The sequence below is a fragment of the Miscanthus floridulus genome, chromosome 2 (genome assembly GCF_019320115.1).
Source record: "Miscanthus floridulus cultivar M001 chromosome 2, ASM1932011v1, whole genome shotgun sequence".
Taxonomy (NCBI): domain Eukaryota; kingdom Viridiplantae; phylum Streptophyta; class Magnoliopsida; order Poales; family Poaceae; genus Miscanthus; species Miscanthus floridulus.
The window spans coordinates 147,218,986-147,362,805 of NC_089581.1; the positions used below are offsets into that span (position 1 = coordinate 147,218,986).

Sequence of the window (143,820 nt, forward strand, 5' to 3'; positions counted from 1 at the left end):
GGGAGAGAGGCAGCGAGTCGGTGTCGCGACGTGGAGCCCTCTTCCTGTTGAACGGCGACGATCTCCACCAGCGCCCAGAGGTTCCAGTGGACCGCCTACTCCTGTGGGTCGACAGGCTCAGAAAGGCCACGTAGAAGCATCGCCACCGTGATGATGTTCTGACCAGCCAGAGTGAACTGTGGGGGATTGTTCCCCCCGTCGATGATGTTGCGCTGAACCTGGCGGGCGCGACCCCGGGCGCCACTCGTTGGGTTACGCGCATGGGGCACATTGTGGTGTGCCTGAGCGCGCTAGCGCAGGTGGCGGCTGGTTCTGTCGCCTTTGTCATAGCTCCTCGCCGTGCTTCTAGGGCACATGCGAGGGCATCCACGCGAAGGGTTCGGAGGGGTGTGGGTCTGAAGAGACTCCACCACCACCAGTGGCTATCCCAGAGCGTCCACCATAGCGCACTCGCAGGGACAGAGGGTGGCTAGGTGCCACGACAGTCGCCGATACTGGAGCCGTCGCTCTCAACATCGTCATCCATGAGGTCATGAAAAGTGGCAGGAGCGTAGTCCACCATCCCCTCGAATTCAGATGTGAGAGGGTGCGGCACCAGCGTCTTTCGAAGCCCCCATGTGTATGCGTCCACAGGGGGACTCGAGGCCATAGGGGAACCGGTCGCACGACGGTCATGGCAGGGACAACAGGGGTCCCTCCAGAGAATCGGCGGAAAATAGTAAATAGCGAGTAAATAACAGTACGTACATTACTCACAGTGGGATTTGAGCCTAGCGTAGGCTCGGAGCGAAGCGTAGGCGCCTCGTTGTTGAGGTCATCGGGAGTTTCAGAGCCGACGAAGGGCGCCCCTCCGATGGCGAGCTGGTCAGCGATGAAGTCCAGGCTTCCAAAGAGGAAGTCCTGGGACGGCTCGAAGACGGGCGGAACCCACATCCCAACAGGTGGGAGCATGGGAAAACTCTAGTGAGCTGAAGCAAATCGTATCGCTTGAGCCCGCCATGCCGAAGATGGCGGAAAGGTGGGCCATCTGATGACTAAAAGCGTGAACGTACGGCGTCTTCCCCACGAATGGCGCCAACTGTCGGTTTAGAAAGTGACCAACACGTAAATATTTGTAGTTTTGCCATACGTTGTGATCGGATGTGGCCTAGCACTCAATGACACGGGGTTTATACTTGCTCTGTCCGTTTCTCGGGTCTCCACCGAGCGGGCGTCCCCGGTCGAGAAGAGCTGTAAGCGGAGGTTCGATGTACTCCCGGTCGGAGAAGCGAGTCGAAGTCAGAGGCGAGCGATGCCCCTTCTTGGCCAGGCCTTCCGATCGGAGAAGCGGGCCGGAGTCAGAAGCGACGGAAGCGAGCGGCGTTCCTCCTTGGCCAGGCCCTTCCGAACAGGGGAGGCGGGCTGGAGTAGGAAGCGAGCAGTCGGAGTCAGAGGCGAGCTGGCCAGGCCTTCCAGTCGGGCAGCGGGCCAGAGTCGGAGGCGAGCTGGCCAGGCCTTCTAGTCGGAGAGGCGGGCCGGAGTCGGAGGCGACGGAAGCGAGCGATGTTTCCTCCTTGGCCAGGCCTTCCGGTCGGAGAGGCGGGCCAGAGTCGAAAGTGAGCACCGCTCTTCTTTGACCAGACCTTCAGGTTGGAGATTGGATCGTCCTTGTGGCCTGTCGTTAGGTTTTTAGACCGGCCTGCTGGGCCGAGCTTTTGCCAGGAAGCAAGTACATGAGGAATCCTGAGTTTATAAACCCGACAGAAATGATGAACGTATTTTTTATAAATCAAAGTTATCCACGGGCAAATTCCGGCGACCTAAGACTGGAGGGAGTACTGGGCATCGATCTGGACCGAACCTAATTAAGCTGTCTGTTTCGACTTGCCTCATTGGTCCACATCGGCCGCGCCGGTTACCTAGTTGTTGGGTTATTTTTGCGCGTGATTGATATATATACACGAGAGAGAGCTGACTTGCTTGTTAATTAAACCATTTGATCTCTGCCGCCTGCTTTTGACCCGTAGAGATGTGATCCACACCAGCAGCTGATTAATTAAGGCGTCGTCTCTCGTCAGGCGTCACGTCATGGCCTCACAAACTCCGGCCCTCTAGTTGAAGCAACGGAACGGACAAAATACTAGCATCGTCTTTCAGATATGCATGCAGTGGATCCGAACCGAACCGAACCGAACCGTGACGAACTCAATAACCACCGCGCGGGCTTCCCTAGATCCGGCCGGCCGTAGTCTACGCGGATATCTCAACAGGAATCTCTATGCGTAGAAATGAGGATTCGATCATGGAAAGAGGCACCACATTCCACTATTCCACTATTCCATGCTTCTACTGCTGGCCTACTGCGACAGGGCTAGTTCCAGATACGCAGCGTCCGTGATCCATTTTCCATTCACACTTTATTTCATTTCTAGTTTTCAACAGCGACGGGAGACGTACGGTGTGCTAGCTCTATCTGGTCCTACGCACGAGAGTTCATACGCGTGCAAGTGGGCGCTGCATGCTGTCCTGAGCTCCAGAGTCCCAGACCTTTTTGCTGCGCGGGACAGGGACCGCGCCTTGACTAAGAGTGGAAATGCTGCCGGGCCACTAGGCCACCATGATCGATCGATCGCTACAGGCACACCAGTTCGTCGTAACGGCTCCGGCTGGCTGGCCCTGGCCGGCCGGTCAATTCGAGTTGCCCGCCTTTGTCCTTTCAATCCCTCGATCACCATCTGGCACTCGTGTTTCTCTCTCTCTCTCTCTCTCTCTCTCTCTCTCTCTCTCTCTCTCTCTCTCTCTCTCTCTCTCTCTCTCTCTCGCAGTCGAGCTCGAGATCCCGCCACTTGACCACCGTCCCGACTTCCCGTCCTGTTCCAACCGTGGCTTCCTGTCTGGTACTCCGTACATAGACATACGTTTGCTCTCGATCGATCGTCCGTGCGCCGGGATGATGATGGCAGACGATGGCGTCATTGTTGCATGGTTGCGCGCGACTTCTACCACACGTGCTGCCAACACAAATATTGATCGACGCTACCGTTGCGCGCCCGTCCAATGTGTCGCTGCCGCGCTGGCAGTGGCAAGATACGCAGCTTTTATTGCATTTGGTTCCACTTGGCACGCGTATTGGGGGTGGTAGAGTTTTGTTGGAGCTTCCGTCCTGTGCAAAATCATGCACGCGCGCACGTACATATCAGGTATGCATGAAGTATGAACTGCCATGCATGGATCGGAGTCGCCGTTCAAATTAAGCAGAAGACAGTCGTCTTGAGCGAACTCTAACTTCTGACCTCGCATATGCATGTGTGCGGGTGCCGGGGCGCCACACGCCAGCAGTAACTACCTCGCAGGTGCCTGTTTAACTAACAACTGATACAGATATGTGGCAAATGGAGACGCAATCTTGGACCAGAAGTATTACTAGGCCGCGTTTAGTTCGCTGCCGATTCGGCGCCGGCTGAATTCACCGGCACTGTAGCTGCACTGTAGCGTTTTGTTTTTATTTGGTAATAATTGTCCAATCGTTGACTAATTAGGTTCAAAATGTTCATCTCGCAAAGTACAACCAAACTGTACAATCAGTTTTTGATTTCATCAACATTTAGTACTCCATGCATGTACCGCAAGTTTGAGGTGACGGGAAATCTTCTTTTTGCATAGTGCCAAATTCTGAAATTTGGGGCAACTAAACATGGCCCTAGTTTAAGTACGTCTATTTTTTTCCGGGTACAGAGAGCTTTAATTAAACAAGCGAAAGATTACAATCATCGTACGGACACAGGCGCCTGTTCTCTCCGGTGCCCGTATGAATATTTCGCCTCCATTTGGATCAACTAGTTAGGCCAGTCTCAGTGATGTTTTATCAACTTGTTACGCACAACGTAAATTTATATAATAAAATAATAATATTTATGATATACCAACTAAGTATCATTAGATTCTTTATTAATTATATTTTTATAATATACCTGTCGGTGTTTCTTGAACCGGACTAGTAAATTTATACGATTGCTGCGCTGCTCTAGGAAGACGATAGTAGCATCCAATAGACACGAGGATTTATACTGGTTCAGACCGGGGCCCCTACGTTCAATCTCAGAGAAGATCGAGTGTGTGTTCCTCGCTTGAATGCTCTGAATTTCTTATAATGAAGAGTGCAAGAATGGTGAAAGATATGGTAGAACCTATGCTAGATGAGGGGTAGCCCGAAGAGAAGCTCCAAGAGCCCTACTGCTATGGATGGAGTGGTAGAGGATAGAGAATGTGAAGATGTTCTGAGATGGGAGCCCTAGCCCTGGCCGCCCTTATATAGAGTTCGGGGCCGGGGCTCGTTACAAAGAGAAGGTTCCCCCAACCGAAGGATCGAGAGCCTGAGGGAGGTCCTAGCTAACTTGACTTGCAAGCTACGCCGTCTTCTGGTGTCTGTCCGGGCGTGGCCGTCATCATGGTCTTGTGGCCTCGTTGCTGCAGAGCGAGACGTGGTGCTACCGTGCTGACCGTGGTAGGCACTGTAGGCACATCGGTGGTTCGTCAGCTATCCTGTGCAATGCGGCATCCATCATGGTATTTGTCGTCGTCTCTAGGTTTCTCAGGGCGTCGTACCCGTACTAGGTGGCCGCCCTAGGTCGTTGTTCATCTGGTCGCTCCGTGGGGCTGAGGGACACGACCCTGATCATTGAGGTCGGGCACTCCGCCAGCCAGGAAGGTCTCTAAGTCGAGACCCCTGTCATGGATCCCATCCCATAGTGGGTAGGACCGTATACCCGCCTGGTTGGGTCGTACCCAGTCGGTGGTCATCGTACCCGTTGTTACCGCCTCGAGGTGGTGTTGCCTTGTCCGTGCAGCGTGGCATAGGGTTGGCGTCTGATCGAGCTGAGGTGACTACTGTCACCTTGGTCCTTACGGGGTCAGTGCGACATGCTTGCCCCTGTCAGGGTAGGCTCGCTTTACAAGGTGCGACCTCTTTCTATCTCTTCCGGTGGTCGTGGCGGAGAGAGGTCATACGTCTTGAGAGCGTGGTGAGACCGAGGTAAGTGGAAGGGGTCGTGGATGACCCTGACCTTGGTGCCTGGCCTGACCTGTTTGGCTTTTGTTGGGCCTCGGTCATTTGGGCCTTTGTTTGTTGTTGCGTTGTGAGTTATGTGGCCCACCATCTAATCGATGCCTTGAGATACCCCGGGGTTATAACCCTGACAGTAGCCCCCGAGCGTTTTTGCGATCATGAAATGATCGTTAAAGTGCTGGTATGTGCGTACTCACGGTCATAGCTCATTCAGGCTCCATTGCTCGGCTCCTTGCTAGTCCGTGTATTCAATGCGGCGAGCGTCCGTCATGTTTTGCTTTGTCAGGGCGTCCCGATGATGCGGTGCTCGACTATCGTGTCTGTGGGTTGTGCATCGGGGCTTGTGTTCTAGGCGAGACCGAGTGGTTTCATCGATGCTGTACTAGCCCTACTTTCGTGCCTCCTATTGCTCGCCACGTGGTGAGGGAGATCTCATCGTAGGAAGATCTCAATTTTTCCCAATCTTTCGTGCTTCCTATTGCTCGCCACGTGGCAAGGGAGTCCCATGCTATTTAATCCACCCTTGGGCTTATAAGTGAGGGCCTTCCTCCGTTCGAGCTACCTCTAGCACCAAGATTCCTTTGGCCCCTTCGAGGGGCTAAGCTCCGATGGGGGAGTGAGAAAGGTCTTTGAAGGGAACCATGTGGTTCTCGGGCATGCGTCCTGCTGGAGACCATTTGTGGCGGCCAGAGGCTATCATTGCCAGTTCCAACAGCCGATGCTAGAAGGGATTTTGTGAGTCAGAGGGCGAGAGGTAGTATGGCCACTGTGTCGGGTTATGCACGACATCGGTGTGCCATGTCGTTGCCATTTCTCACTCCGAGCCTAGGTGGCTCAGTGTGTTCAAATAGGCAACGACTGGTGTCGCTCCTGGCTCCCCTTGGAATCCTATGCGTTGGTCGTTAGCCCGCCCGGACTAGTCGGTAGGATAAGGAGGAGGATGAAGCAGTGCTTCCCCTCACTCCACCCCCATTAGACAGGGTAGGATGGGGATGTGGCCTGTACTGTTGTTGCTGTCGGCCGCCCCTTCCTCTAAAGCCAGAGGAGTTGCGGTGGCACTCCTACGCGTTGCTCCTTAGAGGCACGATGTCATCCTTGGCGGTGCTTGGCCCTAGGTTGTCAATTGGCATCACCATCGTGGTGACACCTTTCATTGATGTTTTAGCGGCGCGGCTGCTTTTGTTCTGGATGGAGGAATTTCCCTCTGATGCCTTTCGTAGCCTACGTCATGAGCCCCCGAGCCATGGGTTTGGGGTCATCCCTTTGACCTCGGCTCATTTGGAGAGGCTATTTTGTCCCAGTGTTTTAGGGGATCATTCCCCCGACCTCTTTCTGCACAGTCGCGAGGTTTCTTACGGTCGTGCATCGGTTCATAGGTTGTAACACCCTCGGTGTTACGCCCTAAACCAACTACTAAATCATGTCATGAGTATCGTGTTTATGTAATAATGCATGCGATAGAAGGTGTAGATAAATTTGTTGTAGCTTAAAATAATCAATAAAAATGTTAAAACAATGTTGATGCAATAGCTCATGTATATCAAGTAGGGTTTAAAACCAATTTTTATTAAGCAAAAATACTATAGAACATGTGTGTGATACTTAAATAAAATTGGAAGTGCAAACTTTGTAGATGACAATGAAATACTTGCTATTGAAAAATAATATTGCTTAGTAATATTTTCAATAGCTTAGAAATGTAATTTAAAATAGAGTTCAGCTCAAAAGACTTAGAAAATTTCAAGCTTGTGTAGAGCTGGACATTGCTAAGTTTTGCAATTTATTTAGGGAGATTGGGTTAGAGGATGATGCGGTGTTTTAGCTCGACTGAGCAGCCTCATGTATCAGTTTGATCGTGGTGAAATAGGTTTCAGTTTAGAGGCAATGGTTTAGTGGTAGTCGCTGCTTTAAAATTCATGCACAACACGTTCTCGGGCTAGCCCTTTGGGCTAGGCGCGGTCAACAGGCCATGAGGGTGCACCATCGTGGCATTGGCGCGCTCTACGTGCGGATGCATGCTGCCGCGCTTGGCTGGCCTGGTCGCCTACGCCGTGGCGTTGGCCGACTCCGGCCAGGCTGGCCGCCGCCGCTGCCGCCACGCTGAAAGCTCTAGTTTGATTTTGGATAATTGATGAAACCCTAAGTGTTAACCTAGTTTATCAAAGTGATCATGAAATAGGTAGCACTACTCCAAGTGATGAAGCAATGACAAAGATCATGACAATGGTGATGGCATGGTTATGATCAAAGGCTTGAACTTGGAAAAGAAGAAAGAGAAAAACAAAAGGCTCAAGGCAAAGGTATAAAAGGTAGGAGTCATTTTTGTTTTAGTGATCAAGACACTTAGTGAGTGTGATCACATTTAGGATAGATAGTCGTACTATTAAGAGGAGTGAAACTCATATCAAAATGCGGTTATCAAAGTGCCACTAGATACTCTATTCATTGCACATGCATTTAGGATATAGTGAATGCTAACACCCTTGAAAATATTTGTGAAAATATGCTGGCACATATGCACAAGGTGATACACCTGGTGGTTGGCACATTTGAGCAAGGGTGAAGGAGATAGAGATGAAAGAGGGTCAGTCTCGCTGTTTTACAACTGAACAGACGCTGGTCTCAGGGGAACCGGTGCGTCCGGTTAGGCGTGGCAGTGATAACCTAGCGTCGGTCATGTGACCGAACGCTGAGCCTCTGACTGACCGAACACTGGAAGGCAGCGTCTGGTCAGAGCTGACGTAGCTGCATAGAAGTCAGGGTAACTGACTGGACGTTGGCTGTGTCTGGTCAAGTGCGACCGGACATGTCCGGTCGAAGAAATGTGTCTCTTGGAGCTTACTGGAAATGACCGGATGTTGGGAGTCCAGCGTCCGGTCACTTGTGCAAGAGCGTCCGGTCATGTCATGACCGTTAAGATCTGATGACTCCTATTGAACCTAGGATGACACGTGGCTGGCATCGAGCGACCGGACGATGGGTCCAGCGTTCGGTCAATATGACCAGAGCGTCCGGTCACCCCGATCAGTGCCCAGTGAAGGGGTACAACGGCTCTATTTCATGAGGGCTTCTATTTAAACCCCATGGTCGGCTCAAGCTCACTCTCTTGCACATTTTCATTGACATAGCAACCTTGTGAGCTTAGCAAAAGCCCTCCCACTCATCTCCATCATTGATCCATCATCTTTGTGAGATTAGGAGAGAATCCAAGTGCATTGCTTGAGTGATTGCATCTAGGGGCACCTGGTATTCATGTTTCGCTACTTCGCTTGTTGCTCTTGGTGGTTGCCACCACCTAGATGGCTTGGTGCAGTGGTGGAGGATTGGCATGAGTTGGTGATTGTTCGTGGCCATCTCCGGTGATTGTGAGGAGATTTGTACCTTCTCGAAGGAGCGCCGAAAGGTAACTCTAGTGGATTGCTCATGTCATTAAGTTACCTCACTTGTGGGTAGGTTCTTGCGGTGTCCAATCGTGTGGACGAGGTTTGTGCAACACCTCTTAGCCGCCGAACCACCAAGTATTGGTCGACACAATGGGGACGTAGCGTGTTGGCAAGCACGTGAACCTCGGAAGAAAATTGGTTGTCTCTTGCCATTTGGCATTCTCTCGGTGATTGATTTCAACTTCATCTTGCGATTGGTTCATCCCTCTATATGGCGGTATAATCACCCTACTCACTCTTTTATATTCTTGCAAACAAGTTGTGGCAAGCTCTTTAGTGTAATTAGAGTTGAGAGCTTGATTTGTTATTTAAGTTCATCTAGTGGAGCTTCTTAGTGTAGTAAGATTGAGAGCTCTTAGTGAGTAGTTCTATAGCAAGTTGTGTGTCTAGTAATCATTGCAACTAGAATTGTTGGATAGGTGGCTTGCAACCCTCGTAGAGCCTAGAGCAAGTATGCATTTCGATATTTGTCTTACTAATCAAATTGCTCTAGTTGATTTATAGAACTTTAAATAGGCTATTCACCCCCCCCTCTAGCCATATTAGGACCTTTCACACACTATAGCGCTCTATGCCGCTATCGCTATCGCCACTATGGTGATGCTGCACTGCTCTCTCTCTCTCTCCCTCCCTCCCTTCACCGTAGCCTGCACTGTTCGCTATGCACATCGCTTGTGCTGCCATGCCACGACCTTAGGGCTTGTGCCACTGGTGCTGCTGCTGCCTCCATGCCGCATGTCGATGCCGCCGCCGCTACCATGGCATCACCATGCTACACGCCTGCTGCTACATCACGCTACATCATTGGCCCGCTTTGATGCCGTGCGCACGAGGCCATGTTGCCATCGCCTTGCCATTTATGGCACTACGGCGCGGGGGCCACCGGCTATGTGCTAGGCTAGGCTTGGCTGCCACTGCTCTGCGTTGTGTGCACGTACTACCAAGCCACACATAGGAGTGCACTCCACCTTCTCTATCACCTTGCCTCACCCTATAGCATGCGTTCACAGCCGCTCAGCTCACCCACCTTGCTCCGGCTCGTACCACCCCCCTGACGCATCGTGACGCCGCTCTACCATGTACACATGACAGCGTAGGCACTCCTAAAGGCTCCACCCGAGCATTAACCATGCAACCCCTACCCTCACACATGAGGTTGTGTCCTCAAAGTGCCATGCCTTGCCGTGTCTTGGCCAGTCCATGTTAAGTCGAGGCCGCTGTCCAACGTAGCAGCGGCAGCACACCATTTCTTCCTTTCAAATTCACCAGCTCGGGCTTCGTAGTGCAATTCCCCACACTAGTGGGTGGCATGGGTAGTCAGCTATGCACCCTATTCTCCTCAAGCCTAGACGGTCACTACCGACCGACAATCTGGCATTTTGCTCACCGCCGGCCATGGGTGCCACCGAATCAGTAAGTTGGGAGGTAAGGCAGGTAGGAGTGGTAGCAGTTCGATTGCTTGTAACCTTGCACTCGCCTTGACTCCCTCTATCTGGTGCTCGCACTGTTTTGGCTAGGAAACTCATCAGCGATGTGGTGACACACTGATGTCCATCGTATAGTGCCGCTGCCCCACTCGGTCGCATGTGGCTAGACCACCATGGAGCTTCCTAGCTTCAACCGTTAGTAGTTCGTACACCATGGTGAGCTACGGATGCTTCTCCACCATCTCTACCTTGTCGTGAGGGCATAGGCTCACTGAAATAGTCGCACCGCCACCGCGGATAGCTGCTCACAGCTGCAGCCCATGGTAGTGCGCCTCCAAGTCCATAACCGTCACCCATCCTTGCGCGTTTAGCTATAGATGGTGGTCGGCCTCTTACTTCTGTCGCAGCAGGCCTAGTTTGCCCGGCATAACCGCCGTTGCCACCGGTGTGCCGTGCTGTCACATGCGGGTGCGCCGAGGACCACCCCATTGCAAAGGCAACACATTCCATGGTCTTTAATGCAAAGCATGTGTCTGTAATAGTGTTATGTTGCTCTGCGTGATTATTCAAAAACCTGAGCCCTCTTTTGCAAAACGTGAGCGCGCGCGGGAGCCCCTGGCCATGGGCCGTTGCTGGGTCACCACGACACATGCACAGTTGCGGCACGTTGGGCTACCGGGCCAAAATGGTCGCTACCAGCCCTTTTCCTTTTCTAAGCATTTTTTGATTTAGCTTCTATGGTAAATTTGTAAATTCAATATAAAATTGTGTAATTAACCAAAAATTATGAAATAAATTTTGTTAGGTTCCTAAAATTGTGAACTATCTACTAGTATATTTGGTTCACATAGTTTTATAATATTTCTAGGAGTTATCTAATTAATTTATGATGCTTAATATTATAAGATATAAACTTGTAGAAATTTTTTTGATGAATTGGTGATAGTGTTGGCTCTAAAACTTTTACAGTAAATCCCTAACATTATTAGGTGCTTACTGTAATTTTTGTAGCTCCATAATAATTAGTTTGCTAGGTAGCTAAATGAGCCCTTGTTTGAAAATATACGTTTAATCAATAAAATGCCGAAACACCTTAAGAGTTTAGGACTAAAACAGTTATTGGGAAACAAAGCCTTACTTGGTGACGTGGATACGTAGACTAGTACGTTAGTCATTAAAGCTAACTCGTTAGCTTGCGGAGCATACTCGTATTTGAGAGTTGTAGTTGTCGCTGATTATTTACATCTCTGCATTGCATCCACGTATATCATAATAGGAACAATGATGGATTAGGGAGTCGATCGAGGTAGCGGAGAAGATGGTGCCTTGATGATCGTGCCACCATAATGGAATGCTAACTTTTGGTTATATCTTACCCAGGCAAGCCATGGTGCATAACCTCTATTATTCTGCACTTTTATCTTATGCTTGTGCATTAAGTTTTAAGGAGTTGAATGAAAACCACTTGCATATATATATATACCCTTATCCTATGAGTACTACTAGTATGTCAAGATCGTGTAGATTGCTATGCTATAGGATTCGGTAGAAGTCGAGTGATTACCTGTCACTCGCGAGAGATAGGAAAGATATTATTGTTGTTATTATATTACTATCACATAGAATATATATAAATGATAATTGGAGACCGGGCGGAATGGTACTTTAGATCTAGACTTGGTTAGGCATTTTAGTGAGCCTTGGATTGCACTTGTTCTGCCTATGTCGATTGAGGATCGTCCATTGCTGTGGATGGTAGTTAGGTCATAGACTTATTATCCTGAGCACATACTATCTTATGGCAGCGGGAAGACTCGTTGCTCTCTTGTCGTGGGTTCTGACTCTTTTTGGACCGATTGATTGGAGGCGGGGATGGTGGAGATCTAAGCATCACACTGAGTCCGGGACTCAAGAGTAGGGGACTGGAGTCCAAGTTTGGACGGGGACATGGACCCCTCCAAAGGAGAGTGGTGGGTTGGTCTTGCTTGTGCCTGGGGTACAAACAGGGCGTGTGTTTTGGGGTACCCAGCTGGGATGCATTGGTTCATAAATCGCCGTGTGATACGGTATGACTTGGCTATGATCTAGCACCGTAGTAAGAACTATAACTTGAAAGGTGATAAAATGGTTCTGATTGCTTACCACCTGCTTGAAAGTAGCATCGGTGCTTACATAGAATGGTTAGTTAATGAACTAATAATGATTGCTAATAAACCTTAATATAAGGACGCATGTTTAGTAATGCTTCCGCAGATGCAAGAACCCACAAGCCAAATAAGCCTTGCATATCCTTAGAGTCTTTTATTTTTCTCCTATCGGATAAGTCTTATTGAGTACAATCGAGTACTCAGGGTTTTATTCCCCCTGTTGCAGGTGATCAAAGGATGCTTAGAGCTGACTCTTGTGTGGGAAAACCTCATAGTGGGCTCAGCAGGGATTCCTTTCATGCTACGACCGTAGTGTTTATTTATAACCCTTACTAAAGGTTTTTATAAGAAAATATGTAAAATCTGCTAACATCTCTTGTATGAAAATGACCACTATGTTAAAGCTCTACCGTGTCATTAAATTAATCTTGCTTCCCCTGTAACTCTGATAACATTGTTATTTTCTGCGGTTATAATAAATTGAGGTAATAATTTGGTATTCTAATAAAGTGATATAAGAAATGACTTAATAATGTTGTAAGCTTTATTCTCTCATTTGTGATCCTAATGGAAAAATGTGGTTTTTTAGTTCTCTCATGGGGTGTGTTGGACAGAACTGCATAATTTAGTGTCCTATCTTGAGTACTTAGTGTCTAATGGAAGACAAGTACTCCTAGGAGGCATTGGATTAGGTAGTTCTACCACATAGGTCATGGACCCTTTCACTTTTTCCATGTGACTAAGTCGTGATCATATTTTGGGTTCCGCATTGCATGTCACCTCGACCTTTTGCTCCATTGATCTCTCCTGGAGAGGTCGTGAACCCCCGACGGTTTATGGGCCTCTGGAGCAGGCATTAGGTCTAAGGCTTGGGACATAGGGAGGAGTTAGCCGTGGCTTGGCCTTGGCTTCCTTCGGGGTCATAGGGACCCCACTCTGTCTTTCCCTACTGTCCTTGCCGACCCCTAGAGGTCATATTGCCTTGTTGAAGGTAGGTTTGTTTTCACCCCACGCATGGAGAGGCATGTCCACCGTAACCACGTGGTCGAAGCGGTGCACCTTGTCGGGGTCTATGGGTAATTCGAGTGGGACTCGATATCCTCCCCAATCGATGTGGACTTCGGCTATGCCTCATGTGAGACATCCCATAAATCATTAGCCGTCAATCTCGTTGGTCCCAAACCGCCTCCGCAGCGGCCAAAGGGCAAGATGCCCCCCGAGAGGGGTCAATCCGTGAGACTTCGAAGCGAACAATTCAAACATAGGGAGAGATGAACATGTGGCTCTACACCATCGATTAGAGACACAGGGCCCATCTCCTCCCTGCCCTATCCCTTTTGTGGCCTCAACCCCTTCTAAGGGCCGACCCAAGAGTAAGTTTTCTAAGTACAATGTGGGGTCATGATTGCGGTGGGCCGCTCAGCACATGATCCCTGGGGGTGGTTGGCCTCACCGATCACATCGTGGCGTGATGGCGATCGCTCGTGAACGGTCATGCACCGTGAAATGCGAATGTGTAAATTGAAATGACAGAGGGAAAGTGGCGGTGTGTGTAGCTAACTTGATTCACGCCATCGCTTGGGTGACCATCATTTCATCTCCCTTCTGATCGCTTCACTTGCTCTATGGGGTTTTCAAAGCGGTTAGTAAATGTAATCGTGCGCGCGTGCGCTTTGAGTGCCCTTAGTGGTTACAAATATGCTTGGAGCGGAACTGCGAGGATACATTTGTCTTGAGTCATGTGCTCCTCCACTTCAATGTCCCTGCTCTTACTCATCTGGAGTTCCCTCCTTGCCGGTGAGGATGAGTCACGACAAGCAGCCACTGGGAGAGCCGTCTGGTGCCGACGAGGCGCCGCCACCTATCAGTCCTTGCCTGCATGATCAAGGGTAAGTGCATTTAGATGATTCTCGAGTTCAAGGGTCCAACCTATGTTGATCCTGTCTGGCCTACAAGGCTACCTCCTACATCACGCCCATGGGGGCCATCAATGCTGCTCACGCCGTGACCCCACCCACTGGGGGGTCGACCTCGTTGTCATCTTCCTCGGATGATCAGCGTGAGTTTTGTGAGCTTGTCCGCGAGGTAGATGAGGCTTGCCAGTGCTTCTACGACACCACCCATGAGGTGAGCCAGCTGGAGTGATGTCTTGAGGCCATCTAGGTGGCCCTTGAGGCCTTGGAGAGGGAGACCGCTGCTACGCAGGAGGTGGCCATCGACGCCCAAGCCCGCATTGTGGGTAAGGATGCTTCTATGTCTTCTTGTTCTATCCATTGTTCATCGTCCCTAAACTTCCCGCCTTCTTGTTGACAGTGTTGGAGGAGTAGCTAGTGGCTTCCCGCCACAAGATGGAGGAGGCCCGCCTTCGAGAGGTTCCACTGATGAAGGACTGTGAACGTGCGGTGGTGGCTGGAATCTGATAGGGGGTCAGCATCACTCTCACTGCCCTATAGGTTCGCACCAGCTGAGACTTCCGTCAGGTGGCACCAGGGTTTCTAGATCATGCTAGCCAGGCAGAGCGAGCGGAGCTGGTTGGCGGCTTTGCTACTGCTGCTGCCGCCATCATGGCTACTATAAGCATGGTGGATATCCTCTGTGGCGATGGTCAGGGGCCTTAGGTTGTACCTAGGGTCCTTTGATGAATGCAACCCTTCAGCTTGTGTCCCATGTTTCTTTTTCTTTTGCGCCTCGGCTATTGATCTTTTGCATTTGAATGCCGTGGTTGTGGCCTTGCCAGGGGATCGACCCACGTAGTCTAGCTAGGTGCAGCTCAATTTTCATGACCTTAGTGTCATAGGAGCGGTCCAGCGGTAGCATGCCTAGTGCCGCTCTCTTTTCTATAGGTCATGATGATTTTTTGGTGAGTATCGATGCGTAGTATGCAGAGGTTTAGCGCCCATGAGTGAGTCGTGTCGTCAGACATGTGCCGATCGACATAGGTCCCTTGGTAGTGCACACGTCGTTAGAGTGTTGCCTTGACACGCACTTGTTAGGGCGTGTCACGATCTCTAGGTACAGAAAGGACTTATTGATGATCATGTACAAAATTTTTAGTGGGCTAGGAGCAGCATTGATTCAAATACCAAGTGTCCACACCATAGGCCATGGCCTTCGTCGCTCGTGGTGTCCGATGTGGTAGGGCCTAGGGCTTAGAGGTCGATGAGTTGTGGAGCACACTATGTTGCAATCCCTCTCACGCTTCCCGGTCATGGCATCGTTGAGCCACATCGTCGCTTGCCTTGCCACGCGTCGTGGTCGAGGTCGTAGAGTGCGACCTTCATGTGCTCCCCTATCACATAGGGAAGTCGTATTCAAACAGAGCCCCTAGGGGCTAGCATGCGACGGTCACGATGTCATAATTCTCTCGCTCATAGAGGTGGGCCTACTAAAGATCACCCCCTATGGTGATGACCCCGTGAGGGCCAGACATATTGAGCTTTAGAGAGGTGTAGTTGGGGACAGTCATAAACTTGCGTAGCATGGCCGGCCTAGGATGGCATGGTAGGCGCCAGGAAAGTCTGTTATCTCAAAGGTGAGCATCTCTGTGTAGAAGTTGGCCCGACCATTGAATGTTATTGTTAAGTCGACCTGACCGAGGGGGACGGCTTGGAGCCTGGGTATGACTCTATGGAATGGAGTGCCAGACGGTCACATAGCTAACCATAAGAGCCCCATGGCATAGTAGGTCTCGGTGTAGAGATGGTTGAGGCCACTCCTGTCACCCTTGAGGACTCGAGACAGGTAGGTCTTGCCGATAATCAGGTCGACGACAAGAGGGAAGCAGTCCCGGATTGTGGAATGATGGTCGGGGTGATCCTTTCTATCAAAGGTGATCGTGGTTTCTGACCATTTCAGGAAAGCTAGGATGGCTTCGCCTAGGGTAGCCGCATGTTGACCTCCCTAGCTATTAGATTCTATCGACTGCTTGGACTTGTATGCCATTGGTCCACCAAAGATCATGAGGCACCCTCTCAGGTTAGGATATGCATCCCCCTTCTCTTCTTTGTCAGCAGGTCTAGACAACGCGCCTGTACCAGTCATCTTGTAGTCGCCACTGAAGTAGCGCTTGATGAGGTCACACTCTTTGAGTGTATGCTTGACTAGATTGTCAGTGATTGCGACATGGCATCATGACTATCTTGTCGAAGCTGACATGGTTCAGCTTGCTAGTCTTCTACTTATGGACCCTATCGACGGCTGTGATGAACTTGCTATCAGTGGCGCCTCCAACTATCCATCTTGCCTTTTATTCAGCCAACTTGCAAACCTTAGCCTCATCTCTGGGTTTGGCTTATGCCTTGCCCTTATGCTTGTAGAAGATTGCATGGACAGCCTCCTCGTTGGAGGCATGACTTGTCGCGAGGTCGAGCAACTCCGGCGTCGTTCATGGTTTGCAGTGCCCGAGCTCATGGACGAGTGCTTCGTTGGTCATGTTGGAGATGAACGCTTCGATCGCATCCGCATCCACAATGTCAGGAAGCTCATTGCACAACTTGGAAAAGTGGTGGATGTACTTGTGTAGAGTTTCTCCTGCCTTTTGCTTGCAGACCTTGAGATCCCAGGAATTCCTAGGGCGCAAGTACATGCCCTGAATGTTTCACACGAAGATGAGCTTGAAGTCTATCCACGAATGGATGTTGTTCGTGGGGAGATGCTCGAGCCATGCTCGGGCACTTTCTACGAGGTAGAGCGGTAGGTAATGTATGATGAAGAGGTCATTGTCCGCCCTGCCTGCTCGATAGATGAGACAAAAGTCGTCCAGCCACACGGCGGGGTTGGTGTCCCTAGAATACTTGACAATGTTTGGTGGCGCTGGGACTGGCATTTGCTAGATCCTTTTAACGAACACCTATGGCCCACAGGCATCTAGGCTTGGGCTACGTCGAGCATCTCGCACCCTGGTGTGCTAGCCATGATTATCCGGGTCGCTGTCACCATAGCGTAGTGCGGCAGAACCATCTAATCTAATGCTCTCTCAAGAGTACTTGCCTTCCACTAGACATTGAGTACTCAAGTGAGGATGCTAAACCATGCTGTTCTATCGAGCATACCCCAAGGGAGAACTCGAAACTCCACATTTTTTCATTAGGATCATAAATGAGAGTACAAAGCTTACAACATCTTTAGCCCTTTCTTACATTGCTTAATACAATAGCGGAAATCAAACATGTGATCAGAGTTTTAGCGGAAAATAAAGTTATTTAATGATATGGAAAGCATTAATATAGTAGCCATTTATATACAAGATACACTAGCAGATTTTACATCTTTTCTTATAAAACCTTTAGTGAGGGTTATAAACAACACTACGACCGTAGCACAAAAGGAATCTTCTCTGAGCCCACCAGAAGGGTTCCACACACAAGAGTCAGCTCTAGTATCCACTTGTCACCTGCAATGGGGGAAATAAAACCCTGAGTACTCGATTGTACTTACCAAGACTTACCCGACAAGAGGAAAATAAAAGACTCCAAGGATATGCAAGGCTTATTTGGCTTGCCATTTTTTTGTATTTGAAGGAAGCATTACTAATAGTGCATCCTTATATTCAAAGTTTTAGCAGCTATTTTTTAGTTAATTAGCTAACCATTCTAGGTAAGCACCTATGCTACTTTCAAGCATGTGGTAAGCAACCAGAACAATTTTATCACCTTCCATGTTCTAGTTCTTACTACGGTGCTAGACCATAGCCAAGTCATTATCGTCTCACAGAAATGGCGATTCACGAATCAATGTATCCCAGCTGGGTACCTCGAAACACACGCTCCGCTTGTACCCCAGGCACAAAGGAGACTAACCCATTCCACTCCTGTCGAGGGGTCTAGGTCCCCGTCCAAACTTGGACTCCAAGCCCTCACACTTGAGACCTGGTCTCAGTGTGGTGCTTAGACCTCCACCTTTCCCCGCCCCCAATCAGTCGTTCTAGAAAGAGCCAGAACCCATAACAAGAGCGCAACAAGTCTTCCTACTCCCATAAGCAAGTATGTGCTCAGGATAATAAGTCTGTGACCTAACTACCATCCATAGCAATGGATGATCCTCAATCGACATAGGCGGGACAAGTGCAACCATAGCCTCGCTTGGTTGCCAAGTCTAAATCCAAATCCAAAGCACAATCCCGCCTGGTCTCCAATTATCATTCATGTATATTCCCTGTGATAGTAATACGATAATAACAACAATAATATCTTTCCTATCTCTCGCGAGTGACCAGTAATCACTCAACTTCTACCGGGGTTCTATAGCATAGCAACTACACGATCCTACCATACTAGTAACACTCATAGGATAAGAAGATATATATGCAAGTGGGTTTCATTCAACTCCTTAAAACTTAATACACATGCATAGAATAAAGTGCAGAATAATAGGGGTTATGCATCAGGGACTTGCCTGGTAAGATTTAACTAAAGATTAGCATTCCATCATGGTGACACGATCATCAAGGCACCATCTTTTCTGCTACTCTGGTCGATTCTACGATCCATCGTTGTTCTTATTATGATAACATATATGTAACGCAAATATAGCTACCTTAACATCGTTGTTCAAGGACAACTGCAACTCTAAGAATACGATTATGCCTCTCAAGCTAATGAGATAGCTCTAATAACTAATGTACTAGGCTAGGCATCGTTTCCCGAAAAATGTTTTAGCTCTACAATCCCAAGATGTTTTGGCATTTTATTTATTAAATATATATATAGTTGAACTAGGGCTCATTTAGCTACCTTAACAACTAATTATTCTAGAGCTACAAAAATTACTTGTGAGCACCTAATAATATTAGAAGCTTACTATGAAAGTTTCAGAGCCAACACTATCACCACTTTATCACAACAATTCCTACAAGTTTATATTTTAACAATATTAAGCACCTAAAATTAATTAGATTACTCTTGAAAATACTTATGAAGCTATGTAAATCAATTATACTAGTAGATAGATCATGATTTTAGGAACCTAACAAATTTAGTTTCATAATTTTTGGTTAACTAGACAAATTTATATTGAATTTACAAATTTACCTTAAAAACTAAATTTGAAAACGCTTTAGAAAAAAGGGCCGGTGGCCATCGATTCGGCCCTAGTAGCCCCACATGGGCGCGGCTACATGCATTGTCATAGCGGCCTAGGACGGCCCAAGGCCAGGGGAGCCCCTGCACGCGTGGTCCTTTTGCAAAAGAGGGCTCGGGCTTTTAGATGTTTAATCGGAACAACGAAGCACTATTACTGTAGACTAGTGTTTTACACCAAGGACCTTGGAACATGTCACCTTCACCATGGGGCAGTCCTCAGTGGGCCCATGCGCGATGGCGCGTCACACCGATGGAAACCACGGTTACACCAGGTAAACGAAACCTGCTACGATAGGAATAAAGGGCCGACCACCATCTACGGTTAAACCCGCAAGGATGGGTGGTGGTTAGGGATTCAATGACATACTACCAAGAGCTACTAGTGTGAGTGGCTATCCACAGCGGTGGCGTGCTAGTTCTGATGAGCTAGAGCCGCCATAGGACTAAGCATGAGCGAGTGAGCATGAGGAAGCTTACTAGCGAACTTGCTGGTGGTGATGGTTCGGTTAGAGACGATCTGAACAGGGCTGGCCACATGCGATTGAGCGGGGCAGCGGCACTCTGCGATGGACATCGGCGTGTCACCCCACCATTCGATGAGCACCCTAGCCAAAATAGCGTGAGCACTAGATGGAGGGAGTCAAGGCAAACTTAGGGTTGCGAGCAATTGAACTGTTACCGCTCCAACATGCCTTACCCCTAAATTCATTGGTCACGGCGGCGCACATGCCCGGCAACGAGGAGAAGCCAAATTCAACCACCATAGGCCATGACTAATCTCGGTGAGTACAGGGCATCAAGCTAACTCCCTATGCTACCCATTGGGGCGAGGAAATTATACGTCAAAGCTCGTTGGTGCTAGGAGGGAAGAACGAGCAGAAGCTCTACACCGTGCAGTCGTGAAGAGGGCACATGTGCAAGCTCGAGCGGATTAAAGTGGGCGGCTCTACTCGACAACTGCAATATGAGCACGTGCACATAGGTAGCGAAACAAGGGAGGGCTAGGTGCGATGCGCTAGAATTGGAAAGGCCAGACCTGAGCAGGTCTCACCGGCATCGGCTAGTGAGACAGGATGAGCAGAGAGGCATCACCGTCACCCTATGACTGGGGTTGGTTGACCCAGATGAAGTGGGTGGTGGTACGAGCTCTATGGGGGGTATAACCCCAAGTACCCGCAGCAATGGACATGGGCCACACCACCAGGGGAGGTCCAGCCCATAAGATCAAGACCTATGGTGCACCGCAAGGCAATCAGAAGATATCTTGGCAATGAAGGAAGATCTGTTCGGATATGCTAGATATCATATTCCTTGTAAATACTTACCATATGGCCGAATAGATCTAGGCCTAAACCGACTTGCAACCCTACCTCCCAAACTACATAAGGTGGGTAGGGACCCCCTCGAATTCATCTCATATTCAATATAATACACCAAAGACATAGGACGTAGGGTATTACAGTCGATTAGACGACTTGAACATGTCTAAATTGTTGTCTCCATGCTTGTGTCACCATCCAGTTCCTACCTCTACCAATTCATCTACTACCATGGGCATACCCTTGGTAGACTGCCAACCATATTTCATCGATAGTGGTACGCCAGGTGTGTGTGCTGATTCCATGGCCAACTAGATGGTCACTTTCCTGAGCTGGGCCAGATCTTCACGGTTGGATCCATGACTTGGATCATTGGCCCCGACGTCAATGGGGAGATCATGGAAGCGGTGCAGGATCACCCTATGCCTGATCGTGCCAACACTTGCAATGGTATCTCTGATCCCACCGCCCCACCACTAGGTTAGCTGATTCATCAACAATGATGATCTAATCGCATCCATCGATTAGGTTATAGACCTCTTAGCAGAATGTCAGCTCCTCGTGGGTTTGGTCCTAGATCAATCTAGAGTGAGTGGCGAATTTCTCATACTCCAAGATCACCAAGCACCCAGACCTGCTTGACCACTTCAGTTCAAGGTGGTCGGATTCCGATCTAGTGATCATGGCAACTCTAGAAGGGCGTACCATTCAACGCCGACCACTCCCCTGCCCCTGACAGGAGAGCATGCTGAAGCCCTATTCTATCAGGGCTGGTGGGTGCGGGTCTGATCTGTTAGGACGCCATGTACCATCTTTCCACTGACCACACCGAGCGCAGCCACGTCAACGACCTCTATCAGATCGACTTCCTTGAGGCTGACTAGCCTGCGCCAATGGTAAACATGGTGCAAGTCTGAACAGATCTTTTAGATGACATGCTCCATACAATCCTAAAGGAAAGCCCCGAGCCATACTCCAAATGCTCTACCAGCATCTGCCCACCTTTCCCTCTAGGCTTTGGGAGAGAGCTCTTCAGTGTTTAGCCACAATAGCATTGTTATTGATGGAGAAACAAGTGTCCAGCACCATGAACGCAAAACTAGGAATGTTGATCGCCAGCGATGTTGCAACGAACAAGCAGAAAATGTCATCCAAGCTGCCGAAGGTGACCCATCGCCTCTCGCTCGTAATCTTCAACAAGAGTTCCTCATGGTGGACAACCAGCAAGTGGAGCAGACACCAAGCGCCAATCTAGCTATGGCCACCCACGAGTTGGCTAGACTCCCACCAACGCTGGTGGTACTCAAGATTCAAGCGCTGCTTAAAGCAGCTCAGGTTTAGGTCAACGACATCTAGAACCCAGCTTTGTCTTTTTCGATAGCGACAACACATAGTCGTAACCCCAATGGTTCTCATCCAAGGGGGTCTAGGGGCAATGTTGCCATCAATCTTGGATCACAAGGACCACGAAATTAGCAGTGGACGACCAGCTCATAATGCCAACTAGGAGGTTAATCCACCCAGTGTGCGGTGACGCCCACAACCGCATCAAAGCTAATCTTGATGCCCGCTAATCGCATCGAGAACAGTCGTGCCTAGCGACATCAGGCATAACTCCAACACCGATAGGAGTACGATGACCAACACGGTGAACCCTATCGGTCTCCGACCACTGCCCCGCTATCAAGCTGATGGGACCCTACCCCTTCACAGCAAGGCTGCGAGCTATATAGTGGCCCACAGGCTTCAAGATCTTTGGGGTCGATCCCTACAACGGCAAGGCAAATCCCAAGTAGTGGATGTAAGCTCTATGAGATCGCCATATGTGTCATCAGGGGAACAACGATGTAATGGCAAATTATTTGCCTATCCTGCTCTCCCTAGACAGCCAACAATTGGCTTATGGGTCTAAGGAAGGATTCCATCGAATCTTGGGATGATATCAAGAAAGTCTTCATCGAGAATTACATGGCGACGTGCCAGCAGCCTAGCATGAAATATGATCTAGAGAAACTCCATTAGACCTCTAGAGAACCTCTACGAAACTACATCAGGTGCTTCTCCAAAAGAAGGAACACCATCCCTAACATCGAGGATAGTGAGGCCATCTCTGCTTTCACCAGAGGACTCCATCACCATTAGGAGCTGCGCTCCAAATTGTACCGCAAGAGGCCCTAGACAATTGGCGAACTCCTCAAGGTTGCAAACTCATACATAGATTTTGAAGAAGTTGATCGGCAGTTCAAGGATGACATTGCTCGTGCTTCCCACTCGCATCGCCACCCACGTCATGATGATGATCACCGTGAAGAACGACATTATGAAGATCGCAATAGGCGTTACGACGATCACGAATGTTGATATAATGATCAGCTAGAGGGATCGAGGACTGCATAGCCACATCATCGCCGACCGAAAAACTTCATCAACAACATAGAGCAGCCATGTGCTAAGCGCAATTTTAATGCTGCCTATGAAAAAGCTCCTTGATAGTCCATGCCCAATTCATAAGAACAACAAGCACACCATGCAGGCAATGCTATGGCATGGCCAAAGCTTTTTATGATGAGCAATAGAAACGCCAGACACTGCAAGGACAACGAGTTCAATGACGGCAAGGAGGAGGAGCATCCTAAGGATCCATGACTTGCTTTCCAAGATGCCAACACGACGGTCGCCACAATCTTTAGAGGATGCGCCACCTCCTGAGAGCAAATACTAGCAGAAGCTCACCACTAGGCAGGTCATGTCGATCACCAAGTACTGACACAGGTCGCCAATCCCAAATATCTAGAGTGGTCAGAGCATCCTATCACATTTAGTAGGGCCAACCTAGTGGGTAGATATCCCATACCCTAGGCATTTCCCACTCGTGCTGGATCCAACCATTCGCAATATGTGGTTCAAGGTCCTCATTGATGGCTGGAGTGCCCTCGATGTCCTCTTTGCCGAAGCCCTAACTGAGTTAGGACTCATGAAGGATGATCTCATTCCTATTGATTCTCCATTCTAGGGTATTGTACCTGGCAGAGTGTCCCAACCTTAGGGCAGATCACCTTGCTAGTCCAGTTTGGTAGCATCGACCACTTCTATACTGAGTATGTGAATTTCTTTGTGGCAGACTTTGACATCGCCTACCACGCCATTCTTGGTCGACCAACTCTCGCCATGTTCATGGCCATGCCTGATTATGTCTATCTGGTGTTGAAGATTTCAACAGAGCAGGGCCGTCCTCACCTTGTGTGCCAATGTCTCCACCGCCTATGAATGCGAAAGAGAAGGACTCATCATCGTCGAAGCGATGGACCTCTCGGACAGAATGGAGGCTTGCATGGCCGACTCTAAGAAGGTCCATACATATAAAAGCTATGACCCGACCAATGTCATATAGGCTCTACAATCAAGACGACGCCGACACCCCTAATTTATGGCGCATTGAACACCTTAGGCGTTTCTATCCTTGAGACGTTCTACTAAAGATATGTACCATTTTATGTATATATGCATTTCAATAATAATTATATCTGTGATGTTTTCTCCATTTGTTTTCTATAATTTTGCTCGAGTTACTTATTTCTCCATACTAAACATCTTTAAGATGACGTATACTACTGCTATTCAATTCGCCAACCAGCCACTGCTCTCATTCACATTATCCACAAGCAGTCCTGTTCTCTATTTAGCACCTAAATGTGCATGGGCAGTAGTGCTCTACGTCATGGGTGGTCGGCAATGGCTCCTCGGTGATGCCTATATTCCTAAGCATGCATAGGAGCTAAGCTCTTAATGCTATGGGGCGTGGGATAGTCAGGGTGGACAACAAGATAAAGGACTAAGAATGCATCGTTAATATTAAATATTAACATCTTATACATGTTAACATAATGTTTCATATACAGCTGTTCGGAATAACATAGGCAAATCTATTACATGTCATCATGGTTGATGATCAGCATCGCCAAATAGGTCCAAGTCGTCCGGCATCTTGATCGCCGAATCAGCCACCTTCTCCTCCAGCGCGGTGATTTGCTCATCGCTTAGATTTCGAGCAAAGTCACCATCGATTCGTTCAAGCTTCACCGAGGAGTAGACCGATCGAACAACCGCCAGTGCATGGCCTATGGCAAAACAAGCAACGTCATGAGCATAATGCTTGAAATTCTCTAGCGCTGACTTGCACCTCTCCACTATGACATCCAACTACGGTGGCCTATCGGGCTCTGGCAACTGTGGGTCGATAAGGTCTAGCATGGGTTTTATCCCATCGGTCATGGCCTTCACCTTACTTCTACTAGCCTCTAGCTGGAGCTTGAAGTTGCGAAACTACGCTTGACTATTGGTTCGGATCACTGCAGACAAGAGGGGCAATCGTCTTAAATAAGTTTCTCATAACAAGATGGGTATTGACATAAGGGGTAACTTACATTTTAGTTCTTTGGCGAGTCATTTTTCTACCATCCGAGCTTCATCTCTTTGTTTCTCTACTAGCGCTTTAGCTTCGTGCGCTAGTAGGGCTTGGGTCTCCACCTTCCGCCTTGGCATCATGCGCCAAACGCGCTTCGGTCTCCGCTCGCCTTTTTGCTTCATCAAGCTCTACTCAAATGAAAGATTACTATCAGCATGGGTGAATTGAGGATTTGAAGGCAATACACCATGAGGCCTAAGGCCTTACTTTTTTCTCGGACCATGCAGTCGCCTAGCTGATTCTTTAGCTCCTAGTTCTCCGCTTCAAGTTGCATCTTTTCTGCTCGCAACTTCTCCTGGTCGGCGTGTGCTTCAGCCAACATTTTCTCCAGAGTCTTCATAGACTCACGCAACCTCTGGTTTTCGGCAACTGATGGCGCTACCCGCTCTAGCTGGCGTCTACGGTTCTTAGAGATCTTCATTAAATCCTGCGGTGACCAACATTTAACAGGCATAATCTACAATTTCAATTGGTCGTGCAGACTAACTTACTTCAATCTGGCTAGACACTGATGCTAGTGCCACCCTGAGTTTCTTCACCTGCTCGCTCGCCTCCTCATCCTCCACCACCTCCATCGTATCCTCGTGGCATACGAAGGTCCACAAAAGCTGAGGAGGAGGATCCTGGGTATTTGGCGCTTCGCGCTCAATTTCTTCAATCACCTCAGGGGACTCCCTCACCTTCCTTAGCACTCGGCCGGCTCATGGTCGGATAGAGGGGACAAGTTCCATCACTAGCATCTGAGCATGAGGACTAACCCTTGGCTCTGGGTGACTGGTCAGCTCGATAGCAACCTCTTCATTGATTTGCTCTGGGTGCTTGGGGACTTCATCTTGGGGACCAGCCTGGTTTTCAAGTATTTCTCGCATTTCTTTTGGTTGTCCCACCCTAGCACCTTGAGCAGCAGCAGCAGCAGCCATGGCACTCGGCTCAGCATCCTACCGAGCATCGCTGATGTCAACCGAGCACAGTTCCTCGGTCGATGTTTCTCTGCAACATGATGTCGTATCATCAATACTTCCATTTTGATTTTGCTTGGACTAAGTCTAGAGCGGAGACACTTACTCATTGGATCCGCCTAGCGTGCAGCTCTGAATGGCCAGGGCTTGTTGGAGCTCCCTTGCCCTTTAGTTGCCTGGCATGAATCTTGAGAACACCGAAGGCGGTTAGTTTGCCTCTGATGCTTTTGTCCTCAGCCGTGGTGGCCCTCCTGGCCGAAAGCCTCTCAGTCTAGGCTCGAGGACTTCACCCTGAGCAGGTCTCTGGCCAGTTGTGCCTTGGGCTAGCCAGTCGGAGGCTTTGGTGGTTGGTGTCGGAGTGGCCATCCACGTAGCTCGCTATTGTAGCAGTCTCGCTTGTGTCTTCACCATCACCCGACCAGTCTGTGATGGCTTGTTGGCTTGCCGGAGGCTCTCTAATCAAGATTCCACCACTCTTGCATGGTGACGAAGTGTTTGGCTTCTTCTTTTTCATCGACTCTGGTCAGGCCGGTTCTTTCCCGCGCCATGGCTACCGATGCTTGGGAGCATTGGTCGGAGGGGCATCTATGCCCTTCAACCAGGTACCATCTGGCACATCAGAGACATACACATTACGATCCTATCCACAAGTTTTCACGAAGACGTTTCAACCTCAACAAGATTTGACATTACAAGGACTACACATGGTATATTCTTACCAGCGTTGGTGGATTCATGATGTTGTATGCTCTTTGCTATCCTATGTTGCTCAGTTTGGTGTTACTTGAAAAGAGCTCCAGGAGGCGACCATAGGCATCATCCTTATTTATCTTCTTGGGGGCTTCCTGAGCGGTATCTTCATCCCCTGTGTACTCATATGAGTGGCGGAACCTCTCCTTGCTCGGCTGGATTCGATGTATGACGAAGTTGATGGCTACACCAACTCCATCAAGATTGTTACGCATCTGACCCAGAATCTATAGAAGCGCATCGACTTGGATCATATCCGAGCTGTTTGGTCTTGCCGACCAGTTTGCGCTTGGCACTGCTAAGCGGTCTATCTCGTCTGACAGGCTCGGTTCAGCATTTCGGATATAGAACCACTTAGCATTCCATCCTTTCAATGATGTGTTGAGAGGCACTTGTATGTATTCCTTAACCATTCCATCCCTTAGCTGTAGATAAACTCCGCCGACCACTTTGGGGGACCCATATCTAGAAAAGAGTTTGAGGCAGAAGAAATAGCGAAAGAGATTGAAGTGTAGAGTGATTCCGATGAATGCTTCGCACAGATTGATGAAGAGGGAGATATGAAGAATACTGTTGGGATGGAGATGGCACAGGCTAATGTCGTAGTAGCCAAGAAGTTTCCATAGGAAAGGATGCATAGGAATCCCAAATTCCGTGAATGAAATAAGCCATGAATACAACAAGTTCGCTGGTAACGGGGGTCGGGAACAGTTCACCTACAGCAGGGCGCCATCCGGCGGTTACTTCATCTTGAAGGATGCCTTCGAGCACCATTCCTTCTAGGGTCTTCTGGTTGACCGTAGATCTAACCCACTCCTAGTCGCGATGGACCTCGTCGGTACTCTCCGCTGCCTCCTTCCCTGACTTCTTCAGGCTTGAGCTACTGTGTTTCTTCCCACCCTTCGCCATGGATTGGATTTGATTCGATTTGGCTATGCTCAGATTGGGTTGTGGAAAGGTCGCGGTTGCAACTATAGAAGGGCGTGAGAAGGCGAAGCGCCGAAGTGTTGTGCGGTTGCGAGTAAGATGATGCGCTAGTGTGTAATGAGGGGAGTGCGCCGCTGTAGGTAGATTAAAATGGTTCGACCCTGACATTTTATCTTCAGGATTTTTGGAAAACCGCACTGACCCTGCCGCATTGTTCACACCCCTCCGCAATGTTTGTGCCACTTCCTTCGTGCCCCTCCAACTTCTCCATCAAAGGATATTGGGCCGGTCTAATGGGCCTATGGGCATACTAAACGGCTGAGCCCGCTTCGTCGGTTTACCTCTCCAATGTTCGTCATGGCACAATGCTAAGCACTCTCCATGTTCTCCAATTTTCTCCATGTTCTCCAATGTTTGCCACGGTATAGTGCTAAGCACTCTCCATGCTCTCCAATGTTCACCAGGGTATAGTGCTAAACACTCTCCATGTTCTCCAATTTCTCCGTGTTCTCTAATTTCTTCATGTTCTCCAATTTTACCATGGTATAGTGCTAAGCACTCTCCATGTTCTCCAATGTTCTCCACGGTATAGAGAAAAAAAAGGTGAAGGGCAGGCCTGGTGTAAGCGGTAGAGTCTTATCGTGACCGTAATTTCCGGGTTCGAGTCGCGGTCTCCTCGCATTGCACAGGCGAGGATAAAGCTTGCCACTGACACCCTTTCCCACACCCCACACAGAGAGGAAGCTCTCTGCACTTGGTACATCCTTTACAGAGAAAAAAGGTGCATTGTAGCATATTCATTGTGCTAGAGTGACTTATAATTTAGATAGAGAGAGTACGTAGCACCGGAGTGTTGGAGACTTGAGCATGTCCCCCAGTGCATCTGCTCGACTGGTTGCTATTTTCGAGGCCAAATCAAACTATCTTAGTCTATATATGTCACCATTGTTTTGATTATTATATATATGAGCCCCATTCGTTAGACTGAATTTGGCTAAAAATACGTATAGCTGGTCCAACTAAAAATAGAAACCGAACAGACCGGCTCTTATGACCAGCCGAACGGCACCATGATGCGTTGAATCTGATCAGGTCGTCATACAAATAGGCATACGTATAGCTGGTGGCCTGGTGGAGTACGTGCCTCGTGAAGATATTATTGGTGTACCGCATTGTAATTAAGAATGCACATGGTGTTTGACTAGCTAACGTCTATCATGAGAGATAGCACTGAGGAACTCATATACTCGTAGTACTAGTGAAACAGATGGAGATGGCATAGATTCATGTACTTGTCATCATTGATTATTTTAGTATCATGCGGTCGAGGACCGACGAAGTGCATGGTAGTAAATTGCCACACGTACTGGGGGCAAATCCCCAAACTCCACCTTATTAAACAATATAATTAAGACTCAAGCTTATTAGTGAGGAACAAAAGATCAAGACAAAATGAACTACTACAGTGTGTTTGATTTGAGGAACAGAGTAGTCCATCATCTTCTCGGTTCTCACTTTTTTCTTTGGTTTATAAAATACAAGTTGATCATTATTCCTCACCACCTCCTCATTAATAATTAGTATACAAACATAAGGGATAACATAATTCCACTACATTTGTAGATAGCCTGTTCGTTTGGTTGTGGCTTGTCGTAAACGATCGTAAATTTTCAGCCGGAATAGTATTTTTCTCTCACACAAACCAGCCAGCAGTACTTCTTCACGAACTAGCAACGATACGAACCAGTCAACCGAACAGGCTGTCACAAGCGCACCACCTCATCTAAGATGAGTTAATATTTCAAAGGGCCCACCAAGTTCCAAAGGTAGGAGGAGGCTCTAGAAAATCTTAAATGTGACACCAGGGTTGATGTTGTGCCTAATTGGGACCCAGCGAAGGCTCCCCTTGAGACAAACAACTAAGCTCTTGATCCGGCCTTTAAAAAGATAGCTTATGAGGAAATAAACTAAAAGATGAAAATCACGCTTAGAGAAGTTTTTTTTACTTTTGATGTGCGAGAACTAAAAATTTATTATAAACAGCTAATAGCAAAAGGCAAACAGCCAGAAGCCAAAAGACAAAGTTAACTTTTGAGCTAAAAAGCTTTAAATGTGCGGCTCAAACCAACGGCCTAAGAGCAATCAATGTGTGTATCATTTGTCTCCAATGATAGATTAATGTAGGCATTCGGGTTACCCGAAAAATTCAGGTCAGAGTAATTGGAAATTTGGGTATTGGAAATTACTACCCGATTTTGGCCCTCAAAAAACACATTACCTAAAATTCTGGGTACCCAGTAATTCGGGTTTTACACGATATACCTGAATTTCACAAAACCAACCATTTAGGAAGAATTATAGTTGCATTTTAAAGTAATAGACAATGGTCCTTGAAATCACGTCATGTCTTCATATCAATGAACAACAAATCAACTATCAAGTTAGCTAAAATCTACATTAATTCATACCAAATAATAGATTTATATTGCAATGAACCACTTCATGTCTTGGTATTAGGCATAAAAGAGCACTTATTTGAGATATTTCGAGTAGTTCAGGTACCAGGTAACATTACTCAAGCCACCCAAACTAAATTCGGGTTTTTACGATTACTATCCGAAATTGTGATCGGGTATTTCGGGTTCGGGAACTGGTATCTGGTATTTTGCACAATCCTAAATGTACTACACCTCGCCAGCTGAATGTTGAGTATATAAGGCACTTATTAGACAATAATATACAGGTTAGAGAGCACATAATAAAAGTTCTCGTTTTTCTTTTTCAGTCGCTGATATTCTTTGATCCTGACACCAGGGGTATTCTTCACCTATTGTCAGGCTCGAGGACTACAATGTATATATTGCACCTTGCGGCGCATATATCAGTATTAATATCCTCTTTGCCTAAGTCATGGATGATGATCATTTGACTTCGCCAACGAAGCCTAAGTGTATACACTTCACCTAAGGTGGAGAATATTTAAATTTTAAACTTGACCTCCTTACATCCTTCTGGCAAACCTTTCTTGGCTAAGTCCGAGATCAGGTCACTAGATAAATTGGCTAGCTTCAACTTCCACCGTTGGATCACCAGTTAAACTGGTCGGTACTCCATTTTGTTGATTGGATTACTAGTTAAAATGATCGCATTACCAGTTAAACTGGTTGGCACTTTGTTTTATTGATTGGATTACCGGTTAAACTGGTTAGATTGACAGATTTGCTGGCTGATTCCAAGTTAAACTGCTCGGACTTGCTCAAGACGGCATTGCTCAGCGGATACAAGGCGCTCGGGGACTACCTGTAGGGGGTATAACCCTAGGTACCCACGGCAATGAACATGGGCCGCACTGCCAGGGGAGGTCTAGTCCATAAGATCAAGGCCTATGGTGCCCAATTCTGGTCGTCGTGCACCGTAAGGCAATCAGAAGACATCTTGGCGATGAAGGAAGATCTATTCGAATATGCTAGATATCGTATACCTTGTAAACACTTACCATAAAACCGAATAGATCTAGGCCTAAACTGACTTGTAACCCTACCTCCTAGACTATATAAGGCAGGTAGGGACCCCCTCAAATTCATCTCATATTCAATACAATACACCAAAGACACAGGACGTAGGGTATTACGTCAATCAGACGGCCTGAACCTATCTAAATCACTATCTCTGCGCTTGTGTCACCATCCGGTTCCCATTACGCGCACCTCAACGATTCATCTACTACCACGGGCATACCCTCAGTAGACTGTTGACCCTATTTCATTGATAGGCTCACGGTAGGTGAGACGTAGGGCAGGGCGACTGCCACATCGACACCGCGACAATGGCCACAACCTCGGCTCGACCCCGTGCATGGCTCAGCAGACAAGGTGGCGCACGCACGCGATGACAGAGGGGACACACAACAACCATATTGCAATGACGCCTTGCCATGTGACCGTGCAACGGTTGCACCGACATAGTGCTCGTGTGCACGTGAGGCCAAGGCACGGCTCGGCCGGACCGACCCGCAGCACGGGCGGTGATGAGACCACCACCGGCAAGGTCACGCACGGTGCGCGCGTGCAACGGCGCGAGCACCCACGCGCAACGCCACACACCCGAACATGGTGACCGCGCACTCTAGGCCAAACGGCCAGACAACGTGCTATGCACGAATTTTAAAACGTCAAAACCAACCACTTAAAGCCCGGTTGAGATTAAAACAAGAGTTCAAGATTCTAGTAGGTATTAAGGGCTTCTCATTCGAGCAACAAGCATGGCCGAAGAGTGAGCATCGAGGGAGATAGAGAGGTGCCAATTGGAGCCCGTCGCGCTGAACGCCAGTTCACGACCGAAGCCCAAAACAAAGCCGACAATCCGTTCTAACAAAGTTAGGGCAATTTCTACGACGCCACGCCAACTCCAACTCAACCGTGGACTACGCGAAAACACTCACTTAGAGGCAACCAACAATATGAAATCATGGACCTAGTGCTTAAGTGTTTTAGCTAGAATTCAATTGCTAAAATATCATTGTCTACAATCCTTTTTGGATTTAGAAAAGGGAAGGGTTCAGTTAGAACTAAACAACCACTCACACTTTTGCCATAATTTTTAAAATGTCTAAACCTTATTAATTTCAACCAACAAGCATTTCACCCAATAGTCCATACTTCATACTAACCCATAGGAGTAAAATATTTAAGCACCTTTTAACTATTCTGCTCAATATAATTCACCAAAAATGGCATTTGAACATAAGTTCAATTTCTTGTCGATTCAACGAAAGTTCTAGTTTAGATTCCGGATTCGATGTTTTGGGCTTTCAAAAATACTATTGAATAATATCTATTCACCAGAACAAAAGTTGCATTATCTACTAAACTTGTACTTCAAATCCTATTTAAATATTAAATACAAGTTATATTTTATTTTTGTTTATAAAAATTGCTTTACAGGCTTAATCAAATAAAACAAGCCATTCGCTAGAATTATTATCAAGCATTTTCAAGCACTTTCTTCATGATTTTTCCAAAACAAACCCTAAACAACCTTTGTTCATAGGATTATTCAAAAGTTTTTAAGTCCAAGACAAGTGGATCGGTAACAATTAATTGGTTCCTTTATTCACGAAGCGAGTCACACACTAAAAACATATTCACAGGGAGTTATTAGGCCCTAACCTCTGAGCTAACAAAGATGGTAACACCAGGGGTGTTACATGTAGCTGGTCTTTGCCCGACCGGTTGGGCCCAGGGCGCCGGGCGCCTTGAGTTGGGCGGGCATTGTGATTTTCGACGTGATGGTTGCTCGCTGGGGAGGGTTCCCGCCCGTGTGCTGCATTGCCATCGTCTTGCCCGAGCGTGCTCGACGCGTGGTGCCCCTCAGGGGCGCCATGTGCCGATGAGATGTGTACGAAGCTGGCTTTGAGATGTCATCTCTCCACGGAGCTTTGGGCTTGCTGCACCGCCGTGGTTTCTAGCAGGTCCTGCAGCTCCTGATGGACTCACTTTCCCTCATCGGTTGAGGGTTCAGGGGTCGTCCGCATGATCATGGTAGCTGCTGTGATGTTCTAGCTAGCACAAGGGAAGACTGGTGTCTCCCTTCTACCCAGTTGAATCTGGTCATAAACACGGTGGGCTCGTGCCCGTGCCCCTCATAGTGGAGGTGTTGAGGGCTTGGGCACCCGTGGTCACGGTGTGCTTTGTCCTAATCAGCTTCTCATGCCCTGGCTCACTCCAGGCGGTCCTGGTCGTACTCGGCCTGTTCCTCGGGGGTGTAAGGAATTGGGTAGGCGTCGTCCTCCACCGGTGCTGCCCCATCCTCCAAGATGTGCAACATGCTACATTCCCTTGTTAGAGGACAGCTCCCCTCGGAATCAGACTCGGAGTCCGTGTTCTCTAGGGTTGCTAGCAAGAGGTCATAGAGGGACTATAGGTCCTGCTCCATCATCCCCATGAATCTAGGGGAATCCAGCGTTGTTGTGCGGCCATTGCGTCTGGCTAGCTCTCGCTCAAAGAGAGTGATCGTGTCCCTCATCTCGAAGGGCAGTGGAGTGCTGGGGTTCTAGAATTCGGCCTCTGGTGGCAAGGGCCTGCCTCTAGAGAGTTTGGCAAAAGCTTTTGCCAATACGAAAAACACGCGTCGCCTCAGTTCTGGCTCGGGAGGCGCCCCAAGGTATGCGTCGATCCTACATGCTAACGCACCAAAATCGACGACCGTGCCTTCAGCTTGTGCCAGCCAGTGATCAGGCGTCGAGATGTGCGGTGGAGACGCATTCTCTTCGCTTAGTCGTAGCTGACCCAGGCGATCGGCTATGAAGTCTAGGTCCCCAAAGCGCAGAGCTTAACCAGGGATAAGACCATTGATGGGACCTGGCTTATCAATATCAGCGAACTCAAGGCTTCCAAATCGGATGCGGCCACCGAGGGCTATGCCAAGAGCGAGTCCGATGTGAGTGCAGGGAGCCATCGCTTCCTTTTCAATAATCAAGAGTGCGCAACTGTCCCCTATCTGGTGGGCCAACTATCGGTGTTTCGTAAACCAGACTAGTAAATTTATACGATTGTTGTGCTGCTCTAGGAAGACGATTGTAGCATTCAATAGACACGAGGATTTATACTGATTCAGGCAGGGGCCCTACATCTAGTCTCAGAGAAGATGATCGAGTGCGTGTTCCTCGCTTGAATGCTCTAAAGTTCTTACAATAGGGGGGTGCAAGAATGGTAAAAGAGGTGGTAGAACCTATGCTAAACGAGGGGCAGCCCGAAGAGAAGTTCCAGGAGCTCTACTGCTATAGTTGGAATGGTAGAGGATGAAGAATGTGAAGATATCCTGAGATGGGAGCCCTAGTCGCCCTTATATAGAGTTTGGGGTCGGGGTCGTTACAAAGAGAAGGTTCCCTCGACCAAAGGATCGGGAGCCTGAGGAAGGTCCTAGCTAACTTGGCTTACAAGCTATGCCGTCTTCTGGTGTTTGTCCGGGCGTGGCCGTCGTCATGGTCTTGTGGCCACGTTGTGGCAGAGCGAGACGTGGTGCTACTATGCTAACTGTGGCGGGCACTATAGGCACATCAGTGGTTCATCAGCTGTCCTATGCAACGCGGCATCCGTCATGGTCTTCGCCGTCGTCTGCAGGTTTGCCGGGGCGTCGTACCCGTAGTAGGTGGCCGCCCTGGGTCGTTGTTCATCTGGTCGCTCTGTGGGGCTGAGAGCCAGGACCCCAATCGTTGGGGTCAGGGTACTCTGCTAGCCAGGAAGATCTCTAAGTCTAAACCCATGTCATGGATCTCATCCTGTAGTGGGTAGGACCGTATACCCGCCTGGTTGGGTCGTACCCGGTCGATGGTCATCGTACCCGTCGTTACCGCCTCGAGGCGGTGTTGTCTTGTCCGTGCAGCGTGGCATAGGGTTGGCGTCTGACCGGACTGAGGTGACTATTGTCATCTTGGTCTTTATGGGGTCAGTGTGGTGTGCTTGCCCCTATCAGGGTAGGCTTGCTTGGCAAGGCGTGACCTCTTTCTATCTCTTCTGATCATCGTGGCGGAGAGAGGTCGTATGCCTTGCGAGCGTGGTGAGACCGAGGCAGGTGGAAGGGGTCGTGGATAACCCCGACCTCGGCGCCTGGCCTGACCTGTCTGGCTTTTGCTAGGCCTCGGTCATTTGGGCATTTGTCTGTTGTTGCGTTGTGAGTTATGTGGTCCGCCATCTAATCGATGCATTGAGATAACCGGGGTTTTAACCCCGACAATACCTATTTGATATCGTAAATCTTTGTAATTTTCTCTATAATTTTGGTTAAACTTAACATATTTTGACTCTCTAATAAAATTAAAATACTGTACTTCTTTGACGAGGGATAAAATGGAGCTCTGCCGTGCGCACAGGCGCTGTTTGTCACTGTAGCTGGCGTGCCATTTTTTCGTTTCTGTTTTTTTCTCCGCGTTGAGGCCTAAAATGGAGCTCTCCCATGCGCTCAGGCGTTGTTCATCATTGTACCTGGTGCGATTTTTTTTTGCTCCTTTTTTTCCCTCCGCAAATTTTTCCCCCTATGTTGCCTTTAGAATTTCTTCACGCATAGAGAAAAAAGGTGAATGGCCGGCCTGGTGCAAGCGATAGAGTCTTACCGTCTATGACCGGAATATCCCGGGTTCGAGTCGCGGTCCCCTCGTATTGCACAGACGAGGGTAAGGCTTGTCACTAACATCATTCCTCAAACCCCGCATAGAGCGGGAGCTCTCTGCAGTGGATACGTCCTTTATAGAGAAAAAAAAAGTTGTATCACAGCATATTTATTGTGCTGGAGTGATTTATAATTTGGATGGAGGGAGTATGTAGCACCGGAGTGTTGGAAACTTGAGCATGTCGTCAGCCAGTGCATCTGCTCGACCGGTTGCTATTTTTTAGGCCAAATCAAACTATATATCTCAGTCTATATATGTGACCATTGTTTTGATTATTATATATATGATGCGTTGAATCTGATCAGGTCGTCATACAAATAGGCATACGTATAGCTGGTGGCCTGGTGGAGTACGTGCCTCGTGAAGATTTTATTGGTGTACCGCATTGTAATTAAGCATGCACATGGTGTTTGACTAGCTAACGTCTATCATGAGAGATAGGACTGAGGAACTCGTATACTCGTAGTACTAGTGAAACAGATGGAGATGATCATTGATTATTTTAGTATCATGCGGTCGAGGACCGACGAAGTGCATGGTAGTAAAGTTGCCACACGTACTGGGGGCAAATCCCCAAACTCCACCTTATTAAACAATATAATGAAGACTCAAGCTTATTAGTGAGGAACAAAAGATCAAGACAAAATGAACTACTACAGTGTGTTTGATTTGAGGAACAGAGTAGTCCATCATCTTCTCGGTTCTCACTTTTTTCTTTGGTTTATGAAATACAAGTTGATCATTATTCCTCACCACCTCCTCATTAATAATTAGTATACAAACATAAGGGATAACATAATTCCACTACATTTGTAGACTGAACTCACGGCGCACCACCTCATCTAAGATGAGTTAATATTTCAAAGGGCCCACCAAGTTCCAAAGGTAGGAGGAGGCTCTAGAAAATCTTAAATGTGACACCAGGGTTGATGTTGTGCCTAATTGGGACCCAGCGAAGGCTCCCTTGAGACAAACAACTCAGCTCTTGATCTGGCCTTTAAATAGATAGCTTATAAGGAAATAAACTAAAAGATGAAAATCACGCTTAGAGAAGCATTTTTGACTTTTGATGTGCGAGAACTAAAAATTTATTATAAACAGCTAATAGCAAAAGGCAAACAGCCAGAAGCCAAATGACAAAGTTAACTTTTGAGCTAAAAGCTTAAAATGTGCGTCTCAAACCAACGGCCTAAGAGCAATTAATGTGCGTATCTCTTGTCTCCAATGATAGATTAATGTAGGCATTCGGGTTACCCGAAAAATCCAGGTCATAGTAATTGGAAATTCGGGTATTGGAAATTACTACCCGATTTTGGCCCCCAAAAAACACATTACCTAAAATTCCGGGTACCCAGTAATTTGGGTTTTGCACGATATACCTGAATTTCACAAAACCAACCATTTTGGAAGAATTATAGTTGCATTTTAAAGTAATAAACAATGGTCCTTGAAATCACGTCATGTTTTCATATCAATTAACAACAAATCAACTATCAAGTTAGCTAAAATCTACATTAATTCATACCAAATAATAGATTTATATTGCAATGAACCACTTCATGTCTTGGTATTAGGCATAAAAGAGCACGTATTTGAGATATTTCGAATAGTTCAGGTACCAGGTAACATTACTCGAGCCACCCAAACTAAATTCGGGTTTTTACGATTACTATCCGAAATTGTGATCGGGTATTTCATTCAGGTTCGGGAACTGGTATCAGGTATTTTGCACAATCCTAAAAGTACTACACCTCGCCAGCTGAATGTTGAGTATATAAGTGCACCTTATTAGACAATAATATACAGGTTAGAGAGCACATAATAAATGGATGCACCTGAAACGGTATGATCATATATAGCATACAGCTGTGTCAGTGTACTGTGTAGATCAAAGTCATCGAGGGCTCAATTATAGTGTGTGAACATAGAGTGATACGGGTCAGAGACTCAGAGAGCACATCATAAATAAATATGTAAATGCATGCATGGACCTCAAACAATATGATTTCAGCATGACAGCAAGGGCGCACGCAGCCAAGTCGTCCAATCAGCCCCGCGCTTCATTCATTTCATTTCGCGGTACGTGACGTGAGGTGGGAACTGAAATCGACAGACGTGTAGAGCAAGCAGGAACTCATCCCGTGTGTTGATGGACAGCACGGCTGCAGCATGCGCTCGAATTCCAGACTGCTTTGGGGCGGAAAAATCACACCGCACGCGCGTTCGATCCCAGCAAGCTTATCTACTACTGTAGTAGGCTAGAATTTATGTGAACATGCATGCGCTGATGATGCGCGCAGACAGCTCGCAGTGACGACACCCTGACATGTTGATCGCGCGCCTCGGATGTCGTCGCCCTAGCTCTTCCCTCCAAGGCTCCAACGATCGTCCTCGGTGGTGATGGGATAGATCCTCCTCCGCCTCAGCTCCCGCGAGGAGTCGTGCATGGACCGCAAGACCGACGACTCTTGTTGGGCTCGTACGCGCGCGACAGGGCTCATCCTCCTTCATGCTCCCTGATCGAGCTCCTCCTCAGTTATGCTCCTCCACAAGTAATAAATAACCAAACGAAAGCGATAATAACGTCCTGATGCATGTCAACATCTCCTGTGCCCCTTTTCTTCCAGGAACCTTCTCGCGCGCGCATCCAATCTCACCGACTCTCGCAATCCAAGCTGACGCCCTGTCTAGATTCTAAAATTTTTCAACCTAAAGTGTCACATCAAATCTTGCGGCACATACATGGAGTACTAAATATAGACAAAAAAAAACAAAACTAATTACACAGTTAGGTGAGAAATCACAAGACGAAACTTTTGAACCTAATTAGTCTATAATTAAATACTAATTACTAAATATAAATGAAAGTGCTACGGTAGCCAAACAGTAGGCAAACTCAACAAAATTTAGGAACTAAACGCTCCCTGAGCAAGAAACCGTCACACCGGTGACCGTCCCGAACAAAACCCGCATGTGCCCCAATTAATTGCCCCCCAGTCCCAGAAAACCCACTGCAGATTCGAGGAACCTGCACGGGTCAATCCACCGCCGCAGCAGCACTGATCTAGGAACAAAAGCTATCACCTCCCCTAAACAAAAGCAATCTTTGCGGCGCCAGCGCCACGCAGGTGGGGTGCGCGCAGCCTATATAAACGCGGGCAAACCCCCCCAACCCCTTCCCAACACTACACAAGTCCAAAGACCCAGCTAGCTGCTTTATTTGATTCCAACTAACCCTCAGCAGCAGCTTAATTTGATTCAGCCATCATCGGTTGCGGACGGCCGTACGTTCAACGGATATAGCAAGCTGAGAACATGGACAGCAGGCTGGGCGTGCAGCACGGGCACCACCACAGCCACAACAAAGGCATCTCCAAGCCGCCGGTGCACCACCACCACGCCGGGAGGAGGGGCGGCGGCGCCGCCGGGTCCGGGACCACGCAGGGCGGCGGCGGAGGCAATAAGGGGATCAAGGTGGTGTACATCTCCAGCCCCATGAAGCTCACCGCCAGCGCCGAGGAGTTCCGCGCCATCGTGCAGGAGCTCACCGGCCGCGACTCCAACGTCGCCGACCACGACCTCGACGGCGGCGCCTACTACGCGGGCGCGCCGTCCTCGTCCTCGTCTTCCTACTCCTCATTCGGACGCGTCTCCCCGACGGCGGCGGCGGCAGGCGACCGCGCTCTGTCGTCGCCGACGATGGTCGCGGCGACGAACGCCGGGCCGGTCCGCCGGCCGCCGGCCGAGTATGCCGCCACGATGGCCGAGCCGCCGCCGTTCCAGAGCATGTACGACCAAACTGCCGGGAGCTTGCTTTACGGCCAGGACTACTGCTAGGAACACGTATCGTATGCTGTACGGGGTTTGTACTCGCCTACGATATTATTTCCGATTTGATTATTTCACATGCCATGCCATGCCTAAGAAAACACATGCCGTGTATATTTGTAGCGTGTATTTACATAAGGTTTCTGTGCGTGCATGGTTCTTGTTCTTTGGGCTGCACCCATCCATTCATCCATCCATCATCATGTACTTGATCTCAACAGTATGTTAATATTGGCTAGATGTATCTATACATGTTTTTGCCTCTTTCTCTGCACTTCATTTCGACATCCAAAGATCAACCGATGTGTGTGCAGCTGCCAAGTTCCATAGCAACTTGCATCAGCTCATGGCATGCATCACAATCTTATTTACATTTTTTAAGAAAAAACGGTACAATCTTGAGTCTATATATCCTACACACATATATATACGCGAGTAAGTCAATGGAAGGGGATAGATAGCTATAGCCATAATCGCAACCCTATTGTGACATATCGCACGGTATGTAAAGCAATTTCTTCTATTTGGCATTGAACCTCTGGCATCGTGACCTAGGGTTAGGTGACACCCCTAGCGGCCGCCCCCGATCCACCCCCGCCGCAGCCGGTCGTCATCCCGGCGCCGGCGGCGCCCTCTCCCTCACCAGCCCCCACAAGCCCTGCCTCCGCCGCTACCTCAGGTCGCAGTTTCACGCCTGGCGGATGCGCCGCCCCCTACCTGCCGCCGGCCGGCGTCTCGGCGCCGGTGGCTCCCTCCTCCTTTTCCAATGACTCTGGCCGCCACCAGCCGCGCGAGCCCCAACTAAGCGTAGGTGTAACACCCTAGGTGTTAGTCACAAGTTAAGCAGTGGGTCTGAACTTAACACCAGATGTCAAGTGGTGATCAGGAGCTCTAGTTTGGAACCTAAAAACTAAAAAGTTATGAGAATGAACTGGTGTGAACCTTTTCAATAATGCAACCCAACTTAAACTTTTCAAAGACAAAGACAAAACTCTTTTGGTTTAAATGTAACCCTTTTCAAGAGCATGCATGATCGAGTAATATTAATCATGTCTCTTTCATGTGCATCACATGAGCATAAGCATGAACATGAGTATGACCTTAAGTGGATGCATTTGTTTGCTCACATATGATACTGGGTGTGATGCTTGTTTTCTATATGCTTTCCTGTGATGGATGGTTGGGAACTTAAACAAGTCATGCTCAATCACCTAAACAACCTGGAACAACTTAGGATAAAAAATGAAGTAGAAATGCTTCTATGTGTTGGTTCTATAAGAAATATCCTTTTTCATGATGTTGTTTTGACTAAAATGTGAAGGGGCAGCACGGGGTGTCGGTGTTTCGAGTTGCCACCGACTAGTAAATTTCTAATATTGTGCGTCTACTTCAAATGGTGTGCTAAGAGGACATGAGGTTTATACTGGTTCGGGCAGAATATCCCTACGTCTAGTTCGTTGCTGCTGCTCGTGTTACTGGCACTGAAAGTTTGTAGTAGGGGTTACAAACGGTCAAGAGAGGGACATGTCCTAAGTCTCTAGTGGAAGGAACGAATGGGTGCCGAGAACTCGATCGCTGCTTGGCTGCGTGTTCGGGGTGTGATGGATCTAGTGACGAAGCCAGAAAAAAATTTAGGAGGGGCTGAACAAAAGAATAGAGGTTTTTTTATCTTCTCTTAACCTTAGCCCCTCCTACCTAATACATGTATGCATAAAATTTTAAGGAATGACTTAGAAAAACTCCACATGCTCAGGCCCCCCTAGCCCCACCGCTGGCTACGTCCCTGGATGGATCGATCGGATTCGAGTCCGATGGTTCGATGTGATATGTCGCGATCGTTGGTCCGATGCCCCTTGTGGGCGCTGCCATGCTGGCTCACTGTGTGGTATGACACATCAGTAAAAAATAACAAAAAAAATAGATATTTACGATGACAAATATGTAGGTGTCCTTGTAAAAATAACAAACGAGGGACCCATCCAACGGTGAGACGCTCCACACCTCCGAACTAGCAGGCCACACGGCTGCAAAGTCCATTAGCCCATCGAAGCCCACCACCAAACCACAGGTCCACACGCATATCTCCATGGTCGACGACTCTGCCGGCGACCCGTCCAGTCGTCCTTTTCCTCCGCCGTCGCCTTCCTCGTCGATTGACCCTTAGGTGCCGGGTGCCGCTATCTGTAAGGTCGTGTTTACCTCGGCACTCAGGCGGCTGGCAGCGGCGTGCCAGGTGCTGCCGCTCCCCAGTCCCCAGGCAGGTGTCTTTGGGGGAGTTCCCCACATTGCTCACCACCAGCGCGGCCGCCGGCCGAGCGCCTGCCGCTCGCACCGTGCTCGGACCGCATCGCTTTGCGTACGCGTGCCTAAACCACAATCGAGGTGGAGCCCCTGATTTGCGAGCTTCAGCTGCAGTTTGCGGCTGCAGAGTCTAACCACTTTCAGCAGGCTGCTGGCAGAGCAATTTAGCACAAGTGCTTGAACTGGGAACATCAAGGTGCCATGCATGAGGTGATCGCACTTGGATTGGAAGACTTCGGTGTTTTGTATTTGTGCTTGCATTGTGTAGCAATTGTGCAGGACATTAGATAGGAAGCACAAGTTCTAGCAACTTGTGCAAACCGTAACTGTGTTGGAATGTTATGATAATAATTTGAAAATGCATTGCTGATTTTAGAAAGTTCAGAGATGCCGCATCGATCACCATCTTGGGTACCAAGTCCAAATACCTGAAATAAGTTCGAGAAATTAGGCTAGCGGGTCCCCGGTACCCGAATTTCCCCGGAGGACCCAAAACCTCGCACACTCAGCTGTTAGCCCAGCACGGTAGCACCACAGCCCAACAACGTCCCACTGCTCCGTTTCCCATCTAAAGCTAGCGAACAACCGCACAGAGCGTTATACAGCGAGGGACACCGGACACCAACCAGCAGCATATTCGATTGGTTGTTTCGTATCGTTGCTGGTTTGTGAAAAAATACTGCTGATCGATTTGTGTGAGAGAAAAATACTATTCCGGCTGAAAATTTACGATCGTTTACGATAAGCCACAGCCAAACGAACAGGCTGCAGATTACAGCCCGGATAGAGCAAAATGGGTAGTTCGGGATACCCGAACCCGATACCTAATGTTATGGGGTTACCTATTAGTTCGGGTACTTCTCGGGTACAATATTTTTAGAACCCGAAATACCTGACATTGCATAGCGGGAGAGGGCACATTAGAGGCTATGAGGGTCTGTTTGGTTTGAGGGACGGAGTGGGATAGGAATGGGACGAGCCCACTTTCGACATGTTTGGTTGGGAGTCGAAGAGGAACAGGAACATCTACTAGAGAATATACCTAGCATATTCGCACAAACTGGGGGCGAGCTTGCCCCAGAAAAAAGCACGGACGGCGGCGTCCCACTGCGATGGCGTGAGCATCGTCTTCATCCTGCAGCGATTTCTCTCTCCTCCGATGTCATTCTTCCTTCTCCGGCGCCGGTCAAGCGAAGGCGAGCAGTGAGATCCGGCGCTGGCCATCCGCCGCTACCGAGATCCAGCGCGGGCGAGCTCCGCCCCAGCGCGGCGTGGCCCTAGCTTGAGGACCTCCTGTGCGACGCGGCGCCCGGCGCGGCCCTAGAGCTTTGCGGATCCGGCCGTCTTCTTCCTTGTGAGATCTGGCTGCCTCGTCTTCCCCGTGCTTGAGCTCGCAGCTGCCTTGTCCGAGTGGCGCGTGGCGCGGCGGGTTGGGAAAGGGCCGCGCGGCGCCTGCGGTCGAGCTTCGGGCTGCTGCTGTGCCCAGATCCAGGTGGCGCGGCGCGGCCGAACTACGAGCAGCGAGCTCCTAGCACCGGCAGGTTGGGGAAGGGACTCGAGCAGCATGGGGAGGCCAGCGGCACCAGGCACGGTGGTGATTCCGTGACGTGGCTTGAGGATTTTATTTATTTATTATGTATAATATAAAAGGAGAAAAGTGATTAACATATATATAGTAAAAGGAAAAAAAGATTTACACATGGGTCCTGGTGGGTCCCACTACAACAGTAGCTAACGACGTAAAATTTCTCATCTGTCCCATTTCTATTTATCCTTTCGACCAAATATTCCACCCAGAAAACAGAGATGGAACCATCCCACCCCACCTTAACTCCCAACCAAACGCTTAAAAAAACGCTACTTGAGAGTCACAGAAGACGGGGAAAAGATACCGGGCCGTCCCGCCGAGTTCGCTACGCGGGCGCGCGGGACAAGGCTGTCCGCCGCTCGATTTCCCCCCACGGTCCAGACTTCGCCTCCCTTGTCATTTCCCAATTTCGAATCGCCTCCCTTCCCGTGCCTCTCTTCTCGCTGTATCCTTCATCGGCGACGACTGGGCGACCGGCAAGGCGGCAACAGCAGCTCTTCACCGGTGAAGAACATCCAGGTACGTCCGACCCTTCTTCCCTTCCCGCTGTGCGAAACCGGGCGCCCCAAAACCTGAACTAAGCTATTTGTACACCTGAGTCCGCCCCTGCGTTGGCCTCACCGCCTCAGTCGCCTCAGGTGATTTATTAGGGTTTAATTGGCGTGATGAAGAAGATCTCGGCGCTTAGGAGCCTCTGGTGGTTCCGATCACTGATTGGATCCACCTCGATGACGACGAAGGCTGTCAACCCCAGGCCTTCCCTGGATACTGGTTGTGCTTCGTACGAGAGCTTCGCCAAACTTAAGATCACAGCAGGTTCTGATTTCGTTTTGCATCCAGTTTGATTTGAGGAGGCTGTGTTAATTTATGAATTATTACTTATATGTCTTGGATTTTCGTTTGGTTGCAGAGAAATTGATCAGGGATCAAGGTTCAGTGAAAAATGATGTAGATATGGTGGTATGATTTCTCAGTGCATCAATTTTCCCTTTGGTGGAACTTTACTGAACCAATATAGCTCGTAGGATTCAATTGCATAAATCCATATTTGTTATGATAATTCTGTTGATAATAAGAATTGAAACAGATATGAGTAGCCTTTGAAAACTAATTGCATGCAAGATGTAATTTCTGATCCAAGCTGCTGTACATTTTATGTCTTGTAGGTGCTGAGAAAGCTGGTGGATGATGCATCAAAGTTTTTGAATGACAAGGTCACAAAGGCATTGACTGTTAGCCCACATGATCACCGGCTCAGGTGAGTAGATCACTCATCGGTCTTGCCGACCACGGCCGACCACGATAGAGGCTGTCCGACCACACACACTATGGCTCGAGGTAGAAGAAGAGGGAGAACAGAGCATACACATATAGTATAGGCATCAGCGTTGGCCGGAGCTCTATCCATTTAGTCCTGGTACAGCTGCCCTGCTGCAACAGTGATTAGATAACACAGCAAGACTGACTTCTGCGCCTGTCCCTGCATATGGCTACAGTCCGGCAGGTGAGCCGTTCGGCGCCTGCCTCTACAACGGCTACAGTACCATAGCAGGGAGCTAGTTCGCCGCCGCCTTCCCTTTGCTGTGTGTTTACACAAGGAAGCAGTAGATTATTTAACAATTCTTCCCCTAATCCTACTGCTATCTCTTTACCCCCTCTATGCCGATCATCTCCTTCAGCTCCGTGAGTCGAAGACGTCCGAGCGGCTTGGTGAGGACGTCCGCGAGTTGCCGACCAGTTTCGACGAACTCGATGACGATCTGTCCTCCATCGACACAGTCCCTGAGGAAGTGGAACTTCACGTTGATGTGTTTGCTCTGGTTGTGCAGAACCGGATTCTTCGCGAGGGCGATGGCGGGCTGGTGGGTGAGCTTCCACGCTGGTCAGCTGGCCCAGCAGCCGGCGCAGCCACACAACTTGGCACGCCGCTATGGCCATCGCTATGTACTCTGTCTTGCACGTAGATAGCGACACCACCTTCTGTTTCAGCGACAACCATGAAATTGGGGTCGACCCGAGGAAGACGAGCACGCTAGAGGTGCTCCGTCATCCGTCGATGTCCCCCGCTATGTTTGCATCGCTGAACACAGTGAGCTGCAGCCTACTCCCACCGGTATTGAGAAAAATGATCCCCTGATCCATCGTCCCTTTGACGTAGCACAGTAGCCGCTTCACCGTAGCCCAGTGATCCTCTCTGGGATCCTCCATAAAGCGACTGACGTAGCCCACGGCGAACGCAATGTTCGGCATCGTGTGAACTAGGTAGCATAGACCGCCGACGATGCTCCGGTAGAGTGTTGCATCCACCTTCGCCGCGGTCCTAACCTTTGTCAGCTTCAGCCGCTCCTCCATCGGAGTCATGCATGATTTGCACTCAGCCATGCCGCTCCGCTCCAACAGCTTCGAGGTATACGCGCTCTGACCGAGCGTGAGTTCCTCCTTCCCCTGTCTCACCTCAATGCCGAGGTAGTAGGAGAGTACGCCGAGATCGCTCATTTGAAAACGAGCCGTCATCTCGCGCTTGAAGCTGTTGATGCCGTTCGTGCGCGCGTTGGTGACGATCAAGTCGTCCACATACACACCGACGACGAGCTCCTTCTTCTCCCGTCGTCGTGTGTAGAGTGCATGCTCAGTTGCGCACCGCTGAAACCCAAGCTCGCCCAGCGTGGCGTCAAGCTTGGCGTTCCATGCTCGTGGGGCCTATCGTAGCCCGTAAAGCGCCTTGCGCAGTCGGAGCACCCTATGCTCCTCTCCCTTGACAGCAAAACCTGGAGGTTGCCTGTTGAAGACCGTCTCTGCTAGCTCGCCGTTGAGGAAGACCGATTTAATTTCCAAGTGATGGACGCGCCAGTCCTTTGCTGCTGCCAAGGCTAGTAGCAAATGAACGAACTCCATGCGCGCTACTGGCGCAAAGACTTCTTCGAAGTCGATGCCCTCTCACTGAACAAAGCCTCGGGCGACGAGGCACGCCTTGTGCTTGACAATGGCGTCGAGCTCGTCCCGATTGACCTTGTACACCCACTTCAGGCTGATTGGATGACATCTAGGAGGTGGATCGATGGGCTGCCATGTCTCGTTTTCCTCGATCGCCTTCATCTCCTCCAGCATCGTTCGTCGCTAGTTTCCATCGTGCTCGGCCAACGCGAACGTGGGTGGTTCCTCTGCACTGACGAGCAGCAACTCTTGGTCATTGAGCAGCTGACCAGTCAGTCCTAAGGGTCCTATGCCACCGACGATGTCATCCAGCCTACGGAACCGCACCTCCTCACCTTCGTGGAAGGCGTCCACGAACTCAGTGATGTCACTTGGAGGTGAGGCGAACTCGATCAGTGTTGATGGAGTTCCTTGTTCCGCCTGAGTGCTCGGCACCCTGGTTGCAGTGCTCGACACTACTTCTGGACAGCTCATCACTACTCCTGCAGTCCTCGGCCTCAGTCTTGGAGTGGTCGGCATCACTACAAGACCTCTTGGCTTCGCTACGGGAGTGCTCGCCACCCGTCCTGGAGTGGTCGCCACCACTGCAGAACCTCCCGGCATCACTTCTGGCGTGCTCGGCATCCCTTCAGGAGTGCTAGGCATCCCTACCGAAGTGCTTGGCACTTCCCCAGGAGTGCTCGGCTCCGCTGGAGTGCTCGGCACCTGTTCCCTAGCGTCTCCACCACTGTGGATGACCAGGTGCTCGACGACAAAGGTGCTGGTGAAGCAACCAGCTTCCCCCGTGCTCGGACTGTTCTAGTCCCAAGCCGCCTTCTCGTCGAACACGACGTCGTGCGAGACAAGTATCTTGTCTCCGCGTGAGTCGTAGAGCCGGTACGCCTTGGTACCCTCCACATAGCCCAGGAACACCATCGGTGTGCTCCTGTCCTCCAGCTTGGTGAGGATCGGCTTCGTCTTCCTGACGTGGTCGATGCAGCCGAATGTCCGAAGAAAGGACACGTTCGGTTGCGCACATACCAAGCTTCGAACGGCGTCTTGCCCATCAGGGCATTGGTCAGAGCGCGGTTGAGGATGAACACCGCCGTGGTCACCGCCTCACCCTAGAACCTTGCCGGCATGCCTTTGGCCTTCATCATGGATCGAGCCATGCCGACCACCGTCTGGTTCCGCCTCTCTACCACGCCATTCTGTTGTGGCGAGTACGACACGCTGTGGTGTCGCACCACATCCTGATCCGTGCAGTACTCAGCGAACTCCACCGAAGTGAATTCACCACCGCGATCAGCCCTTATCATGCGGAGCTTCTTGCCACTCTCGGCCTCCGCGCGCATCTTGAACTTCTTGATCGCCGACATCGCTTCGTCCTTGCTCGTCGGGAGTTGCAGCCACATGTAACGACTGTAATCATCCACGAGCAGGAGGAAGTACTGCCGACCAGCGTTTGTAGCTGGGGTGATCGATCCGCAGAGGTCGCCGTGGATGAGCTCGAGAGCGTCCTTTGCGCGATACTTGGCCGCCTTCGGGAATGGTAGCCTCCTCTGCTTCCCGACCAGGCAGCTATCACATAGCTCACCTTCGTGCTTGATGTGGGGTAGCCCTCGGACCATCTTCTCCAGCCGACCAAGCGCGTCGAAGCTGAGATGTCCGAACCAGGCATGCCACAGCCACGGCTCCACGGTGTGCCTTACCGCCAGGCACACCGGCTGCTCTACCTTTAGGTTGAGCAGGTACAACCGGTTCTATGACCTCTTCACCTTAGCGAGAAGTCGCTGCTCTCGGTCCCTGATCCTAAGGACTCCGTCCTTGGTCAGTACCTCGCTACCGCGTTTATTCAACTGACTAATGCTGATGATGCTGGAACGCAGCTACGGGATGTAATATACATCCATTAGCGCACGGTGCTCCCAGTTCTGGCACCTGAAGATGATGGTACCACGCCCTTGGATTGCCGCCCTTAAGCTGTCACCAAACTTCACTGTATCGGTAACGTCGTCGTCGAGCTCGGAGAAGGCTATCTTGGAGCCCATCATGTGGTTGCTGGCACCATAGTCCAGATACCACCGATGCTCCTGGTCGACGCCCACACGTCCGAGGTGAACTTGGGCATGCGGTTCGTCGAGGTTGACAACCTTCAGGGCCTTCCTAGGTCCTTCCACCGTCGTCGCCTCTTCCTTCTCCTCAGCCTCGATGTCGTTGAAAGGTCCTTGTGTGGTTTTGGTAATTGAGTGATAACCTATGTGGACTAATTGTGTTTATGTAAGATACACATGTGATTAGTCCACAGGTTCATATGTGTGAGCAACATATGCCATGAAGGTGAAAATGACTTGGAGATGTTGCAAAGCTCACACATGTGATGATGAATGGGCTCATTGCACATGAGATATGACATTGAGTTATGTGATCAAGGTGGAGAAGATTAAGACAAGACTTGGCTTGATGGACTGGTTGCAAGCGTGAAGGGCAAGTCGGAGGCTTTGGAGCGATGGACCGCATGGCGGTGAAGCTTGAGTAAGACTTGGTGCTGATGGATGAAGGCAACGGTGAAAAGTAAGTGAAGTCAAGATCGATGAACCAATATGATCATGTGATGATATGAAGTGGATCATATCATTGTTGATCATGTTGGTGCATGTGTTGCATCGACATTGAAGGAGATGAAATGGAATGCGCAAGGCAAAGGTATAACATAGGGCATTTTATTTCACCGGTCATAGGTGTGTAGAGAAGTTGATGATCGGGTTTAGAATAGATGGCCATATTATCAAGATGGACAAACTTGTTTGCATATCGGTCATCCAAGTGCCACTCGAGTGATCTAACTTTACATCGTCGCAAGGATTGAGTGGCATGGAAAATTGAGTGGCTAATTCTTTGGAAAATGATTCTGAAAATGCTAACACACATACACAAGGTGGTGTACACTTGGTGGTGTTGGCACATTTACAAAGGAGAAGTTGGAGTTGATGTGGATCAACTTGGTGAAGGAACGGAGGCAAGGGTTCGAAACTCCACCAGCGGAGTGTTCGCCCGTAGAGTGCAGACAGTCCGACGGTGCCATCAGTGCCCTATTTAGAGAAGATAGGGTCTCACATGTTGACCGGACGCTAGTCACGTGGTGACCGGACGCTGTAGTCCTGTGTCCGGTCAGTTGCAGCAGAGAGCGCGCAGGTATCAGTCTTCAACTGGACGCTGGCGCTGGAAGTGACCGGACGCTGGCAGAGTGCGTCTAGTCAGGCTGACGTACGGTGATGTAGGCGACACAGAAAAGTTGGAGAAGGACCGGACGCTGACGCTGCGTTCGATCGTGACCGACCGGACGCGTCCGGTCGCGACTGGTATCTTACTGGAAACGACCGGACGCTGTGGTTGCTGCGTCCGGTTAGTTTGAGCAGCTGCGTCCGGTCATCACTTGACCGATTGAAGTTGAACGGAGGCGACACGTGGCGAGCATCCGTTGACCGGACGCTGAGGTCCTACGTCTGGTCGATATGACCGGCATGTCTGGTCAAGCCGAAAAATGTCCAGTGAAGGGGTAACGGCTATTTTGGCCTGTGGGGCTATAAATAGAAGGGGTCTCGGCCTTGTGCCGGTAGCTGAGCACACTAGAGTCTTGGTGTCTTGTGTAGTAGTGCTTGGGAGTCCTCCATCTTACATATGCTTAATAGTGATCATCCGATTGTGTGAGAGAGCGATTCTAGTGCGATTGTATTGTGAGGTTGCATCGAGTGACACTAGGTGATCGAGTTGCAAACCGGTGGTGCTTATTACTCTTGGAGGTTGCCACCTTCTAGACTGCTTGGTGGTGGTCTCCGTCGAAGCCCGTAAGAAGCTTGTGTGGTGCTCCGGAGAAGAACTTTGTGAGGGGCATTGTGCTCGCCCCGCGGGAGCCGCAAAGAGCAACTCTAGTTGAGCATGTCATTGAGCTACCCTTATTTTCGGGGTAGGTTCTTGCGGTGCCTGACGTGCGGGCATGGAGGGTGATGCCAATTAGCCACCGAACCACCAAGTGAGCGGTCCAGACAACGGAGACGTAGTGTGTTGGCACGCACATGAACCTCAAGAGAAAATCACCGTGTCAACTTTGTTCTTCCCGTTGATTTGCAATCCTCTTACACAAACTTGTGATTACTTTTATATACATTGTGCTTGTGTAGTTGCTCTTATAATTAGTTAGCTTGTGTAGCTCACTAGTTATCTTCTTACTTGTGTAGCATAGAAGTAGCTCCCTTGTGTGGCTAATTTAGTTTGTGTAACCTTGTTTGTCACTTTGCTTAGTTTGTGTAGCTAAGTATTTGTGCTCTCTAATTTGGCATTGGTTGCCTTGTTATTGAGCATCGCTAGTGAGCTTAGTTGGCTTTGTGCTTTTGCTTACTAGCATGTGTAGGAGCTCCCTCATTGCTTGAAATAATAGTGGCATAAGTTTGTGTGATATTGCTCCTAACATTGGTTAGGTGAGCTATAGTTAGCCCAGCACCTTTGTTGTTTAATTAGGATCTTTGCAAGGTGCTAGAGAATATAGATAGAGGGGTGTAGTCTTGGCTAGATTGATAGTTTTAATTCCGTACTTATTTCGGTTAGCCAATGCGATTAAGTTTTAGAAATGACTATTTACCCCTCCTCTAGTCAACATCTCGACCCTACAGTCGTGCAGTGCACAGAACGTCGCCATCAGGATAGTAGCCTCGTCATCATCATCATCTTACGCCAGATGAGCCTCAGCCTTCTTCTCCTGTTTGCGATTTGGGCACTCCCATGCCTAATGACCCGTCTTCCCATAGCGCCGGTAGGCGTTGGGTCGACCTGCTTCTTCTTTTTCGAAGAAGCCTTGCCGCGGCGTTTGCCATCGCCACCGTGGCTAGAGAAGGCTACCCCGGAGTTCCTCCGAGCAACCCACTCCTCCTTTATCAGCAGCAGTTTGCCGCTGTCCTTTGTTGCTGTCTCCTGCTCTAGGCGCTCGTCCACCGCCCGCAGACGGTCTGTCACATCCTCAATGGTGAGGGTGGACAAGTCCAGCATCGTCTCTATGGAGAGAGTGATCTGGATGTACTTGCCGACACAGAGTGGAGGTACTTGGAGACCACCTCCTCTTCGTTGATGGTGACGCCGTGGCTCTTCAGCTTGCTGATGAGCGTCTGCAGGCAGAGGGAGAAATCCTTCACCATTTCACCATCCTTGAACTTGTGGTTGGCGTACTCCTGCTTCAGAAGCTGGGCCATCGCCTTCTTTGTGCGGTTGGAACCGACACGCATCGCCGCAATAGCCTGACACACCTCCTTAGTAGAACTCTTTGCCCCAATGGCTCCCTGTACTCCGTCGGTACAGCAGCGATGATAGCCTCCAACGCTGACATGTCATCTTCCTCATTGTCGGTGCCCTTGTCAACAGCATTCCAGAGCCGTCAGGCTCTGAGCTTGACTTTCATGGTCACCGACCACTCTCCATAGTTGGTGCGAGTCAGCGTCAGTCAGCTGGTGCCGCTAGTTAGTCGCTGAATTCTCACTCTTGGTAGTAGCAGAATTCTTACTCTCATCGAGAGAGGATGACACTAGGAGTTGGGACAAATTTCTGGTTTATTTCTCAATGCCATGTCAACCTGAGAGGTTGGGGATACATATTTATAGGCTGCTAGCCAGCCAAACATATGCCAAGATGCTGTCCTAGATGTTAGTCCTAGATGCTGTCCTAGATGCTAATATGCTGTCCTCTAGTCAAGGATGATGTCCTATGGGCAGCAAGACCACACCACCATGCTATTGTCTGCTGCTGTAGCCCCCCACAAAGACCATAGAGACTTATCCATCATCTCCCCCTAAGTCTTGTGCGTTGTCTTATGGGAAAGTTGAACCATCCCGATCCTGGAGCAGAGCTCAAGGAACTTGATCCTCTCAAGGGGCTTGGTGAGCAGGTCCGCAAGCTGGTCCTTGGTGTTGATGTAGCTCGTCTTGATGCCCCCTTCCTCCAAACAGCCTTGGATGAAGTGGTACCTCACCCGGATGTGCTTGCTGCATTCATGGAAGACGGGGTTCTTTGCCAGGGCCAGAGCGGACTTGTTGTCCTCCCTGAGCTCCACCGCTCTAGTGTCTCTGCCGAGGAGATCACCAAGCAGTCGAGCGAGCCAGAGCGCCTGAGTCGAAGCGATGGAGGCCGCTATGTACTCGGTCTCGTAGCTAGACAGGGCCACCACCTGCTGCTTGACCAACTGCCAGCTAACGAGGCACTTGCCGAGGAAGAAGAGGATCCCGCTCGTGCTCTTGCTGGTGTCGATGTCACCGGCGTGGTCGCTGTCGTTGTACCCAACGAAGTGTGCCGCCCCAGGGCACCTAGGGTAGTAGAGGCCGTGGTCGAGAGTCCTCGCAATGTAGCGGATGATCCTCTTCACAGCCTGCTGGTGCTCCGTCGTCGGTCGCTGCATGAACCGACTAACATAGCCGACGGAGAATGCCAAGTCCGGCCGTGTGTGGGCGAGGTAGCGAAGGCTCCCCACAAGACGCCGGTACTACGTAGCGTCCATCTCCTTCGTCGTGCTGTCACGGCTCAGCTTCATCCTCTCCTCCATTGGAGTGAGAGCTGGGTTGCAGTCGGTGAGCCCAGCTAGCTCAACGACATGCTTGGCATAGGCGGTCTGTCGAAGCGTGATCCCGGAGTCATCCTAGTGCACCTTGATTCCCAGGTAGAAGGAGAGAGGCCCTAGGTCACTCATCTGGAAGGTGGCCTTCATCTCTTCCTTGAATGCCGCCACTTCTGCATCCTTGGTGCCGGTGATCACCAAGTCATCGACGTAGACACCCACCAGTAGAGCATTACCTCCACTGCCCCGTCGGTAGATGGCCGCCTCATGCAGGCTTTGCTCGAAGCCCATCCCCTTTAGCGTGGAATCCAACTTGGCATTCCACGCCCTCGGTGCCTGCCGTAAGCCATAGAGGGTCTTGTGTAGGCGGAGCACCTTGCCCTCCTTGCCGGGGATCGCAAATCCCGGCGGCTGGTGCACGTAGACCTCCTCCTTCAAGTCGCCGTTAAGGAACACCGACTTGACATCCATGTGATGAACACGCCAGCCCTCCTGGACAGCTAGCGCAAGGAGGAGTCACACGGACTCCATCCGTGCCACAGGAGCAAAGGCGTCGTCGAAGTCGACCCCCTTCTACTGCACAAAACCTCGTGCCACCAAGCGAGCCTTGTGCTTGACGATGGCACTGGCTTCATCCCTCTTCAGCTTGTACACCCACTTAAGGGTGATCGCGCGGTGACCACGAGGAAGGTCCGCAAGCTCCCAGGTGCGGTTCTTCTCAACCGTATCCATCTCCAACTACATCATGGCACGCCATGCCGCATGTCTCTTGGCCTCTGCAAACAACCGAGGCTCGCTGTCGTCACACGCAAGGTTCAACTACGCCTCCAGGTCATGAGGCACCGGTCCCGGCACCGGCTGGTCGCCGAGAAGGTTCTCCATCGTACAGTACCGCAACGGCTCGCTGTCGTGGTACGCATCGACACGCTCCTCGTCGTGAGAGAGCGGAGTAGCGAGCTCAACCGGGCCATGCTCGACACGAGCTGGTGGTGGAGTAGACATGCCCGGAGTGGTGCCTGTCGGTACTGGAGTGCGTGGCGTTGCCGGTTGTGGTGGAGCCGGCGAAGAACTCATCGCAGCCGAGGTCCTGGCTGGAGAGCGTGGTGCTGTTGGAGTAGCAGGCGCCGGGGTTGGTGGAGGCTCGGGGACTGGGGTAGACGCGCTCGTCGAAGAAGAGCTACCTACTCCCTCAGCTCCCTCGAAGTGGACGTACTCGACAGTGAAGTTGTACATCGGAGCCGAGCCATCGTCCACCGCCTTGTCCCACGCCCATCCTCGCCCTTCGTTGAACACAACGTCGCGCGCCATGCGCACACGCTGTGTCTTGGGGTCGAGGATGCGGTAGGCCTTCGAGCCCTCCGCGTAGCCGATGAACACTTCCGGAGTGCTCCTGTCATCGAGCTTGCTGATGTGGCCAAGCTCCTTGGTGAACGCGAGGCAACCGAAGACCCATAAGTGGGAGACCGCTAGCTTGCGCCCATGCCAAGCCTCGTACGGCGTCCTACCGTCGAGCGCCTTGGTAGGCAAGTGGTTGAGGATGTAGACGGCCGTCACCACCGCCTCTCCCCGGAAGACAGCCAGCATCCCCCTCTGCTTGAGGAGGGCCCGAGCCATCCCCACAACCGTCTGGTTGTATCGCTCGACAACGCCATTCTGCTGCGGGCTATATGGCGTGGAGTAGTGGCGTCGAATGCCCTCGTCAGCGCAGTACGACGCGAATTCAGCCACCATAAATTCGCCACCGTTGTCGGTGCGCAGCACGCGCAGCTTATGGCCGCACTCTGCCTCCGCAGCAGCCTACGCGCGCCTGATGGCATCCGTAGCCTCTCCCTTGCTGCCGAGGACCATCACCCACATGTAGCGGGAGAGGTCGTCGACGAGCAGCAAGAAGTAGCGTCGTCCTCCCGGTGTGGCCGATGTCACCGGGCCACATAAGTCCCCGTGCACAAGCTCGAGCCTTTCCTTAGCTCGAAAGCTCGCCCGTTGGGGAAAGGGGAGTCGTCTCTGCTTCGTCAACGCACAGACATCGCAGAGCTGCTCCACATGGTCGAGACACGGCAGGCCTCGCACCATCTCCGTGGCACTGAGCCACTTCAAGGCCTCGAAGTGAAGGTGCCCGAAACGTTCATGCCACTGCCACGCCTCGTCGTCCCAATGAGCAGCGAGATAGAGGGGTTGTGCCACCTACACGTTGAGGACGTAGAGTCGATTTGCGCTTCTGGTTACCTTGGCAAGAAGGCGACGACGACGATCCCAAATCCTCATGACTCCATCCCCAACCACCACGCGCGAACCGTTCTCATCCAGCTGTCCCAAGCTGATGATAGAGTTCCTCAACACAGGGATGTAGTAGACTCTGGTGAGCAGCCTGTGCTCACTAGACACGGCGGTGAAGATGATGGAGCCGACGCCCTTGATCTCCACGCCGGAGGCATCCCCAAACTTGACGTAGCCTCGGACGCTAGAGTCAAGCTCGGTGAAGAACTCTCGTCGACCGGTCATGTGATGGGTGGTGCCGGTGTCGAGGCACCACTCGTCAGTCTTGTCGTTGCCGGAGCTGTCGTCGAGGAGGGCATGTGCTTTTGGCTCGTCAAGGTGGAGAAGAGCCGCTGTGGCCGGTGCCGCTGGAGGTAGCTTGATGCTTGCATGTGCCATGAACAGAGCCGGCTCCTCCTCCTCCGCCTTTATGACGTGGGCCTGGCCGCGTCGTGGCTGTCGACAGTCCTTGGCCCAATGGCCAAGCTGGCCGTAGTTGCGGCAGGCGTCGTCTCGTGCCGGCTTGTGCCTGCTGGCGGTGCCACCCTGGGCGCCTCCGCGGGCATCACCCTCGGCATGTCCTCGCGCCTCGGCCTAGGTGTCTCTGCGCGCCTTGCGTGGCTTGCCACGCTTGCGACCGCCTGTCGTGGAAGAAGGCTCCCCCTTCCTCCGATCACCTTGGCTGGCAAGCCACTGCTCCCGAGTGAGAAGGAGCTTCCCGCCAGTGTGATGGGCCTCAAGAGAGACTGTGGCTCATCGCTGTCGATGACCTTGAGGCGACCTATCGCCTCCTCGATCGACATCGTGGAGAGATCCATCAGGGACTCGATCGAGCGAGCCATCTGCTTGTACTTCTCGGGGACGCAGCGAAAGAGCTTCTCGACAGCCCTCTCCTCGCCGTAGGTGTCATCGCCGAACTGCACCATCTTCTGCAACAGAGTGTTGAGACGGAGAGCAAAGTCATCAACGTCCTCACCTGGCTTGAAGGCCAGGTTCTCCCACTCCTTGCGAAGTGCCTGCAGTGTGGACTTGCGGGCGTGGTCGCTGCCGATGTGTGCCGCAGCAATGGCGTCCCAAGCCTCCTTGGCAGTCCGCTTGTTGGTAAGCGAGAACTGCATCTCGGGCGGGACTACAGCGATGAGGGCATCCAGCGTCCGTCGATCTAGGTCGTAGTCGCCGTCGCCGTATCGGATTGCCTCCCACATGTGCCCCACCTGGAGCTTCACCCTCATCACCGCAGTCCACTCGACGTAGTTGGTCTTGGTGAGGGTAGGCCACCCACCGTCGAGACCGACGTCCCTGACAACAGCCTAGAGCCCGTGGTAACCATGGTACCGATCCGGGGAGAGAGAACCATGCTGCCTGTGAAGGCCGCGTTCTCCATCGACCCATCGATACTAATCCGGGGAGAGAGCCACGCTGCCTGTGAAGGCCGCGCTCTCCATCAACCCGTCCGCCACCGTTGCCGTGCGCGCCTTCTCCAGGAGCGCCGCCGGCGCGTCCGCGCCTGTCTGGGCTACCGCGCTCGTGGGTGTGCGCGGCTGCCCCAGGAGCGCCACCGCCGTGCGCGCCTCCTCTAGGAGCGCCGCCAACGTGTCCGCGCCTGTCTGGGCTGCCGCCACGCTTGTGGGCGTGCGCGGCTGCCCACTGCGCCACCTGCGCTCGCGCTGCCTCCCTCTCTAGTAGCTCGAGGTCTGCGTCGGCGTTGTCGTCAGTGGAAATGGAGCTGCCGATGCTGCCGCGCAGAGCCTCGACCTCCGCTGCCGTCGCACGCGCTGCATTCGCCACCGTCGCTGCTTCCGCCTCCGCTCTGGCTGCTGCCAGCTCCGCCGCTGCCAGCCTCGATGCCCTTGCCGCCGCCGCAGCGGTCTCTACCGCCGCTCGCTCGCGTTCCTCTGCCGCGGCAAGTTCGGCGTCCTGCCGTCGCCGCGGCAAGTTCGGCCTCCTGCCGTCGCCGCGTGCTCGAGGCGACCGAGGGCTGAGACTGCCCTGCGGACATGATGCGCTACCGGAGGGCTGCTGCGTGGGGAGAGGGCTGCTTCAGACGCGCGGGGGAGGAGTGAGCAGGAGCGGCCGGAGCTGCTGCTGCTCGTAGCTGGGGCTGTTGCGAGGCTGGGAAAGAAGATGAGCAAGAGATGCTCAGGCTACAGGATAATACGGCTCTGATACCAGTTGTTAGTCGCTGAATTCTCACTCTTGGTAGTAGCAGAATTCTTACTCTCGTCGAGAGAGGATGACACTAGGAGTTAGGACAATTTTCTGGTTTATTTCTCAATGTCATGTCAACCTAAGAGGTTGGGGATACATATTTATAGGCTGCTAGCCAACCAAGCATATACCAAGATGCTGTCCTAGATGCTAGTTCTAGATGCTGTCCTAGATGCTGTCCTAGATGTTAATATGTGTCCTCTAGTCAAGGATGCTGTCCTATGGGCAGCAAGACCACACCACCATGTTGTTGTCTGCTGCTGCAGCCCCCCACAAAGACCATAGAGACTTATCCATCACCACTGACCTCCCACACCGTGCGAACAACGACCTCCGGTCGTGGCTAGGCAGCCACAGCAGTGCCACTGTTGTCGTCTATTTTCGAACCGTTCATTATCGCTAGCAGTTAGTCCGGCGACGGCGCTTGTACAACTCCGATACCACTTGTTAGCCCACAGGATCACCGGCTCAGGTGAGTGGACCACTCACCAATCTTGCCGACCACGGCCGAGCACGACAGAGGTTGTCCGACCACACACACTATGGCTCGAGGTAGAAGAAGAGGGAGAACAGAGCATACACATACAGTATAGGCACCAGCATTGGCCGGAGCCCTGTATAGGAGATGGCAAATCTGAACTCTCTTTGTTGAGTTGCAATGGCAAACTATATATACAATTCTATCCATCTTGTCCTAGTATAGCTGCCCTACTGCAACAGTGACTAGATAACACAGCAGGACTGACTTCTGCGTCTGTCCCTGCATGTGGCTACAGTCCGGCAGGTGAGTCGTTCGACGCCTGCCTCTACAGCGGCTACAATACCACAGCAGGGGGGCAGTTCGGCGTCGTCTTCCCTTACTATGTGTTCACACAAGAAAATAGTAGATTATCAAACATTGACCACAGTCCGTGCTTACTTCAATGATTCACAAAGGACAGCAACCAAAGATGCTGGCCACATTGCTGGGCTGGAGGTTCTGCGTATTATAAATGAGCCCACCGCTGCATCGCTAGCATATGGTTTTGAAAAAAAAGAACAATGAAACAATTCTGGTTTTTGACCTTGGAGCTGGCACCTTTGACGTTTCAGGTATCTGTCCTGTTTGGTGTTTGTGAATACCTACTTCTCAGAGATTTTTAGACTTCAGACCAAGTTATTCCTGCGTGATTAGCTCTCCACAGCCATGTGTCTGTTCACATTTATCACATAATGTATAATTTTAGGTAGCTTTATAGAATGTTGCAGTGCATACCCTATAGGAGGTTTAACAGATAAACCTTTTGTCTGGAAAGATTTAGGCTACAATTTTTTTTAGTACCTATAGTTGTAATGTGACAGCAAGTTGGGAGCCATGTTATAGTATTATGTTATGCTCATATGTAGCCGTGTAGTCCCATTTGGAACATGGAAATCAAAACGGAATACTGTAGTCCCATTTGGAACTTGGAAGTCAAAACGGAATATTGGGTTTTATGAAAATGGTGGGGGTGGAGTCCGGTGGAGATGAAGAAGAAGAATAGTAATATGAGAGAGGTATGATCAGAAGGTTCATACAGAATTACATGAGAATCTTGGTGGACAAAAGAATCTCAAATAAAATCCTAAACAAATCCCTAGCAAACCCTAAAACTGAAAGGTGTCACGTATCATGAACCATATTATCATGTCCACATTTTTTTTGTTGTAATTCCCCTGGCTTGTTGAGAGATATTTTAAATGAAATTGTTGGTTCCTCTTGGATCATATATTTCCCTTATATTTTCAGTTCTTGAAGTTGGTGATGGTGTTTTTGAGGTGCTGTCTACATCGGGAGACACCTTGGTGGTGATGACTTTGACAAGGTTAGTCATTGGTTATGTTTTTTCAACAGTAAATGCATTTTTTTTTACTGCAATTCTAAAGGTTTCTTGATTTTTCTTTATCTTCCCCTCTCTCTTGGCACACAAAAATTCTTGCTTCCTTCGCATTGTAATCTCATATTGATGTTGACACAGTGTGTTCTTAATTTCTTGGTATTGTACATGTTATTTGTGTTAGTTCTTCTGGGAGCTCACAGTTAGCACTACCATCAGCACTTACCAATGCAGTGTGCCAATGTCTAAATTATGCACCAAATATTATGCTCTTTCTTTTCAATGAGGTTATATACACTAGTCATTATGATTTTTAGAATCCACTATTTGTAAAATATGTTAAAATTTGGTGGGGTCAAAGAGGTAAGCAACACTACATATTCTGGGATTGATAGCGCAACTGCTAATATACTTTGAACTGGATTTGGTAATTTTCCTTCCTGTAGAACTGTAATCATAAGTGGTACAGTAATCTTAAGTGGTTGCTGTGGATGTGATAACTCAAAGCTTCTGCAAAACGCATGTTTTTATAATGCCATATATGCTTTCAGAGAATTGTCGATTGGCTCGTGGGAAACTTCAAGAATGATGAGGGTAGACTTGCTAAAGGATAAGCAAGCTCTACAGCGACTGACAGAATCAGCTGAGAAGGCAAAGATGGAGCTGTCATCTTTGACCCAAACAAACGTAAGGTTCTTTTTTTTTCTCAGCATTAACATCCTTAAAGCGTGTTTTTTTTGCTTGCTCCGTTCTAATTTCTTATCTGTTTCTTCAGCTTGCCTTTTATTACAGCTACTGCAGATGAGACTGTCTCCAACAAAGGATGCGAACCCAAAATACGTTATGCATAGTTGCTTTGACTACCGAAAACAGCCTCTAACGGCTGACCCAAACGGACGAACCATTTTGCCTGCCCACCTAAGCGATACGCAAAAAAGCATGCCCTCTCCGCTCAGTACGCAAATCTCGGATGATGGTCTACCCAAGCACGCCTCCGCAACGCTGAGGTGACCCGCTCCCACACCGGCCGCGCCGCCGGCCCCGCTCGTCCGCGCTCGCTCGCGTCGGCACCGCACGAGGCTTTCACGAGAGTCTGCATAGACGCTTCGGTTCGTTCGCCTTGCTTCAACCAAAGATCCACCCCAACTCTCCTCCTCAGAAAGCTACGATCTTGGGGGCACATGAAGAGCCTGCAGTGCTTCAAGCAGAGCGGCGGCGGCAATGGCCGCGGGCCGGGGAGGCAGCTGGAGCGGCGGCTCTCGCTGGGCGAGTACAAGAAGGCGGTGTCGTGGTCCAAGTACCTTGTAGCGCCGCCGGGCGCCAGGATCCGGGGCGGCGGCGAGGAGCTGTGGAGCGCCGACCTGTCCAAGCTGGAGATCCGGGGCAAGTTTGCGTCAGGCCGGCACAGCCGCGTCTACTCCAGCAGGTACGCCGGCCGCGAGGTGGCCATCAAGATGGTCAGCTAGCCCGAGGAGGACGCCGCGCTCGCCGCTGAGCTCCATGGCGGGCAGCGCCGCGGCGGATGGCGGTGGTGCTGCCGGCTCCGCGGCGGCCGGCACGGGTGGATTCCGGCTCCGCGGCGGCCGGCGCAGGAGCCTGGACGCAGGGCCGCAGCGAGATGGACGGCGCGAACCTGCTGGGATGGCGGCGTGGATAGGGTCGAGGAGTGAGGCTCAGATATTTTCGTGGATGGGATTTGGGGCTCCTCTGTTGGAGAGACGAAGTTACGGGACGTAACCTTTTTTTACTGTACATTACCCAAATCATGAAATAGGTCTCGTGTATGGGTTACGCTGTTGGAGTCAGTCTGACCCCAAGCATATTGAGACTACTCTTACCAGGGCTAAATTTGAAGAGCTATGCTCAAATCTCCTTGACAGGTACATAATTATGGCCCATGATAGCATAGTCGGATCAAAGATTATAGATGTACATAATTTTGCATGCTTCTGACAGCTACTAGCATGTGGTTAAATATGGTCCGATTGGATTGAAGATAGAACTTGTTGCTGATATATATTTTTTGTCAAACTGTCATTCAGGCTGAGGACCCCTGTGGACAATGCCCTTAGAGATGCAAAGTTGCAATTCAAAGATACTGATGAAGTTATTCTTGTTGGTGGCTCAACTAGAATACCAGCCGTTCAAGAGCTTGTCAAGAAAATGACAGGAAAGGACCCCAATGTGACAGTCAACCCTGATGAGGTTCTTGCACTTGGAGCAGCTGTGCAGGTCAGTTCACAAGCAACTCTTGTTACAGTTATTCTTGAGATTTATCCCAACTGTCCTGTCAGTCTGTACTAGCATGGTTTATATTGGTGTCTGTCTGGATGGTGTTTTGCTCACTTTGCAGTGTCTCTTGTTTATTTCCCCAGAAGTTACATATATGCATTTGTGTCGAGTAATTGGCCTGTGGTATATTGTTGGAATTAGATGCTGTGCCTTTTCAGTATCAACATAGTAACTTTGAATTAAGCTCTGGATGCATGTATGCTTTGAATTCATACCTTTTCAGAACCACTCCAATTATGTTCAGGATGCATGTACCCTTTGGATTCGTATTTTTTAGTGAAAGAGCTCTGAACATTGCTCACTTGCAAAATCCGGGAATATTTGTTATAGTGTTTTGTTCTGTATGTTCATCTATTTCTTTTTTTTATGATTAAAAAAACCATCTGCTTTGCGCAGATAGTGCTGTTAAATTCGGAGTGCCACAGTATATATGGTTTGCTGTAGTTTACCTTTCTTATTGCAAACATTCCAGTGCCATTACTGATGCATATGGTTTTATATATGAATTCAGCATACCAGAGGAGTCTCAGAACAGATAGACCTTTTAGAGGGAAAACTTCAACAAGCTGTGAATGAAAATGCAAAGTTTAAGGTGAAGCAGACTGAAAATTGGAAACTATTCCAGCTCTTATTGCTATCACTAAAAAAGTAATTAGCCTGTGGTTTATTATTGGAATTGGATGCTGTGCCTTTTCAGTATCAACATAGTAACTTTGAATTAAGCTCTGGATGCTGTGCCTTTTCAGTATCAACATAGTAACTTTGAGTGTTCCTTTATGTTTCAGAGCACAATGATTTCTAGAACAAAGGGACCACAAACTTCTTACATGTTGAATACAAACTGGTCATTCCCTAGAACGTTTCATGGAACTACTCAGTTGGATTTTGGAAAGAAGAGGAAGGTAGATAGTTACAAGTGAACACTTTTTTGAATTTATTTTGTATTTATGAGATAAGCTAATTTATGTGTTTGTTTCAAATTTCAGAGATCTGGGGACTCACAGAAATTTCCTGGAAATACTGCAAGGGTTATTCTAAATCCAGAAGACTTGACTGCGAGCAAACGTAGCTATCTCAATGCAATAAGAAAAATTCAAGAATGGTGTAAGTCAAATAGTACACCAACTGATTTGTCAAGCTATTTGGGGCCTGTGGCTGAAGTGTATATAACTCCAGAAAATGGGACTTTTCACTTGACATTTGTTTATAAAGAACATGAAATAACGTTCTTTATTTATGGAAGAAATTTATACATCAAAGGTTGGCAGGTTGGAAAGGCTGAAATTTTTTAGATAAGAGAGGAGGACTCATCCAACCGTTTCATTCAAGACCCAAGATGCATTCTTATGAAAATGGGGGTAAACTACAATCATCTGTGCAAAGATGGCATGGTAGGAAATGTGAGGATAGGTTTTAAAGCAATGACAGATAGTTTTGAGGTGCTGCACAAATCAAAAAGTCTATCTGATGATGTTATGGAAGCGTTGGCTTGTTTTGCTGTCAATAGGCCTGAAGCAGTTCGCTTCAAGTGGGTTTTGGAGGATATTTTGGAATCCTTTGAGGGCTCTTTAAATTTGGACAGCAAAAGAGCTCTATCAACCTATGTTTGGAGTTATTCATATTACTCAAGTGAATATTTAAGATGTGCTGATTGTATAGCAAATGGAAAACCAGTGCCAAAGATTACAAATAGATCGCCAGGAAACATAAAAGACCTTCATGAACTCAGAAGCCTGATCAGAGTTCCATTAAGAACTGCTCGTAAGAAGTTTTCTAAGAAAGATAAATCAAAGAAAGGGTCACCCGAGCCTTCTGCTGTTTGGTCGCCACCCTATGCTGATGGCAATGATTGGCTTCTTAAGGAAGAAGAGCAAGAGGGAAATAAGACAAATTTAGAAGAGGAGGCAGAATTGGAAGAGCTGAAGCGAGACGAGACAGAACCAAAGCAAAAGGCTGAAGTGCAATTGGAAGACTAGGAAGCAGTTGAGACAGAAGTTAAAGATCAGCCAGATCTGGAAGATAACACAGGCAGGTCCATCATGACAAGGCATTTTGCTGAGTTGAATGCAGGATGTATGTCCTTTGAAAATGGCAGAACTCAAGGTCTCGTGGGTTTTGGTGAACATGACAGCATTGGAATTCGATGCCCAGGTCGGCTGAATACTTCAGATATGATGAAAGTTAGGGGAGTTCAGATCAATAATCTCGCTGGATTTAGTGGGCACCGAAGGTGGCCGAGGATTGCAAGATTTTTGAGGTGGTTTATAAGATAGAAACCAGGTAAGCATGTGCGCTTATATTTGAACTGCATCGTGAGTTACGCATAGGCCACATGGAAAGAACTTCACTAAGAGTTATGCATTTTCAAAGCTCCTGTGATAAGCTGTGGAGACAGCTTTTAGATCACAAATATCAGACTTGTAGTCCTAACATTTTCCAGGCTAAAGGTCCTCTGAATTTTTCAGAGGTTTCATGTGGGCTATTCAAGCAGCAAAGATGGGTTACATTTGGAAAATTGGTAATGGTAGAAATGTGTGCTTTTGGGAAGATAACTGGTTGGGCTCTTCTAGCCTGGCCATCCAATATTGGGAATTATATAGGATAGTTAGTGAGAAAAATAAAACTATTGCCGAGCTGTGGGATGGGGTGAATTTGAAATGTACTTTCAGGAGATTAGTAGATGATAGGTTGTTTCTTATGTGGGAAGAAGTTTTTCAGTTAGCTACAACTATTTCCTTTGAGGACAGCGATGATGCTTTAATCTGGAAGTTTAACTCTAATGGATTATATTCTACAGAGTCTTTATATAAAGTAGTTAATTTCTTCTGTTTGGGATATCAAAGTCCCTCCTATTTTCTTTGGCTGCTGACGAAAAATAAGCTGTTAACTAGAGACAACTTAGGTAAAAGAAGAAAGGTAGAAAATGATCTCTGCCTGTTTTGTGATGAGAAAGAATCAGTACAACATCTTTTCTTTGACTGTGTGGTAGCTAAGCAGTTGTGGTGTTGTCTTTCTAAAGTGTTTCAAGTCCAGTTAGGTGGATCACTGGACTCTATAGGGATATTTTGGTTAAGTAATAGACAAAATGGATATGATATCTTCTGCTCCGTTTTGGTCTATTTGGAAACTGATAAGTGATGTTTGTTTTCAGAGATGCAACTGGAAGGGGATGGATATCCTCCTTCACAAAGTGGTGTCTTTTTTTTTTGAAACAAAGGCAGGAGCTCTGCCGCTCAATTAAGACAAAAGAATTTATGTACAAGTGGTGTCTATGGCACAAAACTGGTTGATTCTCTGCAGGGAAGACAAGAGAGCTTCTTTGCAAGTCAAGATTGGGGAGATCAAGGTCTTAGCTTGGTGCTGTGGCTACCTGATTTGAATGGTTGGTGAAGATCATCGGAGGCAAGCTTTTCTGCAGGGGATGATGACAGCGATACTGGTGTGGATGAAGATGTTTTGGTGGACCTGAAGAGTTTCTTCATCCCGATGGTTCAGCAGTATCGTCAAGTTTTTTTGATATGTTTTAGCTACGTTCTTTTCTTTGCGTCTGTTGGTCAGTCCTTTCTAGGAGTTGTTGGTTCTGAAGTCTGGTGGTTTATTGGTACTGAGTGCTTAACTGCTGGAGGTGGTATGCCATCCCTATGTGCTGTAAACGGTTCAAACCGTCTTTTACTTTAATGCTAAAAGACTGGGGCCGTTGGCCCTAAAACTCTTAAAAAAAAACCTCTCTCCACTCAATCCTTGCCCCAGACTTGACTGCCCCATCTCATCCTGGAGCTCATGCCATGCAGGAATCAGAGAAATGAGGCATGCGGGAGCACTACCGAGTGCTGTGGTGAAACCATATCTTATTATCAGGCCAAAAACTTTCAACGGAGGAGACCACCGTGAAGAAACAAAAACTCTGCATACCTGCTTCAATAAAAGAAATTGAATTCCCATGTTATTCATGTCCTACGGTGATGACTGATATTCTGAGCCGTCTGCAGACAAACCATAAAGTGAAGTCTGAGATTTGTTCGGTAATTCTGTATTCCATCGCGTCAGTAAATCCTGTTATAATTCAGTACTCCTTTGTAATTCTCATTTTTCTTTCGCTACCCCTTTATTTTGTTGTATATAAAATCCTTGGTTGTCAACCGAAGCTTTAACAATTTCAAATTACCTTAATATAATAGGTATCTGATAAAAAATCAGTCTCAAATCTCTTGTCAGTTATACACATCTTGCCAATTCAGTAAGCTCTAACTAACTTTTTGACAAGGATTGAAACACGCTGTCAAGCCTTTCTTCCTGCCTCCATTAACTCCTGCAAGCATAGCATTGTCAGCTGTGCTTCTCTGTCCAGATCAACCCATAAATTGCAAAGTAGCATTTGCCCTGTTCACTTGGCTGATAAATCATGGCTGAAAGTACTGTTGACTGATTTGTTGTGAGATAAAAATATTGTTTGTTGGCTAAAAAAGTATGGCTTATAAGCCAAGCGAACAAGACGAAATAGTGCTTCTGTGTCCAGATGAACCCCAAATTTGGTCCATTGCAATGGAGTCCGATTCCTCCCCGCAACATTCAGATCCATCCAACCAAAGGGTGCATGTTCAGCGCACCCAAAGCTTCGGAGCGCTATCCTATATAAAAAGTAAAAACTCTTTTTACGGAGGCACAGTGTGAATCCTTGACGTGGTCGGGTGGACCTCTTGATCCTCGTCCTCGGTTCTCTCGGCGCGGTTACGGCCTTACAGGCGTCAGGCGCCATGCACGTGAACTGATGTGACTGAAATCGTTGAAGCGCCGGCTGGTCGGCCATGCATGGGACAAAGTACGAGGAGCAAGCAAGAGCTACCCGGTTGCCGGATCGCAGGCCGGCCTGCTCCTGTGGACAAAGAAAAGCCACGGCGTGCGTCACATTGCCACATTTACTGTTTCCCAATTGGCGGAAGACGAGAAAGTTGGACGTGCTGGAGCACCGGCGGCAGTGATACGGTGCTCCTCCTACACAGTGCTTGTAGCGCTACAAGTCTACAACATTTTCTAAATTATGCATTTATTTAAGTTCTATTACAAAACAAGATTTTACATAAGTATAATTCAACATAAAAATCTTTATATATGCGGCCCCGCATGTTAGACACATTAGTTATTGGCTTGCTCACAAGACTAAACACATTATTTCGTCAAATTGGTTCCGTCGAAGTTTTGGCAAGGCTAAAATTTGGCTTGGCGGAACCAGGATTTATATCCTAGCATTACATGACTCCTAGTTTTCTGAAAGCGGAGCAAAATCTAGTAGATAAAGTAAGGCAATTACACCTAGAATTTACAGAAAAATAAAACAATAAAGAGTGAATGAAATTACAACAATCGACAACCAGATCTAATCAAATATGCGACCTCCTCACGTGTAGCAACAATTCCACCATCAGCTTTACATGTGCAGCAGAGAGAAAATCTTGCAAAAACTAAGTAAATACTCATTTGAATAAAAGAGATACAAATGAAATGAAAGATAGAATAATCAACATTAATGGAAAATACATTGTTATGGTCACGCTGATGTTCAAGTTCACGTGATGAGCTCCATGTACATTTGATATTTTTCAAAATCATACAGTTACAACTTGCAAAAGCTACCATACTGACAAAACTGATATGTCAATTACTAAAATTATTTACTTATGTACACAAAGAATTAGAGATCAAAAGTACTGAAAAACTAACATGCCGAGATAACTCCTTCCATTTTTTCTGAACCTACTCACTTGAATACTTGTTCTAGCTACTAATCAAGAAAACCGGGTTGATGTACTGCTGACAGACAGAGAATAGTGAAACTGAGTATAGGCAATTTAATAGTAATAAAGTAGAATCTGTACTGACAAAAATATTGAAACACTGAGACTCAAAAAACATAATAGAGTATTTACTATTGCATGAAAGTGACCTTCACAATTTTAAGCATCCTGATGCACCATCCCAACTGCATCACAGTACTCTAAATATTTTACTTCTATTTAGTTACTGAACAGAGCTTTTGAAAGCTGAACCAAACTGTAAGTACAAAACACAAAAAAAAAACTGCTAGGCAGAGGTTCAAAGCTCTTAGCTGCAGTTAGTCACGGCCAAGGGAAAAGAAACCAGCTGCAACCAAATCAAAGGATTTGACTAATATTGTTGTTCTTCTTACCTAAAAGACGGGAAGCAGCTAACATGCCCATGAAACCGCTACACCCCAACATAGAAAATAAGAATGAACTCAAAACTTATTAACTGAAACTAATAGCAGCATTTACCTTGCCTGAACTAATAGGAACATTAACCGTAGCATGAAAGGGATATCAAATGTTTCTCTATAGAGTCAATCTTACAAAAAAAAGAATCAGTGTACAACTCTAAGTAGGAATCAACTCTAAGTTATCGTTATCCTCGTCACCTGCTTTTTTGTTGTGTTGGTTCCCCTCATCACCTGTTTTTTTTATTGTGTTGGTTCCCACTCATGTGTGTGTATAAATATCTATCTTAGTACACAAAGAACATACATTGTAGAAAGAACAGAAATTTTTGCTCAAAATCAGGAATGCAGACTGCCATAAAGTGTTGTCGCCTAACTGTGGGCAGCATGCTAAGCTGTAAAATAGAAATAAGAAGAGAACCTGTTAGTTTGAAGGAATCACAAATATGAATGTTTTTTATGTTAAACATGTACAACATTTAGCATTAGGTCATGTTTATGAACACTACAATAGATGGAGAGGAACTTTTTATCTAGATTCATAGTTTAAACCAACACGCCTGTGCATAGTCATTGTTGGGACCATAGTGAAGCATTGAAACGGTCCAATTGGAATAGACTGCTTCTCAAGAAGATGAAAGCTGATTGCTTGATGATCCAATTTTTCATTCACAGCAGCATCATGTAAGCAAGTGTTTTTATTGCAGATTTAGTTAATTTGGAGGAACAACAAAACAAGCTAATAATCTAAGCATGTAGAAAAAATCTCCAAGCAGGGTTTCTACCATGACATGCAGTAATGACAATAGCTTAATCTATATTGGCCTTGCCGTTGTAAAGGAACAACCAATCTTCAAATGAACTACAACCAATTCATCGGTAGTTGTGAGTTTTAAACATTTGGTACTAAACGATATGCATTATTGGTAGCTAAAAAAATATGCTGATTATATATGAATTCTAATAGTATTTGCAGGTAGGAAAAAATATACCAGACCAGCGTGGCAAGGCAACAGGTAGTTTCTTCGACTTTGTCCGCAGTGCCAATCCTACAAAAAGATTTGCTACGAACTCACTCTAATACTATGAATTTTGACTCTGAGGAAAACTCTGTCCACTGCAAAACTGTACAAACGGCAAAGCTCTATTCTCAATATTGAACAGGTATGAAATCAAACTTGAACCCACCACAATAAATACAAATCACAGATGAAACCATGAACTAACCAATTTGAGACAATATGATAGGAATGAACCTGAAAATATGTGCTGAATATTTTTTACCTGTGCTGCCCAGGCACTTGATGAACCTGAAAATATGAACACGACGACATTGACCTTCATTAACATAACGAACTGGTTTGTACGAAAAGAACTATAGAAATAATGTTTGTGGTCCAATAATAAAAAGCTATGTTATGGAGACAATCATAGATAAGAGTCCCAACTTTTTAAGCAAATGCAGTAGACTAAATAGCTGATCGATTGGTGTTGAATCTTGTTTTGTGTGTAGGACCAGTAATTATTGAAATTGCCTGGGCTTGAAATTGCTTCTCATTCTCATAGTATGAAATGTACTTAGACTCAGATATTTTAGAATTGTAGATGGTACCATATATTCAAAGAACCACTGTATATACATATACCTTGTTTGAGCAGAGTAGCTAAAATGTAAAGGAGAGCTTATAGTCTGAGTTAGATGAAGCGTACACTTAAAACAAAGGAAGGAAAATACATCTCTTTAAGGAGCCTAACTGAAATCTAAAAGAAATATGAGCCTAGCTAAAATCTGAAAGAAATATGTAGAAATAATAACATTGTGTAACACATAACTAGAAATAACATTGTGAATAAGGAAAAGGAAACAAATAATAACAGAAGGAGGAGGGATGTAAGAAAGATACCTACACATAAAGGATTCATATTGGGGAGAATTATTTATTTGGCACCGAAACAAATCAGTGTTTCGTATTTGACACTCGAAAATTTGAACTTTCCTATTTGGCATCAAGTTAAAATTTTCTTTCTTAAATGGCACTGCCGTCCATTTTCATTGGTCATCCGTTAGTTAACTGGCTTGACCGTGTCAGTTTTTTCTTCCTATGTCTAACGTACCCCTCTGTTACGTAGAGAAGACTGCCCAGATCCCGCGACCTCCTTCCCTTTCTTCCCCGGCTCTGTTGTGTCACTGTGCAAGACTGCCCTGCCTCCAGGGCCAGAGCGCGAGCAGGTCACCCCACGGGAGGCCGCCCCTGTTCCCCTTCTCCTCTCCTGTTCGTTGTCTCGATCTGGTGCCTTCTCCAACTCCGGTGCTCTCTCCCCATACGACATGCGAACGCGCGGACATCGGACGCCGCCGAGGAGCACAACCTCCGCGCCTGGAGGCCCAGGCAAGCGCGCCTCCTCCCCGACGGCGTGCGGGCCGCAACCGTCCTTGGCTTTCGCGACCGCGCCGCGACCTCCGCGCCTGGAGGCCCAGGCAAGCGCGACTCCTGCCCACCGGCGTGCAGGCCGCACCCGCCCTCGGCCTTCGTGGCTGCGGCCTGGCCGTCGCGCCTTCTCCCCGACCCGGTCCTCCTCGGCTCTGACCGCCTTTGCCCGTGCGCCGGCAGATGATGTGATCTGGGGAGGGCCACGGGCGTCGAAGAGAGGGGGCCGCTGCCGCACCTACCCACTGCGACCTTGTGGCACACCTCGACTTCGGCCTACTTCGCCCCGTGCGCCGGTGAAGGCTGTGTGGGCGAAATCACCGGTCGTCAAAGAGATGGGCCTGCCTCCGCGCTGAAGCACCGCCCAGATCGATGCCCACTCTGTTGTGTGCCTGTTCGTCGCCCTCTTAAGCTACGAGGTGGATGGTGGGTGGCGTAAGTACCGATATGAGGGAAGGGAAACCTGCTGGTGGCGCCGCCGTTGCTTTTGGATTAGGAGAACTCGACGAGCAAAGGTATAACCGCGAGCGAGAGGGAGAGCAGCACGGTAGCACCGGCGGTATCTCGGTAGCTCACTCGCGCGCTTGCTCGGCAGCAGCGTGGCGGCCTGCTCGCGCGTGCTCGCCGGCCATGGTGCGGCTGCCTTCTCGGCCATGGCAGTCGAGCGGGCAGGTGCCTCAGCTGCTGGGGAGCCTGCTGTTACTGGTCATCGACAAGTCCGGGATGTACGTACGGACGCTGCGGGAGCGGAGGACACGACGGAGCACGAGGGACCTGAGGAACTTGAGCTGCTCCGACAGCGGGAGCACCAGTGGGCCTAGGGTGGTGATGTTCGTCTTGAGCGCGTCCCCGGCGACGGCCATGAGCTTGCGCGCTAGCGACACGCCGACGTGGCCCGTGCCGTCCTCGCGCTGGTACACGCAGCCGTAGCACTCGTCCGCGGCGCCTTTGTGGGTGCGCACCGTGTGCAGCAGCCGGTACTTGAGGCGCCCGGCGTCGGCGCGGCGGTTGGACAGCAGCGCGGCGGCGCCGCCCATGCGGAAGATGCAGTTGGACAGCAGCATCGAGCGGTCGTTGCCGAAGTACCAATTGAGCGTGATGTTCTCGGTGCTCACCACGACGGCGTAGCACCCCGGGGTTCGCCTGCAGCATCTCAATCCGCTAATTAGTTGATGGGTACACACGTACGAAAACTGCTGGTGGCTGCAGTTGACGATGAGCACGCGTGGGGCCTACACGTCAGAGACTAGGATGAGGGAAGTAGTTGAGGCCAATATCGTCCATACGAAAATACTTGAACTTCCCTATTTGGCACCATACAAAAATACTTGAACTTCCCTATTTGGCACCATGGGTTTCTGCTGCAAACAAGGGTATTTATGTCTTTTTGCCGGTCACTTGACACCGTTACTACCCTAAATGGACGGCAGTGCCATTTACGAAAGGAAATTTCAACTTGATGCCAGATAAGAAAGTTCAAATTTTCGAGTGCCAAATACGAAATACTGGTTTGTTTTAGTGCCAAATAAATAATTCTCTCTTCATATTGTGCCTACACGGCACATCACAATTTATCTACATGTGAGCTGCATACACAATAATAAATAGGCAGAATAAGTTAAATTGTTAAGTAAACAAACATACCTCTCAAATAGTCGAGGAATCACGAATCCAACCTAAATAAAATAGGTTGAAATAGTAATCGAATCAAATCCAACCTACATAAAACAGGTAATCAACCTAAACAAATCAGGTACAAAAAATGGCTGCTAGGGATTCACTGAACAACACAGCACAACGCACCCATCCAATCGAAGATCCCATAGCCAAAAACAACATTTAGGGTGACGTGGATGTGTGTTTCTGCGAGGATCTGTACGGTAAAAAGAGACAATGTATCTTCACCTAGTTCGCGTCGCAGGCCTCCCATGTAAAAAAGTAGCACAACTCAATTGTACAAATTAACAAATCAAGACATACCTAGGGTTTCCTGTAGCACAACAGGACACGCGGATAAGTGGGAGGAGGAGGCGGCGCTAGGAAGCAGCGACGCCGGCGGGATGGAGATGGGAGAGGCGCCGCCAGAAAGCAGCCACGTCGGCGGGATGGAGGTGGGAGAGGCGCGGCTCTCGCTCGCGTGCAGTGGCGGCCGTTGCCGTGACCGCGGTGGGAGAGGTAGCGAGCAAAGAGATAGGGAGAGAGAGGAGGAGGGCATGCCGTGGGAGAAGGGAGGAAGAGGACGGCGTGGGGAGGAAGAGGATGACGTCGCCACACCGGCCTACGCGGTCGGTGCCGTTGCCCGTGACCGCTTCCGTGGTGAGAGACGGACCGGGAGAGGGAAGAAGAGTAAAGAATAATCTGGATAGAGAAGTAGAAGCCGTGTATATATTTATTTAATCGGATTCGGATCAGAAGCTAGAAGAAGCGGAAGAGAAGCCGAAGATAAGATGAGAAGCAGGACGAGAAGCAACTTCGCTGGGAAGCCGCTTCAACAAATCTAGACCGTCCAATCGAAAATCCAATGGTCGAAAATATTTTGGGCGACGTGGATGGTGCTCCTGCTCGAGGAGCACCATTGAATCGAGATGCAGCGGTAGATTGGTTTGATGTAGTTGATCAATTAGACATTTAGGTACCAACATAGTTTAGAAAATATGAGCACCGGGATCAACATTTAGGTACGAACATAGAGTAGAAAATATGAGCACCAAGATCAATTAGAGAGGCACAAGGCACAACGTGTGTTTAATCTATTTTAGAGATCGAACTGCCACAATAAATGAACAAAATATTATAAATAGGAAGAACCCCTTGTTTAATAGGCGTAGTAGTCTTGTTATATTAAAAAAAATAATTTGAAACTCTCGACTATCAATCATATGCCAAATTAAAAAAACATAAATGTAATACCATTGATCAAAAGCGTATGGAAGTCATAGAGCATACCAGAGCACCATATCTTAGCCGAATGAAAAATAATTTATCCCAACTACATAAAACCTGCAAAGAAAGTAATAATTAAGCATTGTAGGTTGCGCATATGAATGGATCTATAAAATTCTTTACCACTCCATCTTACGACCAAACCTAAAAGAGGGCAAGAGCAAAACAATGCTAAATTTACCATGGAACTCCCTCTTAGTAACCCTAGAACAAACATGTCTACGTCATATCTAAAGCTGGGCTCAAATCCTAACATTAGAAGCGGCAAGAGCACATCTAAAGCTGAGCCCAAATCCTAACCCTAGAAGAGGTAAGAAAGCACAATTTCTAAACATCAGGGAACTCCTCTTGGTAACCCTAGAACGAACATATCATACCTAAAATTGGCTCAAAAATCCTAACCCTACAAGAGGTACGAATCAAAGAGTAGAGAATCGCAAATATCGAACTGTAGGGAAGGTGTGACAGAACCGCCCAATTTATACAAGATCAAGTACGGTTGTCCCCGCTAACACGTTGACACATCCATACTTTCACTCATATAAACCCGGTAGTCCGCCGAGTGTCCCGAAAGACCTCGGTAAATCAACATCATAACCAAGATCGCGTGATTAAGCAAATACACATCACATACATCGGGTTGCAGCGGAAATAATATTACAAAGGGGTTAACAAATAATAGTACAAGTTTGGGTTTCAAAATCGCTTAGTGAAAACAACATAGCTTTCAAATGATTACATTAATATAAGTTCCAAATATATTGCTAGCATAGTGACATCATCCGACAAAAGCATATAGATGAGAAGTAAGTATAGAATCACCGAGCCCACCGGTGGTTAGCCACCATCATCAACAGGTCGAGAACATCACCTGCAACAAGGTGGGATAAACCCTGAGTACTCGAATGTACTCAGGCAGACTTACCCGTCGGAAACCAAAACAAATGACACCAAGGATCATGCAAGGCTTTCTTTAGTGGGCTAGCTGATTTGTTTGCGAAAAGCATAAGCTATCATGAAGAAACCATTTTAAGTACTTTGCATCATCTTTATTATGGCCTATCCATCTAGGTAAGCACCTGTACTATAGCAATCACTTGATTAACCAATAACATCCAGTTACCAATTTAGATTTAGCATATCTCATACCATCCAGATAACCATTATTGTTCCATAATAATTACTACGATGCAGTAACTCGAGTCAAGTGCTCACTATCCAGGAGCGATGGCGATTCGAATCGATTCCTAACCAGCTGGTGATTTATTCCTTACACAAACCTCACTCACCCGCTAAAGTGAGATATTGATCACCGAGTCAACTTTCCAGGAATCTCGAGTTTGCCAGGAACCACATGTACCCGGGGGCCGACCGACTGCACTTTGGCCTTATCATCCCGCCCCCGTGTCCTACCACACCTGCTCCGGCATAGTGCGTTGCGGGCAATCTGCTCGGCCCGAAAAATCTCCCAGCTTCGCGGTCGGAAGGTACTTTATCCGGCCAGCTAAATGTAAGGCATGCGTTCAACATGACTCGAAGCCCAACAACGGTCGGTCCTTAATCGACACAGACAGAAACTAACAGCACCCCAGAACCCTGTCTGGTTGCCTCCAACTTTTCCCGTCCGGTCTCCAATTATCCATCACACATGGTTAATTCCAGGATATCATTCTTTCCATAGCTAAATTCTTCCAGTAACCACCTATAATGTAGGTGACCGGATATCACCGATCGCTACCGGTCTAAGCAAGGCTAAGCAGTTATTCAATCCTGGCCTAACAGGATAAAAAAGGTAATAAGGTAGGCAAGGATAGTAATAAATGCATCAACGGTTTCAATCAACTCCTACAACTTAATGCAACAATATATAACTCATATATAGAAAGAATTGCTTTTATAAATTAGGAGACTTATAATGCTCCAGGGCTTGCCTGGGATCCGCCACAAGTCAGTTCAGTTAGCTTGCACCGTCCTGGTGACATCACAGGTCCTAACACTTGCTTAGTCCTTCCATCTTCGGGATAGATCCATCGAACACCGTCTTCGGGTTTGGCTCCAACATCACGTCCTTCACGTGGTTCATCTAGCGTACCTAGATGAGATGCAATATGCAAGTGTATGAATATGAAGAATAGTACCATGAGATGCATCACAAAATAGCAAGCAAGGACAAGCATAGTTTACACTCACACTTAAGTACTTTGCGATGCTTAACTTAACCATCACACAATCTATCATGCTAAGATGGCAAAGAAGACGACAACACCAAGCATGACACAAGTTTTCCCAAGATCTCATGTGCTCTAACTCAGTCATCACTCAAGGCATAAGTCACACTTAACAATATACAAGCAAACACTATAATTGGAATCTGCCAATTTCTGGACATGCAAACAGCAGCTACAAGATTTAGCTATAACTGGAGTTACACAAATCCAAATGACTTGCAAGAAGACATTCTGGAAATCTTATGAAATTGTCTACAATTCATATTTAAACCTATCAGCATGATTCCAAAGTTAACCAGGTTAAACAGGCACATTTATCAAAGCTGGTCCAGCAATTCCAGAAAGCTACAATTTCTGAAGACCAACTTAGAACAGTCATAACTCACAAACTACTTGGCCACATGCCATGAAAATTTAACACAAGCTAGTTAGGTGAGTTATCTACAACTTTCTTATTATCATCTTAAGATGATTCTACAGTTAGAAGGGTCAATTAATCCAATAATTGCATCTCTATCCAAAACATAGACAGAAACTGACATGCCACTTTAAACAGCTATAAATGGAGTTATACATATCCAATAAATGTGGTTCTAGATTTTTTTAGAAAGCTTATCAAATTCTAAACAACTTTGTTGTAAACACCTAAAGCAAATTCTACTATTAAGAAGGCCCCACAATACCAACAAGGTAACCCTGTCAGAGTTTGGGCAGAAACAACCACTGATCTTTAAGCAAGTATAACTCAAGATCTACTTAACCAAAAATCATGATATTTAGCTTTTTGAAAAGCTTAATAAAAGTACTACAACTCATGTATTATCACAAAGTCATGATTCATAACCTAACTAGGCCAATTAATTTAATCTTGCAGGCCTATTCAGAATAAGGGTAAGGCAATACAGGCAATTTGTTATTTTTATAGATCTTAAACTATCAAGCCAAAAATACTAAAATTTTTATCAGACATCACTAATCACATCAGTAACACTCCATAAAAATTTCACATTTATTTGAGTAAAATAACTGCAGTTATAAAAAGAACAAGACATGACTAGCATTGAGAACCTAACTGCCTAAATCTATTTTTACAGCTAAACTTTTAAACTAAAGCATGTAATATTATTGATCTAGTACATAGAGAATTTCACAAGGATTCCAAAAAGTCCTCATTTTCTATTTTATGATTTTTCTACTAATTAATACAAATTTTCAAAGTTCATCATTCAAATCTGTAAAAAGCAAAAGAAAAGGAATGTAAACTTGCATAAGGGTCCCTGTAGTTTCCACAAATAAAACCCGAACGAACAGATCCTTAACGGCGCTATTCATATGAGTCACCACTTCATCACTTAACCCCCTAGAAGACACTCTATTCACGCGCGTGGTCCATCTTCTTCTTCCTCAGGACGACAGCAGGGCACGTCGGGCTCCAGCCCGTGCCGACGGCGGTGGAGGACGTCTGCGGCAAGGGAGAGGTGCTGTGGAGGCGCGGTGATAGGGCACACCCGTAGAAGGTCTTAGCGTGGCCGATGACGGCCCATGGCTTCCTGGCCACGTGCGCGGGCGACCTAGCGGTGGCCGCGCCGGCAGTAGCGACGAGCCAGCGGCGAACGGCGGTGGAGAAGGGTTGCGCAGCTGGGGAGTCGGTCGCGGAGCCGTATGCGTACTTGGTGGTGGCGCTGGAGGGCAGCAGGAGAAGGAGCAGCGGCGGTAATGGAGTTCGGCCACGACGGCCATGGCTATGGCGAGCAGCCGCGCGGCAACAGAGCGAGCAAGCGCGCAGAGGAAATGCGCCAGGGAGGGCGAGAGCGAGGGAGGGAGGCAGGGAGACACCCGGGCGCTCGGTCTTGGAGCAGCAGGGCGCGAGGCGGCGCGTGGCACGGAGGTCGGACGCGCGGCGGCAATGAAACGCGCGCTCTGCTGCATGGCTGCCACGGCGCCCTTTCGTCGAACACGTGGTGAGCGTCACTGTGCCCGCCTTGGAGTCCGTTTTTGGGCCAGCTCTGCTCCGAACTGGGCTATGGGCCTTGAAGCAAAATTCTTCATCTTCTGATGCTCTACAAACTTGATTAAGGGTGCTCAGCCATTAGGCTGTTGGATTAGCAGATAATTAGTACTAAACTTGATAGTGTCAGCGATTTGACAGCGACAAGCAAACATCCAAAATTGATGGTCGAAATGAAATGCAACTGGTGCCATCTTCTTGTATGTTCTTGCCCATCATGTAAGCTCCAACTTTTACATTTGGATCAACTGAAGTTGCTTAGCAAAATTTGGAGAACGCGGAATGCCAACGTCGTTGCTTAGCGAAATTCCAGACTTAGAATATTTCTAAGTGCTGAAATCAGCAGCAAATTTGATCTTGTGACCTCGATTTGACTTGCTTCCAAGATGATCTAGCGCTTAGTCCAAAAACAAAGTTTGTTCTACATAATATGGACTACAACTTTCATTTAAGGTCCAACCTCAAAACTGGTATAGAACCTGTTGTTCTACTTTGACCAAAGTAGGATCACGATGAAGCTTAAATTATCCTTTTTGATCCATTGGAGCATTTTCTTGGCATTTTCCCAACATGAACCTTTCCTAACTTTTGTTGTAGAGTTCATCTAGAGTCATTTAGGCATGGTTGCAAAATTTGGTTGACGATCGAGAATTCCCTTCACTTTATAAAATAATTCAAGCAACGACATAACTCGTCATTTCATGTGACTTCTTGATTCCAAACTTCACGAAACTTTTCCATGGATCAATATAGGGGGTTATTGATGTGAGACATACGAATATATTCCAATAACACCACCCAAGCATATATCTTGAAAAGGGGTCTATAGGCGAGCAAAGGTGCAATCTCCAAGTTTAGGTTGGGGCTCGTTTCTATAGGTTTGACCTTGACATCTTCATCATCACTTAATATACCATGTTTTAGCTCAAACCCATTGCTTAACTGGTGGCAAACACCTGGGGTGTTACAGAAGGGGGCAGAAGAGAAAAGAGTGCACGGTGGGGTTAGGGTTAGGCATGGTACCTAAGTTTTCACTGGCCGAAGGAGCACATGCGCAGTGGGACAAAGCATCAGGAGGCCGCACGGAGGATGAGGAAGAGGAAGGGAGCCGCCGAGCTCGACCCGCTGCCACGACGCTTCAAGCGGCGCCGCTCGAAGCAGCGCCATCTCCTCATGCCCGCCACCATCTCGGGAGGTAAGGGGAGAGAGGAGGATGAGATGGCGGAGGAGGCGGGCGGCAGCGCAGATGGCGGAGGAGGAGGGCGGGAGCGGCGCGCTCTCCCCACGTCGCCACCCCTGTGGGCGTCGGGAGACGGGAAAGAGAGCGAGAGGGAGGATTTGTTTTTTGGGATGGATGGATCGGGACGGCCCGAGAAGTTTCTGGGTAAGGGAAGGGAAGGGAAGCTGAGTATATATTTAGTTTTTACATATTCTAACGAGAAGCACGAGCAAGTCGTTTGTGGTAGAAGAGAGCAGGTAGAAGCTAAGCAGTAAAATCAGAAGCTGGTCTCGGTAGAATCAGATGAAAACAACCTTAGCCGTCGGTGGCTGCGATCCAACGATGGTGAAGAATTCAGGCGACGTGGATAGGGCTCCTGGCGGAGGAGCATGTCCGGCTTGTCTAGGTAAACTTGAGGCAACCAATCAAAGCCTACACTACATCTCGGTAGCCTTAAGGTAGTAGCTAACCAAGCCATATGATTTCTTGAGCTAATAAGAAAATCTCTGTATGGCTCTTCGTCATAAATTTTAGAAAACAAACCAAAAAATCAGGCTTCAATAAATTCTATAAACCACTCTCCATCTATTGCTATCTAAAATCATTCTTCTCGCTCTTCACTAATAGAGAGACTATGTTGCTCTCTAAAATTTTTAAGATATGGTAGTCCTATTATGAATGATTTTTCATGCAACGAAAGTTATGATAAATCATTGAATTCTAGAAAACGAAATTGACATAGTCCATTGGAGACACGAAAAAGGGAGTATTCATTCATAGGATGGCTCTCTAATATGGATATGTATGCTAAACGGCTCTTATTTGTGGGCGGAGAGGGTGTCAATTCATAGAGTGTTTGGTTTGTGGGATGCAATAAATTAATGCGTTACCATTTTATTTGGCCGTAATCTAATAATTAGTATCAATACGGGGAATAAATAATCTCATTAAATTAGAGAAACAGACTCATGATACGCCATATATCATCTAGAAATACTGTAAATTGATCACTGTCAACAAAACACGTTGGATTGACAAAACTAAGGGTCTGTTTGCATCCTGGTTGCTAAAAATTAGTACTATGTTTGGATGCAAATTAAAAGAACCAAACTTGAACTAATTTTAAAACTAATTACATAAGCGGTGACTAATTGACAAGACGAATATATTAATCCTAATTAGGTCATGATTAACTCATACTGTGCTACAGTAAACATGGGCTAATCACGGGCTACTTAGGATCAATAGATTTGTCTTGCCAATTAGTCACCGCATATGCAATTAGTTTTAAAATTAATTCATGTTTGGGTCCTTCTATTTAGTATCTAAACATAGTGCAAATTTTTAGCGGCCGGAATCCAAGCATGCCCTAAACCTATCTCGAAGGGACCGTCGATGAGATGGCACGGAAAAAAGTTGCATGGGCGATGGGTCCATTCAACAGCCCATGCGCTCCTACGGTCGATCTTTGACGCGTGGCGAGAAAAAAAATCAAGCGCTCACAGAGGAATAATGGCTCGTGTCAAGGGCTCGCGCACGGCTGGCTAGCTGGCTCCACTGTCGTCCGTGGTTGGCTCGGTCTCTTTCATCTCGCGGCTCCAAGACACGAACAACGTCCGCGGCTCCAATGATGCGGACGGCGGCGCAACAGGAGGGCACGAACTTCTTTGCCGCAAGGGCGCGTGCTCCTTCCTGCGAGACCATGGCACTGCTTGGTTTCAGCTGTTCCTCCTAAAATTCCTGTTATATTAAATATTTAGACATATATATGGAGTATTAAATATAGATTAATTACGAAACTAATTACACAGCTTGCGACTAATTTATGAGATAAATCTTTTAAGCCTAATTAATTCATGATTTGACAACGTGTCGCTACAGTAAACATGTGCTAATGACAAATTAATTAGACTTAAAAAATCATCTCATAAATTAGCCTTCATCTATGTAATTAATTTTATAATTAATATATATTTAATACTTCTTATTAGTATATAAATATTTGATGTGACATGAATTTTAGGAGTAACTAAAGGGGAAAAAAAAACCATGCCCTTCTTGCATCCCAACGAGCACACGTTAGGCGAGGGCATTGAGCACCAGGTGCAGCACGCCCATGCCACCAACGGCGCTGGCGCTGGACCGAGCCACGAGGAGTAGGAGGGAGGAAGATTGAGCGCAGGGGCGCATAGGCCTCGTTTAGTTTCAAATTTTTTTAAAAAAAATGTTACAGTAGATATCACATCAAATTTTGTGATACGTGTATGGAGCATTAAATGTAGACGAAAAAAACTAATTGCATAGTTTGATTGAAAATCACAAGATCAACATTTTGAACCTAATTAGTCCATGATTGAACACTAATTACCAAATAACAACAAAAATGCTACAGTAATCAAATTCCCAAATTTCGTCCAACTAAACCGAGTCTGAATGGACTCGCCCACCAATATTTTTGCAGACGGCAACTACTGATGCCGGGTGTCGGGTCCCAGAAGCCTGCACCCGACCCAGATTCCCTTCCTTCCCGCCGTGACCCGGCCCCAGTCCACGTCACCCGTACATATCAACACGCGCGCGCCTTGCCAACCCCAAGACGAATCCTTCTGCACCACGTCCACAGACCAACTAAACAGCATGGGTCCCCCGGTGCAGTGGCATTCAGACCACGTGCACCGGGTGCACGTGTGGCGCAGTGGCACGCGCTTAATTACCAGCAAAGTGAAGGCCAATACGAGCTCCGCAGCCCCCGTCCCTCTCTTCTTCTTCCCCTCCTTCCTAGCGGCACGGCACCAGGCCCGCTCTGGTGGCATCTCCGTAATTTCGCACCTCTTCGCCGCCACGGGGGGTGGGGGTGGGAGGAGGAGGCATGGGCAACGCCAGCGGCCGCGAGGAGGACGCCGCGGCTGTTGACGGCGATGGCGCCGACGTGGAGGACGGCGGAGGGGACTCGTCGGAGCGCGGCTTCCCGCCGTACGGCAGCGGAGGAGCCAACCACGTGCGCCGCGCGTGCTCGGTGGGCGTTGTAGGTGGTGGCGGTGGCGCCGGATCGCCACCCGGGAGCCCCGGCCACTCGCTCTCGCCGCGGATGTTCGTGCCCCAGGTCAGATCACGAGATCCCGCACCGCTATGTCGGTTCGCTTGCTCGTTTGGTTGATCCAGGGTTTGGTTTCCTATGCTTGTTTTGCTCGGGAGGTGGTCGGGTGATCTGGAGATGCCCGTGATTTGGTTGGTTGGGTTAGGGTCCAATGCGACGAGTGGTCGCGATCTGGAGGTGGCTGGCAAGGTTTGGTGTCGTCCGAATTTGCTTGTGATTGATGCTAACCGACAACCGTCTTTTAGATGAACCAATTTAGCTGTCGTGCGCGTGCAATTTCGTCAAGTTATTTGCAAGTTGCTCACTTCGTATAGCTTAACTAGTAGTTTGCGCTCGCAGTGCGGCGAAACGATTTTTTGCACCCATCAGAACACGAAAACCAACTTTGGTTGGTCCTTGGTCGTTATCAGCAGTAGATTGTCAGAATATTTCATTGATGACACTTAAGCTGTCAGACAGTCCGTTGCTGAACGGGGAGCTTCCAGTGTACTCAAGTTGTTGATTGGTCATATAACAGAGTGATTGTTTCTTGAATTCGCACTTGATTGTCTAATCATCCATTAGATATTTTAATAGTGATGTGAGAAATTAGTGTTGAGATTGATGCTCCAACGAGCTCTGTACAACTAGATTACTCTGCATCTGTGCGTGAGACGGCAGTCCTCCGAGGGGTTTCCCACAAAGGTAGATTGATCGGCAGGGGAGCGTGAGATCAAGAACAAGAAGGCAACAGAGACACACGAGTTAGACAGGTTCAGGCCGTCAGTATGACGTAATACCTTACTCCTGTGGTCTGTTGGTTTGTATTAGCTATCGTATGATATTGCGTGTGTTTGGAGGGGGAGCGAGGAGTCCCCGGCGTCGCTGGCGATGACCGAGCACCGAGCACCGAGGAGTCCCCGGCGTAGCTGGCGATGTCCGAGCACCGAGGAGTTCCCGGCGAAGCTGGCGAGGTCCGAGCACCGGCGTAGCTGGCGACGTCCGTGCGGTGAAGTGTGCCCACTTAGTCCTCTAGCACGAAGAAAACCGAGCGCCGAGGAGTCCCTGGCGTAGCTGGCGATGAAGCACGAGCGACGAACAGTCTGGTCAACTGGTCAGCGGCGAAGTGAGCGTTGAGTAGAAGCGACCGGCGAACAGTCCGATCAACTGGTCAGCGACGGAGTCCATGAACCAAGCGGTCCGACCAGTTGATCGGTGGAGAAGCTCAAGCACCAGGTGATCCGATCACCTCGACGATGACCCTGCAATACAAACATGTAGAACGGGTAGTACATGATGTAAATATATATGAACTCCGGAGAAAAAATAGCGTATGTAGCTTGGCGATCAGTTGGAGCGAAGATGTATTTAATATAAACCGCCCGAACAGTTAGTGTGTAGCTGAGTCTACAGCCCTAGCTAGCCCGTTAACCATAACGCGGAGCGCGGAGCCCGTGCACGTGGAGGAATAGGCGTGACCAAGGAGCCGCTGCCGACCACCCATAACGCAGAGCGCGGAGCCCGTAGCACGTGTAGGGAGGAGCCAGAGACAGGGCCGTCTCTGGAGGCGTCCGAGCATCAACAGAATTGTTCGGGGGTTCGAAAAATCGTTTGAAGAGCAAACATGGAGAAACCAGATCGGAGAAACATTATGGCGATATACGGAGATTGGAGAATATTTAGAAGAATATTAAAACGTGACTTGGCTTTAGACAAAAAGTCTGGTTGGCGACGTATGGCGTTATCTGGTCGGCGAGAGGATGTCTTTAACCTGGTCGGCGAATCTACCCCTCAGGGCATGTTGGTAAGCGGCGGTGGCGTTGGTGAACCCGAAGGGTAGAACCGCAACTCCTGGAGTTTTCCGAGCAGCCTCCGATAGATCTGGATCGGAGGGTGGTCGGTGCTGAACCAAAGTATCTAGGGCCGATTCGGCGACGGAGAGGCAATCGGCGAGCTTCAGACTGACCCGATCGATGGATTCGATCAGATCGTCATTGTTGATCTGCCTCCTCTGGTAGCGAGGAAGCGGGCGGCGAGTCGTTGATGAAGGCGACCTCGGAAGTGGTTCCAAGATCGGATCTGCAGTTGCAGGAGCGGGGGTGATCGGCGCAGAAACTATCTGCACCGGCTCGAGGAGCTCTCCGACTCTGTCAGCGTTGATGATCCAGGAGATCGATCCGACCGTGAAGATCTGGCCGGGCTGCGGAAGGGACGAATAGCCTGTGGAAAAAACCATCTTGTTCGACAAGGGAACAGCACGCAGGCCCCTACCTGGCGCGCCAACCGTCGACAGAATATCGTCAGCAGTCCTCCGAGGGGTATCCCACGAAGGTAGATTGATTTGCAAGGGAGCGTGAGATCAAGAACAAGAAGACAACAGAGACACACGAGTTAGACATGTTCAGGCCATCAGTATGACGTAATACCATACTCCTGTGGTCTGTTGGTGTGTATTAGCTATCGTATGATATTGCGTGTGTTTGGAGGGGGTCCCTGCCCGCCTTATATAGTCCGGGGAGCAGGGTTACAAGTCGGTTAGATCTGAGAGATAACCGGAAAATAATAACTGATTATAGGAATCTTGAGATCATACATATCCTAACAGATCTCGTAGTATCTTTGGGATATCTTCCAGATATCTTGCGGAAGGCGCCGACCAGAGTCGTGCCCCGCAAGGCTTCGTCTTGTGGGCTGGGCCGCCCCTGAGGGCGCAGCCCATGTCTTGTCTTGTGGATATCGGGGGCCATACCCCCACAATTACTCTGCATCTGTGCGAGCCTTTCTTCTCATGTATGTACACGAGCAACTAATTATTGCTCAGGAACAGGGAAGTTAGGTCTCTGGCGTATGTTGACATTGATATATACCTGTGTTGATGATACTTAGACTGTGTTGTCACATGAACATTGATATATACAGTCAATGGCATTTTTGTTCTACTCTGGGGTGTTCGAACGTATTTTGATAGTTTAGCACGATTATAGTTTGAACTGTTTAAGAATTTGAGTTATTAACTCGTAAGTCTTAACTGAAAACCCCATAGCTATCTGTCCAATTAAGGCCTAGCTTCCTACTATTTTCACAATGTTACTTCCTCCATCCCAAATTGTAAGTCGTTTGACTTTTTTGACACCAAGTTTGACCACTCGTCTTATTCAAAAATTTGTGCAAAATATCACTTCTTTTGTCGTGGCATATTTTGTTAATACAAGTTCTTCAAGAATGACTTAAATATGACTATATTTGCACAAATTTTTTGAATAAGACGAGTGGTCAAACTTGAGGTAAAAAAAGTCAAACGACTTATAATTTGGGATGGAGGAAGTACTTCTTAACTTGGATTGATATTACACTTATTGCGTTAACATATTTTAATTAGAGGTCATACATTTTTTTTTACAAAGAGGATTATGAAATCCATGCCCTTTCTTAACCAATATTTATCTTGCATTTCCTGAGACTTTGCTCATATTTTAATGTATTTATGTGTCTACCAGCTGACATCTTATGTAATGCAGCATCACATCAAAATTCTGCTCATACCTCCCCAGTTTTTGTTTAGTTGCATAAGTTAACCTGAAAACAAAGAGACAAGATAACTTCAGTTACTACTCACTACATTCGCTGCTCCATTTATTTATTATATGTTCTTGAACAGCTGAAGTTGACATGCCTCATAAATAGAAAATAGAAATGTCGCAATGTGTTGTTCCCATTTCAGCAACCTCTTGATTTTGAAATGGTGGTGTTTCTTCTGAAGTTATACCACATGAAACACAGGCGTTGTGCAGATAAATACATGGAAAATAAATTATTTGATGTTTAATTGATTAGGGATTCAAAGATAAATTGCAAATTTATCCATGAAATGCTCACTGTGGTTGTTAAAATATGGTCTTAAACTGCTTATGATAAAAAGTGAATGACATTAAGCACTAGGCTTCGGAATGGCTCAATAGGATGCTTCTCCTTTGCATAATGTATCTGCAGAGATTTCTAAAGCATCCTCGTTTTTGTGTGGCACAAAACTGCTTGGATAGTTATAAGAAACAGGAAAGATCAATTACATGCGGGTGTGATGCAGCTTGTGGCATTATGCATATAGGACTAGTGAGAAAACTAAAAACATTCACATAAATATGCTTGGTAATTTATTGTTAATTGCTCCCAAAACTGTTTCAGTTAATAATTATAGACCTAGTAGTATTTGTTACAAGGTTTCAGAATAGGGCAGTTTTTTTTTCTTCACAATGTTAAAGAACTAGTTGCATTTGTAATTTGTTTAAGAATAGGACAGTATATTTTTGTTCCTTTTTATGATTCATATGGTCCTACTCTTTTTGTCGTGTACAGTCTGAACCACAAAATTACAGAGTTGACATAGAACTGGGAAAAACAAGTGCATATAGTGTAAGCAACTAGTATAAAGTTAGGAAAGTTTGACCTTTCATCCCAGTGTTTTGCTATGTGACCTTATTGAACTCAGTCAGGTTTTCTTAGCCTTGAGCCCTTGACTGGCCTGTTATAGGATTTGTTTAGTTGCTTTATTAGAAATTTGGTGGCTTTCTGCCATAACTGTGGCAAACTTTGGCAAACAATTTGTCTAAAATGCGAGAGCTATGTGCCTATGTTACTACAAAATTATGGTATTTGCGTGTGCCACAACTTTAGTTGCGGACTGTCGATGCGGGACTCATGGGATACACCGCAAGGAAGAGAGGAGATCTAGTTTGATTAGGATTCCTCCCATGTAATCCTAGTAGTAATACTACCCTGTAATCCTACTAGGACTCTACAGTGTAAACCGACTAAGACTCTGGCCTCCTGACTATATAAAGAAGGGCAGGGCTCCTTAGATGGGGAGACAGAAGAGAACGTAACACAACACTTTACAATCAATTCAACGCAAAGGCTAACGCCGACTGGACGTAGGGCTATTACTCGATCACGGTCGAGGGCTCGAACCAGGTAAATCGACTGTCTCTTGCGTTTACCGTCGAGTTCTGCATACGCTGAAACCCGAACAAACTGCCCCGGGTACCCCCGTGGCAGGCTATCGGTGGTAAAACATCGACAGCTGGCGCGCCAGGTAGGGGATTTCGGTGAATTTGCATCCGAGAGCTCGACGGACCTCGACAAAATGATCTTCTCGACGGGATCAACCTTCATCTTCGGTTCATGGATCTGCGAGGCAGGCGACGATGGCAAGCTCCAAAGCCGTCTCCTCGAAGATTCGGATCACCATGAAGACCTTTCTATTTCGACGACTACGATAGATCATCTCGCCGGAAGATTCGCGCAGCTCGTGATGTCCGACCCAACTCAGATTTCGCGGCTTTGCGCATTCAACTCAAACTCAAGCTTCGCATCCGAGATGGAATCTTATCCGAGTTCTTTCGAGAAATTAAGTTCTTTTCCGACAGGGTTCCAGAACGCGGCTTCGGTCTATCAAGAATACAACTCGGAGTACACTTAGAATCCGTTCAAGAAGTCGGGTCCTTTTCTGTTCGGACTCCACAACATGGCAAAATCTTATCAGGCACGGCCTGAAGGATCCCTCGATCCGGTGCTTAGAATACCACTGAAAGGAGCCCAGAAAGGTCTCGTACTAACTATAACATCTCAAGACTGCATCGTCCACTGGCCAGGTTCTATTCCTGAGGATAGCGGTACCCAACTAGTCGGCACGACGACAACAGCAATTCTACCCTACCAAGGAGACTCGATCTACGATCTTGAAGCCTCTGCTAAAGTTATCAACGACTACGACAATGTGGAAACCGATGCCGATAACAGAACAATTCACGCACGGGAAGTATTCATGGTTCGACATCCTCGATCACCATTGGTCCCCCTAGAAGCATCCGACATTAGGTCATCGGATGAATCTGAGTCCAACATATCACCCTTTACCCAGGGGCACGATGGTGAGACCGAGAATCAGAAGCAAGCCAGAGAAAGAAGAAATAAATTGAAACAAGGACGCCAACGCCGTGCTAGGCAGCGCAAGGAAGCTTGGATCAGATATGAGTCAGATCTGGCCGAGTATAATAGAAGAAAATCAGAACAAGAAGTCGAAGAAAGACGCGCGGTGAATACACCCTATAATAGGATCCGAGAAGCACTAGAAGAACTCGGAGCGACATCACTTCCTAGTGAAAAACAGGAACAACTCCGGGACCTTTCTCCGGTCAGCAACCCTAAGGACGCACGACGGAAGGACCCGCTCAAGACTACCTGCCAGGTCAACATCTCATAGGAAGGAAGATCAAAATCAAAGGAGGTCCGCTTTCGAGAGACTTGGACCAAGTGGGAGTCACAATAGAGAAAGTAGAAGGGACCATAGTCAAAACTACCAAGTCGAACAAGCAAGGAAGATGCAGAAGCGAAGCACCCATTCAGACATCCCCGCAGAACTACTCTCATCAAAACGACAGTTGGCAGGAAGGAGGTGTCGAATCAGAATACAAAGAAGCCGGAACGCACGATAGATTCCCCTGTTTTGCGAACAGACTTGCTTCAATACGACTACCTCACAAGTTCAAGCCGTCCAACCACTCTAAATATGATGGCAAGATCGAACCAAGGCAGTGGCTCAGGATTTACTCGCAGTCGATTGAACTAGCCGGAGGAGACGACGACATCAAGACCTTGTTCTTTCCCATGGCCCTAGAAACCATGCCCCTCCAATGGTTCGACAAATTAAATCCAGGGTCAATCAGAAATTGGGAGGACTTGCAAAGAGTTTTCTGTGAAAATTTCGCGGGTATCATTACGCACCCCATCACCCACGCAGAATTAAAAGGACTCAAGCAGAAAGGGGGCGAAAGTCTCAGAGATTACTATCGACGATTTGGCGAACTACGTGCTCAAGTACATGACATCACCGAACGAGAAGTAATCGAAGCTTTCTCTCACGGAATCATGGCTAGGTGGCAATTTCAGGACTTCTGCAAAGAAAATCCGAGAAACAATAAAGAATTCAGACGCACAGTAGAAAAGATGATTACTGCAGAGGAGAAGACACGAGAGAGGTTCCCGGATAGAAACAACCGAGACAACCCGGACAAGCAAAATCATCGAAACATCGACAGCTGGCGCGTACAAGTTGATAACTGAAGATGGAAAAGAAGTCAACAATACATGGCACATCAGCCAACTAAGAAGATTCTACGCATGAAAACAACTCAAGGAAGAATATATATACAAGCCACAAGAGATCAACATTCATGATCAATAAAGATGGTGTTCCTCGACAACATATGTCTTATTATGGCTTTCCCCCAGTTGTTTTCACTGAGCATACCGGCTGAGAGCAAAAGAACTGAAAAGATGCCTGAGCCCGCCGAGGGTAGCTAATAAGCTAATACCCGAACCAAAAAGCAAAATGACTGAAATTATGCCTGAGCATACCGGCCGAGAGCAAAAGAGCTGAAAAGATGGTTGAGTCCGCCGATGAGGGTAGCTATTAAGCTAACACCCGAACCAAAAAGCAAAATGGTTGAAATTATGCCTGAGCATACCGGCTGAGAGCAAAAAGCTGAAAAGATGCTTGAGCCCGCCGATGAGGGTATCTATTAAGCTAACACCCGAACCAAAAAGCAAAATGGCTGAAATTATGCCTGAACATACCAGCCGAGAGCAAAAGAGCTGAAAAGATGCTTGAGCCCGCCGATGAGGGTAGCGAATAAGCTAACACTCGAACCAAAAGGCAAAATGACTGAAATTATGCCTAAGCATACCGGCCAAGAGCAAAAGAGCTGAAAAGATGCTTGAGCCCGCCGATGAGGGTAGCTAATAAGCTAACACCCGAACCAAAAAGCAAAATGGCTGAAATTATGTCTGAGCATACCGGCCGAGAGCAAAAGAGCTGAAAAGATGCTTGAGCCCGCCGAGGAGGGTAGCTAATAAGCTAACACCCGAACCAAAAAGCAAAATGGCTGAAACAAGCCAGTTGTCTGACTACTCGTCACAATTTCCGACTACTTTGGCTGCGGTGACCAACTACTCGACAGCTCATGTCCAAGTACTCGCAAGCTGATGCTCGGGGGCTACAACCACTGGGGTCTCCTGAGCGCAAAATGTCAGGATCGCGCGCTGATTCTACCACGCGGTCGTCAATCAAGCTAAGTCATGGTTTAATATTTTTTCAAATATTCTTTAATCATCATATATCTCTGGATATTATCCATATGCCTCAGCGGCTCTACTATAGTTGATTTACCTAGGTCGCTGAGGCCTTAATCCGTGAAGCCTACTCGCCGGAAAGGGAACCATTTTCTGGACCACGTCATCAAATAAGGAGCTCGCCCACCGCTGGCTGCCTTACTTGGCCACTACTTCGTTGGGTGAGACACGCGCCCCACGCTGTCTTACTCGGTTGCTGCTCTAGAAGTCGCCAGGACGTCCGACTACTCGGCCGCGGTGATCGACTACTCGGTTGGGGTGATCAACTACTCGACAGCTAAGGTCGACCTTGTTGCGGTGATTTGGAAATTCTAAGGTGGGGGTGATACTGGGGTCTCCGGTGAGGGGACTGCCCACCCGAAGCCTTTTGACGGATTATCTAGGTTGCCTTACTTGGATCGGATCATGGTCGAACGAGAAGATTTTGCGTCAGCAAGATGAGCACGAATATGAGGATGCACGTGCATATTTATATGTACTTTCATTACTCAAGCGAAACAAAGGAAGAGGCATGACATACAGCAGCATGCAAGAAGACATCAAGCACGCAAGATAATTATGGAAAGTACTCGGTGGCGCAACTGTGTTGACTTGCAATGGTATATGGATAGCCTACTGCAGTTCGCGGGTTACTTGGATACACCCTTGAGAATGTCTACAAGATCCTACATATCCTCAGAAGAGGTTTTCAGTTCTTTGAACAACTCAGATTCAAGACCCTCCAACTTTTTGTTCCAAATAGCAAGAGGCTCGGGGGCTACACTCAGTGAGTGCACTTTTTCTTCCGAAAAGCGCATTATCACTCAGAAGACTTCTTCAAGACAGGAGTTTTCAAACAACATAAGATTCAAGACCCTCCAACTTTTTGTTCCAAATAGCAAGAGGCTCGAAGACTACACTCAGTGAGTGAACTTTTTTCTTTGAAAAAGCGCACGTCACCAAGAAGACTTCTTCAAGACAGACCACTTCAAGGCCTCACGACAAAAAGAACCCAGACCGAGCTATATCCGAGTTTTTTTTGATAAAGAACCCGGGTATATGCTCGGGAGCCCTTCGACGAAGAATCAGAGCAATTTTAAGACAAGACCCTCCAGTTCCTTATTCCAAATAGCAAGAGGCTTGGAGGCTACATCAAGATGGGAGTATTTTTTTTTCAAAAAAGCATACACCACTCGAAGATCCCAAGAAGCGTTACATGGTTTCACTCAAGAAAGCACTCGGACGACGCTTGTTCCTACTCGGCAAGACCTGAAGGAACAAGACGAAGCTTCCAGAGCTCAACCATGAAGTGCTCGGGGGCTTGTCGATGCGGGACCCACGGGATATACCGCAAGGAAGAGAGGAGATCTAGTTTGATTATGATTCCTCCCATGTAATCCTAGTAGTAATACTACCCTGTAATCCTACTAGGACTCTACATTGTAAACCGACTAGGACTCTGGCCTCCTGACTATATAAAGGAGGGCAGGGCTTCTTAGATGGGGAGACAGAAGAGAACGTAACACAACACTTTACAATCAATCCAACGCAAAGGCTAACGCCGACTAGACGTAGGGCTATTACTCGATCACGGTCGAGGGCCCGAACCAGGATAAATCGACTGTCTCTTGCGTTTACCGTCGAGTTCTGCATACGCTGAAGCCCGAACAAACTGCCCTGGGTATCCTCGTGGCAGGCTATCGGTGGTGAAACATCGACACGGACCAAACAATTTCTGCAGCAATCAAATTCTAACTTAAGCGCTGTATCTCTGTTCCAAATTATAGTTCACTGTAGTTTTGTCCTTTTTTTTCTCGAACAGTGCAGGAGAGCTGCGCGTCATTTCATTAAGGTAGAAAAAGATTACACAGGTCAAAAGTGACCCAACACACACACACCCCACACCCTGGTCACTAAGTTACAGACGCGCCACAGAAAGAACAGAAATGACCAGAAGCCTCAGAGCTTTAAGCTCCGGTAGGCAGCGACCTGAACACAAGTTCCTGGAGTTTGGAGGCCCTTGCTGAGCACCGAAGGCCTCCCTCCATGCTAACAGCCCTAGGGACTTCCTGAACGCTTGGCCTCTTATTGTCAAAGACACAAGTGTTGCGTTGCTTCCAAATCTCCCATGCCACCAGAATTATCAAGGAGTTGAGGCCTTTACGTGCTTCTTTGGGGACAGCTGGAATTGATTTCTTTCACCACCCCAAGAAACGAGTCACAGTAGGTTGTGGTGCCAACTGCAACAAATTAGTTTCCAGACTTGTCGAGAGAAGACACAACCTACTAGCAAATGATTTAGTTTTGTCCTGGGTCAAACTTCTCTAACTTTGGCTAGATTTATAGAAAAACACATCAACATCAAATTAATTTCATTAAATTCTCCGTGTGTCTTGATAGGGCATTTATTTGAACTTGTATATGTTAATATATTTTTCTAAAACTTGGTCAAAGTTATGGAAGTTTGACTTAGGACAAAAGCTAAAGTGACGTATCATTTGGAACGGAAGGAGTTGCAACTAAAAAGCCCATAATTCATTTACTAAAATATGCACGACAAAACTGTAGCTGCAAGCTGAACGGTTAATTGGTCTTTCATACAAGGCCACTCAATTGTTTTTGTGAACTTTATCAGGAATTGGAGCTGTTCCTTTTGTGGATTTTCAGTAGGACTACACAGATTGGTTTATGTTATTTTTTGTGTGTGTCTTCACATAGATTGAACAGGCAGTGGATTTACTGTTTTTACTCTTATTTAAAGTGTCACACCATTCACTCCAACTCTTTGATAACTTGCTGCGCTATATTGTTCTTTGTTTATATTTGAAGCCGCAAAGTTATCTTATTATTGTCTTGCTTTTACAAATTATTCTAACAAATGCGATATAAGTTTCTTTGAATTGGTGGAGTTTCTCTGATGCTAGAACAGTACCATTCATAACAATCCTGAATATCATATTCAGCTTGTCGATACTTTTTATTTACCCTGCTCTTGTATTCTTTTTTGGAAAAGAGATTTATTTTTCCTTTAATTACTGCTTGTTTTTCCTCTAGTGCCACAAGGTTTCTTCCTTCAGCAAGTTGCTTGGCAAGAATGTCCTAATATAATAGGATCCAAGGCTCCTGATTTGCCTGGTCTTGACTATTTTGAGGCAACTGAATATATTGTATTAGTGTCTCTTGGTCTGCACTTTCTCAATGAGGCTAGAAGCTCGATGATCTTGCAGGATGAAAATCAAATGGTTTCTGCCTGGTGATATTCATTCAAACTTACTAATAGAGGGAAAAGCTCTATAACGGTAAAATGTGATGTTTGATGGCCTACGATTTGGTTCAACAACTTTCTTGTCCACCACCCTTCAGTCGCTACCTACCTCCTTTGTGTCGCCCGACCCTTGGGTTTGCGCTCCGCCTCGCCCGGCCTCTGGGGGGGGGGGGGGGGGACTCTGCCTCGACCGACCCTGAGGCCGGGGGATTCATCTCGCCCGACGGAGACCCATACCGTCGTCAACCACTCCAGGTCCAAGCGAATGGGCCTGGGTCAAAGCTCTGACACCAGGGAGGTGACCGGGACGCCCTGATATAACCCATGGCCGTGACGGGCCATACCTAGGGATTCACATCAGGAATAGCGTCGGGCGTACCGGTGCTATTCTGCCTAACCCTCGTACGAGGACTGACAGGCGCGTCAGTTCACCACGACGTCCATTAGGACGGAGTGGAGCGCCACGACCGGGAGACGACGCCTGCACATGGCGCCAGTGACGGACAGGGCCGCGACGTGGAGCTGTCCCTGTTGACGTCTACAGGGTCGGCGGGACCCGCGTGAAGGAAAAGAAGGATCCGGCGATCCTGGAGGACTTATTCTCCTTCTCATTCTCCTCTTTTCCCTCCACTGTAACCCGCGCTTTCCCTTGGCCTATAAAAGGGAAAGCAGGGCGTCCCATAAGGGGCATCGCAACACATCGCATTAATTCGGACTCGAACTCATCGAACCCCGAACCGATCAGAACACACAAGCACACAGCCGGGAAGCGACCGAACTCTTGGCACCCGTTCGCTCCTCTCACCAGAGGCTTGGGACATGTCCCTCTCTCGACCGTTTGTAACCCTTACTACGAATTTTCAGTGCTAGTAATACGAGCAGCAGCAACGAACTAGACATAGGGACATTCTGCCTGAACCAGTATAAACCTCGTATCCTCTTAGCACATCATCCGAGCCAGACGCGCAATATTAGAAATTTACTAGTCGGTGGCAACTTGAAACACCGACACTTTGTCCCGACACCAATTGGTTTGCTATAGACTTGTCGAGCATATATTTTGAAACCAGTCATTTGTCACCTGTTTCCTTAGCCAAATGTGTGTGGTACGAGCATTGCCAGTATATATTGATTAGGCCTGTTACTCCTGTATTGCAGACCCCTGTACCTCCACTGCAAAGAGCTGCTGATGTAACCCCAGTGTTCAACCAGATATTGATGAATGAACAAGAAGAAGAATACGATGGCCCCCCTCAAAAGGAAATTCCTGGTTTAATTGTCTGGACCCTTGGAGGAAAGAATGTATATGTTGAAGGATCATGGGATAACTGGAAATCAAGGTACAATAATTTAATTATTTATATAATCCTGTTTAAGTTGAACTTTAATTCCTGAGATTGTTCGAAAATTTTAATCAACTTAAGCAGGACTGTAACTTCAGACTGCGATCCTGAGATTGTTCATTTATACATGTTGCAGAAAAGCCATGCAAAAATCTGGGAAAGATTATTCTCTTTTGCTGGTACTCCCATCAGGAGTTTACCGATACAGATTTGTTGTAGATGGAGAAAGGAGATGTCTTCCTGATCTTCCCTGTGAAACTGATGCAATGGGCAATGCGGTTAACCTTCTTGATGTTAATGTGAGTATTAGTGTTATTATTTTTATGCCAAAGACCTGAGCACAGCCAGAAATTTATAACACGCATGACACTGCTGTCAACCATATGCTTATTTGCCTTCCTTAGCAAAAGAAAGAAGAATAGTTTTGGCCTTAGCTTAACTCAAGTTATACATTCCATTTTCACGATAAAAACGAATGAGATGACAGTATGTAATTTGTTCTTTTACTGCTTAAACTGTGATAGTCTATCTAATTTTCTGAAAGGCCATCCACTGGGAAATTAATTGTACCAATTGTGATGTTGTTTGTAGCCACCTTCATTTTGTGGTAGATTGAAAAGGTTTTACTGAGTTGAGAACTTTTAGCAGGTCGACATGTCTTTTAATGCAGTAGTGTGTACTACAAAGCTACTCGTGCCATCTTCTATTTTGGTCCTCTGTTGAAATTATTCCCTGAAACTCTTATTGTGCTTGCAGGATTTTGTCCCTGAAAGTGTTGAGAGCGTGGCAGAATTCGAGGCACCTCCTTCTCCAGACTCTAGCTACAGTTTCCAGGCACCTGAGGAGAAGGACTTTGCCAAGGAGCCTCCTGCTCTTCCATCTCAACTCCATCTCGGTGTTCTTAACTCACAGAACTCGGAAGAAAGCTGCGCGCGGCCGCAGCACATAGTCCTCAATCACCTCTTCATAGAGAAGGGCTGGGGCGCCCACCCTCTGGTGGCTCTCGGCCTAACCCACAGGTTCGAGTCCAAATATGTAACTGTCGTCCTGTACAAACCCATCGAACGATAGCAATAGCCCGCCCATGAAGAGCGGAAGTTAATGCTTGACAACTCACTGCGGGAGCAGCGATTGAACAGCGCCGAGGTGGTACATGCTTGTAAAAGCGGTTGAGGTTCAGGAGTATTTTTTCCGTGCCCTCTGGTAGTCTGGTTGTTAGCTGTACATGCTGCGCTATCATGATGTTGGCCTTCTGGTTTGTTTATAGAGCCAAGGCGTCCTTAATTCCTATATACATGTCCGCTTGTCGTCGTCGTTCCTCCCCAATCCCATCCTCCCAGGGATGAAATGTGTGTAGAGGTGTCACTGAAAACCGTGGAAATCCACAGAAATGTTAGGTGCCAGAGATAGATCAAGTGATTCCTAGATTTTTGTTTGTTTTTGACTGGTGATGAAGACGATGTTTTTGTTATGTAATAAACTCGAGAATTTTACAAATGGGATACTGTGGGTTCAGTCTTTTCTGTTTTTCACTAGTGTTTTCAGGCCCGGAGCCAGAATTTTACACTGCCATTATGCACCGGAGTCACGGAGTGAGATTTGCCTAATCATTTGTTGCAGAACTCTGCACTAGTTCTAATACAACGACGACTCACATCTGTCGCGCATGTTACTGAAATCGATGAGGTGTTGCATCTCATCATGGTGATAGGTGATCATCCTGCCGTGTTGTTGTTGGGGGAATAGTTGACCACGGTAGGGGAAAAAAACGCCGGGAAAGGTTTGCGCACGGGCACGGGCGTGAAACGTCAAGTCCCTCCTCGCATCACCTGGCCAATTGGCCAAGGTGCTTGCCTGCCCGTGCGAGTTGAGACAAGCGTTTTGGTGAGAAAAAGGGAGTTGTGCTCAGGCATCCACGCGAGGCGATGGTGTACGGGCGGCTCACCAACCGGCTGGCTGGCTCCTGGCTCCGCCGCTTCCAGTACCAGCTCACTCCGGTAAATGGAGCAGCAACTCCAGCCGACGGGAGCGGATCATTTTAGCCTTTGCTGCTGCTCTGAGCTGCGACATTGCCTGTGTGCCTAGCGCAGCTGAGGGCTGAGGCTGGCTGGGCTGGCCGCACGCCCATCAATGATGCCTGTCTGCCCCACGCCCTCTCTTGGCCTGTCTTGAGCACGCCGAGGCAAGCAGGCGACGCAGCCACCCCCCTGGGCCCTGTGTCTCTCTCTCTCCCTCATGGCAGGCCGCGCAGGAGTGCTCGTCTCTCCCTGACTGAGTCCCTCCATCGGTCCATCCCTTTCACAATGTTTCGGTCCAGTGTTGCGCAATCAACTCGATCCTTCGGCCGGGCCCCTTTGGCTCACTGTCACTCCCCCCGTGTGCGCGCGTGTGGTGGCGTCCATCGACCAGCGCCAGCCGGACCGTCCACCGTCCTGAGCGTGTGTCCCCCTCGCCAACGCCAACGGAACCCACCTCCATCGTCTCATGCGTCATGCACTCATGCGTGGCGCCGAAACGGTGAAACTCCGCGCGTCCTGCGTCGGGAAGCTGGGCGTGCCATTAATAAACGCTCCATGGTTACGATGGGGGCACGTACAGGCTCTACAGGCACAGGCAAGCACGGAAGAGCCTGACCTGAGACTGAGAAGGGAAAGAAGCCCTCATCCTCGCTCGACCGGGCCCTACGTAACATACTCCTACGTCCTACTAGAGCGGAAGTCTCGGCGCGCACACGGATCATGGAAACCGTAGAACCAACATGCAGTCTACGCTGCAATTATCGGTGCGGTACTGTTCCCACGCTGCACTGGAAGGACCCGCAGTGGCCTCTGCGGCTGCGGAGGTTGAAACTTTACTGCTATTTTCGACCAGAAATGCTATACAACATACGTGTGTTTTAGCATAAAAAAAACACATGAATTTTTTCTCTCCCTCTCTCTTTTCATGAATTGTGGGCAGCCATGGTCCGTCAGCATGGTTTAGCACTGCTGCACTTTCACTCAATCATCACCTACTAGGCTACTAGCAAGTCGCCAATCCCTCACTGAGAAAGTAAGTGAGAAATGGCATCACCCCAGAGTTGCTTTCGCGGCTGGCAGAACACGAGCCACGTCGCACTTGTGCTGGTGTCCGTGCTGCTCCTGAGCTCGGCACGTCTCTGCGATTTGTCATCTTCGTCCTTACATAGAAAAAAATTGTTTCTTGTGATATGTGGATCTATGAAGAAGGCTGGAGGTAGAAAGAGGATGAAGGTTGTTGGATCTTAATTCTATGGTGTAAAAAAATTCATGTGTTAAAACTACATAAAATACATGGTTGTTGGGTAGACATACTCCTTTCCGTAAGCGCGGTAGTAACAAGCAAGACGACGGAGAGACGAGGAATGGGAATCCGTTAGGCCGCAGTGACAAGTAAGACTTACGATAGAGGAACGGAGCCATGCGTTAGGGTAGGAGTATATATAAGTAGGTTGTCACGTCCGTTCCGCCAACCAGGCCGTCGCCGCTGAGCGCTAGCGGACACCGTGGGCACGCACCCGCGCGCCGCAGCGACAGTTTCCTGTGCCGGCAGCAGGGCCAACGTTCGCCCGCATCCGCCTCGCTCGCCCCAACACGACAGCAGGGCCGAGTTGCGAACGGGCACGGGCAGTGCCCGTTGCGACGCAGGACGACGCGCCCAGAACACAGGCACAGTGCGTCGGTGCCCCGGCCAGTGCCTGGCGGGCTCTTGGCTCTGGCCGCTGCTGTGTTCTCGCGTGCGTGTGCGCGTAGCGCGCAGGAAGGTGCTATGGGGCCGCCACGTGGGGTGTCTAGGATTCGACCTCGGAGTGATGGATGGATGGATGCGCCCTTTTCTTTTCCTTCTGCATGCCCTCTTTTGCTTTTGCCCGATGGATGGATCTCCCACCATTCTCCTTCTCCCCCGGTCGTCGTCCGTCGTCTTTAAAATGTGGAGCTACGGCCTCCTCTGCGCTCTGTCGCTCTGCATGACTGCATGCGTGCGGCCTAGTTGTGGTTACTGGTGCTGGCTACTACCTGTTCCCTACGGCGTGCTTTCCCTGACTCCGGATATCACAGGACAGGGATGATCAAAGCTAACAAATGACCACCGATCCACCATTAGAGACGATGAGTACAGTACTAGTTTAATCCGGAAAGAGGCTGAAGTAGCATGGAAGTTATCTGTTTGTTCTCGCGTTTCCCGAGACGTCAATGTTTGGAATCTGACGGGGAAAAGGAAAACGGCATACGGAGTATACTCCATGTCCATGCGACGACAGATCAGATGTAAGCTTGAAGCTAAAGCAACGCTGCAACGAGAGAGAAGAATCCAGGCTGTCTGCGTCCTGGTGGCGCTGGAACATCGGGTCAGGACTATCGATCGATGGGGCCTTTTATACGTGCGCCCCCCCTGCTCAGTGCTCAGACCCATATGCTTCCCAAAACAACAACATCGCCACGGACCAGATAATTAATCCAAAGTTCCCCCACGACATGATTGTGACCATTATTCCTTAATCTGCACACTGACTAGTCTGTCTAGTACAAGTAGTACTTACTACACTCCACGACCGCTTTAATTAACAACACCTTAACCTATGAACGATGCCTAACGCAGCAGCCAGAAGCCAGTACTAGTACCGGCAGGCACGCAGCTAGCGGCCACCGCAGCGCGCGCAGCGGAGTGTGCAGTTAAACTCGGATACTGCCCTCCCCACCAGTCCACCAGTCCACAGCTTTTGTCGCCTCACATAGCAAAGCTCGCACGAGATGAACCCCTAACTTGCCCTTGGCACTGCCGCGTGTGTGGCCGGAGACACAGGGGCGATGCGGTCATTATACTGCGCGCTCCACGCGCGTACTCGACGCCTGCTCCAATTATAATGCCACGGCACGCCCCCACACGCCGTGCTTCGCTTCTCCCGCTCGCCTGAACAAACGGCTCAGGGAACGCAGAGGCTATGCAGCCACCGCAGCCGCAGCCTGAGCCCGCCAGCCGGCGGGCATCCTCCACGTGCTCCACAACCGCACCGAGGCGGAGAAGCGGCGGCATCGGGTGCATGGCCGGCCTCCTCCGCCTCATCTCCCCGTACCACCGCAGCCACCACCGGAAGCGCCTCACCGCCAAGAACAACGCATCAGCGCGGGACTACTCCCAAGCACTACAGCCAACTCCGCCGTCTTCGCCGCCCAGGAAGAAGAAGGCGGCGGCCCAGCAGCAGCCTTCAGCTTCGCCCGCGCCTTCGTCTCCGGTGAAGCCGATGATGCAGCAGCTGATGACGACCGCGGTAACGGTTCGGCGGCGGCGCTCCTGCGACGCGCCGCGGAGCCCGACGATCGCGCCGGAGCACCGGCGCTCCAGCTGCGACAGCCCCCGGCCGCCACCGCCGGCCATCATCGCCCGCCTCATGGGCCTGGAGGAGTCCGCGACGCCCTCGCCCGCCGCAGCAACAGCGACGCCGCGGCCAGTCATCCTCCCGACGCGTCCACCTCCGCCTCCGCCTCCACCGGCACCGGCGGCGCCGGAGTCGGCTGCGGAGAAGCGGCGGAAGCTGCTGGGCGCGCTGGAGAAGTGCGACGAGGACCTCAAGACCCTTCGCCGGATCATCGCGGCCGTCCGCGCCGCCGAGATGCGCGCGGCCTCCGCGTCTGACGTCTGCCCAGTGGCAGCGACGACGACACCTGCAGGCAAGGGCGCCAAGGGGACGTTCGGCCGTGACGACGAACAGTCGCCTTCCCCGTCGCCGCCGACGCCACAGCAGCAGCACAAGCTGGTGCGCGCCGGGGAGCAGCAGTACCCCAGCCCGGACTCCGTGCTGGACGCCATCAGCTCCCCGAGGTTCCCATGCAGGAAGAGGCCGTCTCCCTGCACGGATCTCGATGTGGGGGGCAAGGGCGGTTGCGGTAACGGCGCCTTGGCCCCCACCTTCGGATCGAAGATCGTGAAGCCCTCCCGAACACTTGTTTTCTCTGGTACGTACTAGTATGTCGCTGTCACGACTCACGATATGCACCAAAGTGACATGCTCAACCGTATCTTCTCTTGATCAAACAACAATGACATGTATGTGCCACGTAACTTTCATCTTGCGCATGCAAATACGTGCAGGCGACTACTGCAAGATCAAATCAGGCGGCGAGCTACCACCGCTGGTGGTGGGCATGCCGAGGTCGGCCGGGGCGGAGAGCTGGCGGCACCACCGGCGGCGGTGGGAGCAGGAGGCCGCGGCGGCGGGGCGGGTGATCAGCCGCGCGACAGCGGAGAGCGTGGGGGAGGCAGTAATGTGGGTGCGGCAGCAGGGCCAGGGCGGCGCGGGCGACGATGAGCGCGGCAGGGTCGCGGCCGCGCTGGAGCGTGGCATCGTGCAGGACCTGGTGGCCGACCTCGTTGCGGAGCTGCAGGCGCAGTCCGGCGGGCACGGGGCCGGGTCCGGGTGCAGGAAGAGATTGTGCTTCTGAATTCTGATCAATCGCGGGCCGGGACTTCCGCGTCGTTTTCTTGGGTCCTTTTTTTTTTGTCGCGTGCGTCGCGTGTGCTTGAATTTGGCAGGTCAAGGTCTGAGCTGTGCACTGTGCTGTGAGTTAGGCCCTCCACGCTCCTAAAAATTTTAGGAGTTCGAGCGACCGCGCCCGGGCAGCTCCCACCCACTCGCACGCGGCGGCGGCCCAGCCCCGCGCCTCCGGCGATGGCGCCACGGCTCTGCTCCCCGCGGCTGTGGAGGCTCGGGTGGGAGGGAGGGTGGGAGAGAGGGGGGGGGGGGGGGGACAGGGCAATAAATGAGGGGTAGTGGGGGTCTAAGATGGACTTTAGCAACTTTTAGTAGAAGTGGAGCTCCTAAAGTTTTTGACCTCTCCTAAAATTTTTAGGAGCTTTTATGAGAATGTGTTTGGTTCTTTAGGTAAATTCTATCTTGATTTTAGCTCAAATAAGGCCTTATAACGAGAAAGGAATGCTGCCCGCTGCTGCTGCGGCGGAGGCTGCGCCATGGGTGTCAGTCGCTACAGCTCGCCTGGCTAGGTAGCTACCCCCACCTGATAAAAGAGACCGGTGAATGCCGATCGTGGTAGCGAGGTGTCGTTTAGTTTTGCCCTAAATTCTTAAAAAGTGCTACAATACCTGTCACATTGAATGTTTGCGATTTGTGCATGGAACATTAAATATAGATGAAAAAAAAACTAATTGCACAGTTTGATGGGAAATTGCGAGACGAACATTTTAAGCCTAATTATTTCATAACTGAACACTAATTGACAAATAACAACGAAAGTGCTGCAGTGACCTAAATTTCAACTTCCTGAAACACGCGCTAAAAGAACGGATTCGCCGTGGCGTCAGTTGTTGGTGGAGTAATCAATAAGTGATGATGAGAAGCTGCTGCCAAGTACGCAGCCGGGCTCACTTCGGTCAGTAATCAGTGTGCTGAAGGTAGGACCTGTCTGGATCACGTGTGCTGAAGGTAGTACTAATAGTACTGTGATACACGTACTTGATGGATCTATGGGTCTATTACACTGTGTCCAACCACCATTAATCAAAATACATGTAAAAGGTTGGATACTTATTTTTTCTTGTCTTCTCCAACAACAAAATTTAAAAGAGAATTTTTTCTGCAAATGAGTCTTTAGGAAAGAGGATACTCAGATTTAGGTTATGCCTTTCATGACATCCAAAATAAATCTTTCATTTAGGTATTCTGTTGGAGATCCATTTTGTGTTTGGGTCCTCCTAATAGGTCTCCCGCTGAATGCCTTGGCATCTAAAATTTGCAAGAAAAATGATACTCTAGGCCTTGTTTAGATACCACCCAAATTCCAAGTTTTTTCACTCTCTCTCCATCACATCAATTTTTAGCCGCTTGCATGGAGTATTAATTGTAGGTAAAAAAAATAACTAATTACACAGTTTAGTTGAAAATCACGAGATGAATCTTTTGAGCCTAGTTGGTCCACGATTGGACAATATTTGTCAAATAAGACGAAAGTGATACTATTTATCGGGTTGAAATTTTTTCGCAATCTAAACGAGGCCCTACTCAACGTTAAAAATTGTAACATGATGCTACAAATCAGGATCCAAACAGGTGTAATAAAGCAGAGTAGTTGGCGCCCACACCAACACATGCACGAACAGATTGTAGGCTGTGTAGGCTATAGCACTAGTACACAGTCTACATTTTCTGATTTCTGGTTACTTTAAGCGAGGTTTCTTGAACCATGCCTCGTTTTTTTTGGGCTTGAATTCCATTCTAACTTCGGTTGGAATTCTGAAAGGAGGAGGGCAACTGGTGCCTCGTTTACTTTGCAAATTTTTTTAACCCGATAAATAGTACCACTTTTGTCTTATTTGGCAAATATTGTTCAATCGTGAATCAACTAGGCTCAAAAGATTCATCTCGTGATTTCCAACTAAACTGTGTAATTAGTTATTCTTTTACCTACATTTAATACTCCATACAAGCAGCTAAAAATTAATGGGATGGAAAAGAGCGAAAAAAATTGAAATTTAGATGGCATCTAAACGAGGCCTGGGCAAGAGCGAGAGATGGGCAAGAACGATGAATGCGTGGACGCTGGGCGGGGGGGGGGGGGGGGGGGGGGGGGGGGGGTGGGGGCGGGGCTAGAAGCCCAGGGAGCCAGCTGATTGAAAATCCTCTGTGCCTGGATGTAGGCTACGGGCTACGAGCCTACAGCTGCGTCCTCCCCTGAGGCCCTGGCCCTGACCCTGACCCTGACCCCTCTCTCCCGTAGGCCGTAGCACCAGGCCTTTGGGCGCTGTCCTCCGCTGCGGCTAAAAACAGATGCTGGCAGCGCATGCGTGCGTACGTTGTACGAACTCCTAGCGCTACACCCTCATAACCCTACGACGATGCAGAGGAGGAATCGGCCAAACACTCGGCCCTGTCGGCTGGTTGATTTTTCTGGACTGGTTTAAGCTGACTGGTGCTAGTTTATTGTGAAAAAAAAATATTGTTGACTGACCGGTTTGGGCTGGCTGAAACCTTGGAGTGCCCGCTCGGTTCGGTTGTGTACAAGTTAATCGAATGATTGTTACTAGTTGCAGACCAGCGGATTCGACGCAATGCATGTCGTCAGTCGTCACAGAGAAAAGAAACATCAAAAGATGGTCGCGGCAGCCGGCAGGGAACAAGTGCCTGCACCACTTGATTGATGATGTAGGGCGTACGTGGCTCCACGTCAGCAAGACATCGAAAGGAATCGTTAGAGCTTTGTGACTATGCCAGGTGGGCTCGCTCCTCTCTGCAGGTTTTGCTGCACTTATTTTGCGACGAAGGGAGCAGTAACGATCTGCGTCGCGTACAGCTCTACACTCCGTGTCTGGCATAGCATAGCAGCCTAGCAGGTCTGACTTTCGATCGCCACGATCCTGGAGTTGAATAAAAGAAGACGCGATACTGACGCTAAGAACAAAGAAAAGGTTCATGGTATCATAGACATGTACGATCTCTTTTGGCTTTTGGAGCTACCAGAAAAGGCACGACGACCGATCTAGGATATGTTCTATGGTCCCGGTCTTTAATCCTGAAGAGAAAATGTCATATCAAAAGAAATCGTTAAGGAGCCACATGCAGTCCAGCCCGGTCCAGGGCGGGCTCCTCCCGAGATCCGAGCCCACTGGGAACGCAGCAGAAAGACGGACAGGAACAGGACCCACGTTCACTTTCACAAAAGGGAAGAAAGCTTCATAAGCCATTTTTGCTGCCACAAATGCCACAACCGGCCATAGGCACTTTCATCCAGTGAGCCGACATGATTGGCATCCGGAGCCTGGGCATTTGAGTCAGGGTTTCACCTTGACCAGATCCCAAGCTTCCTTCCTGGTGCGCCCCGAGAAGGAAATCCAAATCATCGCAGGACTTTTGCAAAGCTTAAAGCAACAAGGCAAGTAGGGTGGTGATCATGGCAACCGCCATGGATGCTGCTGGGCGGCTGGCCTCCTATTCCTCAAAGCATCAAAGCGGAAGCTCGAAGCTATATTTGTGCTATTGTTAGCACTGTACCAGCATCAAAGTTGGAATGAAAGGAAAAGTCCAGTGAATTATGAATGGGCCTTTCCTTCCTCTAGTCTACAGAAGAGTACTCCTACACACCTAGTTGGGCTCTAGTACGCGCTACAAGATGCGGCCGCAGCCCACAGCAGGCCCACGACCTATCGGAACGGTACGCGGAGCTGACGTGGCATCGGCGGGGAGCCTGCTCCGCGTCTGAACCGCGTCCGGGGTAGTACGGTAATATCCGCCGCTTAGAAACTGTAGCATGCCGCCCCCTGTTTGGAAGAATGGATGGAAGTCATGGGCACTTCTGTTTAACTGGGCCACATGGTTGCATGTTCCTAAATAAAAATCACGAACCTACCCTTGTTGAGTTGACGTTTCTTCTGGGTATAGAAGAACTCCGGTCTCCGTGAATATTTCTAGAAGTGATTTTAGGGGAGATTGAATTTATATACTGGTAGCCTGGTGCTCATGTTGACGTGCACGTGCATCCGCCTATATAAAGGCTCGATGGATTCTGATTTGAGCAGCCAATTTATTTTCTACTTTAGCGTTTCATCATTTTTTTCCCGGGAAAAGCCCTTTTCAATATTTTCAAAGGTGTATTCTGATATGATGTGGTATGTCATCCCAAGCTGAACTTCGTCCGCAATTTTTACATGATGCATTGGTACCACTAATTACAAAATCATAACCATATGAACACCCATGGTTGAGGAAATATTACCATGCCCACAAGAGTATTCCTAACCATACCCGAAATTTAATTTGCAGCAAACTTTGTATTAGAAAGATCGAAACAAGAGCTCAACCTCGCATGACATGTTTTGGTCACATGGAAATGAAGTAGATTTTCCATGTTAAATCAAAAACTTCAAATGACTTGAAACATAGTATTATCGGTCATGCCGAAATAAGAAAGTAGCATAAAAATGATGTGATATAGTCATATAGTGTGTATATGTGTGCTGCTTAAAAGTTATTCCCTCCATTTTAAATTGTATGCCGCTCTGGATTTTCTAGACATAACTTTTGCCATGCACCTAGATATCCATGATAAAAACTATGTATCTACAAAAGGTAGAAGGATTGGATGGAGCAACTATTAGCTATAGGTCCTGAGTCATTGGTAAGGCTATTAGTTGCCAATATCAGGAATTTAAAAGAGCATTGGCTAATTTTTAGAAAATACTCTCTTTGTCTAAATAAATTTAAATATTAAACAAATGTATATAAATGAACAAAATTATTTATATGATATATGAAAAGTAAACATAGTTCAATATATTTTGAATATACTTTTATAGGTTTATTCTTTGATGTAGATGCTAATGTTTTTTCTGTAATGATAAAGTTATGATAATTTAACTTATGACAAACTAAAAACATATGTATAGTATTTTCTAAAGAATGGAGTAGGGTGGCTCAAGCGCCCAAGAGATCGGGACAGGCCTAATGTCTTCCCGTTGAAACAAGTACTAACTTAGTAAAAGCATGTCGGCGAAGATCATCTAAATTTGAACTAAAGATGATATTGCCAAGATCGACAAATTTTCACTTGTCACAATTAGCAGCTATCAAGTGTCACATCCTCTGGCTTCGTTATAACCAAAAAAAAACTTCCAATTAACGCGTGTTAACCACGCTTCTTCTAAGTTCTAGATCAGGCTAAGACAGAAGATTAATAATCAATCGAAATAATATGCTGCCATGTAGTAATACAATAAAGATCAGGATGGGACGATCCATGGCATTGATAGATCCGGCCACAAGCCCACAACATGCACGCACGCATAATAAATCACGAAGTATTTTTTCTTCTACAACAAAACAGCTTCAGCCGACTTTAATACTAGCCGAACAAATCTTTGTGTGGCCGTCCCAAATGCTGGTAAACAAACAACCAAGCTGTGCGTGCCCCACCACCTCCCAAGTGCTGGACAAGCCAGATCATCGCATCGCCGGTCGCGCCTGGCGATCCAGCCCATGGCACGTCCCAATCAGTGACCGTTTTTTCTGTGTCGGGGTGGCCTCTCGCACACTGGCATATCGTGTCAGTCCAGCCTGGGCCAAGCGGCAGCACAGCAGCATGATTAAACAGAGGGAGAGGGGGCCAAGGCAAGGGCAGTTCGGGAAATTCGCGGCGCGGCGTTAACGGGGGAGGGGAGGGCGTGGACGGCGGAACGGAGCGGTCGGGGCGTATAAATCCCGGTAAATTTCCCCCGACGCTAGGGGACTCAAATCGCTCCCTGCCTCCGGTCACCGGTCGCCTCTCCTCCCTTCCCCTCCCTGCCTAATCACTCTTCCGGCCACCCCGACCACCGTTCGTTCGCTCGCTCGCTCCCCGCGCGAAGAGACAAGCCCGCGGAGACCATGGCGGACCAGCTCACCGACGACCAGATCGCCGAGTTCAAGGAGGCCTTCAGCCTCTTCGACAAGGACGGCGACGGTAAGCTATTACGCCTCCCTTCGATGCCTCAAGCATCTCCTTCCTCCGTTCCTTAGCTGTAGTTATTACTGCCTTGATCTGTATCTATCAAGTTGTAGGCTCTCTTAGTTGTAGCTGCCCGAATACCTTGACTGTTCTTCACCTCACGTTAGAAACCCAGGGATCCCGGTTCCGCATACCTGTTCGTGGCCGTTGTGGGTGCGAGTCCAAAATTTAGGCCGCACAGAGCATCGGGCAGCGAGATTGTACCAAGCGGTGAAACTTTAGAGATGGTGTGATGCGGCGGCACGTCCCCGCTGCACGGCGGCTCGTGGGTGGGGAGATCTCGTGTGATTGAGTCTGCGAAAAAGCGCCGCTGCGATCTAGATCGACGTGGTTGCTCGTGGCCTCGTCTCCGATCCAGATGTGGTGAAGCAGTTAGGCTGAGATCCGGCCCCTTGCTGGTCCATGTGGACCGAGTCAGGATGGGGTCGTAATTTATAAGCAGTAGGTAGGCTTCAATCCAGATCGTTCGGTTATGTCGGGGTTGGTTTTGTCATGGCAGGCAGGAGGGGACACATGAGACTTCTGTATGGTTTGAATTGACACTGCAGCACCTTTGACTGACATTATGTGCTCTTGTATCTATGCGCTGGAAATTGTTACAGGGCAGAATTAACCGTGGAAGAATTTTTTCGTCTGGTATTCAGATTTTGTATAGACCTGACAGTGGCACCGGGCCTGCTCAGATTTTGATTGATGTTCTGGGTTCATGATTATAACTCCATGGTTTGGGAACATGGGTGTAGCCAGCGGTAGTAAAGCGTGGTTGCCAGCTTCTGCTGGTCATCATGTTGCAGGGGAGTGCAGCTTGGAGGTCCTGGCTGCTTCTGTGGTGCTGCCCTGTGATGCCTGGCTGCCTTTGCACTGTCCAGGTTGCCTATGGCGCCGGCCCAAGTTAATGATTGACCTTGGGTGAAGCCAGAGTTCGTAGCTTTTCTTAACCAACATTGGTTGAGGTTTCACCCATATCCACACGCAATGCTCAGGGGAGGCTTTCCCAAGTGGTTTGAGTTGGCGATGATTAATTGTTTATAATATCGCCATGTTCTTGATGTGATGATTGTGATCTTGTATTTTAGATTGTATGCATGGTGCTCAGTTTTTAGGTATGAAGTACGACTGCAGTGTTTCCATTTAGTAAGGATTGGTTTCTAATATCAAGACAATCCTGCTTAGCTTACTGGATGGCTAATGATAGGCATAGGAAGGTACCACAACCCAAATTATCTCGGGAGTTAAAGTTACCAAGTTTTAGTACTAAAATTTTGATACATCCCTGGTTATACTTTGGTGGTACCTCCCTAGTAGTAGCTTAAAGGCTCTTAGTCACAGACTCGGGATCATCTCTTACCTTTCTGACCATCAACCTTCTAAACCATTTGCTACATCTATGCACCTCAATTTTGAATTAGTGTTGTCCTTTTGTGAACCAGATGTTTATCACTTCTGGCATTCTTGCTTAATGTCTAGTTTACTTGTGCTATTGCTTTGAAAAAACTGTGGTAACTTCTCAGGTGGTTAATCATTTGACTTCTCATTGCTATGTTAATGTTATATATAAATTGACATGAAATTGCTCTCTGCTGTGCACTGGACAGGTTGCATCACAACCAAGGAGCTCGGAACTGTCATGCGTTCACTGGGTCAGAACCCAACCGAGGCTGAGCTCCAGGACATGATCAACGAGGTCGATGCCGATGGCAATGGAACCATCGACTTCCCTGAGTTCCTCAACCTCATGGCCCGCAAGATGAAGGACACCGACTCCGAGGAGGAGCTCAAGGAGGCGTTCAGGGTGTTCGACAAGGACCAGAACGGCTTCATCTCTGCCGCGGAGCTCCGCCACGTGATGACCAACCTTGGCGAGAAGCTGACCGACGAGGAGGTCGATGAGATGATCCGTGAAGCCGACGTCGACGGTGATGGCCAGATCAACTACGAGGAATTCGTCAAGGTCATGATGGCCAAGTGAGTATAAGCCTGCGGTAATGGTATACTACCCCGCCGGAAGGAGGAAACCGTGCATTGCATATTAGTAAGGCAATGCAGCTCTTGTTTCCTTCGTCTTCCCATGAAGAAACCGTACTAGTTGTAGCTGCAGAAACAATTGAGTCCCCTGCTGCCACCCTTATCTCCGTTGTGTCGTTGAACCTTCTTGCCCCCGCCCTGTGTGAATCTGTACGGCTTTGCGTGTTCTGGACACTGATTGCAGTTGAGTCCAGTTTGTAGTTCTATTTGTTCATCGAATCTGCCCGACTCCTTTGGTACCGTGAACAGGAAGTTGCTTTCCGTTTATCCTGTGGTCGTGCAGGCAGTTGCTTTCCGTTTATCCTGTGGTTGTGCTGTCAGAATGGTGCCTGCTCTGCAAAGAAATGGCATGTTGTTGAATGTTGAAGGACCATTCAGAGATACGGATGGATGGTCGCCTGTGTAGCGTCTGACGATCCCAGACTTGTTTTCTGGATGGCTCATGCGGCCTTCGTTACAGAACTGCAATTGCCACTGATGAGTCTGGCCGCACCAGCCCAGACCCCAGATCCGTCATCATGGATTGGGCTCGCAGCGAGGGAGAAGACGAGCAGCTGCGGACGCTGGGCAGCTCACCGGATTCATCATCCAGTGGCGGCACGTCGCCTGGAGGCCTGGAGGCCGCGGCGGCCCGCCGGCCTGGAGGCGGGACCTCGTGGATTGTGCACGTAACGGGGCCCGTCGCCGACTGGGATTTCTCTGCACATGGCTGCGGCGCGCTTCAGTCTTTCAGCTCTGGCTTCAGATCGAAGTAGCTACTCTCGAAAACTCGCCATTCCATTGTTCAAACTACTGCAGATTTTCAGTATTGCCTTTGGTAACCGCCATTTCTCCGCGCAGTGGCGGAACTAAAATTTTGTAGTTGGATACTTGCATATTCCTAAACTTTTTTCACGTGTCACCGACTAGCTGAGTGTAGTAGACAAACAGAGTGACTAACCAACATCAGAAGTCGACATTAGACTCTAGCCTTTCTTTTTAATGGATTCATCTATTTAGCTCACTGATTTGCTAGATTAATTAAGAAAGCTAAACAATTTTGTCTCATTTAAGTAATACATATGTATCATATGTACTATATACCAACTCCACTTACAAAAAAGTATTCCCGGCTAGGTCGGGTCGGCCCCTGCTCCATCATAAACAATTTTTTAAGATCTTGACAAAGAACCATTGTGTCATCTCTATTGTGTCGTGATGCTATCTAGTAATCATTTCAGCACTACTAAAGCATCTGGTCCAGTGGACATTCCCAAAATTCGCTGTACCACAGGACACCACGGAACCAGCCTGAATCCGCCCCTGCTAGCACCCAACATCATGCACATAGCACAAAGAGGACAAAGGATAAAGTGTGTTCACCTCATACATCTAGAAGTAATGTTTATTCTGAAGTAACACATCATATCATAGAACAAATTGAAGGGGGCTAAGCTTGAAGCCATGAACTAACAACTGGTACTCCCTTACACCATCTGATGTATCTCAATACCTCATTACTACACACTAATACAGCCTTGATTGTGGTTTCCATTCCATCCAACTCCCTGACCGTAAAATAAACTAAGCAACACGCCAATAAGCTCATCCACAACAGCCTTCAAGACGGTTGTTTCATCGGGCTTACTCGCCATCAACAAATGAACCAAAGAACTTGCTTGCAAAACTGACTCTGCAATGGACACCGATCATCCGAAAGAGAAGCTATGTACAAGGAAAGCCAGCGCCGTCCTATGAAAGTTCAAAGGACGCTTCATGCTGCTGTGCTGTTGCCGTCCACCTCGCCATCGCACTTCCACACAACATCCTTCAGTTGGGTTGACAGACTTCTGTAGAACTGTTTTACAGTACGGTTAATTTGGGCATTAGTACAATGTGTCAATGTTAAAGCATACAGAGAACCGTCATGTGGCAGAATTAATAGAGACTGTACCTTTTGGAATTCCAGAGTATCCCCCTTTGCCTTCTTGAGCTCAACTACATGTAGGGATGGGGCTATTTGAAAAACCTAAGAGTTGCCATGCACAAACAAAAAGGAATTGAGTTATTCTTCTTCGATGCTTCAGCAATCTAGATTTGTTAACTTGATGTTTTCAGCTACCTCAGTTGCAACATTTAGATTGCCTTTTCTACCTGCTTTCGGGTTCTCCATCCGCATCTGGAAAGAACAAACACAGCCTTATTAGGATCAGAAGTGTGGAAGATGGTAGTAAGAGTTCTATTTTCTAGATATTCATGCCAAATTTTACAACATATGTAGAAAGTAACAAGAGGAATATTGTACATAACAAAGTTCAGTAGGAAATACCTTGTATTTTTTCTTCTGAACATCAAAGCCAAGCGGCTTTGCAGCTTCTTCAATCTTTGTGATTATCTCTTTTGGGGGACACTGTGAGGTGAATCTTGTCTCTCTTTTATACTCCTGCTATTTTTAACCAGAAATAAGATCATTGTAGATTTGAACTTTCTACAGTATATTTCAAACAACAATAATTTAATAAAATTTGGAAGCCTAAAATTGGCAAAGAAGACAGGAGAACTATGACTGACCTCCTTTGCTTCAAACAAATTCTCCAGATTAAGTGCCTGGTTTAGTGAAATCAGTTCAAATGCATTCATTGAGGTTGGCTGATCTTCAGTTTCCTCTTTCACATGCCGATCCTGGTAAACAAATCAATAAAGCACAGTTACTCAATCAATTTCTACGACAGAAGGCTAAATATTTATTGGTCCATTTGACTCACTTCTGAATCTCCAAAAGCAGCATCCACGTCATCCAAGCTAGTTTGATATTTCTCGTCAAAAAGAGGAGGCTTGTACCCCTTTTTGAACCAAGGATCTTCCAGTATCTGAGAAATCGTGATCCTCTGGTAAACATACAGAAACAATTAAAAGCCAGGTAAGTTGAGATTCAAGAAATACTTGTCGGCAGTTGAAACTGAAATATTGATGTCAAGACACATCAATATATGCTTATATTTCATAGACAAATAGTTGCCACTTGTTCATCATTCTTAGATTACATGTATGCTTATCGTATTCATGACCCATTTCAACAACTATGCTCAAAAGATATATGATACTTACAGTTTTAGGATTGGGATCAAGAATTCTGGTAATCAGGTTCTTGGCTCCAGCCGAAAACCAAGAGGGGCAGCTAAACTGAGCTTCTGAAATCTGTGTTTGCAAAGGGAGTATTAAGAGATGATTGATAAACAACCACACAATAATGTTTTTTTTTCTATTTTCTCTATTTTTCATCAATGCTACCTTCTTGTATAGGGCGATGATGTTGTCATCCTCGAAAGGTAAATATCCAGCAAGAAGAACAAAGAGGATTACTCCACAAGACCAGATATCTGCAGTTGCACCATCATAGCCTCCATCCTCGATCACCTAGAAAGATCCAATACAAATATTAGTTAGGTAACCTTGTCTGCAATCAAAACACGATTATTCTATAACAAGCAAAGAAGAGAGAATTTACCTCAGGGGCAACATAATTGGGGGTTCCACATGTTGTATGAAGCAGACCATCAGCCTATAATAATATAAGATTAAATGAAGCCAACAAGAGAACATGATGCAACAACTACTGGGAGTTTATGAGAAGTAATTCCATCTTTACCTTCACTTGCTCGGTTAAAGCACTTAAACCAAAGTCAGAAACTTTGAGATTTCCATTACCATCAAGCAGCAAATTCTCTAGCTGCAAATGAATGTTAAGCATAAATATGTCACTTGTCTGCACTACTGAGCCCATAATTTATTATAATCACAAAAAGTAAATTAGGCTTCACCTTCAAGTCTCTGTGATACACTCCCCTACTGTGGCAGTAATCAACGGCATTAATCAGCTGCTGGAAGTATTTGCGTGCTTCGTCCTCCTTCAACCTTCCATTAGTAGCCTGGTTGTCATGTTTTTGCATAAGAGCAGATTGAATTAATCAAAAACCAGTACATGATCATGTAATTCGTGTTACCAGTCTCATGCGACAAAGTGTTTCAAACAGATGATATAGTTCCACTTACAATGATTTCAAAGAGCTCTCCACCTGTAACATATTCCAGAACGATGAAAATTTTTGCTTTACTTCCCATCACCTGATGTAGAAAACAAAATTTCAGCCAAATAGTCTCCGAGCATAGGCATGAACAAAAATATACACCATGAAGTGTGTATAGTATTTTTTGGATCTTACCTCAAACAGTCGAACAACATTAGGATGCCTTACTAATTTCATGGTACAAATTTCACGCTTGATCTGCATTGAATTTAGGATGGTATCAGCATGAGATATCAAGTATGCAGTACCAATCTGTTTAAAAGACGCATACAGCAAAAGGCACTCCTGAGGAGTATATTAGACAATACATGTATGCTTGCATCATGATTTCTTGGGGTAAATGAGATTATTTTTTTGAGAACATTATGGTTATACTTGAGAAGTAAAAGGAATAGTGAAGTCAACTAAAGTGTAACTGAGGAAATGGATGTCTAATAGGGCACTGATGAAAATATATGAAGTGTGCAAGCTGAAGCCAACTGGAAACAGTCAGGAATACTGAAGTATTCAATTTGCATAAAGTTCAGACTGTGACTGGAAACAGCACAAGGCACCAGGAGAACATACTGAGTTGGTAGTATGACTTGAACTGGAAGACCACCATGTGGATATATCTCGATGTCATGCAAATATGTAGGCATAGAATCATTTCTTAATTGGAGTTACATCTTCCTATGCTCCCATGCTGACACGGCAACATCCAAGGAAGAAAATTCGTTCTCCAAGTTGTTCCTTTTGATAGAAAGATGTAAGAGATGGCAGTGAATTTTGACAAAAGGAAACCACATGGTCCATCTATTGACTGTTAGGAATGATGATATGATTGGCTGTATGGCAAACTGAACTTCTTACCATCTTCCAAAGTCATACACGGCTTAGATAGGGAGCATAAGACTTTTAACCTCAATATCTCTAATTAACTGAAGTTTGATCCATGCTTCATGATATTGACAGAAAATGGATAACAAGAAACTAGCTAGTGCATGGTCTCAGAAAGGAATTGACGGATACTGACCTGTTCAACCAACCTGTGCTTCTGAACTTTCTCCTTGTCAAGGATTTTGATAGCAACAGGATCCTGGTTTTCAGTGTTCCTAGCAAACCGGACCTTTGCGAAGGTTCCTTCCCCAATGGTGCGTCCGAGCTCATACTTCCCAACACGGCGCTTCACCTTTGGTGACAATGCAGCCCTCCTAGCCCGATACATCTTCCAACAAATGAAGGTTACTATGAACCTTCAACCTACTTTTCAAACACCTGCAATTGTTCAGTGAACCACCCGTTGCATTAGTTGTAAAATTACCCATTCAAATTCACTAAGTTGTGTTTACCCTAAAAAAAGTTCATTAAGCTGTGGTAAGAAAAAGAAAAAGAAAAAGAAAACACAGGAGAAGAGAAGGAAACGAGATGATATGTGGATGCACTTATATTTGTTAGAATATCTAGTTTCTATGTGAATGCTTCTACTCTACATATGAATGCGCCACCTCCTCCAGGCTGGCTTGGCCCTTTGGGCCCCTCTAGTCTAAACTGGCCCCTTTGGGTCTGGCCCTTTGGGCACCTCTGTATCCTAGGCTATATATGTAACCCTCTTGTAACTCAGCCCTCCTATGAATATATCTCAGCCTGTTATGCTTCTATCATGGTATCACGAGACTTTTGAGTCCTGTGCCGCTTCCGCCCCTCTTCCCCAGCCGCGCGTGCGCGCCCCCAGGCGCCCATGGCCACCGGTCTCTCGGCCACAGCTGCTGCGGCCAAGCTTCGTGATGAAGCTACCTCCGCCGCCGAGCTGCTGGAGGCCCAGGCCATCTCCATCCGCTCCTCCAACGCTGAGCGCAGCCAGCAGCTCCAACAGGAGGCCAACCTCCTGAAGTCTGCCGCCGCTGCCCAAGAGCGCGTTCGCACTGCCGCCGCTGCTCTTGACCAAGAGCGCGCGCAGGCTGACGCCCTGGAGCAGCAGGCTGCCGCCCTCCGCCATCGTTTTCGCGCGGAGCTGCTCAAGGACGACGATGTTCGCACCGATGACGCCCACTCTGAAGCCGCGGCCATTGCTCATCTCCACAGCCAGGCGGCTGCTGTCCAGAACATCAAGCACCTGATCCCCATCGTCCTCGAACTCCAGTCGTCATCGAACTACTCCAAGTGGCGCGGCTACTTCCTCCTCACCCTCTGGCGGTTCTCCCTGAGGGATCATGTCCTCAGCGATGATGCCGGCCCCGACGATCCGGCATGGTCTCGCATGGACTGCGTGGTCGTCTCCTGGATTTTCAACACCATCTCCCCCGACCTTCTGGACATCGTCCACGAGCACGCTGGCACCACTGCTCGGGCGGCTTGGCTCGGGGTCAAGAATCAGTTCCTGGGAAATCGCGAATCCCGGGCACTCCTTCTTGATGCTGAATTTCGCAACCTCTCTCAAGGTGCCCTCTCCATCGACGACTACTGCTGCCAGATGAAGACCAAGGCTGATGCCCTTGCTGATCTTGGCGAGCCCATCAATGACCGTACGCTCGTCCTGAACGTCCAGCGCGGCCTCAACGAACGGTTTCAGTTCATGGCACAGCTGATCACTCGCCAGAAGCCGTTTCCTTCCTTCAGCGATGTTCGCGCAGATCTGCGCCTTGCTGAACTCAACATGGAGTAGCCTATGGCTCCTCCCTCGGCGCTTCTCGCTACACCAACCAGCAAGCCCCCCTGCGCCTCCACTTCTTGCGCCACCGCGCCCCCCTCAGGGATCTCCCTCCACTGGGGGCGCCCCTTCTGGCAGCGGACGTGGGCGCCGTCGACGCGGTGGGCGTGGCCAAGGCGGCTCTGGAGGTGGCCAAGGCAGCTCTGGAGGCTCGCCATGGCCCTCCGTGTTCAATCCATGGACTGGGTCCATTCATATGTGGCCCGGCTCCAACCCAGGCGGTCCTCGTGCTCCACCGCCTCACGCCGGCTTCCCTCCACACCAACAGCAAGCTCTGATGGCTGCTATGGCTCCGGCTCCTCCACCATACTCCACATCGGGCCCTAGTCTGTACTCCCAGGCACCGGTTCAGGCACCCCCTCCTGCATGGGCACCTTGGGATCCACACTCCCTCGCCAACACTTTCAGCACTGTGACCCTTACGCCACCAGGCAGCAGCGATTGGGTTGTCGATTCAGGAGCTTCCTCCCACATCGCATCCAACCCCGGTATGGTTACCTTATCCTCTTCCTCCACCTTTCTCTCTTCCATTGTTGTTGGCAATGGTGCCACTCTCCCTGTGGTTGGCACCGGCTACTCCACCCTTCCCGGTCCCTTTCGCCTCAACAATGTTCTCCTTGCTCCTGACATCATCAAAAATCTTCTCTGTTCGTCAATTCACCACTGATAACCATGTTTCTATTGAATTTGACCCTGTTGGCATTTCTGTAAAGGACCTACGCACGGGCACCATCCTCCTTCGCTGCAATAGCTCGGGACCTCTCTACACCCTACAGCTGCCATCATCATCGTCCGGCTCCTGCGCTCTTGTCACCACCCCGTCGACGATCGATTGGCACCGTCGCCTTGGTCACCCCGGCAAGGATGCTTTCCAACACCTTGCTCAGTCCTCCTCTATTATCTGCAGCAAGCCCGGCGACACCTCTTTATGTCATGCTTGTCAGCTTGGACGACATGTTCGGTTACCTTTCACTAGTTCGATGTCCAAGGCATCCAAACCCTTTGATTTAGTTCATTGTGATTTGTGGACCTCTCCTGTACTCAGCATTTCTGGTTTTAAGTACTATTTAGTTATACTTGATGACTACTCGCATTTTCTATGGACTTTCCCTCTTCGCCTAAAATCCGACACCTTTTTCACTCTCTCTAATTTTTTCGCCTGTGTCTCCACTCAGTTTGGATGCCCCATAAAATCCATCCAATGCGATAACGGCCGTGAGTTTGACAACTCTTCCTCTCGCGCTTTCTTTCTTGCCAAAGGCGTTTCCCTGCGTATGTCTTGTCCACACACCTCGCAGCAAAACGGCAAGGCTGAGCGCATCCTTCACTCCACAAATAATGTCATCCGCACCTTACTGTTTCAAGCATCTATGCCTCCCTCCTATTGGGTGGACGCTCTTGCCACTGCCACCTATCTGATCAACCGTCTTCCCACCAAGACGTTGGGTCTGTCCACACCCTACTTCGTCCTCCATGCCACTCACCCTTCCTACCACGAACTTCGGGTCTTTGGGTGTGCCTGCTATCCTAATCTCACTGCCACTGCCCCACATAAGCTTGCTCCTCGCTCTACTTTGTGTGTATTTCTTGGTTATTCCCCTGATCACAAAGGTTATCGCTGCCTTGATCTCACCTCCAACCGGGTCATCATCTCTCGCCATGTTATATTTGACGAATCCCTTTTTCCTTTCTCCCATCACCGATCATCTCCTCCACCCGGCGAGCTTGATTTTCTAACTAATAATGAGCCTCCACCAGCTCCTATTCATTCTGCAGGTACACCCACTACTTCAGGCCATGCCAGCTCCCTGCCCGTGGCTGCTGCACCCCTGCAGGTTGAGCTGCCCGATGAGCCTCCACTGCTGCCAGTGCTCTCACACAGCCCTGGTCATCTCCCGTGGGCACCCAGGTCTCCACCAGGCTTCCCCGCACTTTCGGCTCCACCTCCAGCGTTCTCGGTACCTGCTACCTCTCCATCGCCGATGATGCCTGTTGCTCGTCTAGCGTCCATGGTGCCTTCAGCACCCATGGTGCCTCCGGCACCCATGGTGCCCATGGCGCCCACCACGACCCGGGCACCACCGACGGCGTTCAACAAACCGCCTGTCACCCAAGTCTACTCCCGGCATGCTCCTGCTCCAGCACTGCACCGACGTCTCCCATTGCTGCTCCCTCCCGGCGCTCGAGCATCGTCCCTTCACCACCTCGCTACGTGAAGGCTGCTCCTCCTGTCGGTGTTGTTCCCATCCCACCGGTCGCCAACTCTCATGGCATGACGACCCGTGGGAAGTCTGGATATCACCAACCGCGCCTTCATCTTCACACCGAGGCGCTGTCACCAATTCCTCGGTCTTGTCGTGACGCCCTCACTGATCCTCACTGGCGTCGCGCCATGGAAGAAGAACATGCATCTCTTATTGAGAACCACACTTGGGACCTCGTTCCTCGCCCTGCCAAGGCAAACGTGGTCACTGGCAAATGGATCTTCAAACACAAATTTCATGCTGATGGTTCCCTGGACAGATACAAGGCTCGCTGGGTTCTTCGAGGTTTTACACAACGGCCAGATGTCGACTATGATGAAACCTTCAGCCCCGTTGTCAAACCTGCAACTGTCCGCACAGTTATCACTTTGGCCCGCTCTCGTGATTGGCCTATACATCAACTTGATGTGAAGAACGCTTTTCTTCATGGGGTTCTTTCAGAGACCGTCTACTGTTCGCAGCCCACAAGTTTCACTGATTCTGCTCTTCCCAATCATGTCTGCAAGCTGAACAAGTCCCTGTATGGTCTGAAACAGGCACCACGCGCTTGGTACAGTCGGTTTGCTGCTTATTTGGTCACTTTGGGATTCTCTGAAGCTCGCTCGGACACCTCCCTGTTCATCTACCGCCAGGGTGCTGACACAGTCTACCTTCTTCTTTATGTTGATGACATCATACTCACTGCATCCTCCCAGCAGCTTCTCAGCCGTGTTATTGATGCTTTGAAGAAGGAATTCGCCATGAAAGATCTTGGTCCTCTTCATCACTTCCTTGGCATGTCAGTTCAACGACAAGGTGCTGCTATGTTTCTCTCCCAACGGCAGTATGCTCTGGATATCTTGGCTCGTCATGGCATGACTGATTGCAAACCTTGCTCTACCCCTGTTGACACCTGCGCCAAAGCCTCTGCTGATGGTGGTCCTGCTGTTGCTGATCCTACAAATTATCGCAGCCTTGCGGGCGCTTTACAATACCTCACTTTCACCAGGCCCGACATTGCCTATGCAGTCCAGCAGATCTGTCTTCACATGCATGATCCTAGGGAGAGTCACCTTGCTGCTACCAAACGAATTCTTCGATACCTTCAGGGCACTCTGGATTATGGCCTGGTCATTCCTCGATCATCCCCTACTCAACTTATTGTGTACACGGACGCCGACTGGGCCGGCTGCCCAGACACTCGCCGCTCCACCTTCGGCTATGCTGTCTTCCTTGGAGGCAGCCTCGTCTCCTGGTCTTCTAAGCGACAGCACACCGTTTCTCGGTCCAGTGCCGAGGCCGAGTATCGGGCTGTCGCCAACGGTGTCGCCGAGGCCTCCTGGCTGCGGCAACTACTGCAGGAGCTGCATCAGCCGCTGCAGTCCGCCTGCCTCGTCTACTGCGACAACGTCAGTGCCGCCTACCTCTCCACCAACCCCGTCCAACATCAGCGAACCAAGCACGTGGAAATCGACCTCCACTTCGTCCGGGAACGGGTCGCCATTGGGGCTGTCCGTGTGCTCCACGTTCCCACCACGTCGCAATTCGCCGATGTCTTCACCAAGGGGCTCCCTTCCTCTGTTTTCCTAGAGTTTCGCTCCATTCTTAACGTTCGTCCTAGCGACGTTCCGACTGCGGGGGGTGTTAGAATATCTAGTTTCTATGTGAATGCTTCTACTCTACATATGAATGCGCCACCTCCTCCAGGCTGGCTTGGTCCTTTGGGCTCCTCTAGTCTAAACTAGCCCCTTCGGGTCTGGCCCTTTGGACACCTCTGTATCCTAGGCTATATATGTAACCCTCTTGTAACTCAGCCCTCGTGTGAATATATCTCAGCCTGTTAGGCTTCTATCAATATTATCTGGATACACAGGAGTTTTCCCTTTTCAAAAACCGAAAAAAGACAGGAGTTTCGTTTGACTGAATCTGATGGAAATTGTTGGGGGAAAAGTGAGAAAGGAAAACTAGACTTTACCCAACAGTATGCCATGGATACTCACAACACCTTTTGCAGATGAGGATAGAGCAGAGCATTAGCGCTCAACCGATTTCAAAAAGAAATGAACAGAGGATTAAAAAAATACGGAAAGATTAAATGGCAGGCGGGCCATTGATACAAATAAATTCAGGAAGTTAGAACTCAAACATCTAGGGCGGAGGGTCCCTCTTGATAAAATAAAAAATTTCGATCCGTAACATTTGAGTAAACAAGCAGGCAGCAAAAGGGACAAGGGAAAAAGGCGCAAACTTATGTACGCAAACACTAGCACACGAGATCAAAATGAAAAAAAATGACCGGACAGCTCCAAAACATGCGCCCACAGCGCGAAGGCACAGGGCCGCACAAAGAAGCCTACAGATGGTTCAGACTTTTGCAGGCAAAGCATTCATATCACAGCTGAAAAGCATAGAGGCAGCATGACCATGTATACAACAAATACAAGCCACATATGAAACAGCCACTACTTGCTGACTAATTGATACGGATCAATCATAACCAAGACCGAAAATTCAGTCCAAAAAGGCGCTTTACAGATGTGCATATGTATTTCTGAAAGAAACCAAGGAGAAAGAGTAAAAGGAGAGCAGCAGCTGGCGTGGCGGGAAAGGTCACAGATGAGCTGGAAATGGTAACCCCGCCAAAGGGAAATGCACATCTTTCACCGACAACCGAAACGAAAATGCCACAACAAGCGACCTTGCACCTCGAAGAAAGTAACGCCTACTCTTTGCCCCCGAAACCCATGGTCTCCGAATTGCATCTCAAAAGACACTAATCGAAATGCAAAATTCATGCAGCGCACAGCCACAGCCACAGCCACAGCCACAGCCACACAAGAACCAGATTCGGGGCTGAGGCACTGAAAGCTCACCTTCCAGCGCTGAGCGCAGGCTGATCGGCAGTTGCAAGGAGCTCCGAGGCTCCGAGCTCGCAAGAGCTCAAGGAGAAGCGAGTACTAAGGTTGGTTGGAGTGGAGGAGGATGTGCTGGGGGAGAAACAGAGGGTGGGGTGGCGCTATAAAGCGGTGGGGCGAGGTGTCATGCGCTGTGGCTTGTGGCAAACCGCCCAGGAAAAGGACCGGGGGGGTCACCACCAAAAGTTTGTTTGATTGCAGTTGCATTTGCATTGGCCACTTCAAGTGACCCTTTTCAGGTCCCAAGGGCTGCATGGCCATCAGGCCATGGCTGTGGTGTCCTGCCCTGTACTACCTTTTTACCGGTCTCAAAAAAATTAGATATACAAGAAAGAAAATCTTACAGCGTTGGCAACAACTAACAAGACACAGGGTGGTGATGGCAGTGAGAGGGAACTCATATGGGATCAAAATCTACAGACAGGAAATTGCTAGCGTGTTTGGCTTTGTGCTCTGCTTTCTCCGACATGCACACCACATACATACATACATAATAAATATAATACTTAATATAATAACGAGAGGTGCGGATGCGTTGAGGTCGTCTTCCCCCCATTCACAGCCATTGCTCCTATATGACAATTTGTAAATAAAATTTCATGGAACAAAACACACAAATTAGACCGTCAGGGGAGACTCCAATCTTGAGTAGGTGCAACGCTTTGCGCCAGGGTCGGAGGGGAGTTCCAACGACCATCTTAAGAAGCCACACAAGCATTCTTTAGTTGAAGTATAAAACCTAACTTCCCTTCAACCAAATATTTTCACTTGTTCCTCTCTCAAAAAAAAATCTTCACTTGCTACCAATTTGTTCAGTCAAACCAAATGTAGGTGGAGTACTGAAATTTCATACTATGTTATAGCAGAAGAGGAGCGGCTGAAATGTTAATGATCATATCCACCTGGTTAGCGTGGTGGCACCACTATATATATTCCAGTTAGCCACACTGTTCACGTCTACCGATTAAAAATTCGTGAACGAGCTCTTGTCATGAGCGAATGGCAGTACCAAACAGCAATATACTGCCAATAAATCCGCTGGACCCTCCTAGCTTGGTTGGGTTGTTGGCTGCAGTGCTGCACCCTACACAGAGGGAGCAATGCAGCAATCACACAACCACCAAAATTCCAGGATTTTCTTCTTTCTGAAAATGCTCAGAATGATTACTGCTGCTGTGTGTTGCCCCGGTCGATTTTTGGGGTGTAGGCCAATTGATTAGCTACTTTGATTGGACGGAAAGAAGTTCGACTTCTTCTGGGAAAGATTACGACGCCAACTGGATTGGTGGGACCCAAGCGAGCGTCGATGCTTCTCTTGGATCGACGGCAGATATCCAGGGAGTGTCTGGTGAGTAGCAGCAAGTCAGTGCTAACTAACATTCCAAACTCTGGACTAAGGCCGTGTTTAGATGGGCACCGAATCGGCGCCGCCTGATTTGCTGCCGTACTGTAGCTACAGTAACGGTTTGTTTTTATTTGGTAATAATTGTTCGATCGTTGACTAATTAGACTCAAAACGTTCGTCTCGCAAAGTACAACCAAACTGTGCAATTAGTTTTTGATTTCGTCAACATTTAGTACTCCATGCATGTACCGTAAGTTTGATGTGACGGGAAATCTTCTTTTTGCATAGTGCCAAATTCTGGAATTTGGGACGACTAAACATGGCCTAATCGAGATCTAAAGAATCTAAAAAAAACAAGAAGATATTAATTTGTACTCTCACCGTCCGGTAATATAAGCTGTCGGGGACCGAATATTGGGTATCTAAAGAGGAGAAGCTAATAACCGTCAAACGTTGATGGTTTCGAACGGATAAGAACGTGACTACACCTCTTGCCCAACGACCGAGGGTTAATTCCGCCTCGTCCGACCTCTGAGGGCTAACTCCGCCTCGTCCGACCCCTAAGGGCTGGCTCCGCCTCGTCCGATCCCTGAGAGCTGGCTCCGCCTCGCCCGACGTCCGAGAGCAGACCCCGCCTCGTCCGACGTTCGAGGGCGGGCTCCGCCTCGCTCGACGTGTGTGCGCTGCTCCTTCATAACTACGCGCGCAGATAAGACGGGGCACTCAAGTCAGCCGCAATACCAAGCACCATACCCTGCACGCCTGTAGGAAATTACCATCAGGATATGACCAGACGGGCACTTTAAGCCCTTTCAGGTATGTCAGCAAAAACAGTATTGTGGGCGCCGACATTTGTCCTACAGTGTTATGGGCGCCGACATTTGCCCTCGGACACGAATCCTGACGGAAACATACGACAACCACTACGGTCCAGGAGGAAACTCATGTCATCTACAATAACGAAAGTGGGGCCTCTACGCCGTCTGCTCCCCGTAGGGTCGCAGCTCGGCACCCTGGTGCGTTGCGCCGCCCGCCGGGGCGGTGAAAGATCCTAATGGTTAGAGGAGGGTGAATAGCCTATTAAAAATTTCTACAACAACAATTAACAAAACGGTTAGACAATAATGAGGCTCGCTACTCCAAGCTGTCTAGGTGGTGGCAACCACCAAGAGTAACAAGCAAATCCCGTAGCAAAACACGAACACCAAGTGCCTCTAGATGCAAATACTCAATCAATGCACCTAGATTCTCTCCCAATCTCACAAAGATGTTGAATCTATGATGGAGATGAGTGGGAGGGCTTTGGCTAAGCTCATAAGGTTGCTATATCAATACAAATGGCCAAGAGAATGAACTTGAGCTAGCCATGGGGCATAAATAGAAGCCCCCATGAAATAGAGCCGTTGTACCCCTTCACTGGCCACAACACGGGGTGACCGGACGCTCTGGTCAGATCGACTGAACGCATGACCTCAGCGTCTGGTCGCCCAATGCTTGCCATGTGTCATCGACTTCAAACGCTGTCCACTCGATCTCAATGGTCAAGTGATGATCGGACGCACTGCTCAAAGTGACCAAACGCTCCAACACTAGCATCTGGTCATTTCTAGTAAGGTACTAGAAGCAAGAAATCATGACCGAATGCGTCCGGTCATGCTCGACCGGACTCACCTAGCATCTGGTCACTCAACGTCTCCTCTGTGTGCGCCACACCAGTGTGAACGGACGCACCTAGGCAGCGTTCGTGTTTTCTGCTGCCACTGACCGGACACACCGGTCCTACCGAGACCAGCATCCGGTCACTACGTGACCAGTGTGACTAACTCCTTTTCAACTCTATCTTCTTCACCCTTGCTCAAATGTGCCAACCACCAAGTGTATCACCTTATGCACATGTGTTAGCATATTTTCACAAACATTTTCAAGGGTGTTAGCACTCCACTAGATCCTAAATGCATATGCAATGAGTTAGAGCATCTAGTGGCACTTTGATAACTGCATTTTGATACGAGTTTCACTCCTCTTAATAGTATGGCTATCGATCCTAAATATGATCACACTCACTAAGTGTCTTGATCACCAAAACAAAATGGATCCTATCATTTATACCTTTGCCTTGAGCCTTTTGTTTTTCTCTTTCTTCTTTTCAAGTCCAAGCGCTTGATCATCACCATGGCATCGCCATCATCATGTCATGATCTTCATTTGCTTCACCACTTAGAATATGTTACCTATCTTATGATCACTTGATAAACTAGGTTAGCACTTAGGATTTCATCAATTCACTAAAACCAAACTAGAGCTTTCAATCTCCCACTTTTTGGTAATTGATGACAACCCTTTCACAAAGATATGAATTAAAATTCAATTGAATCCATGTTGCTTGCCCAAGCATTTTTACCATGTGTAAAAGGATATGGACAAGTTTCATGAACCCCAAATGGTAGCAATTGCTCCCCCTACATATGTGCTAAGAGTTTAGATTGTAGCTTACACATGGTTAGATAGGAAATATAGGAGACAATGTCTACCAAATGATGCTAAGGTATAAAAATGGACCTTTGAAGCGTGATACCAATCAGAGTGCACCATTATACCACCCTTAGCAACATGGTTAGCTCGATACCACTTGGAAATGAAATCACTAGATAACCTACGCATGCTAGTTTTTCATTTCATTATTCAAACTTACAACTAGCATACACCACACAAGCATTGATATTTGAAATTTGAAACATATGAAATGCACATTCAAATATACCATACAAGTTCATGAGCTTGCTCCCCCTACTTGTGTGCTCAAAATCTTAATTGATCCTTTTTATTTGTCATATCTCTCCTCCTATGTCAAGTTCTCCCCCTTTGTTGTCTTTTCATTATCTTAGTACACTAATATCTTTATTTTTCTCTCCATGTACTAATATCTTTGTTTTTCTCCCACTTTGTCATCAATGACCACAAAGGTTCAAAATATAGACAGGTTGAGATTATCAATGTCAATCAATGGGATGGGGATCATTTTTCCAAATTTGGTTCAATCTATAATACTTGCCAAAGATATTTAACTCGGTTTGATCCAAGGACAAGCTTCTTCACACCTTCAAATAAGGGTTATCTTGTACCATGTTGAGTTAAACACTTAGAGCTCATTTTCTAGATCAAACACTAGGTTTACAAGCCCATAAACATGTCATATGCTACCACTAGATCAAAATAAGCATAGATGCAATAGTGGTATCATATAATCATCAAATTCATTTGATTTTCATGAATGAGCCTATTAAATGTGAAAGATGTCTAGATGCACTAAACATGTCCTTAGCAAGGATGTATGACATGCCAATCAACTTTTACCTTGGATTGCTCGAAGGAGAGGCATGTCATATGAGTGGGGGGTGCATCAACACATATTTGAAAAATCCAATATGTTCAACTCATTCCTTAGCTTGCAAAACCTTTTCTTATCCAATGGCTTGGTGAATATATCAGCAAGTTAATCTTCGGTGCCTACACTCTCAATGCAAATGTCCCCTTTTTATTGGTGATCTCTTATGAAATGGTGGCGGACATCAATGTGCTTTGTTCTTGCATGTTGAACCGGATTGTTGGTCAACTTGATTGCACTTTTATTGTCACATAGCAATGGCACTTTCTTGAACTTGATTCCAAAGTCACTCAAAGTGGCCTCTATCCAAAGTATTTGTGCACAACAACTACCGGTGGATATGTATTCGGCTTCGGCCGTTGATAATGCAACACTATTTTGCTTCTTTGATGACCATAAAATAAGTGATCTTCCCAACAATTGACATGTGCCCGAGGTGCTCTTCCTTTCAACCTTGCATCCCGCATAGTCCGAGTCGGAGTAACCAACTAGCTCAAACTTTGCTCCTTTGGGATGTCACAAACCAATATTTTGTGTATGCTTTAAGTACCTCAATATTCTCTTTGTAGCCTTCAAATGACTTTCTCTTGGTGAGGATTGAAATCTTGCACACATGCATACACTAAACATGACATCCGGTCTTGATGCGGTCACATAAAGTAAGCTTCCAATCATAGACCGATACAATTTTTGATCCACCATATTACCACTTCCATCACTATCCAAGTTGTCATTTGTTCCTATTGGTGTGCTAATGGCTTTACTATCACTCATGCAAAACTTCTTGATCATGTCCTTGATATACTTGCCTTAACTCATAAATGTACCATTCTTTAATTACTTGATTTGAAGACCACGGAAGTAACTTAACTCTCCAATCATGGACATCTCAAACTCATTAGCCATCATCTTTCCAAACTCTTCACAAAAGTCTTGATTGGTTGATCCAAATATGATGTCATCAATATAGATTTACAACACAAACAAGTCTTTGCCAATCTTCTTGATGAAAAGAGTGGTGTCAACCTTGCCCATTATGAACCCTTTAGAGAGTAGGAAGTCCCTCAATCTCTCATACCATGCTCTAGGTGCTTGCTTCAAGCCATACAATGCCTTCTTCAACTTGTACACATGGTTGGGCTTCCTATTAGCTTCAAAACTGGGAGGTTGCTCAACATATACTTCTTCATTGATGTAACCATTGAGAAATGCACTCTTGACATCCATTTAACAGAGTTTGATGTTATGAGCATAAGCATAGGCTAGCAAGATTCTAATTGCTTCTAATCTAGCAACTGGGGCATATGTTTCTCCAAAGTCAAGACCTTCAACTTGTGTATATCCTTATGCTACCAATCTTGCTTTGTTCCTTACTACTATCCCATCTTGATCTTGCTTGTTTCTAAAGACCCATTTGGTTCCAATTACATTATGTCCCTTTGGTCTTTCTACTAATTCTCATACTTGATTTCTTGTGAAGTTATTCAATTCTTCATGCATAGCATTCACCCAATCAATATCCTTCAATGCTTCATCTATCTTCTTTGGTTCAATGGATGACACAAATGAGAAGTGCTTATAAAATGAAGACAATCTTGATCTAGTTTGCACACCTCTTGAAATATCACCAATGATAGTATCCAATGGATGATCCCTTGCAATATTTGTTGGTTGGAGGATTTGAACTTGATTGCTTACACTTGCTTGATCATTGGGTTGAGATGATGTACTAGCTACTTGATCTTGTTCATTTTCATGAGAGCCACTTGTACTAGCTTGATTTGTATCATCTTACATATTTGAGTTAGAGAGCACTTGCACTTGATCTTCTTCTTCATTATTCGCTTGCCTAGGCCTCAATTCACCAACATCTATGTTCTTCATGGCATTTGAAAGTTGAATGCCTCTAACATCTTCCAAGTTCTCATTCTTTTCTTGTGAACCCTTAGTTTCATCAAACTCAACATCATGAACTTCCTTAAGAGTACCACTATCTAAATTCCAAACTCTATATGCTTTGCTTGTAGTGGATTATCCAAGTAGGAATCCTTCATCACATTTTTTGTCAAACTTACCCAATCTAGTGTCTTTCTTCAAGATATAGCATTTGCATCCAAAGACCCAAAAATATGCAATGTTGGGCTTTCTTCCATTCAAGAGCTCATATATGGTGTCTTGTCTTTCAATGGGTGATAATAGAGATAGTTGCTACAATAGCAAGCCATGTTGATAGCTTTGGCCCAAAAGGATTGACTCATATTGTACTCACTAAGTATAGACCTTGCCATATCAATGAGTGTTCTATTCTTTCTCTCAACAAGGCCATTTGATTGTGGAGTGTACTTGACCGAGAATTGATGTCTAATTCTAAATTCATCACACAACTTATCAATTCTAGTGTTCTTGAACTCACTACCATTGTCACTTCTAACTCTCTTGACGGTTGTTTCAAACTCATTGTGAATGCCCTTAACAAAAGTTTTGAATGTTGCAAACACATCACTTTTGTCTAGTAGAAAGAATACCCATGTGTATCTACTATAATCATCCACTATCACAAAGCCATATTTGTTTCCACCGATGCTAGTTTATTGTGTTGGCCTAAACAAATCCATGTGCAATAACTCAAATGCTTTACTAGTACTCATCATGCTTTTCTTAGGATGGGTGTTTCCAACTTGTTTGTCGGCTTGACAAGAATTACAAAGTTTATCCTTCTCAAATACATCTTTTAAGCCTCTAACCAAGTCATGCTTAACCAATCTATTCAATTATTTTATTCCAACATGACCAACCCTTCTATGCCATAATCAACCCATGCTAGACTTAGTGAACAAGCATATAGATAATTTAGCTTCACTTGCATTGAAATCAACCAAGTATAGATTCTCATATCTAAAGCCTTTGAAGATCAAGTTAGAGCCATCTACACTTATGAGCTCTATATCATCTACCCCAAATATGCATTTGAATCTAAGATCACACAATTGAGCCATGGATAGCAAATTGAAGTTCAAGCTCTCTACTAGCAATACATTGGATATGCTCATGTCATTAGATATTACAATCTTACCAAGCCCTTTGACCTTGTCTTTACCATTATCACCAAATGTGATACTATCATAACCATCATTGCCATTGGTGTTGATTGAGTTGAATATTCTTGCATCACTGGTCATGTGTTGAGTACACCCACTATCAAGAATCCAATGCCATCCTCTGGCTTTGTAATTGACCTATAAAAGAAGATCAATTCTTTTTAGGTACCCAAACTTGCTTGGGTCCTTGAAGGTTAGTGACCAAGCTCTTTCACACCCAAATGGCTTTCTTCTTTGAGCCCATCCACGGTTTATCAATGAACTTAGCCTTTACACCATTTGCACCCTTGATAAGCATATAGAAAGAATCAAGTTTAATGGAGGATACATTGGCTTGTGACTTCTTGTTCATGCACTTTTGTTCTATATGACCAACTTGCTTGCAACTAGTGCAAAACCAAACATTGTTATTCACAAAGCTAGTCTTATGAGGAGCAAAGGCTGCCTTACCTTTCTTGGGGGTATAGCCCAATCCCTCTTTGTAGAGAGAAGCTCTTTGGCTACCCAAGCATATAAGCAAGCGGTCCTCACCACCATAGGCCTTAGCCAAGGTGTGAGTGAGCTTATTGACCTCCTTCTTGAGGTTCTCATTCTCAACCATTAGTGAGGCATCACAAGTCAAACTATCACTACTAGATGAGGTGGAAGTAGATGTACTACAAGAAGGGTTAGCGGGAGGAACAATGATAGGCATAGATAATGATTCATCAATTAGATCACAAGTTAAGCCTACATTACAAGTTTCAACATGCTTCTTCTTATTTTGTTCATTAAGCAAAGAGGAATGAGCCTTTTCAAGCTTTTTGTGAGCCTTGCCAAGCTTCTCATGAGCTTCTTCTAGCCTCTCATGAGTTGCATTGAGCTCATCAAAGGCTTGCTTAAGGGCTTTTAATTCCTTACGCAAGCTTTTGCATTCCCTTATCTTAATGCCAAAGTGTTCTTTAGCATCTTCTAGTATGTCAAATAGTTCATCCTTAGTAGGTTCATCATTATCACTATCACTATCATTTTCGTTTTCATTTTCATTATCATGTTCTTTATCACTTTCATCATCACAGATTTATACCTTTGTGGCCTTAGCCATGAAGCATGATGGAGTGTCGAAGAGAGAAGGCTTTTCATTGATAGCGATGCTTGCAAGTGCCTTCTTCTTGGTGATCTTATCATCATCACTATCATCATCATCACTTGAGGAAGTATCACTATCCCAAGTGACCATATATGAACCACCCTTTTTTCTTCTTGAAGGTCATCTTGTCCTTCTTCTCTTTCTTTTCCTTCTTGGCCTTCTTCTTGTTTTTCTTGTCATCATCTTTGTCGCTATTGTATGGGCATTGAGCAATAAGATCATCTTTGCTTCCACAATTGAAGCACCTTCTTGACTCTTCCTTGTTCTTGGATGAAGATTTCTTCCTTCTAGCATGGTATCCCTTCTTCATCATGAACTTGCCAAATCTCTTGACAAAGAGAGCCATCTTCTCATCATCATCATCATCATCATCCTATGACCCATCGTCTTCACTTGATGTATCTTGCTTTGCCTTGCCCTTGTATGATGTGGCCTTGAATGCCATGCTCTTCTTCTTCTCATCTTTCTTTTCCTTCTTTTCTTCCTTCTCATCATCATCTCTATATGTATCATCGGTCATTATATCTCCCAATACTTGGTTTGGTGTCATGGTGTCCAAACCACTCCTCACTAGAATTTGTGGGAGAAGTCATTGTCCTTCACCTCTTCTCTAAGTGCTTTGAGATTGTTGACAAGCACTTGAAGCCTATGGAACATCTCCGACACACTCTCATCCTCCTTCATCTTGAAGCTTGCAAACTTTTCTTTGAGAATGTATGCCTTTGCACCATTCATGGCTTGAGTGCCATCAAATGATTCCTCGAATTTCTTTCATGTCTCATAAGCTCTCTCAATATTTTTGATTTGCTCAAAAGTTCTCTCATCCAAAGCATCATGGATGGCACTAAGAGCAATGTCATTATTTTGGAGTAGTATTTCTTCGGCGGCGGTGGGAGCCTCTTCATCTTCAATCTCAATCTTTGTCTCTACCACCTTCCAAACCTTCCTATTGATTTACTTGATATAAGTTGTTATCTTGGCTTTCCAATAGGGATAATTTAAGCTATCAAATTGGGGTGGCTTCTTGATGTTGTTGATTTGAGCTATTTTTACACTGAAGGTTGTTAAGCCTCAAATCATGGTTACCTCGGCTCTGATACCACTTGAAAGGTCATAATGGCTAGAGGGGGTGAATAGCCTATTAAAAATTTCTACAACAACACTTAACAAAACAGTTAGACAATAATAAGGCGAAGCAAGTGTTACGTAGCCAACTAAAATTGCAAGCCACCTACCACAATTCTAGTTTATATAGTTTCTATCCACACAATAGCTATGTCACTACACTAAGTTAGTATGCTCTCAAATGCTAACTAAAGAGCCACACTAACCAAACTAACAATCTCTCACAACTAGCTATACTAAAGAGCTTGGCAACTAGTTTGTGGTAATGTAAAGATAGAGTGAGCAAGATAGTTATACCGCCATGTTGAGGAATGAGCCAATCAATCATAAGAATGAATACCAATAAAGACCAATCATCTCGAAATCAAATGATGAACCCAATGATTTTTTACCGAGGTTCACTTGCTTGCCAACAATCTAGTCCTCGTTGTGATGATTCACTCACTTAGGGGTTCATGCGCTAATTGGCATCATGTACCAAACCCTCAATAGGGTTCCACACAACCAACACAAGATGAGGATCACACAAGCCATGAGCAAATTACTAGAGTACCTTTTGGCTCTCCACCGGGGAAAGGTCAGGAACCCCTCACAATCACCATGTTCGGAGCCAGAGATAATCACCAACCTTCGCTCGACGATCCTCGCTACTCCAAGCCGTCTAGGTGGTGGCAACCACCAAGAGTAACAAGCAAATCCCGTAGCAAAACACGAACACCAAGTGCCTCTAGATGCAAATACTCAATCAATGCACCTAGATTCTCTCCCAATCTCACAAAGATGTTGAATCTATGATGGAGATGAGTGGGAGGGCTTTGGCTAAGCTCATAAGGTTGCTATATCAATGCAAATGGCCAAGAGAATGAACTTGAGCTAGCCATGGGGCATAAATAGAAGCCCCCATGAAATAGAGCCGTTGTACCCCTTCACTGGCCACAACACGGGGTGACCGGACGCTCTGGTCAGATCGACTGAACGCATGACCTCAGCGTCTGGTCGCCCAATGCTTGCCATGTGTCATCGACTTCAAACGCTGTCCACTCGATCTCAATGGTCAAGTGATGATCGGACGCACTGCTCAAAGTGACCAAACGCTCCAACACTAGCATCTGGTCATTTCTAGTAAGGTACTAGAAGCAAGAAATCATGACCGAATGCGTCCGGTCATGCTCGACCGGACTCACCTAGCATCTGGTCACTCAACGTCTCCTCTGTGTGCGCCACACCAGTGTGAACGGACGCACCTAGGCAGCGTTCGTGTTTTCTGCTGCCACTGACCGGACACACTGGTCCTACCGAGACCAGCATCTGGTCACTACGTGACCAGTGTGACTAACTCCTTTTCAACTCTATCTTCTTCACCCTTGCTCAAATGTGCCAACCACCAAGTGTATCACCTTATGCACATGTGTTAGCATATTTTCACAAACATTTTCAAGGGTGTTAGCACTCCACTAGATCCTAAATGCATATGCAATGAGTTAGAGCATCTAGTGGCACTTTGATAACTGCATTTTGATACGAGTTTCACTCGTCTTAATAGTATGGCTATCGATCCTAAATATGATCACACTCACTAAGTGTCTTGATCACCAAAACAAAATAGATCCTATCATTTATACCTTTGCCTTGAGCCTTTTGTTTTTCTCTTTCTTCTTTTCAAGTCCAAGCGCTTAATCATCACCATGGCATCGCCATCATCATGTCATGATCTTCATTTGCTTCACCACTTGGAATACGCTACCTATTGTAACACCCCGGTGTTATGCCAGCATTTAGGCACTGCAAATCATGCATATCATGCATCATCAAGCATCCTAATCATACATGCCTAATCATGTAAATAACAACTAAAACACTGCTTTGAAACATATGAAACATGTTGTGAAACCTGAATGTTGCATACACTTGTTAGAGTTGTTTTACCCTGATTTTGCTTGCTAGGTTAGTAGAACTTGTTTGGTTATGCTTGTAAATCATCTAGGATTATTTAGTTCAAATCTTGGAGCAAAGTTTGTATTCAAATTATTTCAAAATTTTGCTTTAAAAATAATTCTCCAAAATTAAGGTTTTGAGTTAAAATTTACTTTAATTTTTGCATTCAAAATCTATCAAGAATTTGGCTTTGGTCATAAAATCAAAGTTGTAGATATTGAAAAATGGAACAAATTTCATTTTTGCACCAATTTGTGAAAATGTTTTTAAATGGCTCAAAAATGGGAATTTAATTCTGTTTATTTGAGAAATAAAAAGAAAAGAATTTCATTTCGCTTAACAGGCCGCCGCTCAGCTTCCCGGCCCACGGCCAAAGCCGGCCTGGCCCACGCCCCCGCCTGCCATGCGCCTCGCCAGCCCAGCGCGCCAGCTCACCTTGCGCGCCAGCCCACGTGCTGTGCCATCCCGCGTGCGTCTCGCCTCGGCCCAGCCCCGCGCCGTTCCCCTGCTCGCCGCTCGCACACGTGCCGACCACGGCAGAGCACGCCCGCCACGTGGCGGCCATGCGCCGTCGACACCGCCGCGCGTCGTAGCCGGCTTGTGCCCACGCCCACATGCTCGCCTACTTTTGCTGAAGCCAGTGCGCTCGCTTGCACTCTCTCGCGCTGTCTCTCCTCTCCGCAAGCGCCGAGCTCACCCACTCTCCCCCTCGCCGCTTCTCCTCCACCTCGGCCGGCAATCGTGCGCCCGTAGCTCTGCCTCGCTCTCCAGCACATGGTGCTTGCGCTTGTGCCGACTATCGAGCTTAGGTAGCGCCTTCTCGCGCCTCGCCACTATCGGCCATGGCGCCGCCGTGCTTGGCCGCCGTGGAAGGCACCCTTCCTCCTCTTCTCCACCCTGCCTAGCTACCTTCCCGCCTTCGCCAGCTTCTCGCGAACCGCATGCGCCCGCTAGCTCGCCCTGTCATGGCCAGCAATGGATGCCGGTCTCGTTGGCCGAGCCGCACCGCCGTGGTGTCACAGCGTCGGCGTGGCTTCGCCTCGGCCAAAGCTGGGCCAATGAGGCCATGGGCCGACGCCCTGCCGGGCCGCCTCCCCCCTTCCCTTCGCTCGGGCCGCGCAGGCCAAGTGTAGCCGTGGGCCGACTGATTCCCGTGGGCCGGCCCAGTAGCAATAGGAGGATTCATTTTCAATTTTTCTTTATTATTTGAAAATAGAAATGGTTTGGAAAATGTTTGGATACTCAAATTTGCTCCAAATCTGTTGAAATAAATTTTTCTAGGTTCCTTATCATCAGATCTACTTGGAAAAAATTTTGCATATCATTTTTGGGATACTTTGCTGTAGAACTTTATTTAATTATGGATATTGCTGATAACTTGAAAAATATGTAGAAAAACTTATAGGCTTCAGAAAAATATCATTTCCAAGTTTGTTGATCTTCTTATATAATGTACTTCCTAGGAAAAATATGTGTCATGCATGTGCTGTAGAAAAATTTTGAGGTGTAGTTCAAGTACCTTTAATGGCTGATTTTTGTTATTTTAGCTAGAGAGCAAACTTTGTATAAAACATGCATGTAATAATTTTTGTACAGTAATTGTATGCTATAAAGAACATAGGAAAAATGCTAACTCTGTTGTTTGACACTTTTCACAGTACAAAGTATTTTTATGTTCATAATCATGCCATAGCTTGTTATTTTTGTGTAGACTAATCCACTCATTCAAATACCATGAAAATCTGATAGTAGACTACTTAGGGTAGTACTATGCTGTAGTAATTTTCTAAGATTTTTCTAAGCAATAAAAATAGATGTTGCTATTCAAACCTATTATTAATTAGGGTTTAATTAAGTGTTGCTTTTTGTGTGATTAAGAAATTAGTAAAGCTTTGGTGTATCATTAAAGCATTTAATAAGATGTGTTGATTTAGCATATTAGTAGTAGAAGAGAATGCAGTAGATGACATGTGCTTGTAGTATATTTTCTTGGATGATGTTGACTACCTTGCATTCAAGCATATCCCTTGTATTCATCTCATCCGATGCACCGATTGCATAAGCACTTACGCACATTGCATCATACAGGATCACAAACCGAGAACCCAGTCGTCATACCTGAGGAGCTCGAGGAGTAGTTCGAGGTGCAGCCGTAGGAAGTGCCCGAAGCCGACGAGGAGGACGTTGAGGAACTTCCGGAGTGCCCCGATCACCGCCCGAGCTCCTTCGAGAGAGGCAAGCCCCGAAGCATTTTCTCCTGGTTTGCAATTATTAATTCAATGCTTTACTTTAATTGATGCATTACGTTCAGGAGTTGTTTGCAACCGTTGCTGCATTATACCTTGGTTACATTTGTTATACTATATCCTTGTTACCCTGGTATCCGCAGTCGAGTCAATGCTTAGCTGGCTTAGATCGGTAGAAGTCGGGTGATTTCCTGTCACCTGCGAGCTATAGGTGGTTACCTGGATCTGCTTGGATGACTATGAAGTCTTGGTATAACTAAGTGTTAAATGAAGTTGAGACCGGACGGAGACTTGCAGAGTTTTGGACTGTAGTGCTTTCCGTCTGTGTCGATTAAGGACCGACCGTTGTTGGGCCTTGAGTCATGTTGAACGCATGCCTTACATTTAGCTGGCTGGATAAAGTACCTTTCGACCACGAAGCTGGGAGATTATTGAGGCCGAGTAGATTGCCCGCAACGCACTGTGCCGGAGCAGGTGTGGTAGGACATGGGGGCGAGATGATAAGACCAAAGTGCAGTCGGTCGGCCCCCGGGTACATGTGGTTCCTGGCAAACTCAAGATTTCTGGATAGTTGACTCGGTGATCAATATCTCACTTTAGCGGGTGAGTGAGGTCTGTGTAAGGAATAAATCACCAGCTGGTTAGGAATCGATTCGAATCGCCATCGCTCCTAGACAGTGAGCACTTGACTTGAGTGACTTCATCGTAGTAAATGTTTATGGAACACTTGGATAGTTATAATGAATATGACAGTATGGAAGTTGTTTAATGATCATTGGTTATCATTATCTGCTTAATCACGTGTTTGCTCTAGTATAGGTGCAAATCTAGTCGACAGGTTAACAACAATTAACTTGACAATAATGTTTTTAAAAGGGTCTTGAAATGCTAAAAATGCTTCTTTTTGCAAATGAGTCAGCTACCCTACTATAAAGCCCTTCATAATCCTTGGTGTCACTTATTTTTGGTTATGTCGGGTAAGTCTAGCTGAGTACCTTCTCGTACTAAGGGTTTTATTCCCACTTGTTGCAGATGGGCAGATGTATTACGGCTACTGTATCAACTACCTTTATCCTACGATGGGTGATGCTTAGGACCATGGGCATGGTCATTCCTTACGTCTCGTCTGATGCTTTTGTTGGAGATGATCATTCGCTGACACTATATTTGAACTCCGTGTGAGTGTGTGTGTGGTTTGAACAAATGGCTTCCGCTACTTTTATTCGAACTTGTTTTGTAATAACTATGTTTAAACTCTAATGTATCTAAGATGCAAACTTTTATGTAATATGTGATGGTGACCGCTAAACTTATTATGATCTTGGTTGGAATGGAAGTTGGTTTGAAATCCTTTATGATTTCACAGACTACCGGGTTATACGGGCTTAAGTTTGCTAAATCGTCTACTCTGGCGGATGATTTTCTTACTTAATTTCATATAATTAGTCGGTTCTGTTACAGCTGGCATCAGAGCATGGTTTAGCGTGTTACTGTTCACAAGTGTATTTAAAACAAAAAGGCATTTGGAAAATGTGAATTTCAAACTATAAAGTGTGCCAGTGGTCATATCCTTTATGCCTAGTTAAGGACTTTAGGTGGCTTAATTAAGTACTGACTTAAGGTTCTTGCATCATATTTCTCTTTCATCACTCATACGGTGTGCTATGGTATGAGTGCCACTTGTTTGAGTGGTAATGTATGGATCAATTGCCTCTATGCCTCGGTAAGTGTGAGTTGTGAGAGCATGATCGGATACACCACCGATCTAGGGTGAATGCTTATATGATGCTGGAGTAATTTCATGTTCTACACATGTTTTACAAAGGTATCTCATGTGTGGGTCTTTCGTCTGTTGAGGCAATGCCATCAATAGGACGATGGTTCGGGTAGTTACTACCATTGTACACGTATTTGGGGATTCATGTAGAGCGTGTAGATAAAAATTTACTGCTTTTATGCATTCATTGGAAATTGGGCTGAAATAAATCTTCTGTAGGTACATAACAACGTTATCGTGTAGAACGTATTAGCTACATATTTGAGAGATCATTAGTATGCCACCGAATTCGTCGTTAGAAATTATTTATTTCATAAGTTTGTGAGAACGTACGGCACGTACATACATCATATTACTTGTGCATTTCATTCATGTCATGCATTCCTCCCCTTATAAATTGATTATCTCATTTTGATAAAAGTTGTATCACCTAAAATATGTTTCCCCAGGGTAATGAAAGAACTTTTGCTATAGATGGCCCGCACAAAGCAGACCGCCCGTAAGTCCACCGGAGGAAGAGCACCTCGATGTCCATTGTCCCTAAGGGAGCACTGCACCACGGACACCTTCTTGAGCGAGTTTGGCATGCCGACTTTGCTTTGGAGAGTGCTCCATGATGTGGGGTACCCAGAGGGTCAAGAGCCGGTGTACTCTTGGAATGAGAGCCAGTTAGCAGAGGATGGACTTGCAGTGGTGGAGATCACGGTTCCTGCTCTCGGCGATGCTCCAGATTGGGATGGTTGGCATTTTGAGTTTGAGGGTCACACTCCCACTGAGGGTGCAGAGGGAGCAGCCTTCCGTGTCATCAGGGATATTATGAGCAGATTTCCTAGTGAGCTTGCAGCAGCTCTAGCTGGCACCTTTCCTAGGGATGATCCTCGTGATGCCATTTGGGTTCAGCCTCAGGGAAGCACATTGGTCAGAGGTTCAGCTGAGGGACAGGCTAGCGACAACCAGGCAATGAGTGCTATGTTCGCCGCCATCAGAGCGTATGAGGGTCTCGAGAGTACCTACTGGACTTTGACTGGCTTGCGTGGTCAGGATAAGCTCAAGGGGAGAAAGCAGAAAAAGAGACAGGCACGTGCTATAGCTAGCTTGCAGGAGGAGTTGGCTGATATGAACTTACAGCGAGACCAGGCGGTTGAGAGAGGTGATAGAGCTATGCAGCGGGTGCATACGTTGACTCAAGCCAACAACAATGAAGACCGCATGATAGGACAGTTGGTTTAGGAAAGGAATAAAGCCTGGGACGAGAGGGACCTTCTGCTGCAGAGGGTCGATGAGCTAGAGGAATACAACGGCAACCTACATGAGGAGTTTCACGCGCTCTACAATGGGGTTGGCCCATATGCTCCACCAGACGTCGCTGGCATGGACATCGATGACGACAATGAGGACGAGCCTGTAGTTTCACTTGGGGGCGATGGTGACGTCTCCAATCCCGACGATGGCCCTGAGGAGTAGGCTAGTTGCCTTGCGCTAGTATCTAGGTCCTGTTGCAATGACCTTTCTTTTATTGGCATGTAACCTAGTGTATGTTGCTTCGAACGTATGAGACTTGGCATGTGGTTGGAACTTGATTTTGAATGCGATATCTGAACGCATAAAAAGTCCAGTGTATGTATGCTGGCAATTTGGTTGTATGGACGCGATGTTTGCCGTTGAAGTAATTTGATTAAGTGATGTTGTTTTAATTAGGATGCGATTGTTGTGTCTCTGTTTTATTGTATAAATTTATTCTCTCCAGTAAATTCAGTACGGCATAATTTTTCCTTCATTCGCAATTATTATAGCTTCACTCAATCATTACTTGTTGCTGAAATATATAGATGACAAACACTCGCCGAACCACGTATGAGGCCACTGAGACCGGTGCTAACAGTGCGGGGACCGGTGGTGGTGGTGGTGGAAACCACGACAACAACAATGAGCCTCCCCATGAACCACATATGCCACCTCCTCCCCCGTTTACCCCCGAGATGTTCCTCGCACAGTTGCTCGGGAGTCAGCGCAACGCAGAACAATCCCAGAAGAACATGGAGGATTTTCTGTGCACCATTGCCAACAATGTTCAATGTGGTAATAATTAGGGTGGTGGCCTTGGGGTGAACCAATATAGCAGCTTCAAAGATTTTATGGACACCAGGCCGCCGGTATTCAAGGAAGCAACAGAGCCACTCGATGCTGAGGAATGGATCAACATGATGGAAGATAAATTCCGTGTGTTGAGGATGACTGAGGTGCTGAAAACAAAGTATGCTGCACTTCAGTTGCAAGGACCAACGGAAATGTGGTGGAAGCACCATCGCACCACCTTCCCTCCAAATGCTCAGATTTTGTGGAGAGAGTTTGCGGAGGCCTTCCGTGGAGTCTATATTTCACCCGAGCTGACCGAGATGAAGTTGGGAGAATTCTTGGTGTTAAATTAGGGCACCAAGACCGTGACACAATATCTGCATGCCTTCAACAACTTGTGTCTCTATGCTCCCAACATGGTTGACACAGATGCTAAGAGGATAGCTAGTTTCAAGAGGGGACTCAATCCAAAAATGATGAAGCATGTTGGTACCAACAACCGCGTCAGATTCAATGACTTCATCAGCGACTGTCTAAAGCAGGAGAAGAATAACAACGCCAGCACCGTAGCCAAGACACGCAAGAGAGCCCTTGAAGGTGGTCCGTCCCAAGCTAGAGCACCTATGGGAGGTCGTCCTCTATATCGTCCATCGGCACCTGGCGCTAGGTTCAGGCCACCTCAGCAAAGAAGTCAGAATTTCTGTGGACCTCAGAAGCCTTACAAGATGGTAGTACAACCCAACAAAGCAGCCGCAACTATGGTACAAGGTAGTTCCAAGGGAGCTATGGGATCTGCTGGGACAGTGAGGGGACCCTGCTATAACTGTGATCAACTCGGCCATTTCTCGAGGTTTTGTCCATATCCGCCCAAGAAGAAGAAGCAGACTTATAATGCTAGGGTGCATAGTATGACTATGGATGAAATTCCTGAGGGAGAGCCCATCACTGCTGGTAAGTTTCCTGTCAACAAAAACCCTGCAGTTGTTCTATTTGATTCTAGATCATCGCATTCTTTTATGAGTCAAGCATTTGCACAGAAACATGAACAACTATGCACAGAATTGGGTTATGGTTACCGTATAAGTTCAGCAGGAACTGATGTTTTGACCAACCAGATGGTTCGAGGGGCAACCCTTGAATTAGGTAGCAGGATATTTTGAGTGAACTTGATAGTTATGCCTGGACTAGTTTTGGATGTCATTATAGGGATGAATTAGATGAAGGATTAGGGAGCAGTCATAGATACTGGAAGTCGAGTACTTACCCTTAAGGATCCCCTGGGTGAGGGTACTTTCCAAGTACCATTGCCTTGAAGAACAGACCTTATAAGTGTTACATGTGCTACGGTAGTCATTCCTATTCATTAGATTCCGGTAGTGTGTGAATTTCCGGATGTATTCCCGGATGAGCTACCTGGTCTTTCACCGGATAGAGAGATTGAGTTTGGAATTGAGTTAATCCCCGGAACAGCTCCGATTTCAAGGAGACCCTATCGGATGCCTCCAGATGAACTAGCTGAGCTGAAGAAGCAATTAGAAGATTTATCAAAAAAGGGGTTTATTCGGCCAAGCAAGTCTGAATGGGGATGTCCCGCCTTGTTTGTGAAGAAGAAGAAAGAGGGCACGTTGAGAATGTGCGTAGATTACAGGCCACTCAACGCTGTAACCATAAAGAATAAGTATCCCTTGCCTCAGATTGATGTTCTGTTTGACCAGTTAGCCAAGGCCAAAGTGTTCTCAAAAATAGATTTGAGATCCGGTTATCATCAGATCAAGATTAGACCACATGATATACCGAAAACTGCATTTTCCACCAGATATGGGTTGTATGAGTATCTTGTCATGTCCTTTGGCTTGACAAATGCTCCTGCATACTTTATGTTTTTGATGAATACAATTTTCATGCCAGAATTGGATAAGTTTGTGGTGGTGTTCATCGATGACATTCTGGTGTACTCCGAAAACGAGAAAGATCATGAAGAGCATCTGAGAACTATCTTGACCAGACTTAGGAATCATCAACTGTATGCTAAGTTTAGCAAATGCGAATTCTGGTTGAGGAAAGTTCCTTTCCTTGGTCACATTCTGTCAGAAAATGGAGTTTTAGTCGATCCAAGTAAGGTGCAAGAAGTTATGAATTGGAAAGCACCGACCACAGTTCCTGAGATTAGAAGTTTCTTAGGACTAGCCGGTTATTACCGTCGCTTTATACCAGACTTTTCGAAGATTGCCAAACCGATGACAAGTCTCCTACAGAAGGATCACAAGTTTGTGTGGACAGAGGAGTGTGAAGCAGCTTTCCACACTTTGCGGAAACTATTGACCACTGCTCCTATTCTAGCACAACCAGATATCGAGAAACCATTTGATGTGTTTTGCGACGCATCGAAGATTGGATTGGGCTGTGTTCTTATTCAAGAAAGGAGAGTCATTGCCTATGCCTCATGTCAATTGAGGAAGCACGAGGTCAACTATCCAACACATAATCTTGAACTTGCTGTAGTTGTGCATGCCCTAAAAATTTGGAGACATTATCTACTTGGTAATGTGTGCAACATTTTCACAGATCACAAGAGTCTTAAGTACATCTTTATCTAACCAGAGCTGAACATGAGACAGCGTAGATGGTTGGAATTGATCAAGGATTACAACTTGAATGTGCAATATCATCCTGGAAAAGCCAATGTAGTGGCAGATGCTTTGAGCAGAAAGTCACATTACTTGAATGTGCAGCCATTACTTGAAGATGGGTTCGATCTAATGCATCCTGCTGTGTTACATAGTATTCAGATTAGTTGCTCTTTGGAGAGTAAGATAATAGAAGGCCAGAAAACCGACAAGGGAATATTCCACATCAAAGAGAAAATAAAAGAAAAGTCGTCCCAACACTTTAAAGTGGATGAACAGCGCGTGTTGTGGTTTGACGACCGTCTTGTGGTTCCCAAGGATCGAGAGCTTAGGAATAAACTCATAGATGAAGCTCACCTTTCTAAGCTCTCTATCCATCCCAGAAGTAGTAAGATGTATCAAGAACTAAGATCTCGCTATTGGTGGACCAAAATGAAGAAAGAAATTACAGCATATGTTGCCAGATGTGACACATGTTGTCGAGTGAAAGCCATTCATATGAAACCTGCTGGTATGTTGCAACCCTTGTCAGTCCCTAGTTGGAAGTGGGACGATATCAGTATGGACTTTATCTCGGGTTTGCCCACTACTCAAAAAGGACATGATTCGATTTGGGTAATTGTGGATCATCTTACTAAGACCGCTCATTTCCTACCTGTCAAGACAACTTATCGACCACCTCAATATGCCGAGAAGTATATCACAGAAATTGTGAGGTTGCATGGTATACCAAAGACCATAGTATCTGATAGAGGCTCACAGTTCATGGCTCACTTTTGGGAACATTTACACAAAGGCTTAGGAACTAGTTTGATTCATAGTACCACTTATCATCCTCAGACAGATGGTCAGACTGAACGAGTGAATGCTGTTTTGGAAGATATGTTAAGAGCCTGCGTATTGTCTTCTAAGGGATCATGGGAGTCATGGTTACCGTTAGCTGAGTTTTCTTATAATAATAGTTATCAAGAAAGCATCAAGATGGCCCCATTCAAAGCTTTATATGGTAGAAAATGTAGAACACCATTGAATTGGGTCGAGCCTAGAGATAGAAGGTATTATGGCATTGACTTTATAGAAGAAGCCGAGAAGAAAGTTCATATTATTTAGCAGAATATGAAAGCGGCCCAATCACGTCAGAAAAGTTATGCAGACAGAAGAAGGAGACCCCTTGTGTTTGAAGTTGGTGACTATGTTTATCTGAAGGTCACGCCAATGAAGAAGAAAAGGTTTGGAGTCCGAAGAAAGCTTGCCGCTAGATTCGTAGGACCATACAAGATCCTAGAACAAAGAGGTTCGGTAGCCTACAAGTTAGAGTTACCTAAGACAATGAGTACCGTTTTCCCAGTTTTCCATATATCACATCTCAAGAAATGTTTGCGTGTTCTGAAGGAAAGAATAGAACCTCGAGGTATCCAACTCAAATCAGATTTGGTGTATCGTGAGCAACCAGTCTGAGTGTTAGACACTAAAGAATGTGCTACTCGGAATAGTATGGTAAAAACATATAAGATACAGTGGGATCATCATGATGAGGGAGATGCAACTTGGGAAACGGGAGAGTATCTACAAAAAGCTTATGAAGATTTTTATAACAAATGGTTCGTAACCCAAATCTCGGGACGAGATTTTTATAAGGGGGGAGGGCTGTAACACCCCGGTGTTATGCCAGCATTTAGGCACTACAAATCATGCATATCATGCATCATCAAGCATCCTAATCATACATGCCTAATCATGTAAATAACAACTGAAACACTGCTTCGAAACATATGAAACATGTTGTGAAACCTGAATGTTGCATACACTTGTTAGAGTTGTTTTACCCTGATTTTGCTTGCTAGGTTAGTAGAACTTGTTTGGTTATGCTTGTAAATCGTCTAGGATTATTTAGTTCAAATCTTGGAGCAAAGTTTGTATTCAAATTATTTTAAAATTTTGCTTTAAAAATAATTCCCCAAAATTAAGGTTTTGAGTTAAAATTTACTTTAATTTTTGCATTCAAAATCTATCAAGAATTTGGCTTTGGTCATAAAATCAAAGTTGTAGATATTGAAAAATGGAACAAATTTCATTTTTGCACCAATTTGTGAAAATGTTTTTAAATGGCTCAAAAATGGGAATTTAATTCTGTTTATTTGAGAAATAAAAAGAAAAGAATT

At 47.5% G+C, this 143,820-nt stretch overlaps 7 protein-coding genes and 1 pseudogene across 9 annotated transcripts; 6 read left to right on the plus strand and 2 right to left on the minus strand.

Annotated features, from left to right (window-relative positions):
- Window positions 1-38,864: 38,864 nt before the first annotated feature.
- LOC136540017 (uncharacterized) lies at window positions 38,865-39,805 on the plus strand. The gene has a single exon (XM_066532003.1). The coding sequence runs from the start codon at window positions 39,043-39,045 to the stop codon at window positions 39,562-39,564; it is 522 nt and encodes a 173-aa protein (XP_066388100.1). The 5' UTR covers window positions 38,865-39,042; the 3' UTR covers window positions 39,565-39,805.
- An 18,053-nt stretch (window positions 39,806-57,858) lies between these two features.
- Window positions 57,859-65,343, plus strand: LOC136532395 (stromal 70 kDa heat shock-related protein, chloroplastic-like; annotated as a pseudogene).
- A 5,556-nt stretch (window positions 65,344-70,899) lies between these two features.
- Window positions 70,900-71,574, minus strand: LOC136537236 (3-ketoacyl-CoA synthase 20-like). Its single transcript, XM_066529277.1, has 2 exons — window positions 71,551-71,574; window positions 70,900-71,454 (listed from the first exon to the last, which is right to left on the minus strand). Exons 1-2 carry the CDS (start codon window positions 71,572-71,574, stop codon window positions 70,900-70,902), a joined length of 579 nt encoding a protein of 192 aa, XP_066385374.1.
- Window positions 71,575-81,380: 9,806 nt separating this feature from the next.
- LOC136532402 (SNF1-related protein kinase regulatory subunit beta-1-like) lies at window positions 81,381-95,997 on the plus strand. The gene is made up of 4 exons (XM_066525010.1): window positions 81,381-81,723; window positions 94,286-94,467; window positions 94,607-94,769; window positions 95,227-95,997. Exons 1-4 carry the CDS (start codon window positions 81,490-81,492, stop codon window positions 95,539-95,541), a joined length of 894 nt encoding a protein of 297 aa, XP_066381107.1. The 5' UTR covers window positions 81,381-81,489; the 3' UTR covers window positions 95,542-95,997.
- Window positions 95,998-99,251: 3,254 nt separating this feature from the next.
- On the plus strand, window positions 99,252-101,152 carry LOC136532442 (formin-like protein 13). The gene is made up of 2 exons (XM_066525039.1): window positions 99,252-100,442; window positions 100,579-101,152. Exons 1-2 carry the CDS (start codon window positions 99,431-99,433, stop codon window positions 100,926-100,928), a joined length of 1,362 nt encoding a protein of 453 aa, XP_066381136.1. The 5' UTR covers window positions 99,252-99,430; the 3' UTR covers window positions 100,929-101,152.
- A 5,540-nt stretch (window positions 101,153-106,692) lies between these two features.
- On the plus strand, window positions 106,693-109,300 carry LOC136532484 (calmodulin-1). Its single transcript, XM_066525080.1, has 2 exons — window positions 106,693-106,931; window positions 108,572-109,300. The coding sequence occupies exons 1-2, from the start codon at window positions 106,856-106,858 to the stop codon at window positions 108,943-108,945; spliced, it is 450 nt and encodes a 149-aa protein (XP_066381177.1). The 5' UTR covers window positions 106,693-106,855; the 3' UTR covers window positions 108,946-109,300.
- A 1,043-nt stretch (window positions 109,301-110,343) lies between these two features.
- Window positions 110,344-121,056, minus strand: LOC136532449 (CBL-interacting protein kinase 31). Of its 3 annotated transcripts, none has more exons than XM_066525046.1 (15): window positions 120,874-121,056; window positions 114,084-114,325; window positions 113,204-113,266; window positions 113,034-113,105; window positions 112,802-112,909; window positions 112,630-112,710; window positions 112,489-112,542; window positions 112,272-112,397; window positions 112,089-112,178; window positions 111,746-111,868; window positions 111,552-111,662; window positions 111,310-111,426; window positions 111,103-111,159; window positions 110,935-111,009; window positions 110,344-110,838 (listed from the first exon to the last, which is right to left on the minus strand). In XM_066525046.1, exons 2-15 carry the CDS (start codon window positions 114,273-114,275, stop codon window positions 110,755-110,757), a joined length of 1,353 nt encoding a protein of 450 aa, XP_066381143.1. In that variant the 5' UTR covers window positions 114,276-114,325; window positions 120,874-121,056; the 3' UTR covers window positions 110,344-110,754. The 3 variants fall into 3 exon arrangements, with proteins under 3 accessions (XP_066381143.1, XP_066381150.1, XP_066381156.1); XM_066525053.1 differs by having other exon boundaries at window positions 111,310-111,423; window positions 120,874-121,025; XM_066525059.1 differs by lacking the exon at window positions 120,874-121,056 and adding an exon at window positions 113,636-113,800 and having other exon boundaries at window positions 114,084-114,220.
- On the plus strand, window positions 114,332-115,712 carry LOC136532473 (uncharacterized). Its single transcript, XM_066525070.1, has one exon. It carries the CDS (start codon window positions 114,789-114,791, stop codon window positions 115,710-115,712), a length of 924 nt encoding a protein of 307 aa, XP_066381167.1. The 5' UTR covers window positions 114,332-114,788.
- Window positions 121,057-143,820: the final 22,764 nt, after the last annotated feature.

Bases quoted from the DNA above. Each gene is read 5' to 3' on its own strand.
- LOC136532473 (XM_066525070.1), top strand. From the start codon at position 114,789: ATGGCCACCGGTCTCTCGGCCACAGCTGCTGCGGCCAAGCTTCGTGAT.
- LOC136532484 (XM_066525080.1), top strand. From the start codon at position 106,856: ATGGCGGACCAGCTCACCGACGACCAGATCGCCGAGTTCAAGGAGGCC. The intron at 106,932-108,571 runs GTAAGCTATTAC...TGCACTGGACAG, and splicing joins CTTCGACAAGGACGGCGACG to GTTGCATCACAACCAAGGAG.
- LOC136532402 (XM_066525010.1), top strand. From the start codon at position 81,490: ATGGGCAACGCCAGCGGCCGCGAGGAGGACGCCGCGGCTGTTGACGGC. The intron at 94,468-94,606 runs GTACAATAATTT...TACATGTTGCAG, and splicing joins TGGGATAACTGGAAATCAAG to AAAAGCCATGCAAAAATCTG. The intron at 94,770-95,226 runs GTGAGTATTAGT...TTGTGCTTGCAG, and splicing joins TTAACCTTCTTGATGTTAAT to GATTTTGTCCCTGAAAGTGT.
- LOC136532442 (XM_066525039.1), top strand. From the start codon at position 99,431: ATGCAGCCACCGCAGCCGCAGCCTGAGCCCGCCAGCCGGCGGGCATCC. The intron at 100,443-100,578 runs GTACGTACTAGT...AAATACGTGCAG, and splicing joins CCGAACACTTGTTTTCTCTG to GCGACTACTGCAAGATCAAA.
- LOC136537236 (XM_066529277.1), bottom strand. From the start codon at position 71,574: ATGGTGCCAAATAGGGAAGTTCAA. The intron at 71,455-71,550 runs GTATTTTTGTAT...TCTGACGTGTAG, and splicing joins TGCCAAATAGGGAAGTTCAA to GCCCCACGCGTGCTCATCGT.
- LOC136540017 (XM_066532003.1), top strand. From the start codon at position 39,043: ATGGACAGCAGGCTGGGCGTGCAGCACGGGCACCACCACAGCCACAAC.
- LOC136532449 (XM_066525046.1), bottom strand. From the start codon at position 114,275: ATGTATCGGGCTAGGAGGGCTGCATTGTCACCAAAGGTGAAGCGCCGT. The intron at 111,869-112,088 runs GTAAGTATCATA...TATGTTTACCAG, and splicing joins TTGATCCCAATCCTAAAACT to AGGATCACGATTTCTCAGAT. The intron at 111,663-111,745 runs GTGAGTCAAATG...TTTGTTTACCAG, and splicing joins CTGCTTTTGGAGATTCAGAA to GATCGGCATGTGAAAGAGGA.